The following is a 141,453-nucleotide window of genomic DNA, read 5'->3' on the forward strand; positions in this document are numbered from 1 at the left end:
TCTGCAAAACCCGCAGCTGCTGAGGAAAGCTTTACAAGTAAACACCTTGAAAAGTAACCATTCTTGATAGGAACGGCTAATACAGAGTGAATTGACTCATGAGCTACATGATCCCCTCCCTCTTCAACTTCCAGACTTCTTGACACAGTGATCTGAAAAGGGACCTGGGTTGGACACTGGAGAAGTGGGCAAAATTCCCCTGCATGTCCTGCAGCTCTAGACCTCACACCCAGCCAGAAGCTATATTCTGTCAGCAACTTCCCCCAGCTGAGAAAGTGATCTTTCCAAAATTCTCTTGGAAAGGCAAACCTGAAAATGTTTGGGATGTTATAGTTGTTTCTTTAACACAACTACTATGTTTAATTCCCGGGAGATTTAGGATCAAGTAAGGATGTTAAAGGAATCAAACAAATAGTATTTGTTAAAGATTCTGAGTAGAGTTACTATTTTTAAGTACCTGCTAAGTTTTAAAAACATTGTCTTACAGATGAACCCTGTGATATCAATTTTAAAATGTGTCATTGAATAAAGTTTGTGAAATCTTACCAAACTGCAAAAAAAAAAAAAAAAAGTAACCATTCTTCACAAGGGTGATAGTGGCGAATAGCTAAGGACTTTCGGGACCATTCTGATTCAAAGTGGCTGCCTCCTCCCACAAGGAGACCAGAAGCAGCATCAGATGCCAGCATCTGCCTGGAAGGTTCCTCTCCCACCTAAGATGTGCTTGTCTGAGTTCGATTTGACTCCGTGCCCTCAAGGACACTGGGAGGTGGGAGGGGCAGGGAACCTCAGATTACCAGGGGGCTTCCAACAGCCCAGGGACCTGATCTGCTTTCTCACCCGATCAGTCACACCCACAGGAAGGCAGCACAAAACAACAGCCGGGGAGAATCAGACCTGCAACAAATATGCAAAAGACAGAGTCAGGACCAGGGTAGGGGGGTAGTGTCTGGTTCAGCTTTGCAAATGGCTCTGGATGGGATAACAGACATTAGGACCAAGGCTGGTGGTTTAAGAAGAGCCTTGCCCCAGAGGTAACCTGAAGGGGCAAATGGGACATGACCCACGGTAAGCTTCTAAGGCAGGAAAAACCTCAGGTGTCCCCAAATCTGGCTCCAACCGGCAATGGCTCCCATGTAGAACCGGGCAGTAAGGTCTGATCCCTGATAAGAAGCTTGTGGTTCCAGCCAGGACCAAGTCTAGTCTTCGGGGGACAGAGAGGTCCCTGACAGGGCTCATGCCTGCACAGCCAGCATGGTCTTGATGGAATGGGGCACGGGACAGGCACACAGCCCACGGAGCCGCCAAGGGAGAACAGCGGGCCACAGTGGGCAAGCCGCGGTCTATGACGTGTGCAAACGGATCCTACCCCAGAAGCACCCAAAGACGAGGTCACCGGGAGCGTGAGGAGGCAGCAGGAGGGCCTAAAGGACCCCAGCTTGGGTGGGGTGCTGGAGGCAGAGGGGGTGGCCATTTGGGCTGGAGAGATCCAGCCCCACATCCAAGTGATTCTTACCAAAGCCAGGCAGGGCAGTGCACCGCGCGCCCGGCCCCACGGAGCCCATGTCCTCCAGAGCACAAGGACGGAAACCACAGGAGGGGCACTGTGACTTACCTCCGCCCAGGAGAGAGGGAGCTCCAGAGGGGCTGCGGCCGCCTGGGGTTTTATAGGCCCCCCGGCAACCCCACGGGCTCATTCCTTCTCTATATTTGGAAAGAGAGTGACCGACAGCACAAGCTGAGAAGCCGCTCCTTCCTCACGTTTTTTGGTCGTTGCCAAGGGAAGGGTATATATAGAAATGAGCAGGGTCCATAACCGTTTTCCAGCTGTGGAAGTGGGAAGTTTGAGATGCCTTTCTCTGGACTTGGGGTTGGCCCCGCCGTGCTCGCCGTGCTCGCCGTGCTGGGAGCAGCCGTCCGGCTGCTAGGGGCCTGACCCTGCGGGCAGCTGCCCCTCCACAGTCAGGGCCAGCCCGGCCTGTGCGCACAGCTCGTCCCAGTGAATGCAACCCAGGAAGGAAAGTTAAAATCCCCCGGGGATGGCGAGCAAGACTGTGGTCCCAATGCAGGGCCCTGACAGGGCTGTGGCAGTGTAGGCAGCGCCGGGAACAACACCACTGATAATAATAATGCCTCCTCCTGCTCCCCGTTTACTGTGCAATTTTCCGCCTGATTAGCGTCATTATTAACCGAATCCTTGTTGAAGCCCCAGTAGGACCGACAAGTGCATGAACGCTGGGGAGCTATTCCGACAGCCAGTGTCCTCCGAAGCAGCTGCTTGGGGGCCGCTGGATTAAGACATATTACCAATCGGGGAGGACCAGCTGCCGGCCTGGGTGGGGGGCAAGAGGGAGCGGAGGGCCCCGCAGGGAGAGGGAGGGCGGGGGGGCTGTCTGACACATGCGGTTGTTTCCAAATCGAGGTTGGAAAAATAAAACCTCAAGATGAGAGTCAAGGTAGATTTGAAGCTTTTGCTTGTTCTCATTCTACTTTTTGTTTGTTTCTCTCCCCCTACTCCACCCTGCTTTTATTCCGTGGTCAGACTGCTGGGAGGGTGGCCGGGTGGACATCCTGTGATTAACTGTAGCTAGGACTGGGTCAGCGTTTGTACTGGGGAGCAGGAGCTGCCCCTTGACGACCCTCCCATCCCAAGCGCAGGCACGGAGGCCACTCAGACAGTGGGGGAGGGGGAGGAGGAACGGGGCTGCCGTCCCCAGGTGGAGGGACATTCAGGAGACACCCACTGGTTGCTGGTCCCTGCGTGGGGCACCCAAGAAGATACAAAGGAAATGCGACGTAGAGCTCCTCTGCTGCTCTGAATACTTTACGCTCTAAAGGATGAGCCAGTTGTTTTCAAGTATTTAGGCAATTTCAAATCATAGTAACACATTCGTGAGCGGCCACCAGGACGCAAAGTTGCTACCACGCCTGCCTGCCCCTCCAGCCTGCTGGGATGGCTGTGTTTCCCTGCCCCTTTGTCTTCTTTTTTTTTTCCTTAAAGAGTTTATTTATTTATTTATTTATTTGAGAGAGAGCACGAGCTGGGGCAGGGAGAGGGAGAAGCACACGCTCTGTTGAGCAGGGAGCCCAACATGGGACTCGATCCTAGGACTCTAGGAACATGACCCGAGCTGAAGGCAGTTGCTTAACTGACTGAGCCTCCCCACCTGGATGCTCCTTTCCCTGCCTCTTCTCTTCCAGTTTGGACTAGGACACCCTCCTCATTCAGGGAGAGAGCACCGGTGCTCCTGGTCTCTATCCAGGCCCCAAAATACGGTGGTCTCCCTGGAGCCTGTTCTGCTCGGTGACACATCAGTCCAAATCCTATGCTGTCGGCTGGCCCTCTCGTCGGGAGGCCTGGTTAGGGCCATGTCCCCTGGGAGCAGGGGTGTTAGCAAGGCCAAGGGGCCAAGCACCAGCGAGAGGGGGCCCGGCTGCCTCTGGGTCGTGGGTAGGCAGAGCGGGCTGTGCTCGGGGTGGGTGCTTGCCTTTCCTTTCTCAAGGGGCTGGGACGGATTTTGTGGGACTTTGTGTTTTCCTTTTTGTAGTCACCCGTGTACCCATCTCCCTGTCCAACCACATTCATACCCAGGAGATGGAGGGGACATATTGGGTACAGGAGCCCTTGGAGTGCCTTGTAAAAGAGCACTTGTCACGTGGCCATGCTCAGCGCTGAAACGTCACCGGCTCCCGAGCCCGGCTTTTCCAGAAGCACCGGCCTCCCTCCCTTCTGGCTGTCACATTCGTGGTCATAGGATCTGATGTGTCACCTGAACGGCCAGATAGGCCGTCTGCTAACTGAGCTCCATCTTCGTGTGAGGACATGGAAGGAGGGCCCGGGAGCTCCTCCGAGGGAGAGGGAAGCCGGAAAGGAGAGCACCCCAGGGGGGGGATGGGCTCCACATGCCAGAAGAAACCCCCAGGAAGACAGAAGAAGGGACAAGAACAACCTTCAGTGCAGAAAACAGCTTAAAAACTAGACATCAGGAACCAAAACTTTGGTCCTCTGGAACCGTGTTTTCAGGAGAGGGAAGAACCCCTTGGACATTGCTTGGGGGACAGGGGGCGGGGCTTGGGCCTCACTTCTCGGAGCCTCCGTGTTCCCGCCTGTAAAATGGGGACGAGGTCGCTGCCTCCCAGACTATGTACGTGTATTCTGCGGGATCCTGAACTGTCAGACACATCACGCCAGGCGCGGCGCAGGGCACATCGTGGACATTTAAATCTTCTCCTGTATCTGAAGGCTTCCCTGTGTCCCTGGACAGTGTGACCGGTTTTCTTGATAACCCGGAGTAGATTATGGCGACTATCCGTTTACTGAGATGAAGTGGAGGAAAGGACACACAGAATATGAATATTTTTTAAAAGATTTTACTTATTTATTTGACAGAGATCACAAGTAGGCAGAGAGGCAGGCAGAGAGAGAGAGGAGGAAGCAGGCTCCCTGCTGAGCAGAGAGCCCCATGCGGGACTCGATCCCAGGATCCTGAGATCATGACCCGAGCCGAAGGCAGCGGCTTAACCCACTGAGCTACCCAGGCGCCCAGAATATGAATATTTTAAAAAGATATCCAAAGAGAGAATCGCTGAAGGAGACAACCTCTCAGGCTAAGGAACGCTCTGGGGGTTTGGAATCTGTTCTCCAGTCGCGGGGGACAGATGACTTATCAGTATATTATTAGCCACCTTTTTGGGAACAGGAGGCACCCTTGTTCCTCCAGCCCTCTCCTGGCTCGCGTTAATCTGCACAGCCAGGGCAAAGAGCTGCCTTTATTCCCGGATCAGCTGGAGACAGAAACTGTTTGGTGTCTCAAGAATGCTCCCTGGCTGGGGAGACATTAAAGGAGAACGTCCGGGCTCCCCTTCCCAGGGCCTGGCTGCTTCCTCTGGAGCTCCTTCCCTCTGCTGCTGTTTGATGTCCCCGGCCCAAGGGGACACGGGGCTTTTCACAGCGGCGCTGGCAGACCCACTCTCTGCCAGAGCATGAAGTCAGCGTGGAGAACAGATGCCTCCCAGATCAAGGAACTTCTCCGCGTCCCGCTGTGAGGGGGATTAGGTGTTGCTCGATGCAAGGCACTTGGCTGAAGGGTGGGGGTCTCGTGCCATAGCCCAGAGCCCCAGACAGAAATTCAGGCAGAGAGGGCCCACGGCTGTCCTTTAATCCAACGCAACACGCACTTTTCTCAACTTTCCATTATGAAAAACTGCAAATGTGCAGCTAAGTTCAAAGCCTAGTAAAGAAAGAAACATGCAGGACCGTGATGCTGCTGGGCCTCAGGTCAAAGCCGTGGTGGGTATGAACCCCTCACTGTGCGCCTGGGAGGAGCTCAGGAAATGGATGGGTCAGGAACGAGGATGTGAGCCGGGGGCTTGTCAAGTCAACCAGAGCACATGCTTGAACATGTCAAATCAGAATCCCTAAGGGAAAGCGGGAGCAGGTGCCAGAAGGGGGGCAGGTGAGGAGTGGCCCCCCAAACTGAAAGTGTAAGGAGAGGACCCCCAGAGATGAGTGAGGGCAGGATCGGCAGAGAGGGGCTGAGTCCCGTGCCTGAGGTGGGGCCCCTGTGCTTTCCTCCCAAGCCCACCTGAGATGCAGGTGATTGATGGGCCCTTGTGCTCTGGAGCGAGGGGCATGACTGAAGCAGGGAGGAATGCCCCGAGCTCGAGCTGGTCAGAGCTGGTCGGGAGAAGATGCGCATTCCAAGGGAGGGCACAGGCATGGCCCGGGGCCTTGCCAGGGGATTTGGGGACAGGAATGAACAGTAATGCAAGGGTCAGAACAACGGCATATAGAAGGAAGCACGTAAGCCGGTCCTCGGGCGGCATGCGGGACTTGGAAGGCAGCAGTCAGAGACCCCCGGGAGCTCACAAGTAGGAGGACAAATAGCAGAGAACAGAGAATCTGGAAGAAAGATGGCCCGTTTGGGCAGTGGCAGTTGGTTAAATTTAAAGCATAACCTTTAAAAGACAAAAAAGATTTTTATCTACCTATCTGTTTATTTAGAGCATGAGCAGGGGGAGGGGCAGAGTGAGAATCTTGGGCAGACTCCCCACTGACCGTGGAGCCCCACACGGGGCTCGATCTCGCCACCCTGCGATCGTGACCCGAGCCGGGACCGAGTGTGATGCCTCGCCGCCTGACCTGCCATGGCGCCCCTAAGGCATGACCTTTACATCGAAGGATAACACTGAATTTTCCCTTTAAATTGTGGTTTTCAAACTTAGCCCGAGGAGCTGTCAGAGAAAACCGAAACTCTGCAGAGCCACTTGGAAGGCGTGACGTCACACTGCGGAGGAGACTCCACGGCAACGAACACGACGGAAATGCCGAGGCGCGAACTTGACAGGACCCGTGCTGAGAGTCACAAAGGTGATTTCCTCGCTTCTGGACAGGATGAGAGTCAACAGTCACAATCATGCCGACTAGGCACACATTAATGTAGACATTCAGGGCAACCCCAATAAAAATACCAACAATTTTTTTTCTTCCTGGAGCCAGATAGTTCATTCTAGATTCCACGTATGCACAACGCTGAGAAGGGACGTCACAGGCAGGACATTCTACCGGATACTGAAGCCTATGCCGTGAAGTCTACATTTGGAGAGTGTCATCTTGGTGCCTGAAGAGGCAGGCCGCCCCCTATGTAGTGGAAAGGCCCGGATAGATATGAAAATGTGATTTAGGATGAAGGCGGCATCTTAAGTCAGTGCAGCAAAGATGGCGTCTCACGTCATCGCGTTGGAGGCCATCTGGGAAAAGGTACGTCTGGACCCATACCTCGTCCCACCCACCAGATGAAGTAACACACACACGAGATGTATTACTTCACATTTTCAAATGGGAAAATGAAACAGGCACCACGGAATCACGGGCAGAAGTCCTTTACGGTCCAGGAACGGGGAGGGCCTACCAGGCCTCTGGATTCAGAGTGGTAAAATAAAAAAAATATGGAGATTCAGTATCATGGCGGTTAAAGCTTGGGGAGTTGAAACAAAAAATCATTCTCTGGAGGAAAGGTAATAAATGCATATCGAGGGCCCCAGGTTTATACAATGAAAAAAAAAAAAAAAGACCAAAAATTAGCAGAGTCAAAGACAAATGACAAATCATAATTTAAAAAAAGACGGATGACAAATGGGGAAAGTATTTGCAATTCAAATTGTGCATAGGGCCCATTTCCTTAATATATGAATTTTTAGAACTTGGGAAGAAAAGAAATTAGGAAAAAAACCCTCAGAAATAAAGGGCTAACAAGCAGGCAATTCACAGATAAAGATACACAGGTGGCATTTAAAGATAGGAAGAAATGGGGCCCCTGGGTGGCTCAGTTGTTAAGCTCCTGCCTTCAGCTCAGGTCATGATTCCAGAGTCCTGGGATCAAGCCCCACATCGAGCCCCACATCGGGCTCTCTGCTCAGCGGGGAGCCTGCTTCTCCCTCTCCCACTCTTCCTGCTTGTGTTTCCTCTCTTGCTATGACTCTCTCTGTCAAATAAATAAATAAAATCTTTTAAAAAAGAAGAGAGGAAAAGACGTCTGCCTATAGTTTAATATGAAAATCAAACTTTCTTACCAGTGGGAGTGGAGAAAATCCATATCCTGGGCATCGGATTCCCTTGATGAGCTGTGATGGGACATACACTTTCATGCTTCTCTGGTGGGGGGGTGTGGAAAAGTATGCACCTGCCACAGAGGAGAATTTTCAAAGATTTGCAATATTAAATATGCGGGTTCCCTTTGGCTCCACAGACCCCATTCTAGGAACCCACCCTGAAGGCAGAAGTCCCCCAAGAGTAAAACATTACAAACACCAGGTTATTTTTGCACAGTAAACGACTGAAGATAGCCCAAGAATCTACACAGGATGCTTACCGATTAAATGAGGCTAAATCCACACGAGGGTCTCTCTGAATCTGCCATCTGCAGACATAATAAACAAACAAACAAACAAAAAGCCTAGAAAGATCTCTATGAACTGTTAGGGAGTAATTTCCAGGATATGTTGTAAGTGAAAAAGGAAAGATCCGGAACGGTGTGTATAGAAAGGAGACAGAAGAATATCTATATATATTTGCCCATTTTTGCAAAAGGAAACAATAAGAAGGATCAACCAGAAACTAAGAAAAATGGCTGGTATCGAGGGGGAATCGGAATCATGACAGCTCTGCCTGGTTTTGACTTTGAGACATGTCAGTGGTTTATACATTCAAAAATCAATCTAAATTAAAAAGGCAGGAAAAAAAAGCAATTCCCCACACTGAATACAAACAAAAGAAATAAACCTCATGTCTGTCAAATTCATAGCATACCCACATACGGAAAAATCTTAATTCTGATGCCAATTCTGAAAACTAGTCTGTACGTTCTTAGGGAGATGCCTTCAAAGCATGAAAAGAACAGTGAAGAGACTGGGAACTCTTCTCTGTAGGCTCATTAATTGTAATACTGGATTACAATTCAAAATGACCCATATGTTTTTGGATGATGCAAATAACTAAATTATAAAATTTTCATAAAATATTCATTTGATGAGAAACCCAAATTTCACGCTTAGAGAAAAAAGGCACAAGCCTAAAATAAAAGAAGGTGAGGAGAATCCGGTGATGTTCATGTGAATTGGACCTATTAGTATGAATCGACTGAAGTATCCGGAGGAATAATGATTTTATTCGAATAGCAACAGATTGGACAGGAAATAATCCATGAGTGCTGAAGTAAGACAGGGTGAAGGGGTGGGCATATGGAAGAAGGGAAGCCTTTCCTCTTCTTCACAGAAGAATGCCACTAACAGACCAGACGGAATGAGGAGAAATAGCATCATTTTGCCACCTCCCTTAGAGCTGGTCCAAGCCAGGATCATTAATGCTGCTAAAACCACTGGGTGAAGGCGGGAGGGAGGGGGATCGTCACCGCCCTAACCAGGCAATGAAACCTAGCACCACACACCACATCTTGCGGTAATGACCTGGCGTCCTAACGAGGGGACCCAGGACGAACTATAAATACCCTCCAGCACCCGAATCTAATCAAGCCTCTGGCCCCCACATCATGCCTTCAGAAAGCAGAGGAGCAGATGAGTGAGGCCAGGAAGGAGAAACCATCAGTCCAATCCAGAATGAGGGGCATTACACAAGAAAACAAAAACGAAAAACTGGCCAAGATAGTTCAAAATGAGTCAATGTTATTTTCTTTCAAATCTGCTTTCGGTTAAAAGAGACCACAGAGACAGAACCAGGTGCAGCACCTGAACCTTGGTGAGATCCTAGATTGAAAGAAAGGAGAGGAAGTTTGGGAGAGAGGGAAGAAAGAACAATCTGGAGCCATCTGGAAAGGCATTTTGGGGACAAACTGAGAAAATCTGAGCATAACCTGGATATTCGATATTAGATACAAAATCTCTGCGAATTTCCTCAGGTGTGAAAATGCAACCATCAGTACGAGGGAGGGTCCAGCCAGAAACGCGAGTCCTCTGGGCCGGGGACCATCTCTCCAGCAGAATAATACGTTCTAGAAAAGCAGGTTCTGGGGTCCTCCGGAAACCTGGGAGTGACAATGACTGAAGAGTTCATTTAGAAATGAGGTAGCAGCCAGACCTTGTGGGGAAAGGCTCCCTTTGCCAAGACGGTTTTCTGAAAATAAAGTCAAGAGTCATAAACATTAAAATTTTAGAGAAGATAATGAAGGTAAATTATAGCTGAGACTAACAACCGCTAGGACGATATATTATTTCCAAATATTGTTATATGCCTGTGCACATTTGTCCTTTCAAAATAAACAGGGGAGACGTGTACCTATTTTTTTTTATTAAAGCAGCATATGCTCCCTGTAAATGTCCAACGATACCATGCAACAATGTATTGGTAATCCACTTCGATTTTACACGACGTTATTGTGGACATCGTTCTATGTCAGGAATTTGGGATTTATAATTTATGTCCATTTGTAATGGTGCAGTACAATTCCATTATGTAGACGTCCCATAATTAATTTTATAAATCCCATTTTTGAAAATATCATAGTGACGAACATCCTTGATCCCAAAGGATCAAATCTACTTACTCCCCACACCCCACCCCACCTCCCCCACCGTGTCAAGGTTATTTCCTCACATCTTTGCCAACCCTGGGTATCATGGCTCTAATTTGTGCCAGTTTTATAGGCGAAAAATGTTACTTCCTGATGTCTTGGTGTGATTTTCTTCTATTATGCGCGAGGTTGGACCTCATAAGCTTCTGGTCACTTGTCGTTCTTTTGTAAATAGTCTTCACGTCCTTTGCCTTTTTCCTCTTGAGAGGTTACTATTCTTCTATTTTAAGAACTTTCATATGTCAAATATTTTGGTAATCTCTTGTGTATATCGCTCATGTTTCCCCTCATTTGTTCCTGATCTCATCCGAGCCTCACAGCAGTGCCGGGGTTGGGGTTAGATGGAGCAGGTGGAGTTATCCTCACTTAATTGATGTGGAAACTATGACTCAGTGGGGAATATTTGGCTTTCCTTGCTTGGAGTCTGGCGTGCCAAGCTATCCTACTGCTCCAGCAGGGTCCTGATGGCAGCCTTCAGGGTTCTGGGAGGAATAACTTATCTCCTATACTAATCAGAACTTCTTAACTATTTGCTCCTTGGTTCCTCTTCTGTAGAAAGAAAAAAAAAAAAAATGGAGTCGGGTCAAATGATCCTAACATTCTCTTTAGCTTTACTGTCTTTTGCTTCTGTGATTTGAGGTGCCAGAGAGCTCCACGTGGAAGAGGGTGTTGTCTGTATCCTCGAAGCATGTCTGTGGCCTGCAGGAGGCCCTTGGGTTGTCTTTGTCCACGTAGGAAGTGCAGGGTGAGTGTCCCTGTGTGTTACCAAGAGCTTCTCCTTCCTAGACCTCCCCGCGCTGGAACTGGGAGCTTGACTCTGGCCCTGTCTCTCTCTAGTCAAAAGCAATCCAAGACACAAGGCCACATCGATGGCTCCAACATTTCTGTGTCACGGCTGGAGGGTCCTAGGTCAAGGTAGCTTACTTCCTCTTCTCACAGTCCCTGCAGACATCATTAGTGGATCGTAGCTCACACCATCTGAGCCCGGCCACAGCTTCAGATCCTTGGAACTGTCTTCTTGGAGGCAATAACTGATCAAAATTGACACGGGGATAAGTTGTCTTCCCGACACTAGGATATTTTTCCTAAAGATCACTTTCTTATGACAAAATTAAAAAGCATTTGTTGGGGGGGGATTGGAAATAAATGGTCAAAATTAAGAAAATGAGAATGACCGTAAGACCATCATTGTTAATATCACTTTAGTATGTATTTTTGGGTTAATACAAAAAATGAGATCAAGGGGCACCTGGGTGGTCAGTGGGATAAAGCCTCTGCCTTCGTTTCAGGTCATGATCTCAGGGTCCTGGGATCGAGCCCCGCATTGGGCTCTCTGCTGAGCAGAGAGCCTGCTTCAACAACCCCCTCCCCTGCTCCCTGCCTCTCTGCCTACTTGTGATCTCTGAATAAAATCTTTAAAAAAAAAAAATGAGATCAAGCTTTTGCAACTTACTTATTCACTTACAGTACATATACTTACAGTACATATTGGATGTCTTTCCTGATCATTAAACATGAACCAGCTTCTCCCTCTCAGTGGTCCGTGGTGCTTCCCTTCAGAATGGACCATGGTTTATTTATCCCCTGGAGCTGAGCACCTTCCAGATCCCCTAGAGTTGGTCACCTAGGCTGCTTTCTGTTACTTACACCTTCCATCATCTACCATTACAAAAACGTTGCGGTGACCAAATCTTTGTGGGTCATCTATGATTCTTTCTGTGGATAAATGCATATACACGGACTAGCAGGCTTGCTGTACTACAACGACAAGTTCAGAGGACGTGTCACACTTTATATTCCCCCAGCTCCGTGGCAGGGTCCCTTTCTCCATACCCTCACACTCAGCGAGTAACGTTCTTCTTAGTGTTTTGTCATCCCGAGAGATAGAAATTCCACTCTTAAATTTGCATTGTTTGATCACTAATAATGGTTTTTGTTTTTGTTTTGGTATGGTGAGTCACTCGATATTCTCCTTTCCTGAGCTGCCCGTTTATATCCCTTGCTCAGCTTTCCCTTGGGGTGTTCCCTTCTATTTCCTTAGGGATCTGTAAACATTCTTTATACATCGGCAAAGGTAACTCTGTTCCAGGATGTTTCTGATGAGGTCTAACAGTGAAGTACTCTGTGCTTGCTGACGTTAGTTTACAAAAGCTTTTTCTACTATTTTAGTCGGCATCTTTTTGCCTGCAAAAAACAGGCTCATTCAGAACCTCTGGAGAAAGGAGGTGGGATGTGGAGGGTGGGCATTGTAAGGACAGGTGGAGCTTTGACCTAAGACAGGAAGCCCCAGGCATTCTAAAGCCTTGGTCTCCAGGTCAGGAACACGGGCAGCGGCGGCACATGGGAAGATATTAGCCCCTCTACTTAGATACATAGATATACATTTTAAATTTTTATAGGAAAATAGAGCAAACATACATAAGATATACAGACGTGCACACATGCAGTTTATAGACTAATAAATACTGATGTATATATCACTCAGTCTAAAACTATCACTTATTTGCTATTTCGACCTTTCATTTTTTTTTTCTTTTTAATGTACTACATCTGGCAATCACTTGCCAGGTGTACTTGTGCAAAAGTATGTGTAAATAATTTATAAATAATAAGTGTGGGGTGCCTGGGTGGTTCAGCGGGTTAAAGCCTCTGCCTTCGGCTCAGGTCACGATCCCGGGGTCCTGGGATCGGGCCCCGCTTCGGGCTCTCTGCTCGGCGGGGAGCCCGCTTCCCCCCTCTCTCTCTGCCTGCCTCTCTGCCTACTTGTGATCTCTGTCTGTCCAATAAATAAATAAAATCTTTAAATAAATAAAAAAATAACTGTATATATTGGGAGGATGCCTGTCACCTTTTTTATCTTTAAAAAATGTTACTTGAAAAGCTTGGAGAATGCCACTCAAGGAAATCTTTCTTTTGGGGTTCCTGTTTGTCTCCCCCTGCCTGCTGGGAGGCTCCCTTTGCTCACCGCTGTGCACACGTTAACTTCCGTGGGCGCGTGGCTCGGTGGCTCACGGCCCCCCACCTCTGGCCTGGCTGGAGGCCGGCTTCACCACAGCCGTGTGGCAGCTCCAGAGGCCGACCCGCTCAGCCTTCCCCTGCTCTTGCTCCTGAGGGCAGGAGCTGAGTGGTCTGGCCCATGAACTGGCCACTGACTCTGGGCCGCACGGGTGTGACCGTGGTACAGGATCTGGGCCACTGCTGCCATTAGGCACGTGTGGACAGGACACGTGCCATGACACCTGGGGGACCCTCCCCCCGCCGTAGGGTAACTATTCACATGTATTTCCTGCTAGTGCCTGTATTATTTTTTACACCTAAATCCTTAATCTGCCTATGCCCATGTGAATGGAGAATACAGAGCAGCCAGCTCCCTTTTCTCCTTTCATGAAGTTCACTGAGTCCCAGTACTGACTGGAAGGGACCTTCACCAATCCAGTGTACCACCCTCGTTAGAGAGTTGTACAAAACATGTCCGTTTCCATACTTCTCTCTGTGATTTGATGTGGTGAGGGCTGTACACGCACTAACTCCACTTCTTAAAAAATGACGGCTCAGTGATATAATTTGACAGTAGGAAGGCAAGTCCTTTCTCCTGGCTCTTATTTTCACTCCCTACTTGCATTTTTCCAGACTGATTGCTGAATCTTTCTGTTGAGCTCCCCAAAAGTGCCACTGCAATTTTTTAAAGTAAGGCTTATTGAGTCTCACGTGGGTAAGATGCAGGTCACGTGCACACCCAAGTTATACACCAAACGTCGGACCCTGTTGAGACCGAAAGCCGCAGGCTCCGGGGCTGGCGGTCTTGTATAACTAAGAGTCCTACAGAGCCTGAGCTGGCCAGGACACGGGCACGTTCAGCGTCTCCCAGCCCAGCTCCCAGTCCCACTTAATCGCATTAGCTATTCTCATCAGCCCCGGGGCAGACTGCAGGGCAAATGGCCCTCAGTATTTTTCAATCCAGCTCCCAAAGGCCCAAATGGAAATAACGCATTTAACCCTCATACGGCCTCAGGTTAACCAAACAGCCCACCTCTCTGCTTTTTGCTGTGATTCTCTCCCCCAGAGAAACCCTTGGCATCCTGCGCTGCAGAAGTTCTGACGTAGTGATCGATGTCTTTGATTAAATTTTGAAAAATGGAGCCATCAAACCATTACCAGGAAATGGAATCTGTTTGCTTGAGAGACAACTTTCAAGTTATGTGTTCCACGGAAGGAAAATTAATTAAAGAAAGAGCTTCCTGGCAGCTGCGGGGTGGGGGGTGGGATGAATTACTTTGTTATTTTTTTACTTTCTCTCTTTCCTGTTGGGGAAAAGTCAATGTGCCACAGAGCGGTAGTTTTCATACCTTAACGTGTGTAGGAGTTACTTAGGGAGCTGGTAAAAATGCAGCTTCTGATTCGGGAAGGCTGGGGTGGTGCCCGAGACCCCACGTTTCTAGAAAGCCCAGGTGATGCGATGCTGTTGGCCCCGGGGGCTGCGCGTGGGGAGAGGGCTGGAGAGGAGGTTCTGGTATTGGTCTTGCTACAGACTGGCAGAGGGGTTCCAGTTGGGCCCTTCCTCCCCTCCATGATGGCGTGGGGGCAGAACAGCCTGAGACCTTGCCACCCAGTGGATATGAGCCCAAGGCTCTTGGTGCGACTCCTGGAGACAGCAAGGCCCTCCTGGAGCACAGAGCTCGGCTTGGCCCCCCGCCCTGGCGCCATATTCAGTGGAAAATGGATAACGGGTGCCAACTGCAGACCTGCCCAAGAATACTTCAGATGGCTCAAGTATAAGGGCAGTGTCGCCGGCTTAGTCCCTAAAAAGGGATTTGACCGGCACTGGCATCATCAGAGCGGCCTCCGGGCTTGACTGACACGGGTCAGCTGCCGCTCCTGGGGACAGCCAGCGAGGAGCACGCCTGTTCCCTCCTTTTGCTTGCTCCCCCCTGCATCCTGGGCCCAGAGAGCCTCCAGAAGGGTCTGAGCAGGATTCTCTGCCTCTCTGCCAGTTAGGGCCGGGGCAGGTGGCAGTCACCGGGCTCCTTCTGGTACCTTTGGTGGCAAGGGGAGGAGGGACACTGTGTGAGCGTGTGCCGCACGGGGGCCCGGCCCTGCTGACGTCGCTCCTCTGGGTTTGCTGAAGCTCTGGGGGGCTTCGCCTTCCATGCGGTCTCTGTGCGGCCCACCGCCCACCCGGCCGCCGGGCGCTGGCCGTCAGCTTGTGCCACCACCCCTGGGACCGCGAGCTGCTTCTCCACATCACGGTCTTCTCTGGAGGCTGCCTTCGTGGAAACTCGCTTTCCCTCCCTCCAATCAACCACTTACACCTTCAGTTTATAGCCTAATACACTTTAGATGCGAATGTCATCACCGGGACCGAGCTGTCCCCTCGAGCTTTGCCATCCATAACTGCCCAGCTCCCGGCGATGACTGTCCGTCATCCGTCATCTGCCAGTCTGCCCTGCTCTCACAGCGCCTCCCCTCGTGCCCAGTTATTCCTGTCGTACAAATAAAACACCTGAGACGGGGGGCGGGGGTCATTCTAATCCGGTCCAACCCAAATACTGCCGCTGCTAGGTGGGAATGGCGGGGAGGCTCGCAGGGGCCGTGGTGTCCAAACCTCCCGTGTCCTCCTGACACGGAGCGCAGGCATGGACACGGAGTCCCACGTGCCACAGGGACAGAACATGCTCCAGGACGAACAGTGTTGTGGCTTCTTGTGACAGAGGATCCAGCGTGGACTTGAGCTTTCACCAACCGGTACTGGCTGATCAAGCAAGAAACAAGACGCACAAGCTCGTTTCGGAGGTGACGACGGGACGGTGACTGTTTTGAGAAGGCAGAGCTGGTACCTTTCAGAGGCATACGCACGTGGGATCGGGGTGGGTGGAGATGATGAAAGGTCGACCAAGCGGATCATTGTTGAAGCCTGGTGGTCAAGTTCACTGAACTAGTCTACGCTGGGATCATGTTTGAGCATTTCCACACTAAAAAGAGAAAAGAAAACTCGTTTTCTTTCGATTACATAGCCAGCGATTTCTCCCGAAATAGTACTCAGGGTGTGTGACTTTTAAGACCCCTGTGAGGGGAGACATTAGCACCCCGACTCCTCCATGAACCGAAGCAGCAATCACAGTGGGGCCCTGTGTGGGTGGGTCAGGCCAGGCTCTTGTTCTCGACCCTTCCAGAGCTCCCCGGGGCCCCCAGGCTCCCAGTAGAGCCAGAGTCCTGGCTGTGCACCAGGTGTGACCCCCAGCCCCTCCTCCAGCCTCTACCTCTTGTCCTCCCTGACTCAGCGAGCTGCTGTGGCTCCAGGCTCTTGCCTCTCTTGCTTCCCAAGCACATTCTGGGGTCAGGGCTCTGGTCCTGGGAGCCCTCCCCACCCCCAAGATACTCCTGTGGCTCACTGCCGGGTTTCAGATGGCCACCGCCCTCCCACAAGGATCCTCCCAGGACCAATTAATGCCCATCCTCCGCATCAATCCCCAAACCTTTAGTTTCTGAGTTCACAACACTTACTACTACCTGACATCATTGATCATATTTGTTTATAGTCAGTCTGCCTCACTAAAGCTAAGGGGGCTTCGTGGGCCTCCGTGCCTACCGGCCTTAGAGCAAAAACCCCATCAGGCTGCCTCCTCTTATATGATCGCGCCCTGGTGTTCCTGTGTCAAGACCAAATGCCCCAAGTTTCTGGTTTGAACCTCACCACTGTTTCAAGAAACTGGTCTCTAAATTCAAATGCCATTGAAGCAAGCAGGTGTGAATGGATCATGAAAGTGATGTGACCACAGTTTCAGGCTCAGGTGTGGGCTGGCGTAGGCGTGGGGGGCAGAAACCAGCACCCACACCCCAGGCAGGCTGAAGTGGAGTGGCGACCAAGGGAGGGCAGGAAGCACTTATAACCGAACCCATTTATCGACACCATCTGTCAAGCAAGTCCCCAACATTGGCACTGGCACCGGGACCAAAATTACCGCAGCCCTCACCGGCCAGGCATGTGCTGTTGTACTGCACGGCTTCGAGGATTTTATTTATTTGTGTGACAGAGAGAGAAGGCGTGCACACAAGCAAGGGGAACAGCAGGCAGAGGCGGAAGCAGGCCTCCCACTGAGCAGGGACCCCCCCCCCCGACGCGGGGCTCGATCCCAGGACCTTGAGATCATGACTTGAGCTGAAGGCAGACGCTTCGCCGACTGAGCCCCCTGGACACCCCCTGCACCGTCAGTATTGAAACCAGGTTTGGTTTCAGTGCAACGTGCTCCTGAGCAATGGTGCCCTGACGGAGCGTGCAGGCTTAGCACAGGGCCCACCTGTGTGTGTGCACGTGTGTGTGCGTGTGCGGGGGGGGGGGGTCAGGGGAGCACTGAGAGGACAAGTGAAGATCACCCTGAAAACTATTTTTCCTCTAGCTAATCCACCCCCTAACCTTGGCAGGCGTTCTGGGCTAATTTCAGTATTTATCAAACTCAGTAATACAACAAATATGCAGTAACAGAACAAAAATATAACCATTACCAGTTATATAAAAACCAGGAACATCTGTGCCAGTCATGGTAGTAACACATTTAGCTTCAGGCTCGCAACTTGAGCCCGACTGGGGCCCCGGGGCTCTGGGAAGACACCCGCCCAACGGTAAGCCACAGGTGCTGGGGACACGGGGGGGGGCAGGAAGTGGTGGGCAAGAGGGGCTCAAGCCTGCCACGTCCTGCCTCACTTTATAAAGGGATCCACTTGTGAATTTTTGATCTAAGAAGAGATTCTAAAATGTTGATGATTCAAGGGAAATGGAGCCCAACACTGTTAGTTCCCTTTTTCTGTAGATTCCAAATTTTCTTTACTGAGGATGTAGTGAAGCTGTGGAAGAACCAACGATGACCTCCTAAGTCCCAGCGGTGTTAAGGAACAGAGGTTTCTGCGGGTGACCGCTCTTGCAATGGCAGCTCTCGCACACAGGGATTTAAACTGGACTATGTGAAAAAAAACAGAGGTTATTTGAGGGATCATGGATGATGTGAGACGTGTCAGTTTTTACTCATTTAAACACAGTAAGAACTATTTTTAAATATTTCAGTGCAGGTGCGTTTGCGACTTTGAATCACGTTACTGGGTCCACGTCAGCCTCCCAACTCGTGGGTATTTTCCCATGGACCAGGGAGGTGGTTCGGTGCACCTGAGCCCTGGACCTCGGAGCCTCGTGGACAGCCGGGTCCATTAAATGCTTCCCAGCCTCCCAGCACCCCCAGGTGTGGTTGGATTCCCGGGGCCACTGTAAGCTCCCCCATGGCAAGGGAACAGGCTGGGACTTGACTGGACACTGGGACCCGAGTTCTAATCTAGCTTCAGAAGGGCTACGACTGTCCCCTCACGAGTAAAAAGAGATTTGGACGTCATCCCTGAGGCCCCTTTCCCTGTTGCTAACATCCGGATGCTAAGCCCTTAAACTTGACACTGGAATGAGGAGCAAATATGTTTCTTCAAAAGCTGCTGTTCCCTTTTGGGATCATGACAGCAGCTCCAACCTGTGACAGCTGAGAACGAGGACTGTTTTATCCGGGAGGCAGCCTGTGGCAAAGCGATCCACACAGATGCTCTGGGGCTTAAAACAGACCCTCTTTTCTGAGGTCCGGCATTTTAGATATTTAGTATCTACTTTTTTTTCTTTTTAAAGTGAGCTCCACACACAGGGTGGAGCCCAGTGCAGGGCTTGAACTCCTAATCCTGACATCAAGAGTCAGAGCCCTGGACGGACGGAGCCCCCCATGCGTCCCTATTTAGTATCTTTTTGGTCACACAAGACCAGTCCTTCGGTGAAGTCCCTCGCCTTCTTGACAAGGTTCCCAGCAAAGGCTTCCCAGCCTGGAGTTTCCATAAACTCCATCTTGTGGCTGTTTCTCAGGGAGCCTGCACCGAGCAGGGGAGAAAAGCCGTGGGTACAAAGCCGCGCATGCGGGGGGCTTCAACAGACCCCCATCTCCCCAAGGCGCTGGGGCCTCTGAGCTGGAAAGCGAGGTGTCGGCGGAAGCAGAGGTGGCTTCTCGTGGAGCTGGTGTCTCTTCTTCTCCAGGGATACCTGTCCGGCCAGGCGAGGGCCCACCCTCCCGGCCTCATTTTCACTCAGTCACCCCTGTAAAGACCCTCTGTCCTGGCACCCTCACACTCTGAGGTACTGGGGCGCTGCGCCTCACCAGACGGATCCTTGTTGGGGGGCGGGGGCGACACAGTGCAGCCTATAGAGCCGCCACAGGGCTCACGGCTTTTCTTTTCCACAGACCGGCCTGTATCGCGTGCATGTGAAACCCAAGCGCCGTTTAAGAAAACTGTCGTCTGACTAGAAATGATACCTGCTGTGTTAGGATTTACAGAACCTTCCAGAGCTGCCCTGGGGAGCAGCTCCAGGTGGAAGAGAGAGACGGTCAGGCCCAGACACCCAGGGAAGCTGACTTCACAAACAGAAGATTCATCCCATGACTAGGTAGTCACTTTCCTGGATGGCTGTATGCACCGCACTCTGATGGTCCCACCAAAAGCTGGTCAGGTTTTCACCCACCCAGATCAAACCCCTGCTTCCCCACACAAGACTCTCCAGGCTTGGGCCCCAGGCCGATGGCACCTGAGGCTCCTACAGGTGATTTCTGAGTGCAGGGGTCTGCATCCCACTCTGGAGCCTGCAGATCCAGCCCTGGCCAGGAACCTGGGCTGTAGCAAGCACCCAGGAGGCTCCACGAGTCCAAGGGCTGTGCGCACCCAATATAAAGGTCAGGCTTGCAAAACCGCACACACCTTTATTTCACACCCACTGCAACCCAGTCTCGGCAGACAAGTGCCCTGAGTCACAGTCATGATCGAGATCCTCTTCTATCCATCTGGTAGATCACTGAAAACCCAGCATGTTTCAATTAAAATCACATAAAAGATCCCTAGAGAAACTGATCTAGCGGTCTTCCCCCAAACAACAGATTTCCTCTTCATCAGTAAACTCAGCAGCTGACAAGGGAACACAATGTGGATGTGACCGTGAGATCTGCCAGCACGCAGGACTGTACACATGCATGCTTTCATGTTTGAAGATTCACGATGAATGTCCGAGGGCCCGATCGGACTGTTACCCGCCACCAAGAACTCAAAGAGGAACAGCAAGGGCACTAAGGAAATGTCACCCTTTTTGGATTTCAGGCCTACACCTTGGACAAGGGTCCAGGGCAACGGAGAGGCAGCGACGCTGATCCGAGGGCCCTGCTGCCGTGGGGAAACGTACCTGCCCAGCCTCCCCCACTTCCCGGGGTCCACTCCTCTAGCTTCACGCTGACCTGGTCCCCTGCGCTCAAGTGCCTGCCTGGCAGGAATCTTCATGGTTCCAAGAACTCTCCTGGCTGAACCCAAAGTGACATGCCCTGTCCCAAAGACAGGTGTTCTTGCGGTGCGAAGGATGTTCTGTGGGTTGCAAATATGAGTGCGAGTGCATACACATGTGGCTCCTAAGGGAGACAAAGCTCTTCTCCTTTTTCGCAAGAGAACACACCGCCAGCCGCGGCCCGGGCTACCTCCTCTTCCTGTGTTCCCTCATGTGCGCAGCGATGGAACCGGCAATTTCTGCATTCTTCTTGTTCTGGCCAAAATAATCTAGGAACTGACCATCTGGTCCAATCAAGTACATGATTATTGTATGATCCACCTGCAGAGAAGTGGGGAGAGAGCGGACACAAACATTACCAAAATACACTTATTTTACTGAGTGCTGCAGTAGAGAATTCCACGCTCATGCTTCAATAGCCTATCTGTCATCTGTAGAATGGCTCGGAGCCTCCTCTAATAAACTTGTGGTGACAAATAACTAAAATCTTCTGGGTTCCAGAACTTCGCACCGACTACTGCTGTGAACAGCAGGGAGGGTTTGGAATTCTGGTTCTATCTGTACCATGCATACCCACACAATCTCTGAGAATCTCCTTCCACGAACCGGCTAGGGCTTTCGGAAGCACTGGTTAGTGCACTGCACCTCAATGCTGCCTACCACATTTTAGGAGAAGAATCCAGAAAACTCACCCCATACTCTTGAGTTTATAATTTATAAATTCCAGCACACTATTTAGTCCTGATATTAGCGATGCAAATGGAAATGTGAAAACAAGGGTTTCCTCTCCTAGGAAATTTGTCTATACTATGCAGAATGATCCCATCAGAAGCAGATGACCTGGAAACTTCTCAGGAGCCATAAATGCTAGGTCTCCAATGGGTCATCTTCAATTTATTATCTCTTTTTCAGGCAAAGCTCTGAAAACATTCCCAGCTCTAAGTTAGGCTTAGACTAGTCCTCAATGTTTTTATTTATAGGCTTCCACCAAATCCAAGTTTAAATGAGCAGAAGACGTGGTGCCTGGCGTCCTTGGAATTCACTGCAGGCTTGACTTGCTATTTGGCAAGATGAAAAGGAAGACAGAAATGTGATCACACATACCACACTGGGGCCACCCTCCAAATGCACCCGCTGCGCAACACAGGTCTGCGAGCTTATTACTTCTTTATACACACACGTTCGTAAAGACAGAGCGAATGGAAAGAGTCACCTGCCTGAGCACATAAGGAAGGAATGTAGGCCAAGGGCTCCAACAGCTGGTGATTCCACGCATCTTGGAATAACCCGCTGCAGGAGCAGGACGGGGAGCTGCGCCTCTCTGCACTGCATATCGGCCAGAGGGCCAGCGGAGGCTCTGCTGTGCAAGCGTGACTCTGTGGCCTACATCCTTCTCCTGACTTCTTCTTTTTCCCCACTCTATGCTCCCTCTTCCTTAGAAGACTAAACTCCAGTGGATTTCTTTGACGAGCGTTCTTAATATGTTACTATACAATGGAAATATTGTTCTATCTGCATCTGCCAAACTTGTCTGTGGTTGTTACGTCTTGATGTCCAGTGACTCGTGGGCACAGCGTATCACTGTGTGTTTCTAACACAGAGGACTTTAAGGTGGGAGTAAGTAGCTCCTAGGAGAGAAGGAAGCTGTGCTGAAGGGCATACTCATTCTCAAGCGCCCTTGTCCTGGGAGTCTGGTACCCTGCTCCTCTACAGACGACCCAAAGGGCTCGAGAGTAAGCCAAGTCGTTACCGCCAGAGCTAAGCTTAGGACCCGGGTCTGTCCACTTTCACAGTCCCCCCTCCTACCAATCAGCTCATGCTGGCATCCTACTGAGGACCAGCAATGCAAATTTTCTAATGGGTGAGTTTTCTGGACACACGTATACGTTCCCTATGTTTTGAAAAGGTAACGTGCACACATAAAAATGAGCACAACAGTGAACTCACGCACTGGAGATCTACCACTCGTTCCAGACACCCAGAGGCCCTCCGTTGTGCCCAGAGGGAACCACTGCCATCAGTTCCTTCTGGATGCTTCCAGAGAAACTGCCCGCACCTGCCTACTTCTTTCACCACCAGCACCATCCGTGCAGAAGTACCACCACCGGGCAGCTGCTTCCCCATTCTACAAGGAACCGCACTCTGTTCCTGGAGTGTGTACGCGGTGGCTTCCGGTTTTCAGTCTTCTCCAAGAACAGTGCTGTAGGGTACAGGTGTAGACAAATCCCCCAGAGTGGAATCTCTAAAGTAAAAGGTATTCCGCGTCCAATGTGACGGACTGCCACCTGAACAGGGTGTATCGCTTAAATTCCTACCATCCACACAGGGTCCTGCCTATTCTTCCAAATGCACTCCGACAGTGTATTCCCTTTACCCACACTAGATTTTGACAATACTTCAAATCTCTGACCTCTGCTGATCTAATAGGTAGAAAGTGGCATTACATTGTATAGTTCCCACTCATTTGAGTGGAACAGAACATCTTCTTTGGGGTTCAAAAGCCAATTGTAGTGTTTTTTTTTCTTTCTCTCTCCCTCTCTTTTTTAACAGAGAGAGTAAGGAGGAGGCGAGGGGCAGAGGCTCCATCTCACGACCTTGAGATGATGACCTGAGCCAAAATCAAGAGTTGGACGCCTAATAGACTGAGCCAGCCAGGCACCCCAAGTAGCAGTGTTTTTCAGAAACACTTGGTACGTAACGCAGACGGAGGGACCATCATATATATAACACGGCGACATAAACGCTCAGCCTCCAACGGCATCCTCAGTGTCTGGCGTGCCCACCGGACACGTCCTATCTGTCCAAAGACTCCACGGGCCAGAAAGCTTCCCTTCTGCAGCTCCTGAGATTGAGAAAACCTCACTCGGTTACACCCCAGCTCTTAAGACACTCCCTCACTCCCCGCGGGCCCGGCATTAGGTCTTGACGGAAGCTTCCCATACTGTTTTGTGGAGGAAGATCTATGACCTCAAGGCACAGAAGGCGTAGCAGTGAGAAACCCAACAAGCTGGAGAGCGCCTCCCCCTACTGGTTGGCTTAGCGAATGTGTACAACGACCTACTGGTTCTTGCTGCTGTACCTGTAATTCCAGCGCACTTAGTAACACGCAGGTTTCCATTAGCTTCAGGCGTCTAACTCACTGTGTCTGAGAAAAAGGTCAAATTCTTAGGGCAGTGGGCTAGCAGGTCTCAGACAGGGTCCAGCATGTATTCCAGGGGCTTCTGCAACTCTCTATAAGACTCAAGTGTCTACAGGGGTGCCCATGGGACTCAGTCCGTTAGGTGTCTGCTTTCAGCTTTGGTCACCATCTCCCGGGTCCTGGGATCCAGCCCCGCTCTCTCTCACTCTCTCTCTAAGTAAATAAAAATTAAAAAAAAAAAAAAGACTTAAATATCTGCATTCTAATCTTTAAAATGCAAAAAGTGACCACTGCCATTCTGGTTTCTGTGCGGCACCACCTTCCGACTGAGTACAAGCCTCAGTGCCCAAAGGCACGTTTAAGACCCACAGGGCACTAGGTGTCGCTGCTGGTTACAGGCAGACACCATAAAAATGACGTGTTCCTGCTGAGCCAAGACCAACCAGTCAACGCAGACCACACAGCCCGACGTCCCCAGGTGTTTTACAGGACACACGGGGAGCAGCTTGGGACAGCTGGGCATCCATCTGAGAGTGGGCTCACCCAAACCACGGTTTGTAGACAGACTCATGACTAGTCGCTTTGCCCAACCAACGTGACAGAGAAGCCAGAGCACGAGGGGAAAAATGGAACCACTCCTACAAGGTCAACTATTCACGGGAAGGAAGAAATGTCCAGTTTGAGAAGAAACCTGGGTGGGCGGGGCTGTGCACAAGGAGCGCACCATCCTCCCCAGGCCCGTGGGCCGGCGCTACTGAACACTGGCTCTGTCTGTCCTTCCGCGGCAGAAGGCAAATATAAACACAGAACAGTGCAAGGCATACCGATCCTAGAAAAGCACACATTACAGGAAGTCTACCTTTTCACAGCTTTCAATCTTTTCTCTTGCTTTTCAGAACTCTGAGGCATTCCAAAAATGCAGTTCCCCAGGCCCTCACACTGCTGCTTACGCTTCTTCCCTGGGGACATAGGGAGAATCTACACCATGTTTTCTTCCCGCCCCCCCTTAACATATAACGTATTATTAGCCCCAGGGGTACAGGTCTGTGAATCACCAGATTTACACATTTCACAACACTCACCATAGCACATACCCTCCCCAATGTCCATCACCCAGCAACCCTCTCCCTACCGCCCCCCTGACGCCGGCAACCTTCAGTTTGTTTTGTGAGGTTAAGAGTCTCTTATGGTTTGTCTCCCTCCTGATCCCATCTTGTTTCATTTGTTCTTTTCCTACCCCCAAACCCCCCATTTTGCATCTCCTCTTCCTCATATCAGGAAAATCATATGATAATTGTCTTTCTCTGATTGACTTATTTCGCTCAGCATAATACTCTCTAGTTCCATCCACATCGTCGCAAATGGCAAGACTTCATTTCTTTCGATGGCTGCATACTATTCCATTGTAGATATGTACCACATCTTCTTTATCCATTCATCTGTTGATGGACATTTAGGTTCTTTCCATAGTTTGGCTATTGTGGACATTGCTGCTATAAACATTCGGGTGCACATGCCCTTCGGATCACTACATTTGTATCTTTAGGGTAAATACCCAGTAGTGTGATTGCTGGGTTGTACGGTAGCTCTATTTTCAACTTTCTGAGGAACTGCATACTGTGTTCCAGAGTGGGTGAACCAGCTTGCATTCCCACCAGCAGCGTAGGAGGGTTCCCCTTTCTCCGCATCCTCGCCAGCATCTGTCATTTCCTGACTTAATTTTAGTCATTATGACTGGCCTACACTATGTTTTGAACTCAAAGAACCACTGTCTCCAAACGATGGCTTCTCTTTATTTCCAACGTGGTATCCAAGCAGCAGGTTCTACTGAATCTAAAATAACACTTGCTGTGTACTTTTCCATAATTTTATGGGCCACTAAGAAGGGTAATGGGCAATGAAGTTACGTGAACAGTGACTCTACATTAAACAAGCAGCCTTAAAAAGGCGATACTTCTTTTGTCCTTTCAAATATCCCCAATTCCTGAGGAATTCGTGCAGATCTCAGCCTCTTTTTCATTTCTGAAGCCAGTCACTTGAGCTGTACGACCGTGTGGGGCCTGAGAGCCGGCCGTGGCCGACCCGAGCATTTACTTACTATGTAGTCCTCGTCCTCGTCCTTGGGGCCAGGGCTGTAATATACCCGGTACGCTCGGGCCACTTGATCAATCTCTTCTTTGCTGCCAGTCAGGCCAACCAGTTTGGGAGAAAATTCTGGGGGGGGGGGGAATAATGAGAAACACAGTGAAAGATGAGAAGCAAGCAAAATCCGCCTCCCCACCTCGACTTTAAAAACCAGTCTCAGTTCTAAAGCCACTTTCTTCTGTGGGTCCCTGACCACCTGCCCTCGCGAGCCACAGGAAAACAACAGATGCAAATTCTCTTCTGTGATAAAGATGTCATGTCTCCAAGACAAGCCACCTTCTGGGCTATCAAGTGCACCACAGCACATTTAAAAGAACAGAAACCGTATGACATGTGCTTGCAGACCCCAGTGGAGTTAACCAAGAAGTTAGTAACAGAAAAGGGGAAAATCCCAAACCACACGGAGATGAAATGCTCTTCTGAATAATAATACAGATCAGAGAAGAGATCTCAAGAGAAATCGGAAAGTATTATGAACTAAGTGAAAATGAAAACCCGTGAGCAGAAATCAATGAAAACACAACTTATCAAAATTTGTGGGATACAGTCAGACCAGGGCTCCGAGGGACATTTGTGGCACCAAACTGGTACGCTGGAGAAGATGAGAGACCTAAAAACAGGGTTCTAAATATCCCCCACAGGAAGCTAGAAATAGAAGAGCAAATTAGATCTGAAGCGAACAGAAGAAAAGAATGAGTGCAGAAATCAGTGAAACTGAAAAGAAGAAATAGGTAGAGATAAACCAAGGACACCCAAAGCTGGTTTTTTGTAACATGTAAGTCAGATCCTTTCAAAACGATCTTGTAAAGACCCGGAGGGAATGGATTTTAATTATTTAAATCACATTTTTAAAGAACTTGGTTGTTTTTAAATATTTAGATATACTTCCGAGACATGTGACATTTACAGATATTGTCAAGAATCAGGCAGGACAGGTTTTCATCATATTCTGAAAAAAAGGTTTGCTCCACAACTCAGTCATCCCACACCAACGGCTGTATCTCATTGTCCAGCAAACAATCTCACGGCACGCACCAGCTATTTGGTTTTTGGGATTCAGGGAAGTGAGCTGGCGGAAGTCACTTAAATACCTGGGTTCAACAGACTACAGAGAGGGCAGTCCAACACCTAACAGCAGGACCTTCTTCCAGAAGTGGAGGAAAAAAGCCTACTGTCATTTCTTAATTCATTCTGATTTGAAAAACTGCTCAGATACTGAAAATGCAAGAAGGTTTTCCTTCCCATTCTGAGTAGAGAGAAAAGGGAATGGCATCTAAATTAGTTGCACGTCCAGACATTTTTAAGGAAAAATCCTTGAAATTGCAGTAATTTTCTACATTTCCCCCTATTTACATACCTAGGAAAGAATATATTTTTAAAGATTTTATTTATTTGACAGACAGATCACAAGTAGGCAGAGAGGCAGGCAGAGAGAGAGGAGGAAGCAGGCTCCGCACTGAGCAGAGAGCCCGATGTGGGGCTTGATCCCAGGACCTGGGATCATGACCTGAGCTGAAGGCAGAGGCTTTAACCCACTGAGCCACCCAGGCGCCCCTACCTAGTAAAGAATTTTGAAAGAATGGAGCTTTCAAAAACTCTAAAAGCTTAAACAGGTGTAGGTATGTGCCAGTGAAGAAGATTACTGTAAGGGTTTTGCAATTCCGTTGCAAGAACTCAGCTCTCTCATCTGGGGACATTTAGGATTCGGGTAACCGGCAGTAACAAACCACTGCCACCATAACACACTTACAACAGAGATCGTCTGTCACCCATGAGCCAGACCTGCTTTTTACTTATTTAGGAAATAACTATTGTCCTTCTTCACATTCCTCTAAGCCTGCACACTATGAAAATGTATTTGCCTTAAGTATCTAATAGAAACTCCAAACTTCAAGGAAAAATAAACCTAACCTCTGGTTGGGCAAAAATTTCTTACAAATGAAACCAGAAGAATTATGTACAAAAGAATATACTAATAGACTGGATTTCATCAAAACTGAAAAACCACTCTTCAAGGCACATTGAGAGACTGAGATGAGAAGCCACAGGCTGGGAGAAAATGTCTGTGATAAATGCAAGTAAAACAGCCCCAAAGAAACGAGTGAAAGCTGTGAAAAGACGCTTCCCCAAAGACGACATACAGAATCATAAATAAGAACATGAAAAGATGCTTAGTATTTTTTTCCAAACATTTATTTATTTGAGAGAGAGAATGAGTGAGTGGGGGGAGGGACGGGGCAGAGGGAGAGAGAATCCTAAGCAGACTCCCCGCTGAGTGTAGAGCCTGACAAGGGGCTCAATCTCAGGACCCCAAGATCAGGCCTGCGTGGAAACCAAGAGTCAGATACTCCAATCAACTGTGCAGCTGTGCCACCCCTGCGCCCCAGGCGCCCACTCCCAAGGGTCATTAGGGTAAAGCATATCAAATCCACGATGAGTAACCACCGAACTCCTAGTGAAATGGCTAAAATTAAAGGCTGACCACATCAGGTGAGGGTGAGTGGGCAGGAGCCGGAGCTCTCACACATGGCTGACGGGAGTGTGAAAATGTACAACCACTCTGGAACACTGTTCATCAGTTTCTAAAAAAGATGAACGTGCACCCAGCATATGCTCCCACAACCTACTCGGATGCATTTACTCCAGAGAAATGGAAAGTCCGTTTCCGTACAAAGATTTGGACTTGACTGCTCTTGTTATAGGAGTGACAACATGGGTGCTAGAACTAAAGTAACCCCGAACTAGAAGTAACCCGTGTCCACCAACAAAACAAGGCTCGGCAACAGAAGGGTGAACACGGACACAGGCGAAAACATGGATGAGTCTCAAAAGCCTCTTTATGGGGAAAGAAGCCATTAAAAAAGAAAAAAAAAAGTACAGTGTACAATTCTTTCACATCAACTTCTAGAAAATGCAAAGTAACCTATGTTGACAGAGAGCAGATAAGTGGGTGCCGGAGACCGGAGTGGGGGCAAAGGGGAGGGAGAAGCAAGGGTGCAAGGAAACCGCTGGGGCAGACAGGAACGTCCAGTTTTCCACCGCAGTGATGGTCTCACAAGTGCGGACACACGATGAAAGCTAACAGACCGCACACTTAATACATGTACATGTTAGCATATGTTTGTTATAGCTCAATAAATAGGTCACACGACAGAAGACACAGCAGGTCCTCCATGAAACACACTAAAATAACTTCAAAGTTTTAGACAGTATGTGTGATAATGCGTCATATGTAACATTAAATGTAAAACTATTCATTAGTTCTTTTGACCAGTAGCTTAGCCAGTTTCACCATAATTAAAATTCCAATTCCTGGGCGCCTGGGTGGCTCAGTTGGTTAAGCAACTGCCTTCAGCTCAGGTCATGATCCTGGAGTTCGGGATCGAGTCCCGCATCGGGCTCCCAGCTCCACGGGGAGTCTGCTTCTCCCTCTGACCCTCTCCTCTCTCATGCTCTCACTGTCTCTTTCTCAAATAAATAAAGTAACATAACATAAAATAAAATTCCAATTCCTGATTTTCTAGCACCCATGTTGTCACTCCTATAACAAGACAGATTTACTGTCATTTTTCAGCTAAAGAAATTTGAATCCCAAGAAATTACACAATTTGCCCAAGCTCAGAAGAACCGAGGTACTCATCCTTAATTCTGTCATAACTTAGTCTGTAAAAGTGCCTCCTCATAGGTTTTAACCTGCATGTGGAGATGTTTCAACTTTTCCATGGAAAGTTACACGTCTCTGTCATAATAAACATTCTGGATTTACAAAATACGTGTTAGGAACTCAAACTGTGTATAGTCTCTCATCTCCCAATCTGCATGCCCCCAGGACATACGTCTGTACTAATTTTACAGAGAGTGAGATGCAGAGCTGGAACTAGAAGCCATGTGTCCTCACTCTCTACTCATCATTGTCAGCTTTGTTGATATGTGAAGGCCAAGTTCAGCCTTTCCTGGGACGAAATAAAAAGAGCCGTGCATTAGGAATTAAGAAACCTGTTTATTTGCTGATCAGCCAAAGTTACAACGGAGCCTCATCTTTTCATCTGAATCTGTCATTTGCCCTCCCTATTCCACGAGTCATGTAAGGTTAAATGAGGTGATCTTTCAGAAACTTTAAGAGCTTAAACAGATGTAAAGTCTTATTATTCTTTTCATATTTTTATTTTATTTACTTGAGAGAGAGAGAGAAAGCAAGTGTATGAGTAGGGTGGGGGAGGAGAGGGAGACTCTCCAGAAAATTCCCCACTGAGCAGACAGCCTGATGCTCAATCCCACGACCCTGAGAAAATGACCTGAGCTGAACTCAAGGGTTGGATGTTTCAACTCATTTACCCACCCAGACACCCCGAGATGTAAATATTATTAACAAAACATACCTTTCACATAATTTGCGATGGCTTCTTTTGTGTCCCTTTCTGGGTCAATGGTGATGAAAAGTGGAGTTAAATTTGGCAGAGTTGGAATATTATCTGAAAGAAAGTTCTGGTCGGTCAGTATTCACACTCTAGGGGAAAAGAGGACAGCAGCATGAACAATGGAGAGCAGGAAGTGCTACAGCAAGGCGTTCAGGAAATAGATGGACACCGGATGTTCCAGTGGAGAGGCTGGGGCAGGGGATGGGATGGCCTGTGGGAGGAGGAGGAGGAGATGTCCACAGCCTCTGCAGCGGAACTAGGTCCTTATCCCACCTAACACCTGCACCAGCGCGTGCACGTTACCCAGATCACATCGTGTGGCTATCTCGTGTCCTGATCCAATCTGATGTTCGCAGTCTGCTTCCCACACTGCATCTTAAGGGCAAAGTAGCCATCAACAAGGCCCAAATCCCCTGAAACAATCTATTTTAAGAAGGACGTAGACTGCGCCCTCACTGGCAGTAACTACCGCTGACTGACCACATGACAGACTGTACTGGTGATTTCCGGGTCTGTGTGTCATGGGGACGAGGGCAGGGTCAGTGGCGGGCGTCCACAATCAAGGAAGGGACACAATGCAGAGCTATGGGAAACCAGACCTCCCCGGCATCTTTAAGCAATCTGACGTTCAGTGTCAGAACAAGCTCTCTCTGGTAGACAATATGGCCACAGGAATCAAAGCAGCGAACAATGCGACACGGAGATTTTATGTTCTCACAAGGAGCCTGAATGATCACGACACGCGACCTGACAGAAATGTAAGAACATGAAAAGCGTGGTAACGCAAACGTACTTTTTATAGTCAGCAACAGCTTACCTATCTCATCCACGACTTGAATCATTTTTTCTAGTTCTTCTGGGCAGACATCAGGGCAATGAGTGAAACCAAAATAAATCAACACCCACTGACCCACGTAGTCTTTGTCGGTTTTGGGCTCTCCAGTATGTGTCGTGAGAGAAAATGGGCCCCCGAGCAGAGGCTTTCCCAGGCTTCGCTGCCGTTCCTTCTCCAGCTCTGGAAGAGATACAGACACGCAGGTTACAAAAGTCAGTCTAGCCACAGGCACCGAAATGCCTGAGGTACGGTCAGTTCTATACTCGTGACTGTGGCAGCACAGACTGTTTCCAAGCAGCTTAAAAAGTCTCTTTAAAAAATAAGATCCAGCAATGAACAAAATCAAATCAAATGCTATGGTGTGTAGTAAGGGCGGTAAGAAAACCAAGTGGTAAAGATATTGCTTCCTCTCCTGGAAAAGGAGATGTTAGGACAGTCCAGATGTTAGGACTGGGTGGGGTGGGGGCTGCTATGGCCCAGAGCGGACTGTCTGAGCCCAAGTGTGGCAGGCTGGGTGGCCTGGCATCTGCAGGGTTAGCCTGAGTGTCCTGAGGAGGGCATCTGAGTGGGGTGGGAACAGCGGCAATGGGACCTAAGTTACAAGCAGGGATGAATCATAAAAAAGCATATTAAAGGTAAGAGTCACACCTGGCAGAAGAGGTAGAATGATGGACAGAGACAATCAGAACGTGCCCCATAGCATGGAGCAGAGACTGTGGGTGCCGGTGTGAACCTCAGGGCTGAGACACATACAGATAGAGAAGGAAATAAACATGTAAGTACATACGTCTAGTTTCTAGCTCTGTCTCCAGAGAGGACCCTGGAGCAGACACAGCCCAGCAGCGATGAGCCCATCCTGACTTCTATCATCCTCCACCAAAAGGAAACGGTTGTGTGGAGAAATGGAGGACGAACAAAATGAGCCAGATTTTAGGAATAACTCAGAGAACAATGGAGGCAGGTGAAAAGGAACAGGAAATTGCTCAGACTCCCAAGGATCAATATGGGACAATCTAAGCTTCTAAATAAAGAGAATACGGGTTACAATGCTCGGAATACATAGGAAAGCAGGTGTCTGGGCACACGTACACAGAGAGTTTGGTGCAGACTACAGTATTTACGTGTATAAACACACACCACAAAATCCATGTTAACTGGATTTTCGGTAGAGAAGCCTGACAGACACACGGTCAACCTGAGCAGTATCAGTAATGGGACAGATTGAAATCACATGGCACCGGACTAGAAGCAGTGGGAACACAGAATCACTTTGGGGACATTCTTGCCAAAAAGATAGGACCCAATCTAAATTGTGAGGAAATCAGACAAACCCAAACTAGGGGACAATTTTACAAAATAACAGTTCTCAAGGTCATGGAAATCACATGAAGACTGAAGAGACTAGGACAGGTGGAAGGGGACTGCAGAGATATGCAGGAGCAGGAATGGTTCTGACCCGACCCTTCTGCGACACAGAACATCAAGGAGCAAGCAGCACTTGAATGAGGTCTGAAGGCTGAACGGCAGTTAACACGTCGATGTTAATTTTCTGATTGGATGGAGGCATTATGACTATGTCGGGAGAATGTACTCGTTTGTAAAAAAGTACACAATGAGGTATTTGATGAGGCATCACGTCGGCAAATACTCTCAGATAATTTAGAAATACTTCCGATAGTTTTTTTTTTTTTTTTTTTAAATAAAACAACTACTACTGCAGGTGGAATTCCAAACTAAAGCCAAAGGCTTGCATATCCTAGAACTGTCTCTGCCACTACTTCCCCAGCTTCTCAGATCTGTTTCTTTGTGAAACTAAAGGAACTTAATTTCTCATCAGACCATAATGATCACATACATATATGATACAAATGAAACACGTCTACATATCGATACGGATCTTATATTGCTAAGGTGTAAAGCCTATGAATCCTTGCAGATTTAAACACATTCTTTGTATCATGGCATCAAAAGAAACTCTAAAGAACCAAAACAGGTTTAAGTGATATTTTAAAGGCTTATTGGAAACTTCTAACCCAAAACTTAAAAGCCTGGAACTTATATAATCATGGCTCATTTATCAGAACTAAGAAATTAAAGTTGGTGCAGTACTATTCACTTGAATTGGAATTCACCAGTTTTTTCATTGTCTATCATCTGGTCCAGGATCTAGTCCAAGGTACCAGTGTCTAACATCTAAAAAGACTTAATGTGGACTGAATTGGAGGAGGGTGGTATGAAGCCCAGAGGGTACAGAGATGACTAAGTTGTAGTCCAGCGGTGGGGTGCTGGGGCGCCTGGGTGGCTCAATGGGTTAAAGCCTCTGCCTTCAGCTCAGGTCATGATCCCGGGGTTCTGGGACTGAGTCCCGCATTGGGCTCTCTGCTCAGCAGGGAGCCTGCTTCCTCCGTCTCTCTGCCTGCTTCTCTGCCTACTTGTGCTCTCTGTCAAATAAATAAAATCTTTACAAAAAGCCTGGAACAGTCACTAAAATATAAAGTTCTTGCAAACAATTTCTAAGCGAATTTCCTGTGCTAATCCAGACCCGTTCCTGGCACCCACTGACCAGGTTCTCCCAATCTCTGTCCATCATCTGTGGTCAGCCTCTGTCCAGCCTCTCCCTCTGCTGACACTCAAAGTGGTTAGGGGTTGACCCTTCTTTGGCCCTCAGAGCGCCCTTGCCCCTGGCCTAGCAGAACCTCAGCTAGTGAAATACTTTACTTCCGTGTCTGCTCCCCTGTCCTGTGCACGTCAATGGCTGGACTACATCTTAGTCATCTCTGTACCCTCTGGGCTTCATACCACCCTCCTCCAATTCAGTCCACATTAAGTCTTTTTAGATTGTTAGACACTGGTACCTTGGACTAGATCCTGGACGATAGACAATGAAAAAACTGGTGAATTCCAATTCAAGTGAATAGTACTGCACCAACTTTAATTTCTTAGTTCTGATAAATGAGCCATGGTTATATAATTTGTTAACACAGCGGAAACCAGGTGAAAGGTACATAGATAGGAACTCTCTATGCCAACTTTCTAACTATTCTGTTCATCTAAAATTATTTAAAAATAAGCAGTTTAAAAACAAAAGAAAAGATGTTAGAAAAGGATTTCATTTTGAGCTGCCCAGAGGAGATCTACTTACTCTGTGTCTTTTCTTTCTTGAAGTACTTCATTCCAGCCAATAAAGCTCCACCGATTGCAAATGTGAATGCCAAAGACTTCCAGGAAACAGGCTACTGGGGCAGAGATTTCAGATAAAAATACTAGTAAGATGCAAACATTTAACCATACTAAATTTACTATCATGGCGTTTAATGTACATAAACACAGGTCTTGATCCCGTTAAATACACAGAATGTTCCTGTGACTCTGGGGTGAGAAAGTACTGACAGTGGGTGGTTCTATCTGGGCTGTGATGACAATGACAGGGCCATGCACTTCTAAAGGGAAAGTGGTTAAGTGCAGGACGCCCAAGTGGCTCAGTTGGTTTAAGCGTCTGCCTTCAGCTCAGGTCATGATCCTGGGGTCCTGGGATCGACCCCACATCCGGCTACCTGCTCAGCAGGGAGCCTGATTCTCCCTCTGCCTGCTGCTCCCCCTGCTTGTGCTCTCTCCCTCTGACAAATAAACAAAATCTTTAAAAAAAAGAAAAAAAAAAAAGTCGTGAAGCGCATTTCATGTGAAAGACGACCCAAAGCTCAAGTCCCATGACTGTTACTAAGGGTCACCCTGACACCAAATGCTGATTTCAAAACCGGTTAATGATATGATTGTGCTGACACTGGGAACATAAATCAACCAAACGAAATTCGGGAGGTAGATCTAACTCTGGCTTCCAGAAGTAACAAGGCGAAAGCAGAAATAAGCTTCTTGCAAATTATTTCTTTGCGCTCTTTTTCAAGTCCCAAGGTAAGATGTCGAGTACCTCGGCCTCATTCATTAATCTACCTCCCCCAGCTTCTAGACCCCATTTCTCTTACCCAACACTAGTAGGTAGTGGCTCTCAGGTTCTCCTGGGGTCATAACTAGAACCTAAGAGAAACCAAGGAAAAAGGCATACCCTGCACGCAACTACGACCCCTCATTTTTGCTCAATTTCAACACATACGCCAAACCTCTAAAGGGGGGGTTCAAGTGACAGAAGCAAACAGGCTCTGGGTCCTCAAACCTGGTCAACGTAAAACCCGAGCCCTATTTCGGGGTTATTTTGGGAGGAGGCGGCGCAAAAATAAAACCAAGCCCGAAAATCCAGCCGCGTGGGGGAAGACGTCGGTTCTCCCGTTCTCCCTTCCTGGCTGGACTTCGGGACGAAGCAAGGGAAAGGCGGGAGGGGAGTCTGTGACCCGGGTAAAGCTGAGCCGGAGGCCACTTCCGAGGTCACCACCAAACGGGGCGGGGAGGCCGCGAGGCACCGTGCAGGCGCGACGAGTAAAGGGAGGGCTGCGGGTGTGCACTCACCCCAGGCTTGGAGGGGCGCTTGGGGTCTCTGCCGCCCTTCGGCTCCGGGCCGGACGACCCCGGCGGGGGCGGCACCCCGGTGCTCCAGGACCGGCTTCCCCAGCCGCAGCGAGCGAGCTGCGAGGTCCGCCTCGCCTCCTCTCGCCGCGCGCCGAGTTGCCTCAGCCACACTCCGGCGGCCCGCTCCGCCGACCCCCAGACTCTGAGCCCGTAGGGCAGGAGCCGCCAAAGCCGGCCCCCCGGAAGCAGCATGCTGGGGCAGAGGTCCACCCAAAACCCCGCCAAGCACTCGGGGGAACCGCGCCTCCTGGGCCCGCCCCCCGACTTCCGGCGCCGTTCCCACTTCCTCCGGAAGCCGCCGGGGGCCGCTCTCTGCGCTCCACTCGTTGGTGGCGAGGTCGCCCAGCCGGTAGCCAGGGAGCCCTGGGCTGTGGAGTCGACGCGCGGTAGGTGGTTCCTCGCGGCTGGAGGCGGGCCCAGTCGGGGCTGGGCGGGGGCTTCGCGGCGCCAGCTGGCTGGCGGGCGGTGCGGGCGGGCGCGGGAGGCACGGGCGGGAGAGCCGCCCTCCCCCACCCAGCTCCCGGTCCCCACCCGCGTCGCCCCGCGGTCCGCCCGGAGCCGCAGGGCGCGAACCCCCCTGCCTCCCTCCCGGGGTGCAGGCGGGCCCGTTGCACTTGACGCAGTCTCGGGCCGTTCGGGACTTACTCGCCGGGTTCATCGGAGGGGCTGGGGAGGTGAGCGCCGGGCGTTTCCAGCCTTTCCCGCGTCGCGCTGTCACCTCGCCGGGAGCAGCAGCGCCCACGAACTCGCCGGTCCTGCGCCCCTGTCCCCTCCCCAAGTCTGTCGGCTGGGCCGCCGCGTCCTTGGACGCTCTCGCTGGCTCCCCTCCGCGCCGCCGTTTCAGGTGTGGGGATGAGGTCCCTGGGACCGCGTCTCTCGCCCGGGGACAGCCCCGTATTCGTGGGCGCGGAGCATCCGCGGGCAGCTCTTTCCAGGCTGGCGAAGGTGCAGCTTGCACGCGCATCCTCTTTGCCTGTGTTTTCCTCCCCGTCTCTGCACCCTAAACGTCTCCCCTGCCCACCTCCGCGCTGGCTTGGCAAGCAGCAAAAACAGGGCGGGGGGCGGCGGGGAAGGAGAAGGGCCTTCTAATTCTCTTCCCTAACTTCAGATTCCGCTCCTGCGTGGCTCGGTAGGATCAGGGAGCTTCCCGTGAGCAGAAGCAGCTCGCGCCCCGGTGCTTGTGGGACCGGAGCCCGCTGTGTCTGTGAGTTGGCATAACTGCCCAGGGAAGTGTGCCCCTGCCCAACAGTCGAGCTGGACTCTGCTGATACCCATGTTTCTTCCTTCCCGAGTTGAGCTGGAATTTTCTGGAAGTTCTGCCCCAAGGACATGGTGCACTTCACATCGTTCTCAAATGAATTTTTCTGTCCTGAGGTTACCCGGGGGTGAGATTTTTTTTTTTTTTTTAAAATAGTATCTGTATTTCTTTGTCCTGGGAGATTTCCCGCAAATTGCCAGAAAGACGCCAAAATATCTTAGCCGTTCAGGCAGTGGGCATATGCAGTTTTTGTCCACCTTTGTCATTGCCCCTGCTGGATGTTAATCATGTCAGTCATATAAATTAAAATATGGTGTTGTTTTTAACTGGTCTGTTAAGTTTCATTTGCCAAAGTGATTCTTTTACCAGCTTTATCCTTAATTCGTTTACCTCGTCCTTGCTTCCTCTCTTTCTCTTAACAGTTGGCAGTATCAGTTTGCACTTCTATATTAAAAAATAATTTCTTTATTTCATAAAACTATATTCCCTGTCCTTAGCCTTACTTTCAAAAGCCATATGTCTGACATTACAGATCTGTTTTCTACCCCAAAACACATTACTGTTTTGAAGTGTACGGCCTTTGCTGCTTCTCAGCACATTGCTTAATTTTCTTTAAAAGGTCGCTGTATCTTCATTTACCCCTGAGTTTCTCTACATTGAACAGTGTTCCAGTGGAAAGTGTATCTGATGAGACTTCTTGCATAACACAACAGGAATCTTAGCGCCAATTCAGTTTGGCTTGACTCAGAGGAGAGTGAGTTTATTGATTGATTGATTTACGATTTTACTTATTTGAGAGAGGGAGAGCGTGTAGGAGCACGAGGTGGGGTGGTCAGGGAGAGAGGGAGAGAGAATCCCAAGCAGACTGCTGAGTGCTGAGCCCAGTGCGAGGCTCGATCTCATGACCCTGAGATGATGAGTTGTACAGAAACCAAGAGTGGGATGCCTAACCGACTGAGCCACCCAGCACCCCAGAGGAGAACTTAAGGGCCGATAGAACTGAATAACTGAGAGCAGTTCTAGCAGAGACAGGTGGATGGATCCAGGTGTTCAAGTCATGTTTCCAGGACTTGACTTCTTTGCATCATTCAAATGTGCTTCCTTCCAGGTTGGGTTTCTTCTCAGGTAACCTTCCCCAGCGGCTCTGGCCTTTGTCATCAGCTTCGCACGAGTCATTGCAGCAAAAGTCCCTGAGCTGTTGCTCACTGTCTCCGGTGTGGGTCCTATGCTTACCCCCAACTGACCAGAGAGAAACTGGGTGCTTATGGGCCAGGTTTGGCTCACGTGTGTGCCCTTCTGGCAGCCAGGGGGTGAATGTCACAGCGGATACACTGAGATGTGCAGATGCCTGGAGAGGCGAGAGGTGCTGTTACCAGAAGAACAGGAAATAAATACTGGCTAGGCAGGCACAAATAATAGCTTCTCCTAGAAGATCAAATTAATTGAGACTAAAAGCTCCCCTTAGGAGATCTGCAGTATGTATTATCACCTTAAAGCCATGAGTTTACAGATGAAAGCAAGCTCGTTTGGCAAAGGATAAAAGCCTCCCCAGAAACTGTTTTCTCTTAAGCTTAGTAATAATGTTCCAGTGATACATGTACCCAATTATCTTCTGGTTGGACTCTCTTATTAATTGTACTTTGAATCACAAACTTTTGAAACCTAGTAAGACTACAGGTTTTCATCGAACTTAGATGAGTCTTAGGTTTACTGTATCTTGAGTTCTCCACGTTTCGAATCAGATGATCTGAGCCACTCTGCAGACATATTGGCTGGCATGATAGCTACTGGGTTTTCAGATGGGGACTGCAGGACGAAACAAACAAATGGACAAAAAAAATAAAGTGTCAGAACACCAAGCCATTTTTTGGGATTTCTAGCCTTTTTCTAATGCTGCTTTATTCCTGTGCTAGGGCTAGTAATACCCAACCTGGTTAAGGAAGAAAGGAAAGTCACCGAAGCTCCTAGTTGGGTGGATCCCTGGTGACAACAGTTTCGGAATGAAAAGAAGCCTCTCATTCTCAAGGAAGTCATACTGTCATCTGGCCCTCTTGCCGGCTGTGGAGTTGTCACCTCTGCCTAGGACAGTGATGCTCTGTCAGCAGGCATTTCACGTATCTGCGGATGATTGAAGAGAACTTGGGAGCTGTAGTGGGCTACTGGAGACCAGGAGTCAGGAATTAATTTTAGAAATGTCACATGAAGCTGTTTCAGAAACAACAAGGGTTTAATATGCTTCCATCCCACAGCACAGTGTAGTACTCTAGATTTTTGTAAGAATAGTTGATTGTTTAGGTTCATGGTTTTTAGTTTATTTTTAAATGTTTTATTTGAGAGAGAGAACAAGCAGGGGAAGGGGCAGAGGGAGAGGGAGAAGCAGACTCCATGCTGAGCAGGGAGCCTGACTTGAGACTTGATCCCAGGACCCTGGGATCATGACCTGAGTGAAAGGCAGATGCTTAACCGTCTGAGCCACCCAGGCACCCCTGGTTTTTATTTTTAGTCTTTAGTGTTCTTAGCTCTTTTGAGGCATTAGAAATGATTATAAATTTAGATTGTAAACAGTCTAGTAAAATAATAGCTTTTCAGGTCCAAATCCCTTGTTCTTGGCTAGTGTGGCAGATCACGGGGGAGAAGAAAAGATGATGTATTTTCCATTTTGGTTTTGGGGACAGAGTAGTTAATATTCAGATTTTAAAAAAGTGGTTCAGGGGTACCTGGTGGCTCAGTGGGTTAAAACCTCTGCCTTTGGCTCAGGTCGTGATCTCATCGTCCTAGGATCTAGCCCCGAATCGGGTTCTCGGCTCAGCGGGGAGCCTGCTTCCTCCTTTCTCTCTGCCTGCCTCTCTGCCTTCTTGTGATCTCTGTCTGTCAAATAAATAAATAAAGTCTTAAAAAAAAAAAAAAAAAAAAAAGCTGGTTCAGGTGGGAATCTAACAACCGAAGAACCAGGAACTATTTGTCAGAAATGAAGATAGTCACATCAATATTTTAGTTTTTGTATGTTTAAAATGATTCCCCTCCTTTTTCATTTCCTCCCCCTGTTATCCCAGATATAAAATATAAGCAAGTTCTTTCAAGTGACCTACCTACCAAAGAAGACAAAAGATCCAGCCTGAAATAATCTGTAGCAGGAATCTAATGTATAAAGTACAGTGAATGAGTATAATACATAACTTTCTATAAAAAGAATCCTGAAGTTTTTTTTTTTTTAAAGATTTTATTTATTTATTTGACAGACAGAGATCACAAGCAGGCAGAGAGGCAGGCAGGCAGAGAGAGGAGGAAGCAGGCTCCCCGCTGAGCAGAGAGCCCGATGTGGGACTCGATCCCAGGACCCTGGGATCATGACCCGAGCCGAAGGCAGCGGCTTAACCCACTGAGCCACCCAGGCGCCCAGAATCCTGAAGTTTTGATAGAATTGTTTTGGTATTTGTGGAAGAAAGTACTCTGTGTGTGTGTATGTGTAAAAAACTCGTGTATATTTCTTAAACATTACAAGTTCTACCAGATGTGAATTTGACAGAATGCCTGTTCCTTAACAAGATAATACCCTTTTGTAAATGATTCTTTTGAAGAATAGAGGTTATTTCACAGATGAGAAAACTGAACTTTTTCAAAGACTTGGGACTTCGGCCGTAGGGCAATTAGATTTTAAGACCCATGTGCTTTTCTCTCTACCACACTACCTGGTGGATTAACTGTTAATACTTTACCATCCTCTTCAGCCCATTTAGAAAAGTAAGATGTTTATAGTGTAGTTATGTTCTCTATTTTGTTTAGAAACCCATTTGGAGGTTATGGACGTTAAACCTGAGCCTGGAACCCTGAGTGAGAATTCAGAAGTTCTCTTCTCCTTTGGAGTGATAGCAGATATCCAATATGCTGATTTAGAAGATGGCTATAACTTTCAAGGAAACAGACGGAGATACTACAGACACAGTCTGCTTCACCTACGGGGTGCTATTGAACACTGGAATACGGAGGGCCGCCCGCCCCGCTGCGTGCTTCAGCTGGGAGATATCATTGATGGATATAACGCGCAATACAAAGTGTCCGAAAAGTCGCTTGAACTTGTTATGAACACTTTCCAGATGCTCAAAGTCCCCGTTCATCACACATGGGGGAACCATGAGTTCTATAACTTCAGCAGAAACTACCTAACAAATTCTAAACTTAACACAAAGTTTCTAGAAGACCGGATTGTGCATGATCCCAAGACTGTGCCTTCGGAGGATTACTATGCTTATCACTTTGTCCCCTTCCCCCAGTTCCGGTTCATTTTACTGGATGCTTATGACCTGAGCGTCTTAGGCGTGGATCAGTCCTCTCCGAAATACCAGCAGTGTCTGAAGATACTGAGGGAACACAATCCAAACTCGGAGTTGAATAGTCCGCAAGGTGAATTATTCCTTTGAGCTGAGAGTCTAATACATTGTCTTTCCATTCTTCAGCTACTTTTTATTCAGCAGGAAGATGGATGATTAAGGTAAAAGTATATTGTCGCTGTTGTTCAGGGTCAGGATTTCTCACAGGCCTCATGGTGCGTGGATTGGTTGCTGTCAGTTCACGATTCATTTATTTAACGGGCATCTGAATGCCACTTTTGGGCAGGCCCTTTTTCAGGGGCTGGCTCTCCAGAGCCAGAGCAAGGCTGACAGCGTCACCTTTGTTGTTCTTTTAATGGAAGGAGCGGAGAAAGCAAGATAAGTAGGCGGGCAGGACAGATCATAAATGAAACCAATAGAATTCCGTCCACAGTAATCAGTGCTACCAAGAAAATGAGTGTAACTTTAAAGTAAAAGACTCAGGGTAGTGTTTTAGCTTAGCCGGTCAGAGGTGGCCTCCCCAAGGGAGAAAAACATTTAAGCAGAAACCTAAATGATTAGGAGGAGTCATCCTCAGGAAGTGCGGGGCGGGTGGAGTGTTCAGGACAGAGGTGGGGCAGATGGAAAGGTGCTGAGCAGAGTGACACGTTAACATCATGAAAGGGCTCAGGAAAAGGCCAGCAAGGCGCAGGGTGACTTGCGGGGCCCTGTGGACACAGCCAGGAGCCCGTGTTTTGTTCTCAGTGTAACACGGAGGTAGTGGGGTAGGCAGGGGAGTGGGATACAGGCCATTTATCTGTCTGTTGCTCTAAATTCTTGTGGTTTCCTATTTTAAGTCAACTGCTGCCACACTTTCCTACAGAAAAGTGCAGGCATGCCCCCATTAGCCAAGTGTGTGTGCCCAAAGGAGGAAAAAGCGGACATCTGGTGGGTCTGACATACTGCATTCATTTCAGGACTTTCTGAGCCCCAGTTTGTCCAGTTTAATGGAGGATTCAGCCAAGACCAGCTGAACTGGTTGAATGAAGTTCTCACATTCTCTGACACAAACCAGGAAAAGGTGGTGATTGTGAGTAAGTATTTGAATTACTTGATCATGCCAGCCTTTTAGAGAACGGAAAAGTGAGGCTCGAAAGTATACTAATGGTATTTATGTCGTGATGTCCTTCTGCTGTCAAGTGAATGCTTACCTTTCTTTACTGAGAACCTGAGTATGAGAGTGACTTTTACAGCTGAGTCAGGAAAGAACCGTAAAATGGAAAAAAAAAGCATCTTGTCATGTATTAGTGCCTGTGCATTGGCCTTTTAGGTTTCTGAGTAGAATTTCAGCACATGGAATCGTTTCTTGTAGTACAGTTGACCCTGGAACAATGGGGGAGGTTAGGCGTGCTCCCCCCCGACCCCCACACAGTCGAAAATCCACGTACAACTTTTGACTCTCTAGTAACTTAACTCCAAATGGCCTACTACTACCTTACGGATAACAGTTGTTTGATGCATATTTTGATGTTATGTGTATTATATGCTGTCTTCTTACAATAAATAAGCTTGAGAAAAGAAAATGTCTTAAGAAAATCATAAGGAAGAGAAAACACATTCACCATATTTTCTGTGTTTACTGTAAAAATGTGTGGATAAGTGGATCTGCATGGCTCCAACCTTGTTCATGGGTCAAGTGTGATACATGAGTGAGCAGTTCAGGCCAGACCCCATACCCGGCCTCAGCCTCAGGAGACCTGCTGTTCAATGTGGTGGCCGCCAGCTGGGGGCCTCTGCTGTCTAGTTAGAAGCGACGCTGGTCACGGGACCCGTGTTAGCGACTCACCTGGCAGTGAGAACTTCAGTTCTAGACTCTCTGCCACGTGTTTGCGAGGAAACGAGGTTGCTGTTATTTCCACCTAGAATCGTCTTTTGCAGACATGCTGTCATCACAGGTCATAGGACTCTGGAGGTGCTTAACATTCACTCAGCTGCAGGTGTGCACACACGCACACGGGGCACTGAATTTGGATTTGCAGCATAGCTGGTATACTCACTTTGGGCACTGAGTGTAGACCCTCACTTTAGAACTGATGTGGCCAAATGGCACAGAAGACCGTGCTCGGGGTCCCAAGGATGGGAGGCCCTCCTGTGCACACTTGTTTCTGTGAGCTGAGTAAGTTTGGGTAAATGTGGAGCCTACAAACTCTGGTTTTTCTCTGGATGGCACAAATGGAATTATGAACGTGAAAATCCCTTAAAAGCGACAAGCTCTTCTGATAGTTGATCTAAAAGTATGCTTCCATAAATACTTGTGAGTCTTTCCCTGATGTGGGGCAAACAGGTAGATGGGAGTGGGATTGTGTGTGCTGCCGTGGGACTTTGAAGTGTCCTCCCAGGCTTGGAGAGTACGGGACGCCCAGCAGGTGTCCATGCGATGTGACCCTCTTGCATTCTACCATAGATGGCCTGAAACCAGAACACTTCCCGACCTGTCTCTGCTGTTTGGCTTCCCACTGCCAGGCTGTGTCTGTCACCTCAGAGAATACTAGAGCTGAGAGGGACTACAGGTCGTACCATCAACCCATTCAGTTCAGAGATCGGGAGACTGAGAGATTAAACGACCTAGTAGTGTCACAGCGCATGCTTTTGGCTGAGACTTGAGTCCCTCCCATCTCATTTCCTACCCTGTCCTGGATTCCCCCGTCTCCTCTTCCGTCTGCGCCCCTGTCTACATTAGCCACCTCTTAAATTCCTCTTTCACTATAAGCCCAGAACCTGGATGAACAAATCTTTGACAACTGGGTGCGTCAGGTTATCTGTAGCAAAGTTTTAAATGGCTGATAGCAATTTTCTTTCATTTTACTTTGCCCTTTGACTTTGCGTTTTGGGGATTGAGAGGTCATTTTGCCCCCACCTCTGGGGTTTTGTCTGGGCAGTTGGAAGGCTTGCACACTGTTCGCTGACATACGGGGTGCTGCCTTAAGAGCAGGTACGCGATGGGGAGTTCAGGGGTTTGGCTGTGGAAAGGTTAAGTTTCAGACGCCTGCCTGTCAGGCATCCGTGCAGATGCTGAGAAAGCACTTTGGATGTTGGGTCTGAAATTGAGTGGGAGTCTGGGCTGGGTATAAACATGTGGGAGTGGAAAGAATCCTGAAGACATTCGAGACTTCACTAGATCACCAATCACTTTACTAGATTTGAGAAATTACTAGATCACCAGCCCTTTAGGGGTTAGTAGGGAAGCGGAGCCCAAGGTCCAAGCATTCAGGCACTTCCAGTAGGAAGTGGAGAGACACGGAGCCCATGGAGGGGAATGAGAACGCGTGGCCACTGAGGCTGGAGGAAGACGTGGGCGACTAGTGGTGTCCTCGCAGCCCAGTGTTTCAAGGAGCGGCGGGGAGCAGGTCACTGTGTCAGAGGAGTCCAGTGTAACCTTTTGATCTGGAGAGTCATGGGCCCCTTTGAACTCTGAGCCATCATCACAGCTTCAAGGGTGGTCGTGGTGTGTGTGTGTGTGTGTGTGTGTGTGTGTGTGTGTGCGCGCGCGCACGGGCGTGCTCCTGCATACTCATAAGTTCTTCTGGTGCCTTTGACTCTTTAGGGATCTGCTAACACCCTCCTTTGTAACTTGTATTACAAACTGATACTAAACAGTAAAAATACTCATAAGAAAAATTCAGAATAAACGTCGGTAACAAATAAATAGTACCAAAATAGGAAAGTGATTTCAGGGCAAGAAGCAAAGCCGAGGGAAGGAGCTTTGTGCCTGCGCTCCACAGTGAGATATGATGTGATCTCCTGTGTGTCTTGGCATCAGGAATTTGAAATCCTCTTCGTTCTACTTCCACGTATGTCCTGTGGGTCCAAGTATAAAACCTCCGTGCTCTACCTCGCTGTTCTCATCGTTCTCATCTGTAAAATGGCTCTGGCTCCCGGGACCTCATGGAGGTATTTAAATCCGTTTTAAAGCACGGAGTGTCTAAATGACCTATAACCCATGACCCACCTCCAAACTGTTCTTAAATTTAGGGGTACCTCTTTCTGTGTACCCAGCACTCATGTTTAAGAGACTCATGTTAAGAGACTCCAGCATGGTATCTGCCTGGCTCCTGGCCGCCCTCGCTCACCGTTGTGCATGGGATGCCCTCAGTTTTTCTCAATGTTTGTGCCTCTTTGAATGCCATAGGGATCTCAGGGGTTCTGCCTGGACAGTGGCCTTTCCCTGTGGACGTGGACTGTCTCCCCCTTCCGTATGCTGCAGATATATGGCTGGAGATGATCTAGTTCTTCTCTCTGGTCTATTTGAAATAAGTAGCAATATCCCTTTTTTTTTTCTAAGTACTAGTTTTTAGCCATTTATTTTGATGAAAAAGACATTTCCTCATTGGCTCATAACTCTTCTTCTCTTTAACTAACAGGCCATCTTCCCATTTACCCAGAGGCCTCCGACAGTGTGTGCCTGGCCTGGAATTACAGAGACGCCCTGGCAGTCATTTGGTCTCACAAGTGTGTGGTGTGTTTCTTCGCCGGTCACACTCACGATGGTGGCTACTGTGAGGACCCCTTCGGTGTGCACCACATCAATCTAGAAGGGGTTATTGAAACGGCTCCGGACAGCCAGGCTTTCGGCACCGTTTATGTCTATCCTGACAAAATGGTGCTGAAAGGTAGAGGCAGAGTTCCAGACAGAATTATGAATTATAAGCGGGAAATCCAGCTTTAGTCTGATTTATCTTGTTCACGGCTATAGAAGGAGAGTGGTGGCTGAGCGCTGTGTTTTTGTCTCTCTCTCCCCTCCCCCCATCCTCAGGCTGATTGTTTAGTTTTCTATTTGCATAACAAAATGTATTTAAGGCCTCAGTGTGCACTAGCTGAAGAGATATTCTGAAATGTCACTTCTGGGTAATCTATCCAGCGGGGAGGATTGGAAACAAAATGAATGAAAGCAAGCTGCCTGAGTCACCCAGGGAGGAGAGGGGATGGCGTACTTCTCAAAACTGACTTCATTTAGCCTTATCTGAAACTTTTTTACTTTTTACAAGGAGGATGTATCCCTGTATTAACATGTACCTTAAAATTCGTAATAAAAAAATAAAACCAGCTCAGGTAAGCTTTCTCTGTGTATCCTGCCATGTGAATGAACTTTGGACGTTTTTTGCTCCAAATACCTGTCGTGTTTGTTTGTACATTTGTAGGCTTGTATCCCTGTTGTGTAAACCACAAAGAAGTTCTTTCACAGGTGAATGTGTGGTCTCCCGTGTGAGGCCATGAGAAGAGCCTCCGGATAAGTCACGTGGTGGCCTTGTGATTCTAAGCAAAGCAGGACCAAGGGCCAGTGTGGCTGTGTGCCTGCCGGTGTGTGGTCCGTTTGGCAGCAGCTAGAGACAACAGGGGTAAATGAATTTACTCTTGACTCCCTTTTTAGACAAATGGGGCCCGTTAACTGGGTAGTCCTATGTGCTAAGGCATTTGTGGCACCACTTACTAGATAGCAAAGGGACTGTTGGAATGTAGAGAAGGTTTGATGCAAGGCCTAAAAACATCAGGAGAGGTGAAAGCAGTACTAGTCAGCGTCCGCGTGCCTGCCGAGTGCCCAGGCCCTGGGGGAACAGAGGTGTGTTCATGTTCTCTGGCTGCTGTGGCAAATGACCACCACTTTGGTATTTTCAGACAGCCCTTACATGCTCTCTTACAGTTCTGCAAGCCAGAAGTCTGAATGGTTTTCCCTGAGCTCAAGGCGTGGTCCCCCCTGCAGGGCCTCCATGGCAGAATCTGCTTCCTAGCCGGCTTGCTGCATTCCATTCCTGGCCCAGGGGTCCTTCCTTCATCTTCAGACCAGCAAGGCATCCTCTTTAAACCTCCCTCTGTGTCCGCCTGCCTTTTATCAGAACAGTTGTGATTACCTCCAGGCTCATCTCCCCATCTCAAGATCTTTAGCTTTATTGTATCTGCAAAGTCTGTTTTGTGATGCAGGTAACAGTCCTGGTTCTGGGGACCAGGGCCTGGAGATCCTTGAGGGTCTTGATTCCGCCAGAGAGGCAACTGTCACATGCTCCTCGCATTCACTGACCTTATCATCCATAGACCCCGAATGTGTATAGAAGGGCCTGGAGTGTGGAGGGGGTGGTGGGGGCAGTTTAAGTTTAACGGGATTGATCATGACTTGAAGGAGGAGGAAAATGGTTTTGTCAGGCGGGCAGAACAGTGTGAGGGGAGGTTAAAGGGCATGTGAATTTAGGAGTGACAGCTAGCTCTGAAGAATCATGGAAAGGGGCCTGCGGTTGTGGCGAGAAGCAGGCCTGTGTGGTAAAGAGCCTTGAATGATGAGCCCACAATTAGGACTGGGCTTGTCAGACAGCAAGGAGCCAACGCTTCTGCGGGCGAAGCTGTGATTAGATCTGTGTCTCAGGCCCGGCAGCATATAAAGAGAGGCTAATGGAGAGGAGTGCCAGAGGGAAGAAGAGAGACGGGTGGCGAGGCAGAGGCGTGGATAACAGAGACCTCGAGGTTACCAGAATTCAGCTGGGAGCTGGAGTGTGCAACAATCTGTGCAACAGAGACCCTTTCAGGAGGCAGTGCTTGGGATGTAGCAAAGGGATTGTGATGATTAGAATCACAGAATTCATAGTGTGATTCCGGAGGTACAGATGAAAATATGTTTTGAACATCCTTTTTTTTTTTCTTTTTTTAAAAATTGGAACATTTCTGTCTTTTAAGCACAGAATCACGCATTACTTGGAGGATAGGTAGATTCTAGTAGAATTTGCAAGTGAATCCGTTTTTTTTCCACGTGTGATTTTAGTAGTTACATTAAAACAAATGTACAAATGGTATCATGGAAGCTAAATGTTCCCCGGAACACGGGGTCTTTTATCTGTACTTGACTGACCCTTAAAATAAATTTTATATTACTTGCTTTAGAATTTACTTTCCTTTTCCTTCATCTAAACCTTAATAGAGAACTTTGCCTGTCCAGTGGCCATTGTGTAAAACAAACAAAAACCATACATACCTCCTTTAGCAAGTGTTTATAGAATACTTAATATTGTATTAAAGGCTATAAAAATAGACAAATGGCCTAACTTATTTCCACTCACCCGATATATGGTTGGTTAGTCATAGTTTCTGAGCGAAATATTTCCTAAATCTTATGGAATGGAATCTTGACTCCAGAGGTGGATGCTAGCAGATGTAAAACAATCACCGTCCAACAAAAATACGACATGAGCCACAGAAGTAATTTAAAAGTAGTCACATTTTATAAAGTAAATAGAAACATAACAATTTTAATGACATATTTTATATTAAAGTCAAATATATGAAAATATCATTTCAGCATGTAATCAACATAGGAATATTTTACATTCCTTTTGTACAATGTTGTTAAAATGCAGGATGTATTTTATACTTAATAAGCCATCCATTGATACTACATTCTCACTGGAAATACTTGATCTATACTGGGGTATAAAACTTGCAGTTAAAGAAGTAGATTCGCATGTCCAGTTCCAAACACACTTCAGTGTTCCAAACACATTTATAAGTTTTCTAATAATTGAATTGACATTTTTAAAATTAAAATGAAAAAAGGATTTTACTTCCTCATTCTGGCCACATTTCAGGTGCTCAGTGCAACGTGATATGGTGATATTATCACGTTAAGTTCTCACGTCATATGTAAGCATCATAGTGATGTTCCCATGTTCTGTGTGGGAGTCTACACCACCGTGACACTCCCACGTTTGTGTGTGTGTGTGTGTGTGTGCGCACATCATGGTTGTGGTCTTGCCGGTTACAACTTCGGAGAGTACAGCTCCAACATGGTCTTCTCCCCAGGGTTACCTTTGACACTCATTTCCAAAAAAAAATGTGTATAGATTTTGGTCTTATTTTTTATTTACAATGTAGTTTATATTCCCTCTTTCCTTTTGGTCTCAAATTCCTTTATTCTACCTACCCCCTCCTTTCTTTCTAAGACCTGCTCGTTCATTTTACATCCTCATTTAGTTCATGGCATGGCGCTGGTCCCATATAGTGAATTCAGTGCAGGGTAACAGCCCTTTCTTGAACCTCTGTGTCTATCCTGTCACCTAAACCCCGCTTTGCTCTGTTTTAATCAGTGGTTGCCCCTTATAAGCACTTGCAGTTTAATCCTTGCAACAGCACAAGTGAGTAGGAGATCTGGCATTAATCCTGTCTTACAGACGAAGACATCCAGCAGGAGGTTCCGATATTTGCCCAAGTCATTTAGATAGTGATAAGCTGAGTTAGAATTTTTGTTTCTGAAACTTTGTTCTGCCTTTCTGCTACACTGACACGACTGAATGTCAGACCCCATCTCCTCCCAGTCCCACGCCATCCCCGTGCTGTGTCGCAGGCATCCTTGAAAAGTTCTTGGGAATTTTTTTTTTTTAATCCCTTCTAATATTCACTCAAATTACCTGAAATAAACTCCTAGGAAATTGCCCCTTTACAGCCATGTCTATAAGCAATTGATTAACAATACTCATTTGAAGAGGAGCATTCTTGACTTCATTTAAATTACTGTCTTGCAGTGAACTGGCCAGGAGGACCTCATCTCCTTGTTTATGTAGATGTAGATCCAAGAGATGAACGGGAGGAGAGTGATCACCATGGCAGTAGCCAACTGAATTCTTCCACCAACTGGATTCCTATAAAGACACACAGGAATTATTATCAATAAAAATCCATCGACTGAGCCACCCAGGCAACCCCGGGAGATCTTCCTTCTTAGCACAAATCTTTACTGTTTGGATGTATTGCAAATAGCTTTTCCCACTCGCATCATGATTGTCTTTTGAGGAACTGAAGTCACTGATTGATTGGGCAGTGTTAAAACTGATCTTTTCCTAATGATTGCTGTGTCATGTTTAAGAAAGCTTTTCCTCCCCAAGGTCTTGGAGATTTGGGGTTATCTTCTCTAAAAGCCTTCCCATTCTGCTTCTCACTTTAGAGCTGTAATCCACCTGGAACTGACGTTTATGAAAGTGAGCTAGGGAAGTTCGTCCCTGTGGGCTTGGGTTGATCCAGCACGGTGTTCGGAGGTCTGCCTTTCTTTGCTGTACCTGCCCTGTTCCCTCTGTCCTGAGTCAAGGGTCTGCTTGTGTGTGGACCTGTTCCTAGAGTCTAGTCTTTCATTAGTTTATCCTTTTACCAGTACAGGTTTATCCTTTCACTTACTCAGATCTTCTTTAGTTTCTCCTACAATGTCTGGCAGTCTTATTTATAGAGATTTTACCCATTTCTAGGTTTACTCCTAGGGAGTTGATTTCTTGATGTTATTATCTCTGGTTAACGTTTTTTTTTTTTTTTCCAATTTATTTATTTTCAGAAAAACATTATTCATTATTTTTTTCACCACACCCAGTGCTCCATGCAAGCCGTGCCCTCTATAATACCCACCACCTGGTACCCCTACCTCCCACCCCATAACGTTTTGTTTTTATCATTTTAATCATTTTTGTTACTTGTTGATAAAAATGTGGCTGATTTCGGTACATTCACCCGGACATTCACCCATTCACCCGGTGTGTAGCAATCATGCTAAACTCACTCACTCTGTAACTTTTTAGACCCTGTTTGATTTTTTGGCATATGCAATCATGTGAGCCGTGGATAATGAACATGTTTCTTTTCCAGTTGTTGTGCCTCTTATTTCTTTTCTGGCCTTACTGGACTGGCTACCATCCTAGCTAGAGCAGTGTGGAGCAGAAGTGGCAGTGGGGGCTAACCCTTTCTTGATCCTGATCTCAAAAGGAAAGTTTTCAGCTGCTCACCACTGAGTCTCAGGCTTTGGTGCTGACACAATGTCCCAGGTTCAGTTCCTTTCTACACCTGCTAACAGCTCTTATGAACAGATGATGAATCTTACCAAACGCTCTTTCTGAATAGATTGAGAAGATAGTTTATTTTTTCCTGTTAGTTTATTCCTGATAGTTTATTATTTTCTGTTAATGTAGTAGAAAACACTGGTTGGTTTTTGAATGTTAAACTGTGTTCCTAGAATAAACCCCAACTTGGTGGTTGGGTTATATATTGCTGGATTTGATTCCCTAATGCTTTGTTTAGGATTTTTCAATATTTAGTCATAAGTGAGACTGCCTCATAATTTCTTTACTTTCCCTCCCCCTCTTAAAATGTTCCTGTCAAGTCTTGGTATCAAGATTATTCTGTTCTTATAACATGAATTATAAAGTGTTTCTTCTTCTTCTGTTCTCTGGAGATGTTTGTTAAAGGTTGGCATTATTTTTCCCTTAAATATTAGGTATAATTCTCCAGTTAGGCTATCTTTGACTTACCTGTCTGACCTGACCAACCTTGAAGACATCTGATTTTAGCTATTAAGTTGAAAACTTACTTGGATGAACTGTGACACAGGCCCATCCACACTGTGACAATCAGCAGACCTAACAGCTCCCTGTAAAATAGCACACAGTTCAGATTTTTGGAGTAGCTATGAGTGAGATGCCTATCCTCCCATTCTCTCCATGACTACTAGCTTCTGCTGGTTATTGGAAGACTTACCTCAAGATACACAGTATCTACAGAATATTCTCAAGTCTGGCTATGACTCAAAAATTACCTTTTTTTTCAGATACTTTAAAGGCTTATATGAATATAAGTTTCATCTTATGAGACAGATGTGAACGCCATCCTTTCCCCCCAACTTCTAAGTGAACAACAACAACAACAAAAAACCAACAAAATGAAAACACAAATAAGTCACTTATTTCAGGTCACTGGCAGGAGTATAGTACAACCAATAAAACTATCCCAGATTTATCAGGCATCAATTTTACATTGTTTTAGAGTGTTCTGTGTTGGTCAGGATGAGCTCAGATCCATAAATAATGGAGCGCCTGCTGCAAAAGACTGGGTCACATCTTAGGGGAGAGGAATGATTTGTAAGATGAGTCAGGCTAATGATTTTGGGGTGGGTCTATACTTCTAGAAGTGTGTGTTAAAAGTACACACCTTTTACACAGAGTAGAAAAGTCCTATTTGGCCCTGGTACCACTGTAACTCGTGGGCCTCAAGGTGGTGGAGGTAATTCAGCCCATTGGGTTGATGGTCCCATGGACAGATCCAACCTGATTTGCTCTCTAGTTTCCCAAGGATTAGGGCCTGTAACAAAGTAACACTTCACCAGGGCTGATTACATTCCACGTCTCTAGATCTCAGTGTTAGCAGTAGGATGGGCAGGAAGGACAAGGGCTATGTGTGAGGCCAGGGAGTCAAAGATGGCAGGGAGCAAAGGAAGAGGTGATGAACACATGGCCTTGACAAAGGGAGGAGATGACATGGGACGTGGCAGGGCAAGGCTGACAGAGGTGGACTTAACATACTGACCTCTGATTTGGCTGATCACACTTGTAGAGATTTTGGCCGGAACCACAACTAAATCAGAGTGCTGACAGAGCTTTCACCTCATGAGACTGGACGGAGTATTACTGTATGGTGTCCTTGCTCATTCATTGTAAGGGAGCTAAGGTCAACTGCCAGACAGTAACAAAACGTGCGTGCTGACTGCCTCTGGTTGTGGTTGCGGAACGTGGTACACGGTGCTGGGTGTGAATCCTGGTTCATTTCCTGCTTCTTCAGCTTATCAAGGAGGTAATACCTCCCCTGATCCTCAAGGTGCAGGGGAGCTGAGTCATCGTGGTGTGGATAAGGGGTTACAGAGGAATGGATTTTTCCCTTCTACCCCACCCCTTCCAAGGAGCAAAAGTCACGGCTCACCTGCCTTCTTCCTCATGCAAGATGCTCTGTTGGGAGTGAAGCCAGAGATGGCCCACCAAGCCGACAGCCCACGTAATACAAAAGAATATGTGTATCGCGGAGACACTCTTCCAAATAAAATTGCCTAAAAACAGAGATTCTGGAGCTGTTAATCCAGGAATCACATTCCAGAGAAAAACGATCTCTTTGTACCTGCTCTGACATAGTCTGCTTTCAGGTAAACCTTCAGAAAAAGCTGGGGTGGCGTCTGGCTGGCTCAGCAGAGTGTTCGACTCTTGATCTCTGGGTCATGAGTTTAAGCCCTATGCTGGGTGTGGAGCCTCCTTAAAAAAAGCTAGGTTTCTCTAAGTTTTGTGTTGAGGAACATCAGAGAGGTTAAAGCAGTAGCAATAAACTTAGGTGAACGTTTAGTGTTTTGGTTGCCCAACGTGTCCCCTTTCTGTGACGACTACCTTTTATTTTCTTTGGGGATCCACCCTTCCCACACACCCAGGTCACGTATCCCCGACCTTTGAACCTTAGCTTGATCAGCCAATGCATTTCATTCCTGTGGCAAGCGTGATCTGGCTACGAATGAGCAGATGACAAATCAGGGCCCACAGCTCAGTTCTGAGACTTTTGCTTAGACATCTAGGGAGCAGATTCTATCTTCTGTTGGATGGAGTGTCACAAAGAAGTGAGCTTGTTGCTGCCGGGCTACCATCTAGGGGCCTGGGGCTGAAGTCAGAGCAGCACATGGCGGGGCTGCGAGGTGCAGGGAAGTTCAAGTTCTGAGCCACCATGTGAAGCCAGCACCGCTGACTTCCTCCCTCAAGTGTCCCAGTACATCTCCTTTGTAGCTCACAGCCCGTTTGAGTTTTTTGCTTGCCTGCAACTAACAGAGCCTGAACTAAGCCCGTGCATCCAGGGGACAGGAGTTTTCCCCACTCAGCTGGGAATCACTGGTCTTTCCTCTAAGGCCCTGAGAACTCTGACAGCCCCACTGGCCAGGGTGCTCTTTTCCTGACAGCAGAGAGTAACCTGTCAGGACTAACAGTCCCTGGTAATAAGAAAATATTAGCACACAATGTAAAATGTATTTTTTTGGGTTATAAAACACCATTTTATGGTATAAAACTGTCCAACTTAAGGTTTGTTGAGAGTTTTTAGGACTGTTAAAATCAAAGCCACTATGTTTCGCCCAGCATTGAGATAGGCAGCCTGTAGGTAGTACATACCAGCTATTTTAAGCAATTTTTTTTAAACCTGTATACCCACCTGGGATGGATGGATGGATGGATGGAGATATGTATATTTATTCCAAGGAGCAGGAAAATATGTGATAAAGCCTCTTATAGCTGTTCATCCACGTTCAACAAGCATTAAGTACCTACCATCTTCCTGGCTGTATTTCAGCAAGGCTTGGGCAAAGATGGGCTGGACATGGACCCCCTTTTAAGAGGCTTACAGCCTTGCAGGGGAAACACACACAAAAGCATGCAGTAAATCACTGTATGTACTATGACGGTACAGAGGGAGGTTAGGGAGAGCAAAAGGGATGAATGAAAAACCTAGACATTTGTTATGGACATTATAAACTGCTTCCCTAAATAAGAAGCAGGCCATATACGCACGTACTGAATGGATTCAAAATAAGAAAGTGGTCTCTGGGAGTGGTATTGGACCATGATGGCCACTGACTAGAGAGACACATGGTCTGCGCTCTGCTGCTGATTTTCCCTTAGCGTGAGAAATCAGCGTGGTGACCAGAGCCCTTCTCTCTCATGGGCTACACTGCAGAGCCCCTGCTCCACTCCAGCACAACTGATCTCAGGTTCTGAGCTGCTAAAAAGGCTGTCTTGGTGTGACAGGTCCTTGTGAAGTTCGCCTGAAGATGGGTGAGGGTGATCTAAATATAGATTAGTCCTTCTTGGTATCAGCAATGAGGAGACCTGGAGGGCCCCGCTTTTCTCCCGGGACTCTGTCCTTATTGTCAGAAATTGGATTTGCTCCGTGTCTGTGCAGAGTCCAGGGTCCATACCCGTGACAAGAGGATTAAGTCCCACAAGCAGGCTCAGCAGCGCGGGTATCATGTACACCACCTGTTAGCGAAGAGGGAGATGACGGGTTAGAAGTATGCCCGATCTGGGGGGTGTGCAGAAGGATCCAGGAAGCCCAGAAAGATGGTGAGACCCCAGACTCACTGACCGACAGTGTCTGCACTAGGTTAGATTGGGCTCTTCATTCTGGAACTGCCAACAAGCTGTTTTGGAGTTGGGAAGACGGGCCCTGTGGAGGCCGTTTTCAAGCCTCATGCTCGGCAGATGGGCTCCAGCCAGACCTGCTGTGGCGAGCGTGTTGTGGGTCGAGAGCAAACAGAGTAAGAGACGTGGTGGGTTTCCAAGAAACGCAGCCGCTTCACTGTATCCACGGTGACACGCACCTCTGATGTCTTCCCTTATTTGGGAATTGTCAGAGCTGCACACGTTACGTGATTGGTCTTCACCCCAGAAACATGTCTGTCTGGATCCCGGGGAGAGAGGGCTTCTGGATTACAGACGCTGTGTCCATCTTTCCTGCTCCATCCCTAATGAGGGCCAGGACTGACATTTGCTAAGTCTGGTCATCTCTCACAGGAAGGCATTCATGCTACTGAGGGGTAAGACAAGGGCTTCCCAAAGTTCAGTATGTATATGAATCGCCTGGAAACCTTGTTAAATGTAGATCTGCAGTCAAATGCTCTTCCACTGAGCTATACCCCCAAAATGTAGATCTGATTCTAGAGGTCTGGGGTATGGCCCAAATTCTGCTTTTCTAACAAGCTCCCAGGGGGCGCTGCTGCCATTGTTCTGAGGGCCACAGCTGGAGCAGGAAGGGGGTAGTTTTCTCCTAATGAAAACCTACATGACTAGCCACTGAGAGAGAGGAGGGAGAGAGAGAAAAAGAGAGAGAAGTTACACACACACACCATACAACATTTAACTGTCCTCTCTGTAAGAAAGGTTTGGCAGAGATTTTTAAAAGTGTGTACTCAAATGTATCAGATATCTGTCATTAGCAGATTAAGGGATCTGAGACTTTCTTCTATCTTTTATGTTATAACCACATGAACAAAATAACCCTTTGAACTAAACAGTGGTTTCTCATGGGAGTTGTGCCATGTTAATCCCTAAATGCTTTTCTCTATCTCAAATAAGATAAATTTTTTTGAGGACCAAGAGACTGAAAATAATGGTTTCTAGTATATAAGGTAAAATAATACACAGCATACTCAATAAGGAACTCAGTAGAACCCACTTATAATGATCTTTTATTTTTATGTTGGTGTATTTTTTTTAAACCCAGAGTATCATTTTACAATATTTCATTCACTATATAGTTCTTGAGTACAATGGCATTTGTTTTGTAGTTGTTTTGTTTGTAAAGATTTTGTTTTAATTTTTAAGATTTTATTTGTGAGAGAGAGAGCAAGTGTGAGAGAGGGTGCACAAGCAGGGGAATGACAGGCAGTGTGGACAAGGGACAAGCAGGTCCCTGCTGAGCAAGGAGCCTGATGGGGCGATCGATCCCAGGATCCTGGGTTCATGACGTAGGGGCCTAAGGCAGACGCTTAACTGACTAAGCCACCGGGCATCCCAAGACTTTATTAAGTCATCTCTACACCCAACCTGGGGCTCAGACTCAACCCTGAGATCAACAGTCACAGGCTCTACCCACTGAGGCAGGCAGGCACCCCCGCCATGACATTCATTCTTAATGTTGCTCTCCTTTGTCCACCTGCCATTATAAAAACTGAAAAAACCAATATTTTTTTCCCAGTGTCTTCAGCTAGGGGTGATCATGCCCCGGCCATGAAATGTGAGAAGTCTTACAGGGGCAAGTCTGATACTCAGAACATTTTAACAGCCAATATGCAGACACTGACCAAGCAGGATGGGTCCTAGACCATAAACCATGTTGGTATGCACACACTGTCTGAAGGGCTTTTTGGGTAACATTTCCTCCCTGATAAAAGGGGAGAAAGCTCAGGAGGAAAAACTGTTTTGCTCCTGTCTTGTTCCTTCCTACTTGGGATGCTCTTGTCTGGGCATGATGTATGGAGCTGCAGCAGCCATTCTGTAGACATGAGGGGATATATCACACACTGGAGGAGGCAGAGAAGAAACCCAGGAAGCCCAAGTCTTTGATGATGTCAGCATTAAGCAGCTGTCTCTGGACTTCTTGTTAAGTGACTCTATTCTAACCTGATGCTAGTCAGATTTTCTGTTATTTGCTCCCATATGCATCCTGATACAGGCATCCTTCATGAGCAAGATGGAAGTAGGGGACATGAAAATGAGTCAGGCATGGCTCAAGTCCCCAAGCCCCATTACATTCTACTGGCTCATCTGTGCATGCTTTCATTCAAGAGTCAATACAGAAGGGCTGCCCTAGGGAGGCTCAGTGTTAGGTTGCCTAAGGACCACCAAGAAGAAGTGGTCTCTCTTCTCCCAGGAGCTGGCGTGTGCAGAACCAAATCAAATACACAATACAATGTGTTAGCATTAGAAGGTTCAAAGGAAGGACGGTTGGAACGTATGGTACAGAGGTAGAGGGATTTTTTGAGGGACAGAGCATTTGAGACAGACTTCAAAGTGTGGGTATGACATACAGGATTTCTAGGGGCAAGACACAGTATTATAGATGGATTGGGCTTCCAAGACCATTCTGGAAAGAGGCAGCTCCAAGAATTAGGAAGCTACTACAGAAATCCATGTGGGAGGTGACAAGAGGGTTAAACTGGTGAGGAGGGAGGATGTCTGTGGGGACACAGTGTCTATTATTATTCATGCTGTGACACCTGAGCATGGAGTGGGAGATCAAGTACACGCATACCTCACAGATAAGTAGCTAGACCTAGACTGGATTTTGCTGGATTGCTTTGTTCTTCATTTTATTTTTTAAAAGGATCTCTAAGGTGGTAATAAGGTACCAAGAGATGTTAGGGATGCCTGTGGTCTGGAGTGAGGATGACCCTGGGGATGATTCTGCTGTTGACAGAAATGACTGAGTCAGGAGGAGGTGGCGGTTTAGGAGAGAAAGATGCTGTAGGACCCTGGTGTGTTCGAGAAGTCAGTGTTGGAAATTCAACATTAAGCTGGGTATTGGAGACTTGTCTGCAGGGAAATAACATTTGGAACCCAGGATATAGACCAGAGTGCTGAGGATTAGGCAATTTGATTCAGTGCAAGGGCATGTGAGTCTGGACAAGAAGCAATGTCAGAATGAGTTCTACTGCACTAAAAACACTGACCAGAACTTTACATTACAGATCCAAATGCTTTCATTTCTTGCTAATCTGTATAGTCAATATTATTCCAAAGCCAAAAATCATCTCATTGGTGATCCCACACAGTCTTATGTATCTGTTTTGAAAGAGACCAGACAAAATCCACACATTTCAGAAAATGTGTGGAATGATCTCCCTCTTCTCCAAATAACTCAACCAAGAACATTGATTAAATGTATTCTGTAGATTTTATGGGCTTTAATTACTTTTTATAAACATAACTCACTGAATTACAAGAACCGCACACCCTAAGCCTACCATTTTTATGGTCGAATGTTTGTTGGAGTTTCTGGGTAGATACTCATGAGGAAGGGCTCAGTTGACCTTTGGAGGTCTACTGTGTGTCTTCAGAAAAGTGTCGTTGTTTGGCCCATTTTTATTCAAAGGGAGTACTGCTGAAATGCCCCTAATGTCTCTGGAAAGTTCTGAATGCTCACACTCCTTACCTTACCCACCATTCTGATTCCTCTCCCCTGATATTTTAGGGAAATGATTTGGTTTCTAAGTTTTTATGTACATAAGGCAGGGAGGCTGAACAAATAGAGAAAACCGCGTTTTGTGTCCTTGCGCATTCCCTGGAAACGTTGGAAAGCAGCTTATACTCACCATCCACAGTTCTGCATCGGGATCATTGACCTGGAATGCCAAAACATGCGACATTAGCAGTCATTCTGTGGTGCCCCCGCCCTCCCTTTGGCCTGCTCTGGGATCCACCGCAGTGATGTGTTTTGTGCCAGACGCTGCACTAGGCAGCAAGGGTACAAAATGGGACTAAGACCTAGTCTGGCAGGTCACAGCGGTTGAGGGGGCTCTGGCTGAGCACACATACGACTGTGCACAGAACCGCACAGGCTGACCGAAGTACAGTACGAGCCTCCAGTCTTAAGGAACAAGGACAGCTCCTATGAAAGGGGTCCCAGAGCAGACCGGAGAGGGTCCGGGCGCCACAGCGGGTTTTGTCTGCTTCCTCGCCTTAGCCGGAACCACGCTGGGTCCCATCCCAGGCTCCTCTGGCTCCCAGCACGTGGCACGGCAGAGGGGTCGGGCTGTCACGTGGACACGCCTGCCTCTCGGGGAGGGAACTGGGTAGGGGCCCCGGGGCGTAATCCCCAATCTCTGTCCTCGGTGTACACGGCCGCCCCATTAGTCTACACAGCGCACCAGGCCGGGGGCGGAGCTCTTAGTCCCCCGTCCTGCAGAGCCCGCGGAGCCCCTCGCCCGCCTCCCACCTCCTGCCTCCCGGGGCCGGGGCGCTGACCTGCACCAAAGCCGCCAGCGCGAAGAACGCGGCCATGAGCCAGTTGCAGGCCCGCCACAGGACCGGGGCCCAGCGGCGGGTCGTAGGCGCCATGGGCTCCGCCAGCTCGGGGTGGGGCTTGGCGCGGGGCGAGGCTTCGGCGCAGAGCGGGGGCGTGGGGCGGGGACGGGGCGTGGCGATGGCTTGGAGGCGGGTGGATTGGGCGGGACAGGGCGCTGAGCGGGGCGGGGCGTAGGGGCGGGTGCCTGGGCGGGGACTGGGCCCACCCGCAGAGCTCTTAGCTTCCCCTGGGACCGACCTGTCCTGCGCCGGTTTCTTTGGCCCCCAGGTGCTGGGTGGCCGCTGGCTGCCGCTCGCCGGGTAAGGAGGTGGCACTACTAGAGCCTTACTAGTTCTATTAGGTTCTCCCCAAAACGTGAGGAAGGAAGGCGTGGTGTCCCCATTTCACAGATGAGGGAAGCGGGTCCCAGAGCGATTGGATGACTTGGCCAAGATTGCAGTGCCGTAGAGGCGCAGAGCACCTGGCTCCGCGGGCCCCAAACAGACCAGATCTGGTCACTCCTCTGCTAACAAACTCCGAAGGCAGGGAGAGGAGTGGTGGGGAAACAAGAAAGGAATTTATTTCAGGGAGGCGGATACCAGGGAAGAACGCAGACGGCTGCTCAAAGACTGTCTCCAAAGTGCTGAAAATACTTCCAGATTTACATGAGGAAAATGAGGGACAGGGATGCGTGTGTGCGCTCTGCTGGCGGTGCAGGTGGGCGTGCAGGTCGGGTGTGTCATTGTCTTGGGGTCAGTCATGGGCGGGGTCTTGCTGGCAGCGGGAAATCCTTACTGGTTGAAGGGGAGGTCTGGTTCCCATCAGGGGGTGCTTTGCCAGCAGGATCTTTTGCCCCAGTTGAGAGATAAGCTGGAAAAGAGTCAGAAAGTTTGAGGTGGTCTTCAAGGTGGTTAGGGTCCACTTTCAGCGCAGGTCATGGGTGGCCGAAGGAGGTCATACTTGAACCCTATAGGTCCATCTCTGCTGCCTGGTCACCAAAACTGCATTCCTCATTTGAAAAAAAAAGAGAGAGAGAGAGAGAGATGGAGAGCCAGAGCGGGGTGGAGAAAGAAAGAGGCACTAGGTCTGTGCACATTTTCTGATTAGTATTTATGCATATCTTTCCAGAGCGGGAAGAACTTTCAGTGCCCTGTAAGCATTATGGTAATTTCTTAGTGATGACGGTTAATTCTGGCATCTTACACAGCTCACAGCTTTTCTGCAGACAGCCTCATTTATCTTCATGGGCTTTTATTATAAAAGGTATTTACATATTATACATATTTACAATTCTTTTCCACTACCAAAAGCAACAAAATTTCCACACACATTGCTCATGAATTTCTTATGAACTAAAAGACACTGAAATATTCACTGTTCTCCCTCTTACTTGTTTTACAGTCTTTTTTTGTTTTGTTTTGTTTTGTAATTTATCCTCTGATTAGTCTTCCCCAGGCTCATTTACACATCTATAGGCCTCATCATTTTTGCTGTTCTAAGGAGTCTTTATCACTTCAAATCATGAGCACGTGCTCCTGTCCTCCTCTCCTTTTAGCTAATCTCCTAAAATGCTATAAGGATTTTTTTTTTTTTTTTTCCTGTTTCAGTCCTCCTAAGGAATGCTTATTTCAAGAACATCACCTGCTGGGCCCCTGGCCCTGTGCTGAGTGCCAAGCCCAGGAGGGTGGATTTGCCCAGTGTTTTTCTGGAAGAGATCAAGCAGGCCAGTGGAGGGCTGGCTACGTGTTGGGGAAAAAGGCCAGTCAGAAGACATGGCTTCTTAGTGAGTTCCACTGCTCAGCCAGCCCTGGGACTGGGGACAAGTCGTGACCACCCTCACTGTCCTATTCCTTGCCTGGAAAAAATAGTAATAATTGAAGGAGAAGGTAGCATCCCCATGCCAATTCCTATGTTGAAGTCTTGACCCTAATTGCAATTTGGGGGGCACAGTTTTGGGTAGCAGCCCAAATTGTGTCTCATGAGAGAACAGGAGTTGGGTTCCTGAAGACAAAGGGGAATGCTTGCATAGGTCATTTACAAAGAATCTGGATTGGCATTGGTGGCAGAAAGCAAATGTTGGCGAGATATAATTGGTTGCTAAGGCTATCACTAATCAAAAGTCTGTTACTGTAGCCCGCTGCAGGTGTTCACACAGAGTCCTTGGGATATCTGTGGTCTGGCCCAGTGCCAAAGTTCTACCCAGTGAGGATGTGTGTAACGCCCACCTCCTTAATGGTCTCCTGGCTCCCTTTATAAAACCCCTTGACATAAGTGACTCCATTTTATTTCACCTTCCACTGGGAGTGAGGGTCCTCAAAGAAGTAATTAAGTTAAAATGAGGCCAATAGGGTGCATCCTAATCTGATATGACCCGTGTCCTTCTAAGAAGTGGAGATTAGGACACAGACACACAACACACACAGCAGAAGGACCATGTGAAGACACGGCGAGAAGATGGCCATCCGCAAAGCCAAGAGGGAGGCCTTAGAAGAAAGCCGCCCTGTTGACACCTTGACCGTGGACTTCCCACCTCCAGAATTATAATCTGAAAATAGCTGTCTGTTGTTTAGGCTCACCAGTCTGTGGTGCATTGTCATGGCAGCCATAGCAAACTCATGCAGGGAGGGATTCTAATACCTGCTCGGCCAACCAGACAGGAGTGTGTGTGGCAAGGAAGGAATGGTGTGAAAATGGTGTGCCATAAAGCCACTGTGGAGTTTTTTACTTTTCACTGTTGTCTGGGACCTTCCGGATCACTGTGTGGACATGGGTTCTTTTCACTTGTACCAGCTTCATTCCCCTTCTTCTAGGGTTGGCATCCCAGTTATTTGGGAAGGGACCCACCTCCCGCTATTGGGGCATAGATACTCAGAGGGCTGACCATGCTGCCCCCTTTCCAAAGATAAGGAGGTGACCCTGGCCTGCCGCTTGGCATAACCCATCCTCCTGACCACAGTGACTGGGGTCTGGGATGGTATGTGGTTCAAACTGGCCAGGTGGTTCAAACAGGTCCTGGGACCTGTGCTGGACTGAGGTTGCCAGACAAAGTACAGAATTTGCATTTCGGATCAACAGGGAATGCTTTTTTAGTATAAGCCTGTCCCCAGTATTTGCAAAGACTGGTAATCCTAGCTAGACTATTAGTGAAGGGCTTTCTTTTTCTGCTGATTATGATGGGCTGATGGCTTATGGGCCGACACTACCAGAAGCAAGCCTTTCCTGAGGGTATACTGACATAGAAGAATCTGAGCTCCGAGATGAAGAAGGCAGGTGGGTACCTGATGCCATCCCTTGAGGTTCCAGAACCATCCCCATGGGTCGCTGGAAACGGCCTCTCCACCTTTCAGTTTTGTCAGCCAATGAAGTCCCGCTTTTATGTATAAACCTGTGTGAGTTGGGTTTTTGTCCCCCGTGACACCAATTGGCGACTTGCAAAATCATGATTCAGTAGTTAAGCTGAGGCTTGAAATCCTTTAGTCCAATTTTGCAAAGATAGGAAGAGAAGGCCTGGTCTGAAAAGTAATAAGAAACAAGTCTAAATGAATCCAGTCTCCCAGAGAGCTATCTCATGAGCAAGTCACTTCATCTTCCTTTTAAATTGCCGTGTCACACCGCCGCAGGGGCCTGTTTCACTGCCTTCTGCAGAACCGGCTCCAAAGGCCTTCATCTTGCTGGGCTGGCCCCCAGCTACCAGGTCAGCGACAGCATCATGACATGACAGCTCCCTGGATGACATGTTTGGGGACTGAGATAACAGGGAAGAGGAGTCCTGTCCTGTGCCAGAGACTGTCCCATCCACCTTTCTCCATCCACCACGCTGGATGTCCACACTTCCCTCCAGTCTGCCGAGTCTATGTCAGGAATCTGCTGTTGTTGGCAGGAGGTGGGGTTAGAATAGGACAAGGAAAGGATCCTATTCCCAGCTATGAAGACTGCTCCCTCCCAGGCTCTCTGAAATCAGACATGCATCTCACTGTGACGAGGACTGATTTGCTTTTGCAAAACCCATCTGGTCTCCGTAAAGTCTTGGTTTCTACTGTTAGCAAAACTCAGACCATGTTGTGAAAGCCTTAAGGCTTAATCGTCCTGATTGACAATGAAAGATGCTAGGCTCAAATAGTGTTCCTTGAAATCCTGGATGTCCCCTTAATACCTCCAGAGGGGGAATATGTACAGCTCAGTGTACCCTCCACATGTATTTCTGTGCATCACTCTGCTCCCCATCACACAGTCACTAAATATTTATTCAGGACTTCCTACGTGTCAGACACTCTGCTGATAACCAAGGTTGTGACTGTGCACAGGACAGACATGGTCCTTGCCCTGTGGCATGGGAAGACCGAACAGTAATCACATACACAGGCATGTGACCCCAGCAGGGAACTGTGGGTAAGCGTGGACCACCATGGGGATGTCTGCAACAAGGGGATCGGGTTTTATCCAAGGGCTTCGAGAAGCCTCCTGGAGAGGGAAGGGTGAGTGCTGGTGGAGAAGGCGTGGGACAGTGCCTCTTCAGGTGGAACCCGGCTTCTCCTGCTTCTCCTTATACTTTACTCTTGTTGCTTTAAAGCATGACTTAGTTTTGACCTTGTAGCCATCATCCAGGAAGTTGCTGGAAGGTTGGGTTTGGGGTGTGTGTGTGTGTGTGTGTGTGGACTGTGATAGTTAACATGTACTGAGCCTGCAGGGTTAGGCAATATTCTAAGCACGTGTGTAGAGGAACCCATTTCACGCCAACAACACATCAATCAGGCAAGTGGGTTATGATCCCCATTTAATGGATGAAGACAGTGAGACATGTGCTAGCTCTTAAGTACAGTCCTTGAGAAAGACCCCAGCTTGTCTGACCTGTGACTCAGAATTGGACCTCTCCAGGGGCATAGGGAGGCCTCCTGTAGGTTTGTGAAAGCGGAGAGGCGAGTAAGCCCATCACTCTCTCTCTACCACCAAAGAGCCGCTCCTGCCCCATTAACTGGAGAGCCGGGGGCCTAAAGGAGAGCCTGCAGACCCACCAGATGCCAAAGGGACAGTCCTTCATGGCTTGCTTCGATGCCGTTGTGCTTGCATCTTAGCTCTTTTAACGACCAGAAAGATGGTTTCACCCAAACCCTTGGCCTTTGGAGCCTGGTTCCATGAAGCTGTACTTGGAGGTGAGAAAAGTGAAGGGACTTTGGAGCCCTCTTCTCTCTCATCCTGACCTGATTTAGGACCAGGCTGTTAGGACGGTGGGTGTCCACAAGATGGCGGACTCCTGCTACCAATGGAGTCTACAGGGCTTGGCTGCTGTTCTGTAGGAGGAAGAAGGGAAAGAGGGCTGGGCAGGCCGGCTGTTTCCATTGGCTCCGCCTGCCTGGTTGTGCCCTAGACTTTCTTGGAGGGTGCGGAGCTGGGTTCAGCCCAAGGCGAAGAGGTACAAACAGAACTTTGTACCCGGAAATACGGTGTCCAAAGGGCAGTGTTGCGGGAGAAGACCCGAGCTCCACCGTGTCCTGGCAGAAACTCAGACTGTTTGCCACTCTGAGATTCTGGGCAGATCAGGTATGTCCAAGGGGAGAAATCACTTCTTCAAACACCAGGGCACAATGAAAGTAAATAATAATGATACTAGCGGTCAGATGTTGAGAATTCACAATGAGCTGGGCTCCTGCCCTTGGATGTCCTTCACACACTATAGTCACCACAGAGCAGCCGTTTCCTCATCTAAACCCTCCCTCCCATTCTACAGGCCACGGCTCTCCCAGGTGACCTCTTCACCTGAGACTCAGTTACTCTTTAGGGTTAGCTGCCAAGGGTTGCCTTGGTAGTTATCACCAAATTGGTGACTTAAACCCACAGAAATGCTTTCTCCCACCGTCTGGAGAACAGAAGTCCAAAATTAAGGTGACAGCAGGGATGCACTCCCCTCTGAAGGCTCAGGGGAGACTCCTTTCTTGCCTCTTTCAGCTTTCGGGGGGGTGGGGCTCCTTGTGGTCACATGACTGTCCCTTCACAGCACCTTCTTTGGTCCCTGTCTTCATTCTTTTTTCTCTTATATAGAGACAGATGGACTGGCTTGTTGGATGTATGGCCCCCCTGGGTAATCTGGGATGATCTCATCTAGAGATCTGGAAAGACCCTTTTTCTAAATAAGGTCACATTCATAGTTTCCAGGGGTTAGGATGGGGACAGATCTTTTCAGGGGCCACCATTCAATTCACTAACACTCACTGCAGAAAGCTCCATGTTCTCCTGGACACTTCCAACTCCTCCCTCCCTGTGAAAGTCCACCACCGATGCTGGCAGACTTTTTGGCTCAATGCCAACACCTAACCCCAGCCATCAGCATTTCTTCCCTAACCTCTTACCCGGTTTCCCTGCGATGATCCTGTTGTGGATTGAACTGTGGCCCCACCCCCCCATCTCCTGTATCTTAGCTCTGACCCCCTGAGGTGATTGCTTTGGGAGACCAGGGGCTCTTGTGAGATCAAGTTAGGTGAAGTCACCAGGGTGGGGCGCTAATCTGGTAGGACTGACATCCTTGTAAGAACAGATGCAGAGATCTCTCTGGGCAGGAACGGTGGAAAGCCACGTAAGGACACAGTGAGAGGTTGGCCACCTACAAGCCAGGAGGAGAGATCTCTCCAGAAAGCCACCCTGATGGTACCCTGGTCTCAGACTTCCCATCTATAGACGTGTGAGAAAATAGATTTCTGTGGCTACAGCCACCCAGCCCATGTTCTTTTGTTAATGGACTCCCAGCAAATGCAAGCACATTGCCAGCTTTCTTCCACTCAGTCTCTGCACTGCAGCCAGCGACCTGTGTCAGACACAAATCCCAAAACTTGGCTTCAAATCAAGCCTCCCACTCTCCCTCCCCCCCTCCCCCAGATCCATCCAGACATTGTTCTGAGCACTGGGGCTGTAACAGTGAACAAAGCAGACAGCGCCCAGCTAACAGTCTCATGTGAAGGATCCAATCCAGCCTGTCCTCACTGCCTAGGGCTCTGAGCTCTGAACACTGTCTACAAAACTCAGTCTGGCCAGCCTTCCCTCATCCCTGGCCCTTCTGGCTTCTCCTCCACCTCCCATACCTGCCTGTGCTCTCCTCTGACACAGCCTTCTCCAGTTCTCCCAATATGTGCTGCTCCATCCCTCCAGAGAGCCTGCAGCTCTGTGGCTCCTTCTGCCTGGAAGGCTTCCCCTTCCTTTGCCTACTTAGCCCTGCCCTTGAGTAACCCTGTTACAGGCTCCCCCCAGCTGCCTCTTTTCCTCCTGCAGCGCTGGTAACAATGACAATTAAATCATTAACTGTGCAGCTAGCTGTCTGGTGTCTGTGTAACCCATGGTCTGAAAGCCTCCTGAAGACCTGGCTCCTTTTGTTTCCTGCTGGCTTAGCAGAGTCAGAACAGAGCAGGCACCTGTTACTTATTGTTACATTGTTACGAGGAATGAACTAGCTGCTCTCATCCAGATAAGCTCTCACATCCTTTAGATATTTTCATGCCCAGAGTTGGGAAAAACAAGGCGCAGTGTGGGTGGCGAGGTGACTGGCAAGAGATCACCTTGTTAGTAAATCGGAACCCACAGGTTTCTGATGTCAGAGACATGGCTCCTAAAAGCCATGACTCAGACCCAGTTTGCTTTAAATGAGAGAATTCTTAACAGAAAAGCAGAAGCATCCCAACTAGAAAATTGTTAAAGAATCATTTCCTTTATCAAAATAATCATTGCAGTGAACAGGAGAATGGATAAACAGCTTGTGATAATATGCACATAATGGAATGTTACTAGCAAAAAAACAAGAAACAAAAAACAAAAAAAAACAAGAAATGAACTACTAATAACACGCTATAGCGTTAGTGAATTGCAAAAGCGTTGTGCTGAGCCAAGGAAGCCAGGCACAGAAGAGCGCATGCTGGAGGATTCCATTTACGGGAAATTCTGGAATAGACAAAATCGTCTATGGGGAAAAACATTAGATCAGCTGTTGTCTGTGAGGTGAAGGGGGCAAAGGGCATGAGGGAACTTTCTGGGGGTGATGACAATGCTCTGTATCTTGATGGAGGTTTCAGTTCCCGGGTGTGTATGTATTTGTTCAGACTCAGCATACATAAGCTTGAGATTTGTTAATTTCTCTGTTTGCAAACTTTATCTCAAAAAAGGAAAGCAGTAAGCAAATATTAAACTCTAGTTAATGATACACACACTGAAGTGTTTACAGGTGAAGGGTCCTAATGTCTGTATCTTACTTGAAACTCATAAAAAAAAAATGACATATTGGGGCACTTGGGTAATATCGATTACTGATCGAACCTCCTTACTGGTAATTAGTCTATTTAGATCTTCTCTTTCTTCATGATTCAGTCTTGGGAGATTGTATATTTCTGGGAGTTTATCATGTGTTCTATGTTATCTAGTTGTTGGTATGTAATTGTCCATAGTAGTCTCTTACGATCTTTCCTTCATATTTCTGTGGTATCTATTGTAATTTCTCCTCTTTCATTTCATTGTATTTATTTGAGCCTTCTCTCTTTTTTTTTCTTGGTGAATCAAGCTAAAAGATTGTCTGCTTTGTTTTTCCTTTCAAAGAACCAGGTCTTAGTTTCATTGATCCTTTCTATTGTTTGTTTTTTTTTTTTTAAGTCTCTATTTCGGTTATTTTTGCTCTGCTCTTTATGATTTCCTTCCCTCTACTAACTTTGGGTTTAGTTTGTTCTTCTTTTTCTAGTTCCTTTAGGTGTAAAGCTAGATTGTTTGAGTTTTTCTTGTTTCAGGAGGTAGGTCTGTATGGCTATAAATTTCCTTGTTAGAACTGCTCTTGCCGCATCCCATCAATTTTGGATTATTTCCATTTCCATCTGTCTCAGGTATTTTCTTTGAATTTTCCTTGTGATTTCTTCATTGACTCATTAGTTTTTCAGTAGCATGTTGTTTAACCCCTACATATCTGTGATTTCTTCAGTTTTCATGTAATTGACTTCTCTTATATACCACTGTAGTTGGAAAAGATGCTTGATATGACTTCAGTTTTCTTCAGTTTATGGACATTTGTTTCATGGCCTAACATGTGCTCTATTCTAGGGAATGTTCCATGTGCACTTGACAAGAATGTGTATTTTACTGCTTTTGGATGGAATGTTCTATATAAAACTATTAATTCCATTTAGTATAGTGTTTTCCTATTGATTTTTTCTTTGGATGATCTATTCATTGATGTAAGTGGAGTATTAAAGTCCCTTACATTATTGTATTGCTGTGAATTTCTCCCTTTAGGTCTGTTAATATTTGCTTTATATATTTAGGTCCTCCTGTATTAGATGTATCAATATTTAAAACTAAATCCCCTCATTGGATTGACCTTTTTATCATTATGGGATGCCCTTGTCTTTTATCACAGTCTTTGTTTTAAAGTCTATTTTGTCTGACACAGGTAAAGCTGCACAAACTTTCTTTACCTTTCTATTTCAGGGAATATCTTTTTCTGTCCCTTCACTTTTGGTCTATGTGCGTCCTTAGATCTGAAGTGAGTCTCTTATAGGCAATATGTAGATGAGTCTTTTTTGTTTGTTTTTGCTCTGTGTCATTTGATTGGAGATTCTAGTCCATTTACATTTATTTATAGTTCCTCTCTCTTCCTTTCTTCTTTTCCTGTTCTCTTCCTTTGTGGTTTGATGATTTTTTTTTTGATATTATGCTTATTATATTCCTTTCTGATGATCTTTTGTGTAGGTTTTTGCTATGTGGGTTTTTTTGTTTTTGTTTTGTTTGTTTTTTAAGAAACATGAAGTTCACAAAGAGCAGCCTATGTATAATAAGTTGGTATTGCATATTATTTATTTATATGCTATCTTAAGTTAATTGCAGCTTGAATATGAATACATTTTTAAAACCTCTACATTTTTACTTCCCCTCACATGTTTTATGTTTTTGATGTTGTATTTTACATCTTTTTATTTTGTGTAACCCTTAACTAATTATTATAGCTATAGTTAATTTTACTACTTTTTTCCTTCAACCTTAATTCTATCTTTATAAGTGGTTCATACCTTTATTTTATATTCACCTTTACCAGTGACATTTTTATTTTAATATGTTTTCTTGTCAATGTCTTCTTTTCTGCTTAAAAAGTCTCTTTAATATTTCTTATAAAACCAGTGTGGTAGTGATGAACTTCTTTAGGTTTTGCTTGTCTGAAAAACTCTTTATCTTTCCTTCAATTCTAAATGATAGTCTTGATGGTTAGAATATTCTTGGTTGAAAGTTTTTTACTTTTAGCACTTTGACTCTATCAAGCCAATTTCTTCTGACCTGCAGAGTTTCTACTGAAAAATTAGTTGTTAGTTTTATGGTGACCCCTTTGTATATAACAAGTTGTTTTTCTCTTGCAGCTTTCAAGATTCTTTATCTTTAATTTTTGACATTTTAATTATAATGTGTTTTGGTGTGGACATCTTTGAGCTCATCTAATCTGGAACTCTCTTGGCTTCCTGAATTTGGATGTCTCTTTCCTTCCCTGAGACTTTCCTTCCCCAGATGAGGGAAGTTTTCAGCCATTATTTCTCCTAGTAAGTTTTCTGTCCCTTTCTCTTCTCCTTCTGGGACATTTATCATATGAATGTTATTCTGCTTAATGGTGTCTCTTAAGATATCTTCACTTTTTTTAAAGATTTTATTTATTATTCTCTTTAGGTAGCTTTACTTTTTTCAAAAAAAGATTTTGTTTATTTATTAGAGAGAGAGAGAGCACAGTTGTGGGGAGCAGTAGACAGAGGGAGAAGCAGAATTCCTGCTGAGCAGAGAGCCTGATGGGGGGCTCGATCCCAGGATCCTGAGACCATAACCTGAGCTGGAGGCATACACTTAACCTACTAAGCCACCCAGGCACCCCAAGATATCTTCACTTTTCAAAAAGCTTTTTCTTTTTGCAGCTCTATTTGGGGAGGTCCATTGCCCTGTCCTCCAGGTTGTTCATTTTTTCTTCTGTTTTGTCTTCTGATGAACCCCTCTAGTTTATTTTTCATTTCAGTTATTGTGTTCTTTAGCTCTGTGATTTCTGTTTGGTACTTTCTTATATCTTCTATCTCTTTGTTGAAGTTCTCACTGTGTGCATCCATCCTTCTGAATTTAGTGAGCTTCTATTACTTTGACCTCTTTATCAGACAGATTACTTATCTCGGTTTAATTAAGAGTTTGTGGTTTTTTTTCTTTTCCCCTGAGATTTTGTCTTGTTCTTTTTCTTGGAACATATTCCTTTGTTTCCTAATTTTGCTCAACTCTCTGTATTTGTTTCTGTGTATTATGCAAAACAGCTGCCTCTCCCAGTCTTGAAGGAGTAGCTTGTGCAGGAGGGGAAAATTATCTTTCAACCTTGCCCTAGCTCTTAGTTGTCTCTTGTACCTTCATTATGGTCAAAGTAGTCTGATTTATTCTTGATCAGTTTTTGTAGCTTCTAATTGTTGAGGGGGTGTCAAGTGTTTTCCAGAGGGAGTGATCTCAGTAAGCACATAGCTTCAGGCTGATTGGAAGCCGGGTCCTCAGGCAGCCACTTTTAACATATGTAGGCGTACACAGTCCTGTGGAACTGCAGTTGTTGACCTCTGGAAGTCTGGAGGTATCCCCTGGATGACAGTTGAAAGAATCAGGACTTCAGACAAACACATAAGCTCTTTTCTGGGAGGGACCAGCAAGCTGGCAAGGCCACGGGAGACTGTAAAAATGATGTCTTTCTGCCTACATTCCCTGGGAGTTCCTTTGTAACCTCTATATATGTAGCAAACCTAAAGCCTATCCACAAAGAAATGGACCTTTTTCACAGGCAGAATGGGCGTGTGTTTCAGTCTCTGTGTGTGAGTGCCCTGAGTGTGCTCTAACCTGTCTTTCTGATTGTACAAGCCTCCTCTGGCCACCAGAGACAGACAAGCACTAGATGTTTCCTGAATGAATGCAGTTTCCCACCAGCTTTAGCAAGGTTCTGGGAGAGTGTTGAGGGTGGGACATGCCCACAGCTTTGTTTTTATTTATTTATTTAGATTTTATTTATTTATTTGACAGAGACACAGCGTGAGAGGGAACACAAGCAGGGAGAGTGGGAGAGGGAGAAGCATACTACCCTGATGAGCAGGGAGCCCTATGTAGTGCTTGATCCCAGGACACTTGGATCATGACCTGAGCTAATGGCAGACACTCAACTAGTGAGCCACCCAGGTGCCCCTGTCCACAGTTTTATTGATGCAAGGTTTGAGAGCTGAGACAATGCACACTCTTGGCTTTAGTGAGGCCAAGAAAGAGCACTGGGGATGGGGCCCACCTGTGGTAAAGCCAAATTTTTTATCCCTCCCCACCAGCTCCCCCTTCAAATCTTCATTTTGTAAATGGCACCATCAGTTCTCCCATTTGCTCAAGCCAAAATCCTTAAAATCATCTTTGACCTATTTTTCTCTTCCACAGTCAATTCAGCAACAAATCTGTTGCTGCCACTTTTGAAATATGTTCACAGTGAGACCAGTCTTCTCCACCCTTGTGGTTAGCACAGAAGTTTCTTACCTGGAATGTTCCATTTGTTGTCTAAATGACTTCTCATCTTCCACCATTGTCCTCTTAAATTCTGTTTTCCTCCTAGCAGCCAGAACTGTTGTAAAGAAAAAAAAAATCGAGATTCTCTGTTGGTGCCAAAATAAAGTCCCATGTCTGTATCCTTCCTACAAGGTCCATGACCTCTCCGATTTCATGTCCTACTTCTCTCTCCTTTGCTCATTCTATACCATACCTACTGACTTCCCAGCTGTTCTTCCAACATACCAAACATGCCTGCTGTAGTGTTTCCCAGTGGTATTTCTTCTACTTGGACTACTTTCTCTCTCTGTTACTTGATGTCTCACTTCCTTTAGGTTACTCTCAGATGATACCCTATCCGGAAGACTATACCTTGCTATCTGACATCGTACCCCTCTTCACTTTCTACCCCTTTAGCCTGCTTTATTTTTCTCCTAAGCACTTCTCATTGCTTAACATTGCATATTTATTTGCTCTCTCTTTTTAAAATTTTTTTTTATTAAGTAGATTCCATGCCCAGTGTGGAGCCCAACCCAGGGCTTGAACCCACAACCCTGAGATCAAGACCTAAGCTGAGATCAAGAATCAGATGCCTAAGCAACTGAGCCACCCAGGCGCCCCTTTATTTGCTCTTTTAAAAATACTCTTCCCACTTGAATGTGAGCCATGAGAAGATAGACTTTCTGTTTTCTACCCGTCCCTGTATCCCCAACACCCCAAATAGAGCCTGGCACACAGTAGGCTTGACAGTAAAGATTTGTAAGATGGATGAACGAGTGAACAAACACCTAACTCAGTGTTGGCCTAGAAAATGCTTTCAGAAAATGATTTTCATTACGGCCCTTTATGAGGCCCTTTATGGAGAAAAAGTACAGAATTAATGGGGGAAGACCTGATTCTGGTCCCAAATGAGACCTGAGTGGAAAAAACCTGAATCCCTTGGGCAGTTTCACTGTCGGTGTGAGTCACAAGTTGCTTTGTTGACCTGGAGGCTGGTGTGTCACATGACCCAGAAATTACTGCCACCCCCTTTCTGGTAAATAGTTATGTCCTCCTACCTAAGCCCCTTCCTCATTTAGCACCCCACACCCTGTTTCTGCCTGGAGAACATTTCTTTGAAATGATCCTAACATGCCACCACTCAGTAATTACACCCCAGACAGAGCATATGGCTTTCTTGTGTCTGCAAGACAGTGCAATTGCACATTTCAACAGAGTCTCTTAAAAAACATTTATCACTGATCTGCTGGTCCTGCTCTGAAATTAGTTCAGCTTGGATGTTGGCCCTTCTTATCTCTGCAAATAGCTACAGGCCTGCATACAACCTGCAGGAAGTGGGGCCTTTGATCTCTGTGGGGAAACCTGCTTTATAGCTCCTTTAAAAATTGAATTATGTTCTGTGTAAATGTGTTTTTAAGACATCATCGTCTATGGAAAGAAGCAGGATTCATTTATCAGAAAGGACATTTTAAGTTCTACAATCAAATAGTTACTGAGTGCTTTCCTGGTTGATAATGTAGTACTTGTGTTTGATTAAAGTCCAAATGCCTGATAGAAAGCCGGGAAACAAAGAGGGGAGGTTGAGAAACACACACATACAGGGGCTAGGTGGGCCAAGGGGAAGGGAGGGAGTTAACCCCTCCTATTTGAGAAGGAGTAATCCCAAAGTTTCAAGTTGGTGACTAATACGGGAGGTCTAGTTCCTTCTGCATCTGGTTGGTGAGCTGAGAGTTAAGGGCAGAGTAAGCCTTGCCCTTTCCTTCCTTCATTTTCTTTTCTCTGGCTTCCAGCCGGTCTGGGAAGAACATAATTTGCTAGAGAGTCTTTGGCAGCAGTCTGGCCCAACTATCAAGCAGCAGCTTGGGATGGGCAGAAAGTCGGGTCCCCTTGTGAGTTACAGGTGTTACCCTGAAATCTGAGAGGTGAAGTGACTTATCCGGTCATGGAGTGTGTTGGGGACAGAGCCCCCCTGGAAGCCTAGGTCCCAGATGCTTGGCTTCCCTCCCCCTGCCCAGAAACACGCACACTGGAGATTTTCAAACCGTACTTGATGTTGGGGAGGAGGGAAGTGGTGATTCTCCAGGTACCACTGTGAAAGGGTGGGGGCGCGGCAGGGTGTCAGGTGGCGACTCCAGCTGCCTCACCCCATCTGTAATCAGAGCAGCTCCACCCAGTTTTGTTCTCTAGACTGTGGAATATATGGACTGAGAAAAGAGGTTTAAAACAACTGCTGGTGTAGGGTACATTAGAAAGGGTCGTGTGCACTGACAGACTGAAAACTAGAAGACATCAGAACACAGATTCTGGAGCTGGGCTACGTGGGTTCAAATCTCAGCTCTACCTCCTACCAGTTTATGTCCTTGTCTGTAAAAGGGTTATATGAAAGCATTAGGACCCCATAACGTGTTAAGCAAATGGGAATATGTAAAGCACACAGAAAAGGCACATTCTGTGTCAGACTCCCGATAAATGATAGTTGTTTTTAACTCTGAGATGGGGAACCCATGTTAGATTAAGCAGCTGTTGCTAACTGCTCATCAATCGGGAAGTCAGAATTCCCTTTAATGACTAGTTCTCCCAACATAACCACTTCATCCTTTAATACTGATGCTTGGTCAAGTTAATGAAGACATTGGATTGAATGAGCTCTTTCTGTTGGAAGAGAGACAAAACACTATGGCTAGTTCAAGAAATAAGAATGGGATGGGGTAGACTGGTTATTTTAAGAATGGCACAGGCAAAAAGAGAAAAACAGATCCCAGAGTGGGATCAGGGTGGATTCTTGAACCTGGACGAGGTCACTATGGTATGATTCCCAGAACCTGGAGGTGGAACAAGGGTCTGGATCCACATCCACTTCAGGGTTAGGTTTTGCAGTAATGGCCCATCCTTAACGGGGCTCAGCTACTTTGCTTTCCATTCGTTCTCATGCCCCTGCTGGCTTACTCACTCAGCCACTCTGTTTCTTCTCTGCTCTATCATTCTGCCCATCTCCCGACCCCACAAACCCCCCCCTCTCTTTTTTTTTTTTTTTTTTTTTTGCTCTTTTCCCATAGCTAACAGCATCATCACCCCCATCACATTCCTAAGAGAGCACATCTGACTGCTGGTCTAGCTCCTTTTGCCATCCCAGGCCACACCATAGATATCTTGCCTGCCCAGGATCGGCTGTTCGTGGGTCACCTGACCACCATTGTCCAATCAGCTTTGGCAGAGCTGGGATGTTGAGGGGTGTGGGGAAGGGAGGATGGAAGCCACCTGGAACCAAACCTGCAGACATAGCAATCAGCCAGAGCTGTGGGTGGGGCACTTGTCCTTATACCATCTGCAAGGTAGCCACGCCCCCTGCCCCTGTGACTGACTTCCGTAATGCAAAATTGCCTTTATTATTAAGGGTAATGAAGTGGGAAGGTCTATAGGTCCGCTTCCAGGGACAGATTCCTGTCCGAATCTCTTGCCTCTAAGGCACCTCCTCTTAATGAGCAACCTCAGGACTTCACTTCAAGCCAAGCCAAGTGCTCTGGTGGAAATGAAATGGCCCTCTCTGCGAGTTTTGCAAACCCAGACATTTGATGGCTCAGTGAGGCAGCATTCCACTTTCTTTCTTGACATAGAAGGGAACCAGTTACCCAAGACAGATCTCTGAGGAAACAAAATTCCCAAGTTCTTGCACCAGCTAAATTTTTTTCTATTCATTCCTGAATGCCTCCATTTTGATAGTATGGTAAAAGAATGAAATAAATGAACTAAAAAGTTTGTTTGACCTCAGCATACACAAAATTGCATGAATTAATTCCATAAATAATGAGATCACCCAGGCAAGCTTTTTGTAGCCACTTTTTGCATTTCCACGTTGCCTCCTCCTGCTCCCTGCTTGGAAATACCTACCTTGGACTGCTGTACACACGCAAAGGCTCCACCATCTGCCTCCCACTCCAAAAGAAGGGTCGGAGAGGAGGGTACACTTAACAGATGGCAGCAAACAGTTTTTTAGAATCCTCTGGGCGTCAGGACTAGAGGTAGACTAGTGTCGTGAACAAAACAGAGAAAAGACTCAGCCCCCATGGAAGGCACACATGCCAGTGGGGAAACAGACAATAAACTCGATAAGTAAGAAACACATATGGTTTCCATACCTCATTGCAAGGACTTTGGCTTGACTCTGAGTGGATGGGAAGCCACAGGAGGGTTTGGGGCAAGGGACTCATGTGGTTGGACTTCCCTTTTAAGAGTCATTCACTCTGCTGTGTTGAGAATAGACTGTCCCATCCTTATTTGCCTGGAACCCTCCAGAGGCTTCCCACTCCACTCAGAGTCAGCCAAAGTCCTCAGTTTCAGACACAAATCACCAAAGTTCCAGAGAACTCTGGGGTAGAGGGCCCAAGCACACTTTTTCTGCATCTACAGGTTCCCCTTGTGTTACTCAGGTTTCGTGGCCATTAGTGATGGTCAGGGTCCTTCCACTCAGCTAACCCTCACTCTTTCCCAGGGTTGGCCGACCCCGGGGTGGGGTGCTGAGGCCAGCTAACTTTTCAGGGTGGTGTCTGACATGATTCAACTATAGGATTTTAAAACTGGAATAGATAAAACCTAGTCCACCCCCAAATCCCAGTTCATTTTCAAATGGAGAAACCAAGACCTAAAAGAAGGAAATGCCTGACAAGTCATTGTGTGATTGGATGACAGCTGGACTGCTTCTGGACATGATGGCCCAGCTCTGTGCTAACATCTTCATGCAGTGGGGCAGGAACCTACCTTCCCCATGAACTCCACCTGCCTCACAAATTCCCTTCTCTGAGTGGGAACAGTAATGCTCTTCTCAGTAGCTGATTCATTCTTATACCTGCTTACGTATCCATCCATCTATCCATCATTCATTTCTAGTGGGTATATGTGTTTTCCTTTCTCTTCCTGTTCAATACTGGGATTTTCCTTTGTCAAATTCATTTATTCTCTCTTCTCCCCCATGGGGATTGGGTGACAAGAGACACCACCCTGAGTTCTAGCCATCCCCTTGACCATAGGAGTGAGTTCAGAAAATGGTGTGTGCCCTGATACAGGCTAATGGGAGTGAGAACATATGCTACCATTATTGGAAGTAATTTGCTTTCTCCTGGACCATGTGGTATGAGGACATGGCATGCTGTCTAGCCAGAGTTTCTGGACCACCATGAGGAAATTAAAGATGACACTAATCCCACACAAGATAGGAGAGAGAGACACAGTGACTGAGATTAATTAGGTCTTCGATGAGTTACTTGATCAAGTCTCATTTAAGGTTAGAATTCTTTCTGAACATCCAAGATTTTTTTAGCTAAAATGTTTTTTTTTTTTTTTGCTTTAGCCAGTTTTAATTGGTTGCTTAATTAGGTACGTTAATTGGGTTGCTTGCAACCCAGAGATTCCTGATTGATACAACACTTCACCAGTTAGCATTTATGGAGTGACTGCAATGTGCTAGGTTCTCCTCCCAATAAGCACAAGTGAACTTGGTGGAATTTGGTATGAAGAGGAACAAAATTTGCTTCCCCAAAATGTATCTTTTTGGCATGCAGATTTTTTTAGGCTATTTTGAAAACACAGAAGACTGTTTTTCCCCCTCCCCTTAACTGCCTAAAAGAATTTGGATAGAAGACCTGCTCAGGGAAGGGAGTTCTCACCATAGAATACTTTTAGTGTAATATGGATGTAGGTATGGTAGACTGGGAAGAACCATCAAAGCTGATGTGATCAAAATCCTGTTTCAATGGCCCAGCAAACATTTGTTTACCAAACATTCACCATTTCCATTCTTCCTGTGAATAGCTTTTCTTTGTAGCCCCAGACCCCTACCCCCTGCTCCTTATTCCAGAATGACATATATACCCCATTTTGCCTGTCTTTGGAATCTAATATTTATGTGGATTCCCTGTATGTACATAATTAAATTTTATTTTCCTTGGTTAATCTGTCCTTATGTCAATTTAATTCTTAGATCAACCAGAGGAATCTTGAGGGACAGAGGAAAATTTTTTCCTCCCCAGTAGGTGCTGTCCATATTGCCCCAAAAACTTACTGAAAAGGCAAGGAGATTACATAAGCAATTACAATAAAGTATGGCCATCCTGTTGTTAAAAGACAGGGTGGATGTTATGATTAGCCCTATTTTTTTTAAATGGTATTTTCAGATCTTTATGTGTGCCTATGCATAGAAAATGTATTAGAGGTGTGATCTTTGAGTGCAGTGGTAATAGAATCTGTTTCCTCCTTTATAGTTTGCTTTTTTTTCCCTCCCCAACCAACCTTAATTACTCTAATAATCAAGATGGGAAATGCTATTAAAATCAAAATGCTAAGCATGATAAGCATTACACTGGGAGAGGTGCTGGATGCTATTAGAGCACTTAGCAGGGGCTCGCCTTCAGCAGTGGTGCAACTGTGCAGGGAGCCCCAGAGAAGGCTCAGGGAGGCTTTTTTGTGCACAGAGACCTGCCTGCCTCTGCCTATATAGGCCAACCCTCTTTGAGGCCCTGGGAGTGTAAGCTGGGTAGGGAAGCCAGCATCTCGCCCCTTTGTCAGGCTGTCTGGAGCCTGGGTCCACTGGACTGGCCAGGAAGGGCATTTCCTCCAGCTCATTTTCCTGTGTTGCCCAGTGGAGAGCTGGTTACTGGAAACACAAGACGCTTTCCTCTCAGGGCTCCAGAGGCTGAACATTAAGAAGCCATTGCAAATAGAGTAATTGCTCAGAATGAGCATTAGTATCCTATTAAAACAGAGGCAGCTGGTGGTGGCTGTAACCTCTGATTCAGCAGCGTTTCCTGAGAAGCACGTTAATGTGATTGGAGCTAATTCCTTCCTTGCTGCCTGTGGCCCTCAGTCTCTGTAGACATCCAAGAATCCTTCACTGTTTCCTGGCAGGGGTGTCCTGGAGGCCCAGGCCCGGCAGTGAGCAGTCAGCAGGCACTCAGCAAACTGCTCTCAATTGCCCCCTCTTGTGCCTGACATTGGACCAAGGGCTGAGGGATAGGGAGGGGGAGGGCATGGAGTCTCACAGAGTCTCAGTAAGCACCTTTTTGTCTAAAAAGGCAGGACAACCGTGCTAAGAAATGAGAGATTTGAAGGAGAGTAGGATGCCGAACATAATGTGCTCCTCATCAGTCTGTCCATTCTGGGGGCTGGGGTTTACGCCATAAATAAGACGGCTGCTGAGTGCAGGGTGTCCCGAGAGAGTAAGAAGGGAGTGGGGTGGCAACTGACCAGTGTGGAGGTCTGGGAAGCCTTCATGGGCAAGAGGAAATCCCAAGAATGAGCAGCAATTAACAAAGAAGGAAGAGCCTTGTAGGCAGGGGGAAGATGGGTGCTGTGGGAGAAGCAGGGAGGCTGGACACAGAGAGGAGAGAGGAGAGGGCATGCCAGACACAGCAGGCCTGTCTCCTTGCCCGCAGCGCTGGCATTTCTCTGCCCCCCTCGGGGACGTCACACCAAAGAACTTATGCCCCCCAAACTTCTCCTAGCGTTTCAGAGCTTGTGGCCTCGCCATCATCCTCTTGCCTCACTGGACAGGCTGGAGTGCCCACCTCCTCTCTCTCCCCTTCGGGAAGGGAGCTGCATCACCCAGTGAGTGCAGGTGATGGTCTAGGTGTGGCCTCATCTGGTCCCACCACAAAGCCCTGGAGAAGGGTGCAGGCACAGGCTCCAGAGCCCTGGTGAGCACAGCTCCCCTCCCCTAGGTGCCCCAAGAGATGGTTTCTTAGCAACAGCACGGGCACAGGCAGCCCTGGGGAAGCGTGGGGTATGCACAGAGGGCAGAGGGAACAAAGGGTCCTGGCATGCTGATTGTGGGGTGCTGTGTGAGTGTTGGTCCGGCGAGCTCCTGGCCCCACTGCCAGCCCTCCCCGCTGGGGGACAGCAGCTGGTCTCTGCCCCTCCCCCTGGGGCCGTTACCCAGAGCTTGGGCCTATGGAGGCCCTAGGAAGGAGCCTGGGGAGATGTCCTGGGTCCTTCCTCACAGGAAGAGCTATAAGAGGATTCAAATCTGTTCATTCACTCCCTCACCCACTCCCTCACTCAATAAATATACCAGTGCCTCTGCTGGGTATTATTTCTCAAGTCATTCACACGTGTCTATCTCTGGAACTATCTCTGGTTGGCATACAGGTCTCACATGCTGTGCCCCAGTGTGGAGTTAAAAACCCACATCTTGACCTGCGGGTTTTGTTTAATCTGGTCAGTAAACCCTACACTTATAGGAAAGCTGGACACCCATCCAAATATCCCATAACATATGAGCACACAGGGGCATGACCAGGCAGTCTGGGATGCGAGGGGGTAGGGTGGGGCTGCAGCCTGGACCGCATCCTCCAGGGTGGGGGACACTTGGCACCCGTGCAGGACAATGTTCCACTTTACAGAGGTGGAGCGCGATGCTCAGAGAAGTGACAAACGTGCCCAAGTACATTTCTGCTGTGACAAGTCAAGGATTTGTCCCCGTTTGGTCAGCCCGACTGGCTGTCTCCAAACGCTCCCAGACCCCCGGCCTCTGAGTTGCTGGCCTCAGGGCCTCCTCAAATAAATACCTCCCCTCTCCTGCACTTTTCCAGAAAGTATACTCTCCTGAGCACCATGCCTGGAGCCGGGACCCAGAACTTGGGACTGACGCCACTGTGGGGGTCATCTGATGTGCTGGGTTTCCCCAGTGCCTACACTCTGAGGCCCACCCAAGGGACAGGCTGGTTTGGGGCTGGTTTGGGACTGGGTGAGGGTACATGAGTCCCCTTGGATAAAGAAAGTAATCCTGGGATGGTCAGCTTGGGGACACTGCCTGGTTCCCTCCGTTCTGACTCTCTTCATTCCAGCACGTCGGGTGCCCCCAAGACATTGTGCTTCTTTTCCCAAGGGGCTGGCCAGCAAGGGCCACCTTGGGGGCAGGTGCTGCTCCTCCTTTCTATGCATTTCTCCCACGGGTCAAAGCCACCCATTAAGGTAGCCACACACTGCTTAGGCAGAGAGCAAATAGCATTTGCCCGTTTGCTCTTATGATACATCTGGTAGACCCTCCTTTCTGGGGGTGTGGGGGGCTCCAGCAGCCAGCAGCACACTCAGTGCCCTTCTGCTTGGGCTGGGCAGCCAGGAGCAGCCAGGAGATCAATTCTTCAGAGGCCAGAAAAGGGCCTTTGAAGAGGTGTAAACAGTGGTGAAGCCTGTCTTTCTTAACACATTCGAAGCAAATCACAAAGATAAAAATCTCTGGTTCATTTTTGAAATCCAGCAGAAAGTCTGGCAGGGAGGAACCTTACCCAGGGAGCATATCCAAGGACGATATATTGTGTAGTTTAGAGTCTGAGCAAGGGGCAGAAGAGGTGGGGACAAGTACAGAAGAGTCGTCTTTGCGTCCCTGTCCCTGGCCACATCTCTCGCAGAGAAAAGACTTGGAGAGGAATTCTTAGCGCCCAGCGCTGGGCTTCTCTGTAACTTGCCACAACTGTTTGTCTCAGTTGGCTGGTCCTCCTCCGCAGGAGAAAGGATGGGAGTGAAGAGGGAGGATGCCACTGAATGGAGAAGGGTGCTGGAGGCATTCTGCTTGCTGACATGAATGGGTGCCCGTCAGCTCTTATACCTCAGGCCCCTGAAGGGAAAGCCAGGCTCTGTGTTCCCTCCTGATTTCTAGTCACTTCCATGCCCCCCAACCAAGGGCATGGGCTCCTTCCTGAGCCCTTGGAGTCTCAGCTTTGCCATGTCCTTGCTGTGTGACCTTGGTAAGTTCCCTAACCACTCCGGGCTGCAGTTTTCTTATCCATTAAACAGAGGTGAGAGTCCACTCCACATTTCAGGATTGCTGTGAGGAGTCAATAAGATGGTGTGAATGTCCTTCTTCCCATCTTGGTCCAGGCTGCAGGGAGAGGCAAGGGCACAGGGAGGGAGTGGATGCGGAGCCCTGTTTTGTGGGTAGGAGAGGACTCCCGAATGACCACCCACTGAGTCTAGCCCTTTCTAGGCCTGGCTGTTCACTCCATGGCTGGAGGTGAGACCAGGTCTTGTTCCTTCCTGCCTTTTCCCTGCAACGTCCTTAGGCTCCAGTGGTCAGCAGATGGCCAGTGGAGCTCCGCGGGCCTCTCTGCCTGCCAGCCCTGGAGCCCTGCGTCCCCCAGCTCTGGGCCCTGGACCCATCACCTATGACATCTGTGACTTGGTGTAAGCTTCCTGCTCTCACTGAGCCTTGAGGATCTCATCTGTAAACCAAGGTTGGCCAAGTGGGGGGGACCCATGAAGCAGTGGCTAGAATTGCCTCCCACCAGAGCTTCCTGCCTCCCTAACTCAGGTGCTGTCCCGTAGCATCTCCTGTGAGCTGTAAACATCCAGCAGGCTCTGCGGTTCTCTCCTGCCTCTTTCTGACTCCATAGTCTTGAACACAGCCTGGACACTGGTGTTTTTAAAAAGCCCCCAGGTGACTCTTGGGTTCCCCCTGGGCTGAGAACCACCGTGGGGTGCCGGGCCATCCCCATCACCCCCTGTTCTGGCTGTCCACCTATCCATCTTCATGACACCCACCTGCTAGCGATGTGCTGGGCAGCTGGGCAGCTGGCAGTGTCCCAGAGGGAAGGTGCCCTCTCGGGCCTCTGTCTCCACAGCCCCCCGAGCCCCTCCTGCTACAGCCCATCCCTTCCTTGGAGTCTTCCCTGAAGTGTTAGCACCCTTGTGCACTGCCCACTTCCACTGGCTCCGGTCCCTGCAGGTAATAAGGATGTAGGTCTCCGGTGTGTGGGGCTCCGCACCCCGCCCCCGCCAGCTCCGAGCTTGCTCTGCTCCCAGCTCTGCCCACCCTCCCCTTGTTCAGGGCCTCCGGTTCCCTTTCCCCCAGCGGCTCTCGGCTTTCTGCGAGGAGCCCCATCCCCTGGACGGTTTGTGTTTCTTCCCAGCTTTACTTGGGGGCACAACTGACAATTAAAAACTGTACATTTCAGGCGGACCACTTGGTGACTTTATGTATGTATCCATTGTGAATAATCATTGTGGGCAAGCCAGATAGCATATCCGTCCCAAAGCTACCATTTACCCTCCTTTTCCTTTTTTGGTGGGGAGGACACTTCAGATCTACTCTCTTCACAAATTCCAAGTGGACAGTACAGTATCCTTAACCATAGTCCTGTTACCACCGTACCTAAAAGCTCCAGAATTTGTAACGGGTTAATACACAAAACGTGTAAGCAACTCCTACAGTTTGATTGGGGGGTGGGGGGGGACCAAAACCAAAACCAAAACCAAAAACCCAAGCAAATAATTTGATTTAAAAAATGAGCAAAGGACCCGAATGGACCTTTCCCCGAAGAAGACACAAACGGCAGCAGGTCCAGGAACAGAGAGGTTCAGTATCACTCCCATCACGTGAGACGCAGATCAAAACCAGAGTGAGACATCACCTCGTACCTGTCTGACCGGCTCCTAGCAGGAAGAAGAAAGACATGTGTTGGTGACGCTGTGGAGAGAAGGGAGCGGGTATTAAAATCCAGATCCTAGGCCCCCTCCCCAGTTGCTGATGCAGGTGGGAGAGAGGGCAGGGGCTGAAAGTGTGCAAATCGAACAGCTCCCTAGCTGATAACGGGCACGCTTTGAAACCTCCTGCTTCAGGGCAGAGTTTCTCCACCTGGGCACCGTGGAGATCTGAGGCTGGGTGATTCTTTGAGGTTGCGGGAGATGGGAGGCCGTCCTGTGCACTGTAGAAATGGCATCACTGGTCTCCGTCCACTAGACGTCTCCAGATGTTGCCCCTCGTCCCCTGGGGGACGCAGGCACCCTGAGCGAGAACTCCTGCTCTTTCCGCTCTGGCGGTGGGGCTGCTGGGGAGGAGTTCTGCAGGGTCTTGGCAAATCCACTTCTCCATATTTTGCTCGCTGTTTTTATAACCGAGGCCTTCCTGGAACGCACGCAGCCCAGCCCATCCACCGGCCTGTTGTCCACACTGCTTTCTTGCTAAAATAGTAAAGCCGAGTGGTTGTGAGGTAGGCTGTCTGGTTTTGCAAAGTCTCAAATGTTTAAGAGTTGGCCCTTAGCAGGAAACATTTGCCAGCCCCTGTGCAGCCTTTGTGGGGGTGGTAGAAGGACCCGGACCTGGGCCTTTCCCTCGGCCGGTGCTGCCAAATGTTAAAGAGGAACGGGGGGTATAGGGAGATCCTGGGCACTGACCTGCCCTCCAGGGCAGCTGAGGGAGGGAGTCCCTGACCAGAGCTCCTGCTCCCAGGTGTTCTCTGCAGTGGCTAGGTAAGCTGAGGGCTGGGCTGGGGATTTTCCACCGCTGCCTGATGCGTGACCATACCTGGCTTCCGCTTATCTCCCGGGTAAACAAGAGCTCGGCACACAGCCCCGAGGGAAGGAACCAAGACAGCAGGTTCTGGGGGCGATGAGCCACACGGGGCCGTGTGCATACGACCTTTGTGTCTGATGCTTCAGCGGGAAGAGGGACCCTGGGGCCACTTGGTAGGAACAAGGATGGCTTATTCATTCATTCTCGTGATATCTGTGGAACTCATTGAGGGTGAGGCAATGTACAAAGGACATGGTGCCGATACTGTGCTTGCCCTCTTGAGTCTGCCAGCTTCTGGGGAGACAGTCAAGCAAGGACGATTACCCTGCGGAAGCCCAGGGGCATTGTTGGGAATGCAGAGGAGGCAACCAAGCATAGCCCTGGGGTGGGACCAGAGAGGAGTCTGAGGATAGACACCCAGTGCCAACTTAGGAGCCGTGACTCGACCTGGCAACCGAGTTGGCCAGCAGAGTTGCAGCTTCTGTCCCTATGCCTGGTCACCGTCCTTCCCCTTTTTCCTGCCCATCGGGACGCTGCTCTGCTCTGGAAAGGGTGGCAGTAGGCAGCCGGGGTTGCAGATGGTGTTCTGGTTGATTGCTCTTTGGGTGGGTGGTTCAGGACCATTAGCTGTCCCTCCCCCTGTTCTTCACTGCTACCCTAGCACTGAGCCCTGCCCAAGGTTCTCAGTGGGAGAGATGGAGGAAGGAGTGGCATCCCAGCACTAGCAGAGGTGAGGGGCCTCAAGGAGATGTCCTTCCTTACATCTTTCCAGCATTTGACAGTTTGCAACACTTTGAAACCGTAGCCCGTTAATCCTGCGGACATGGGAGCTCAGTAGGGTGGGGGCTTTTTTTTTTTATCAGTCAGAGCTCTTTGGCAATAAGCAACAGAAAATGGCTTTGGCTAACAACTGAAAAGGACAGGTACAGGGAAGCTCACTGATTCAGCAGAAAACCGAAGGACCAGGCCTCTGGAAGGAATGTGGCTCTGTCCAGGGTGACCCTCCAGAAAGGATGAATGGTCTTGGGTGCCTCTGCCCATGGCTCCAATTCCCAGGGACGGTGTCTGGTGGCTTAGCTTAGGGCAGGTGGCCCACGTCTCAGGCTAACCCTGGTGAGGTTCCACAGGCCTCCCTGATCACAGTGTCCAGCCCTCCGCTCGTTTTCTGCACTGGCTCGACTTCTGCTAACAGCCAAATCTGCAGCTCCCCACTGCTCCCCAGCTCATCCTCCTCCTGGTCACCCACACTGGCAATGGGGAGCCTGTCCTCTTCTCCGCCAGGCCTCCAGCCAGCACCGACTTTACTGATTTGGCCTGAACCATCCTCTCCATTCTGGTGAGGACCGCCGGGGTTCAGGCCCTCAGCATCTTTCCTTTACAGGGGCTGCACGCTTCTCCCAATGCTTCTGTCCTCCACCCCCTCTAGCAGCAGGGGGTCTTTGCTGATACTGCGTATCTGATCATACCATTCTCCTCCTAAACAAAGCTTCAAACCACCTTCCTGCTCGTGACCGTGCCTTCCAAACTTCTGTGACCTTGACTCGCAGTAAGAAATGTATTTAACATTTCAGTTGATTTTACAGTGCACTTCCTTCTGTAAGTGAGGTAAAGCTTCCAAGAACTGACACTTACTTGGGTTTCTATTCAACACCGCTTTTTAAAAAACTTCTGGCCAGGACCCCCTAAACCGATTTCGCGATCCACGATTGAGCCACGATCTGTTTGAAAACACTTGCGGGAAGACAAAGCGGGACACCCTTGTAACGGTGTAGAAGGCTGCGTGGTGACCCAGATCTCTTTCTGTTTCCCCTGTTCTGGAGTCTCGTCAATCTGTGTTTTCCTTAAGTTCCTTGGGGGACTTTGGGATGTATCCCATACTGTCTGCCTGAATTGTCTTCTCGCCTTCCTCATGTCCCCTGCCCACCTCATTCTTCACTTATCTCTGTGGGCTAGATCCGAGCTTCCCTGTGCCCTCGCAGCACCTTGGGCATGGTACTGGCATTTGCTTCGTTGTCTACACTGTGTGGGAGCTACTTGCCTCAATATCCTCTCTATTTCCAGACCTCATCACCGGCCCAAGGAGTCAGAATCTTTAAAGATGGCGTGGCATGGGGTGCCTGGGTGGCTCCGTCGGTTAAGGGTCTGACACATGATTTCGGCCCAGGTTGTGATCTCAGGGTCGTGACACTGAGCCCCACGTCAGGCCCACACTCATCGTGGAGTCCGCTTAAGACTCTCTCTCTCCCTCTGCCCCTCACCCTGATTGCTCTCTCAATAAATAATAAATAAATAAAATCTTTTTTTAAAAAGTCGTGGCAAATCTGTATGTTTACTTAATTACCCCAGTTGGTTCTTAGGTATGTTAACACAAATGTTTGACACGGACTGGTCTAGAGGCTGTCAGTCCCTCCAGGCCGTAGGCCGTGTTGTTCATTCATGCACACCCTGGGGCGATGGCTGCCCAGAATCTCACTCCTTTCCCATGCTTGGGGAATTCCCTGCCATGTTGTCCTGGTAGGAGACAAAGGCCACTTCCCCATAGAAGATGGAAGGTCTAGATGCTGCCCTCCTAGACCCCTGGCAGCAGCAGCATGGGCATGTGGCTTTGTCTCAACCAAGCATTCCTACCCACCTGGGACCTTGAATCAGGAGCTGGAGACTCAGAGAAACAGGGACAGGGGAGAAGGCATTTGGGTGACGACACCTGCAGGATCCAGTTCCCAGAGGCAACCTTGTGGTAGAGTGAGCTGGGGACCCAGGATTAGGGGGGCAGAAGCTGCATGGCTGGCCCTTTGGCATGATTTTGGTCGGGCCCCAATTCTAGCTGCCCATTTCCAGAACCAGACTCTCTAGTGTTTGTGGCCATGCTGGGACCCCGTCCACGTCCTCCCAATGAATTACTTTTCTCTTTACATTGAGCAGAGTTGACTTCTTCTCCCGCTTGCTCGTACACACCCTCACAGATACTCTGGCCCCTCACAAGAAGTGTTTGCTGGTGCAGTGGACAACTTATCTGGGCTCAAAGCTGCTGGTCCAGCTTTCATCTCGAAACCCTTGGTCCTTACCCTGAGCACCCAGCAGTCACCTCCTGACCTTGGCCATCTTTCCAGCCAATGAAGCCTGAGGCCAGTAGAGACACAGCTGTGTTTCTTCCTTAAGGACACAGAGTTAATGCCAGCTGTCCTCAATGATAGCTGTGGTTTGGGGTGTGACAAGTGGGCAGGCTGGTGGGGATGGGGAGAGCTCTGCTCTCACTGGGACACGGGCAATGGATTTAGGCTTTCGCTATTCCCAGGCAAAGAACAGAAAAGCAGAAACTAGAATGTTCTCTGGCTTTGACTTGCTAATGAAGTGTATCCAACTGTCCTCTTGGGGCAGGGACTCCCATGGAGAAAACACATTTTCTCTTCATTGATGATCATCTTCCCACTTCTAAAGACCCCAACCAGCCAGCTGAAGTCAGTGAATAAGACTTAGGGGTCTGTTGAAAAGAGAAGGCCAGTGGGCCCCCCAAGCCTAGAAGGCACCTGCACACGGTTCTGTGGTAACTATGGGGACTGATGGAATGGTAACAGTGGGAACAGCATGGTCTCTGCTGGTCAGAGTCTGGAAGGAAACAGAAAGCACCCTCAAGCGGAGTGACTGAAGAAAACTTAATAAAAAGACTCTTCACCAAGATGCAACAGTAGGAGAAACCAGTTAGGACCATCATCAGTGAAGCAACAGGACCCACAACAGACAGGAGCGAATCCCCGTGTCCTCTAGGCCCAAGGGGCAAGAAGAGGGAGCTGCAACTAGAGACTGGACAGGGTACTTGTGGTAGGGCTACCTGGCAAACCTTGGCCTTCAGCGAGGATGGTGGGGATGGCGGGAGGAAACACAACATGGCAGCCAGGCAGGGAGGGAGTGACCTCTCTCTCCTTCCACCCTCCAGCTTCCAGTCAGTACTTGTCAGTGACTGAACCCAACTAGAAGCCAGAGGGCAAATCAGGAGGTCATTGATGTGTCCATAGGGGTCAAGCTTTGGAGGAACGAGTGGGGTGGGAAAGAGTGGACAGTGGATCAGGAAGGATGGGTAGAGAACATCCAGCATCGCTGCCTACGTCACACTTCCTGTGGGTTCTTGGTGGCACATAACATGCATAGCAACTCATGGAATTCCCACAAGAATCTGGGGGTACTGCCATCTCTCCCTTTCCCGGATAAGTACCATGAGGTTAAATACTTCACCCAATGTCAGCGTTGAGAGTCGCTGCAATTCAAACCCAGATGATATGAATCCAGACTCTAGGTTCTTAACCAGTGTGCTGAGCCATCCAAGAAGGTAGCCACTAGCTACACGTGGCTATTAAAGTATAAATCAGTTGATATTAAACAACATTCAAATCCAGTAAGTCCCCCTGAGCCACATTTCAAATGGCTCTCTATGTGTGGCTAGTGGCTACTACATTGGACAGCACAGAGAGAGAATGTGTCCATCCTCCCAGAGAGTTCGACTGCACAGCTTTGCAGTAGACCTGGACATTTCTGTCTGCACCATTTCAACCCCCTAATCCCTTGCAAAATGCATGCGCACGCACTCCCAGCAGTAGCTGAAAAGGACAGGGGTCAGTCTGATTTGAAGATGTCATTGCCCTCTTGATGGCTGCCAGATAATGTGTGCCTCAAGCATAGCTCAAAAGAGATAAATCTGAGAGGTTTTATATAAGCCATGCCCTTTCTCTCATTCTACAATCCCTTTGCGGTCCCGCCATCTCCTGTCAGAATGGCAAGGATATCTCATAATAAGCAGCAGCATGTAGATCAAAAGAGACAGGAGAAATGGCTGGTACATCGGCAATCTCCTTCCCCCCACCCCATTTCAGAGATACTTGTCCTCGGGGCTCATGAAATGCTGGCATCCGGTGATGTACAACATCCTACCATCCGCTCCCAGGAGACAGTTCCGGGTTGGATTTAATGATCCCCAAATCTTGACACTGATACATCATCTCCGAAATGTCCAGCATTATTAGTAGATGAGATAAATGCTGAAGGTGATATAAATCCTACGTACCAGGGAGGCTAGAGGTGAAGTCTAGCTCTGTCTAGACTGTCGGAACATCCTAAAAGGGAATGTGAGTCAATATCAGATGACCCTCCCTACACGTAAGAAGATGCAGGGTCTTAGTAATCTATGAGAGCACGTTCTGGAAGAGGAAGCAAAAAGTTTTAACTCCACACCAGCCGTAACACTACGTCCCAGCAAGCACGAGCGCTACCCTCTTCTGTACATTCTTCCACACACAAACCATCACGCATGGACACTGTGTGAACATAGCATGCATGTTCTCCTTTGTCCAAGACCTCTGCGAACATTTTTGCATCTCATTGAATAGTAGATAATAATAGTAGCTATCCTTAATTGTTGCTTACCCTGTGCGGAGCTCTGGGCGTGTGACCTGTGTTATCTTCTCAGGACAGTAATGGTAAGAGGAAGCATTGTTATTCTTGTGATACAGGCAAAGAAACCAAGGTACAGAAGAATCAAGTATCTTGCCTAAGGTCACACGACTAGTTTTGTGGCAGAACTAGGTCTATAACTAAATCTCTTGGACCTCCAAACCCATGCCTGCTCTGCCATGGTGTCATTCTACACCAATGTTCTCCAAATTGTTTTAGCTCTAGCTCAGGCATTCTCTCTCTCTCTCTCTCAGCTCTAGCATGCATTTTTAAATTTTTTTAAGAGAGAGACATCACAAGCAGGAGCGGGGGAAGGGAGAGAGAAATCTTAAGCAGGCTCCATGCTGAGTGTAGAGCCTGACATGGGTATCCATGCAGGGCTTGATCCCAGGACCCTAAGATCATGACCTGGGCCAAAGCCAAGAGTTGGATGCTCAACCCATTGAACCACCCAGGCACCCCAACTAGCATGCATTCTTTATGGGATTTTCCCCACTAATATATAGAACCTAATATATAGAACAGATAGAAGTGGAACTTCTTTATGGGATTTTCCCCACTAATATATAGAGCCTAATATATAGAACAGATAGAAGTGGAACTGGACTTGTTGAAACAGGTGTGGAAGCTCCTAGTCTTACCTGCTCTTGTCCCCTGGCTTTCTCCCTTCCTATGATCTCCCCACACCCCACCCCCCCACGCACCCCAGGAAAACACTGAATCAGCTCAGGGAATGCCTTGGACTTGGGAAGGGCCAGTTTGGAAAATACAGCCTATGCATCCTTTTAACAGACTGCTCTGTATTCACCTTTATCCATATGGCATCATTAACGCAGCCAGCTGCCTCCTGCTCTGATAAGCAATGTTGATGATACATTTTTTACACATTTATGCTTTTTTTCCTGGGTAAAATTCCTGGAAGTGACATGTTTGGGCCAGAAATGTGCCAGTTTTAACACCAGATTATCCTTCAAGAATCTTATCATTCATTGTATTATTATGATACAATGAATGTAGACTGTCATATATTCAGATCTGTTACATGTGTCATGTAGACTATGTAACATTGTATTTTATTTTTGATTTATGGTAGTTTTGATTTACGGAGTCTTAAATTTTGATCATGGACTCACATTCTCCTATCTTTGAATTCTTTGATTCTTTTTAAACCTCAATCCCTTCTTCCATCTGAACTTGAACTGTGAACCAACAGCTCTCAGTGAACTAACTTCCTTGTATAACTCTATTTCATTTTCTTGTCTGATTGCAAAGGCTTGAACTTACTAGAATGGCGTTAAGATTAAGCATGGGGGTTCTCAACCCTGGGTGATTTTTGCCCCCAGACGCACCTCTCCCCCAGGACATTTGGCAATCTGTGGAGACATTTATGGTTGTCATAGCTTGTGGTGGGCCGAAAGATGTGTGTGCTATTGGCAACTAACAGCAGAAGAGGCTGCTAGCTTCTACACATCCTACAACGCACAGGATGTTTCCCCCCCCCCAGCAAAGGATCTTCCGGCTCAGGTTGAGAAGCTTTGCATTAACTAAGAGTAGAATTAGCAAGTCCCTTCTGCTTCCTGTACTTTGCTGTTGCAAACCGGAGCTTTACTCATTAAAGACAGCTTTAATGCCTCTCCCACAGACAGAGTGATGCAGATGGTGGCTAAAGAACAGAGATGTCTGCGTCAACACTGAATAAAGAAAGGAAAGCGATGCAGACACAAACAACATAATGAACAGCATCTAATGTTGTTTCCCATTTTGAGGCATCTGTGTTCCATTGACACAGAGGTATGAGAGTCTCTTTGGCAACCCTCCTGTTGATTCCCTCTTGGGACTTAAGACCACCATCGGTTCAAGCATCATAAGACATGTTCTCCGAGAACACCAATGTTGGAATCATGAAGACCTGTGATCAGATCGAGACCTGGTCACTCACTGGCTGTGGGTGTGACCCTGGGCGGGGTCTGGAGCTTGCTCCCTTATAAAAGACAGTGACATTGGGTGCCATAAAATGAGTGCCTAGTTCAGTATCTGGAATATGGAACATGGAAAGTGCTTATTGCTTGGGGCACCTGGGTGGCTCAGTGGGTTAAAGCCTCTGCCTTCGCCTCGGGTCATGATCTCAGAGTCCTGGGATCGAGCCCCGCGTCGGGCTCTCTGCTCAGTGGGGAGCCTCTTCCTCCTCTCTCTCTCTGCCTGCCTCTCTGCCTACTTGTGATCTCTGTCAAATGAATAAATAAAATCTTTAAAAAAAAAAAAAGAAAGTGCTTATTGCTTATCCCCATGGTGTCCTGGGCACGTGCAGTCCCACTCAGGCATGACGAGCAGCCTTTGCTCCCTAACAGCCCCCCAGAGCCTGAAACCCAGGAGAGGAGACCAGCCGCGAACCCCTGGCTGGCGTTTTATGCCGGTTACTGAGATAGATCATTTTCTTCTCATCATTGTACAGATGAGGAAGCTGAGGCACAGAAAGGTTGGTAGCTTGCCCACAGTCCCTCAGCTAGTAAGTGTTAGTAGCTTGCCCAAGGTCCCTCAGCTAGTAAGTGAAAGAAGCTGAGTTAGAGCCTTGCACTTAGCTGCTTAGTCCTGCTGCCTTCCCACTCTTCCAGCTTCTACACCCCGCCCCCCATCAGCTCAGCTGAGGGACCCTGGCCTGGCGACCCATCTCTAAGGCTCTTGCTGTCACTCTTCTCAGCGAGGGCACCAAGCCCATGTTTCTGGCCTGAGGCCTGCGGGGAGCACTGGGTGGATGCTGAGGGGAAGGGGATGGCCTTCCACCTGTAGCCCTTGTTTGGAGCACCTGCTGGGGCCCCAGCCAGTGGACAGAAAGAGTCCCCAGAGGGCCTGACACTTTCCAGCATCCTGGAACTGTCCCCGAGGAGCCCTGGTGGTGACTTTATGGTCTTGAGAAATGTGCTTAACCTCAGCTGGCATCTGGGAAGATATTCAATTGCGTGGTAATAAGCCTGAGTCCTGCAAGGCATGCCGCGTCATCACCAGCTGGAAAATGCAGCCATGTAAGAAGCAGGCAGGCCACCCGGCCACGACCTCATTAACCTAATCCTGTTAGACTCTTCTTAGCTCCGCGGCAGCACTGCCGGGAAGGTGACCTTCCGGAGCAGAGGGCTCTTGGCCCAGGAATGCTACATCTGGGCGAGCTGCGCTGTGAGTGTGACACACGGGGCCTGGCTGTCGTGGGGGTGGTGCAGAAGTCCTCAGGGCTGTGTCTAGAGAGGGGTGGGGAGACAGCTGTGTGCCGGCCACGTGGTGCCATGTCCCCCTCTGTGGGGGCCCGGCCTCCAGCCCCACCCTCCACAGCATGCCTGGCTGGGCCCCTCCGGGGCTCTGGAGTGAGGCAATGTACCTGCAGGACATCATTTAATCCACTAATAGCAGCCCTATACTTACCACGTTTTACAGGCTAGGGGGGACTGAGGCTCAGATTAGCCAGGCAGCTTTCCCAGAGACACACAGCGGCAGACCTGGCTTTGATCCAGCTAGGGCCACCCCCAAATTCCACACTTTTGAAATAGTTATGGAGACGTTGGGGTACATCTAGAATAGATTCCTGCAACGTGTCCGTGCTTGTGGGTTAGAACTTGTAGCATGTGTCAGGGGATTGCTGGAGACTTGAAGCCCTCGTCTATCTGGGACAGAAGGATCCTCCCAGCACTGAGGGCTTAGTGGGCATCTGGGAAGAGTGGAGTGTCAAGCTATTGGTGTCCTGGGGACCTGGCTCTGTGGGACAGTTTGAACGGAGCTGTCTCAATCACATTGTCTCTTCCTGTGTGTCAGAGCGTCTATCCCCCAGAATGGACACGGTACTCTTTCCAGTTCCACAGATGCTTCTAGAAGCCTTGTCACTCCCCCCAGGGAGGAGGCAGAGTCCATTTTTGCTCCCCTTCAAACTCTGTCAAGGACTAGACCATGGGGGACAGCCTGTCCTGCTCACATGCAGGGCTGCCCATCGAGGTCCACCAGGCCTGGGCCTAGCTCCGGGCTGCGTCAGCCCCGTGGGTCCACTTGTATGAATGGTCTTTTCCCCGGTGTGGGCGGCGGCAGTGGTGGTCCTCTTCTCTTTCCCCCACAAAGGCACAGTATGGGCTAGCTGGATCCCCATCCCCAGATCCTAAGTTCTTGGAACATTTTTCTTCACATCGAATAAAACTTGCATGTTTATCTTTCTGCCCATTTGCTCTAATTCTATTATCTGGGTCCCTGCAGAGTTCATCTCGTTTCAGTTGGTGTTTGGATGGTTGAAGACAGCACCCCACCCCCCACCCCTTTCCATTGGCCTGCCTGAACCTCATAGTTCCTAGGGCCCTTCCTCCTAGAGAGAAAAGTTCCTAGACTCTTCACTCTCCTGGCTGTCTTTATACTTCAGGAGGTCTCGGTGGCAGTCTGGCTCCACACACTGGCCACCTTGCCCCAGGTAGGGTCTGGCCTGTGGCGGACCTGTGCTGGTCAGGGTCAGCGGTGCTGTGTCCCCAGGTCAGTTTAATCCGGGGTGGACCACGGGCTCCAGGCCTCTAGACAGGAACTCCTTGCTGCCAAGGGGACACAGACCCACTGCTGGGCCCCCAAAGGCCAGGCCTGCGTTTGCCTAAAGGCTATGACTCTGCCTCCATTCAAAACATTGTCTTCACTACCAGAGGCCCCCGTCCCCCTGAAGCGGTTACGCCCACCTTTTGCTCCCCTGGCCACCCGCAGTCTGCTTTCTGTCTCCGTGGATTTGCCTTTTCTGAATACCTCGTATCAATGCAATGTTAAATAGAGGACCCTTTGTGCCTGGCTTCCGTCACTTGCACACATGTTCCAAGGTTCATCCACGTTGTAGCATCTCACTCTACCCCTGGTCCAGTCCCACATGCTGGGCCCAGTCAGTGGGAGGTCCTGCCTGTCTCCCTTCTGCCCTGGGGTGATCTTAGAACTGTTTGGATCCTGGACACTGTGGGCCAGTAAACATGGGACACTGTCAGGAGGACCAGGTCCAAATTCGCTCATGGTGAGAAAGATGTGTGGGGAGTGATTTTCTTCTTCTCAGATTCTCTCTTGCTTCTTCTTCCTCTTCACTCTGGACTCATCTCTTCACTGTTTCTTGAACTCCTTGGTCCTGTAGCCACCACAGGACCTTTGCATATACTCCTCTCATCTTCTCCCAGATACCTACCTACACGCTGCTGCTCTTGTGTCCCTTCGTACCTTTACTCAGATGTCACCTTCTTTCCCACTTATCTTAAATTCCCACACTTGATTCTATCCTTATCCGACTTTACTCCTAAGCCTTAACTGCTAGGTGATATGCATGTGTATTGGTTTTTTTTTTTTTAATCTTTTTTTTTTCTTCCTGTCTGTCCATCCAACAAGAATGGAACCTTCTGAAAGGTGGGGATCTTGTGTGTTTGGTTCACTGCTATATATCCAGAGCCTGGCCCACAGCAAGTGCTCCTTAAAGAACAGTTGAACGAGTGAATGAATGCTCTGTCTCACACCCAGAGGACCTGAAGCCTTGTGTGTGTAGGGGGGTGCTGTCTCCTGGCCGTGGTGTAAAGTGGAGACTGGACCAGAACGTATAGCTGCCCCTGCTAACCCCGGTATCGCGGGCTTCCACGCAGGGGTGGCCCGACAGGTAGACAGGTGTCCTACTTCAACCCAGTGTTTGCCCGGTACAGAACGTGTCGCATGACATACCCAAATGTCACCTAAAGTTCAGGCCATCAAGTCACTCTGGGTTTCTCTGTGGACAACTGGTTGGCGTGGACCCACTGACCCGAGACCTCTCCGGATATTGGGGTCCTCGGATCAGAGAAAGCAGGCAATGGGCCAGGGCCTGGGCGGTTTTCCTGAGTTCTGGTAGCTAACACAAGTAATGAACAGTATTCAGTAGGCACAAAGGGGTCCTGTAATCCTGGCGTTCTCGGAACCTAGTAATCCCCTGTTTCGGTCTGGATATGAATGGCCTAGAAAAGAGCACCAGTCCTGACCTGGCAAAGCACTGTATCCGTTATGGATCATCAGGCTGCCCCACGTGTGTCTAGATGTGTCTGAGTGTGTTGAGGTGATGGGCGTCAGAAGGGCAGAGCTGGATTCTGCCTCTGCCACACTCCAGTCCCTGGTGTGTACGGTGCTTTAGTGACTGAGCCGCAGCATGGGCTGCATGGCTCTCCTCCGTCTTCCTTGGGGCATATGCATTGAGAGGGGGCCGCACCGAACTCGGAGCGGGGAGGTCTCGTTGCGGGCGTCCACGTGCAATCCTCTCTGACCTCGAGCAGGTAACTTTGTCTTCCCGGTTCCTCATTTCCCTTCTCAATAAGTTGGGAATCGCTGCGCCTTCTTGCCCACCTGCTGCCCATGGTTTGAGGTCATTTATGAGAAAAGAGTTCTATACGTTCTGAAAGGAAGGCACACGAATGCAAGGAGTTATTACCAGCATTATCTGTGTCAGCCCTTTGTCGTCAAAAAAGGAGGCCAGAGGCGGGTGTGTAATTACAGCAAGGTCATAGTGAAAGAAGCTTCAGGGGCTTGTAGTTTTCGTTCAATTCTATGAGTTAACGCTTTGCAAAATTAGCCAAATCCCGTTAAGGCCTGTGCTTGTAATTCCAGAAGCTGCCACTGGGTGACGCCTGATCCATGGCCTGGGTGGCGAGGTCTCCCTGGAGAACCTGTCTCGCCCCCTTTGACTAAAATACAGTTACTTACTGACCTAAGCACGTATCTATCAAGACAAAGAGTTTCAGTGCCCCTCTTACACGGTGTTTGCCAGATCAGTGGGTGGTGTTCATTCTGCCCAGAGACCAGGTCTTAGCCTCCTCCTCTCTGGACACTTCTGTCGATTGTAACCCAAAGCCTCCCTCTGGGGCCTGAAGTTGGCCCCGCCCACTCACATCTCACAGCGGCACTGGAGAGATTTGCCGGCTGGCAGTGAACCGGGGAGAGGCCTGCTTGGCTGGGGCGCAGACTTAATTAGCTCTTGAGCCATTCTTCTGTCAATCCGGCCTTCTCTGCTCCTCCCCCAGCCTTGCATTTAAGGGTGGGGAGAATCTGATTTTCTTCCCCCCAGGGGCCCATTCTTTCCAAGTCACTTTAGCTTTCTTTCCTCTCTGTGATCTGGAGTTGTAAGGCGGGTAATTGTAGGAGCTGACTGACATATTTTTTCTTCCTGCAATTAAGGACTAGAGACGTTGGGATGGAAGCTAAATCATTCATTCCCGCCGGCTTTGAAACTGAGCCCCGGGTACGGATTACTTTGCATGAAATCACCCCGTCCTTTCCTACAGCTGACCCAGCAATGCTCATCAGGTTGTTGGTTGTTGGAAACACACAGTTGTGGCTGTTACGGCTCAGTTCGTATAAACCCACAAAATACTTGGAACACCGCACAAGAGACAATTCACGGTAACTGTTCCTGGGGAGGGGTCTAATGTTTGAGCTGGTCCATGTTCTTATACAAAATCTTCTGGGGCAGGGGATTCTTTAGCTGATTCAGGATCCAAAGAACCGAAGCAGAGTGAGAGGATGTCCCAACCCCATCTCGCTAACAGTCCCAGTCCCGGTGGTCCTTTCCTTGGGTTTATGGAGCTCAGGGGCACAGAGGTGAGGTGCTCAGATAGAGGGCAGGGAACGAGGTCACTTGGTAAATTGCCCAATGCTGTCAAAGCTACATCTTCGCTGGCCCCAGCAAGAGGATTAGCTTGAGTGGTGACCGAGTGTAGGTTAGTGAAGGCAACTGGTCCCTGTGGAGGCTGGGAGCCTTTGATGCTTCTGGTCTCTAGAACCAGGTGCGTCTGTGGTCTTCTGTCTCTCTCCCAATCCTGGCCTCCTCCAACTGCATTACCTCCCCTTCCCCAGGATCGTGGCCCTGCTCCCTGCCAGTCCCCTTTTACAATACCTTCCTCTCTTCCTTTCTTCCTACAATCTCCTTTTAAATCGCCGGGAATCCCTTCCTTTCCCCAGAGGCAAGATCTTCTTTCTCTCTCCTTCTGGTTCTTGCACTGTAGACCATGGTGACCCGTTAGACCCGATCCTCAGTCAGCCAAAGACCGCATTTTCCTCCTTCTGGGGCAGGCCGGTGTGGACCTCCCAAACTTCTCAGCAGACAAAGATAGGTAGCAAAAGCAAAAAACAGTTGAAGTTGCATTGATAGCTCTTTGCCTTTAGCACATTTGAATAAAACAGAAGTGTTTTTTGTTTTGTTTTAAAAGGAGGCTCCATGCCCAAGAAGGACCCCAACACAGGGCTTGAACTCACGTCCCTGAGATCAAGACCTGAGCTGAGATCAGAAGTGGGATGCTTACCCAACTGAGCCACCCAGGTACCCCTAAATAGAACAGAGGTTTTAAATGAAGATACACCAGCTCTGCCTTCTATTCCAACCCCAGCGAGCAGCTTTCTGGAACAAGTGAGCAGGGTTGTTAGGGTTTTGCACACACTGTTCCCTCTGCCTGGAGCACACCCCTCTTCACTGTCCCTTCACTTCTCTGACCCCTGTGTTCATACAGGGCTCCCCCTCTTCATCCTACAAAAGCATCGTTCTTTGGCCAAGTTATTTGTTAGCCTGTGTCCGACTAGTTGTTGCAGTAACGGCCACCACCTTATCCACACCTCCCCGCCCAGCTCAGGCATGTGACATGCTGTGACCAGTGGGAGAGTAACAGATGAGACACAAGCCGAGACGCAAAGGAAAATCCTTGCACTTTGGTGTTTGGCCTCACTTGCTGTTTTTGGAATCCAGCAACACTATATAACAAGCTTGGGCTAGCCTGCCCGACGATGAGAGACTCAGGCCCCCGTTGTCCCTCTTGTCCTGGTCAGCAGCTGGGCAATCACCCGTGAACATGGAAACAAGACCATCTTAGATCACTCGGGGGCAGGTGTTGTGCCCGCTAACTACAGATGCGTGAGCAAGCACAGTAGGGATTCCTCGTGCCATCCCAGACCCGAGGAACTTCCCAGCCAACACACAGAATCAGGAGCTATCTAAATGGTCTTTGTTTTAAGCCACTCACCTTGGGGTTTTGTTACACAGCTGAGGCTAACTGATGGAATCAACAGAAAGAAAAACAGCTGGGGCTCCTGGGTGGCTCAGTCAGTTAAGTAATGACCTCTGCCTTCGGCTCAGGTCATGATCGCAAGGTCCCAGGACTGAGCCCTGCGTTGGGGTCCTTGCTCTGCCGGGAGCCTGCTTCTTCCTCTCCCTCTCCCTGCTGCTCTCCCTGCTTGGGTTCTCTCTCTCTCTCTCTCTCTCTCTCTCTCTCTCTGTTTCTGTCAAATAAATAAACAAAATCTTTAAAAAGGAAAGAAAGACAGCTGGTTCACTAAAGATATGCGAAATTGGGATTTATGCAGTTCGTGGGAAAAAGAGTGCTCGTATCATAGTGTAAGTCTGATTAATATCCCACAGGATGATAAAAAGTAACCTTTGGAGTTACCTTCTGTTAAAGGCTCAGAGGATGATAATGTTTAGGAGATGAAAGAGAAAGTTTCCCTTCCAACAGTGTCAGGGAGTTAGACACTGCGCTGGATTGCCCAATACAAAATGCAACGACTGTTTAAAAAAAAACTGCAAAATCACCAAGGTTGTCAAGTTCACATTAGGTTTCCCATGGTTAAAAGCATCAGCTTTCTCAGGCCATTGTCGTAATTCCAAAGGTCATAGCATATCTTCAGATATCAGCATGGCAAAAATCAAGGATAAGTGGATTTTTTTTTTTTTTTTAGGAAGTTAAAGTTTCTGGGAAATAGCCAAGGTTTTATGATGAGGGGCCCAGGGCCAGGCACGGTGATCCTGTCATTTTTGCTTTAGCACCATGGTTTTCCATAGCTGTGGTATAAACTTAGTCATGCTAGAATTGAAGAGCATCAGGGTCTGTTTTTATTTCTGTGCTTATTTACTAGACAGAAAAAAAAATCATCTCTCTTTCAGTCTTATACCTGTTGACTCCTAATTTTATGGCTAGGCTCTAATGACGAATTTGTCCAACAAAGATACATTTCCCAAGAGGGTCACATGACCCTTCAGAGGGTTTTACAGAAAACCCTCCAGCATGGCATTAAATGGTCACGCAGTCATCTTTTTGTCATAATTCCAAGTCATGAGTAATTTTTCCCAGCAGCTATCTCCCAGACTCATGCTACAGCTCCTGCACCCACTTATCATGGTCCGATGTCCCTGGGGGTGGGGACATGTGTCGTTCACCTTTGGGTTCCCCACAGGGAGCTCGTGCCTTGTACAGTCGTTTGTGGAGTGCATGGATCATCCAATTGTTTCCTTGTAGAACCAAGGGCAGTGGCTCCCGTACTTGGTAGTGCAAGGTTTCTAGAGCTGCTTTGCTGATGAGCAGCCTCCCAGATGATTCCCGTAGAGCGATGTGTTGGAGCTGCCTGAGCCCGGCTCATGGGAGCTGACTGTGCACCACCTCTCAACTCTCGTTCAGGGACATCACATTGGTGTTTGATTTGGGGCTTGGTGGGTCCATTTATACCGCAGAAACCAGAAAATGCCACAAATGAGGGTTTTGTTTTGCTTTATGAGAGCTGGTTTGCCCACACGCCACAGAGTCTTCTCATTTCTGGTCCAACGACTAATATTGGAGAGTTGTTCACCTAGAAGGGGATCAGCAAAGGACAGCCTATGGGCAAGTCCAACCTGTTGCCTGGCTTTGTATTGCCCATAGGCTAAAAATGGTTTGTACATTTTTTTTAAAAAAGATTTTATTTATTTATTTGACAGACAGAGATCACAAGTGGGCAGAGAGGCAGGCAGAGAGAGAGAAGGGGAAGCAGGCTCCCTGCTGAGCAGAGAGCCAGATGCGGGGCTCGATCCCAGGACCCTGGGATCATGACCTGAGCCGAAGGCAGAGGCTTAACCCACTGAGCCACCCAGGTGCCCTGGTTTGCACATTTTTAAAGGTTCATAGAAGAAGGAGAAGGAGGTGAGGGAGGAGGGAAAGGAGTCAGAGAAATGACAGAGATTTTGCATGGCCTACAAAACCTAAAATGTTCACTATCTGGCCTTTTATGGAAAAAGTTTGCAGACCCCTGACCTACGGAAGCTTCTTAACCCAGATTGCACATTGAAATGCTATGGGGAGGGACGCCTGGGTGGCTCAGTTGGTTAAGCGGCTGTCTTCGGCTCAGGTCATGATCCCGGTGTCCTGGGATCGAGTCCCACATTGGGCTCCTTGCTCAGCAGGGATCCTCCTTCTCCCTCTGCCTCTGCCTGCCTCTCTGTCTGCCTGTGCTCACTCTCTCTGACAAATAAATAAATAAAATCTTAAAAAAAAAAAAAAAGAAATGCTATGGGGGGGGTGCTGTGAATTATGTAAGACTGATGATTCATAGACCTGACCCCTGAAGCAAATAATACATTTTATGTTAATAAAACTTAAAAAATCACCTTAGAGAGCTTCTAATACATTCTAATGCTTGGATCCCATAATGCCTGAGGTGGGGGCTGGGGCATCTGTATATTTTTACAGCTCCCTGGGGCACTCACACTTTTCTGTCTGGGGGTCCCAAGTATCCTGGCTCCCAACCTCCCTATTTCCCCAATTTGCTTCTATCCCCCTGTCTCACATGATTTCAGCCACCCTGAGTGTTCCATCTCAGAGTGAGGGTCCCTGTAGGGTTGCCTTGGATATGAAAGGCATGTTTCACCTGGAAACAAGTGAAAAGATGGGCAGGGTGTCAAGGTGAGCAAACTGTAGACCAGGGGTAACAAGAGGTGTTGATAGTTGCTGAGCCCTCACCACCCTCCCCCCCAGCTTCAGAGCATGGAGCATGGACCAAAGCAAGACACTGGTCCCTTCCTACCAGTGATTTTAAGTTTAGTTCCATTATGATCAGAGAACATACATTGTATGGTTTCAGCTCATTTGAATTTGTTAAGATTTGTTTTATGACCCAGCATATGGTCTGTCTTCGTGAGTGTTCCACGAGCACTTGAAAAGAATGTCTGTTCTGCCATTGTTGGGTGAGGCACGCTATCAATGTTAATTAGATTCCGTTGGTTTATGGTTGTTCTGTTGTACCAGTTCTGAGCTGACAGAAAGTTTCAATTTTATGGTTGACGCCTTGCTGAATTTCTCCCTACTCGTTCTTTTAATTACTGAGAGAGGAGGTGAAGTCTCCTAACAAATTCTGAATGTACTCTCTTTCTCCTTTCCATTCTGTAAGTTATTGCTTTATATATTTTGAAGCTCTGTTATTAGGTACATATATATTTATGATTGCTCTGCCTTCTGGTGAATTGACCCTTTAATAATTATGTAACATTTCTCTTCATCCCTGGTGAAATTCTTTGCTCTGAAGTCTGCTTGTTTTAATTTAATATAACTTTATAATATATATAGCCGCTGCAGCTTTTGGGAGGGCAGGTTTGCATGTGGTATCTTTTCCCATCCATTTACTTTTAACATACCAGTATCATATTCAAAGTGAGTTTCTTGTGGATAACACATAATTGGATAATTAAAGACAAATCTATTGGTACAATACCTTTTTGTTTATATATTGGGCTTAGGTCTACCATTTGATTATTTGTTTTCCCTATCTCTTTTAAAAATTTGTTCCCTGGGAAAAAAAAATTGTTCCCTGGTTTCCACTTTCCTGACTTCTTCAAATGCCACTTCAATTTTTCTTTTGTGTTTTTGACTCTATCTTTTTTTTTTTTTAAGCCGTATTTCAAGTGGTTGCTCTAGGGATTACAATGGAGATACCGGGTTTCCCTGCTTTGAGCATACATAGAACCAGTATTGCGCTGCTTCTCACAGAATGTGAAGACCTTCTCACAACGTAGGTGCCTCTGCCCTTCCCCTTATGTCGTAGTTACCGTACATCTTACACATGAAACTTGCCATCAGGAACTTAATGTAATTTTGGAATTAATTTTGGTTACTTAGCTCTGCCCATTTGTTGTCACACCACTCTGAAACCTGGCCAAATATAAGGCTATAAACGACATATGGAATGCGGTGAACATGTTTTGTAAATACAGGAAAAACATTTCTAGGACAGATTTTTATAGATATACACAAAGTGGCTGTTGGCAGGAGAGCGCTACCATTCTGCAGCTGGTTTTGAACACTTGCAGGCAGAAATGGGGGAGGCTTGGAGAGGCAGGGAAGATGTTGCTTCCGCTGAAATGTAGGTCACAAGAGTGAGGAAATTAAATATCCAGGCGAGATGGGGAGATGAAGAAACAGGATGGGCTGAGGAGGAAAGATTGTTCAAGAGCCACAGACCTCTTAATTTTTCTGTTGGAGCAGAAAGACTTGGATGCTTAGGGTTGAATCCCAGCTCAGTTACTCAGAAGCCATTTGGCCCTGCGTGAGTTACCTGTCCTCTTCCAGCTGGAATTTCTCCATTAGACAGCTGTTAGGTGATAGGAGTTTATGTGCATAAGGGAACCTGCCAGGGGCACGTATGAGGTACTTCATACATGGTGGTGGTTCTTACTGCCACTCAGGCCTCTGTGTGTATAGTCTGCACTCTCACAGACATGCAAAAGCAGCCTGGTTTATTAAAAAAAAAAAAAAAAAAAGATTGACCCGAGGTTCACCCTCAGAAGCCCTCAGAAACTTTCCCTTACTGGTGGTTCTCAGTCCTGGCTGCACATTAAAGTCACCCGGATTCCTTAAAATATGTTCAGGCCCCTCCTTGGAGGTTCTGATTCCATTGACCCAAGAGCGAGAGATGATAGATCAGAAGATAGGTGGGTGGATGGACAGGTGGATGGATAGATACGTAAAACATCAGTAAGATAGCTAGATGGATGGTAGGATGGATGGATGGATGGATTGGATAGATAGGTAGATGGATAGGTAGATGATAGACAGATAGATGTAGATAGGTAGATAGGTGGATAGAAGGGTAGATATTTAGACAGAATGAGTGGATCATTGAGAATTATTCAAATAAGAACTTTTTGATTAGGGGAGGTGCAAATGTATAAAAGTAAGTGTCTAGTAACTAAGACATCCCTCTTCCCAGGTCTCCTTGAGTGCGGTCTGTACTCTCCTAGCTGTGCTGGAGAAGCTTCCCCACACATCTTTTTACGGAGGTAATTTTCGAACATACGTAAAATAGGGACAGTTGTAGAATGAAGCTCTGTCCCTCCGCTCCAACAACTGCCAGCATTTCATCAATCTTGTTTCATGTATCCTGTCCCCCTCCAGCCCCTTTTTTTGTGTTGGATCATTTTTAGACAAATCCTAAATATCATGTTATAAATGATATTTACATTTACATTATATTTCATGTAAATATCATTTACATGGTAAATGTGGTAAATTTCCCAGACCCTTCTCAAATCACCCAAGCTGGATGTGGGTAAGTGTCTGAGCCATTTGACCTTTTTCCACGGAGGATGAGAAGAGTGCCAAGAGCATAGACAGACCCAGGTGCTCAGCTGCATGATGGAAGACCCAAGGAGAAGGACGCGGGACAATGTGATGGGCATCATGCATGCCCAGATGTGCAGGAAGGCATCACATTCAGTTGGCAACATTGGCTATGGAGTCTGGAATTGGGAGTAAAATAGGGAGGTAATCCCTTAATCCCTACGCTAAATTTTGAAATCTGTCTCTCCCTGTCCAACTCCTCCCTCCCACCTCCCTCCAGGGATCTGCTTTCTGTTACTATAGCATAGCCTCCACTTCTTGAGTTTTATATAGAGAGAATGATACAATGTGTACTGTGTACTCTTTTACACCTGAGTTCTCTCACTCAGCAGTATTATTCAGAGATGTGTCCTCTTTGTTGCCTGTATCAATAATTCATTCTGTTTTATTGCTGAGTATGTATGGACACACAGCAATTTGTGTATCTACTCACCTGTTGAAGTGTTGATGGATATTTGAGTTGTTTCCAATTTTTGGCCATTGTAAATAAAGCTGCTACAAACATCTGTGTGCCAGTCTTTGTCTGGATGTATACTTTATTTTCTCTTGGGTAAACAGCTAGGGCTGGAACGGCTCAATCATCCAATCGTTGGGGAGGTGTTTGTTCAAGGTAAGAAGGTGCTGAGCTCTTGTCCAGACTGATTGTACCATTTTATTTTACATTCCCATCAGCAATGCAGGAGAACACCAGCGAGTTCATCCTTGCCAACACTTGGCAAATCAGTCTTTTGCGTTTTAGTTATCCTAAAACATGTGTAAGGATATTTCGTTGTGGGTTTGATTTACCTATTAATGGGTAAATAATGTTGAGCATCTTTTCACATGCTTTTTTGCCTTCCTCTTCGCTGAAGTGTCTTTTTCCCATTTTGTATTGTTTGCTTGCTTCTTGTTAAGTTTGGAGAGTATTTTATATATTTTATTTTTTAGAGATTTTATTTGTTTATTTGAGAGAGAGAAAGTATGAAACAGGGGAGGAACAGGAGAGGGACACAGACTCCACGTTGAGGACAGAGCCTGATGCAGGGCTCGATCTTACAACACCAAGATCATGATCTCAGCCGAAATCAAGAGTCGATTGCTTACTGACTGGGCCACTCATACACCCCTGAGAGTACTTTATTTATTTTAGATACAGGTCCTTTATGTGATATGTGATTTGGAAAGTTTTCTAATTCTCTTAACAGTGTCTTTTGCAGAACACACATTTTTAATTTTTAAGAAGTCAAATTCCTTAGTTTTTTTTCTTTTGATATTTCAGACAACTTGCAAACTCCCCCAAGGTTCACAAAGATTTTCTCCTTTTTAAAAAAAGTTATTTATTTATTTATTTATTTTACATTTTTTAAGATTTATTTTTTATTTATTTTCAGCATAACAGTATTCATTATTTTTGCTCCACACCCAGTGCTCCATGCAATCCGTACCCTCTCTAATACCCACCACCTGGTACCCCGACCTCTCACTCCCTGCCCCTTCAAAACCCTCAGATTGTTTTTCAGGGTCCATAGTCTCATGGTTCACCCCCCTTCCAATTTCCCCCAACTCTCTTCTCCTTTCTATCTCCCCATGTCCTTCATGCTATTTGTTATGCTCCACAAATAAGTGAAACCATATGATAATTGACTCTCTCTGCTTGACTTATTTCACTCAGCATAATCTCTTCCAGTCCTGTGCATGTTGCTACAAAAGTTGGGTATTCGTCCTTTCTGATGGAAGCATAATACTCCATAGTGTATATGGACCACATCTTCCTTATCCATTCGTCTGTTGAAGGGCATCTTGGTTCTTTCCACAGTTTGGCGACCGTGGCCATTGCTGCTATAAACATTGGGGTACAGATGGCCCTTCTTTTCACGACATCTGTATCTTTAAGGTAAATACCCAGGAGTGCAATTGCAGGGTCATAGGGAAGTTCTATTTTTAATTTCTTGAGGAATCTCCACACTGTTCTCCAAAGAGGCTGCACCAACTTGCATTCCCACCAACAGTGTAAGAGGGTTCCCCTTTCTCCACATCCTCTCCAACACATGTTGTTTCCTGTCTTGCTAATTTTGGCCATTCTAACTGGTGTAAGGTGATATCTCACTGTGGTTTTAATTTGAATCTCCCTGATGGGTAGTGATGATGAACATTTTTTCATGTGTCTGATAGCCATATGTATGTCTTCATTGGAGAAGTGTTTGTTCATATCTTCTGCCCATTTTTTGATATGATTGTCTGTTTTGTGTGTGTTGAGTTTAAGGAGTTCTTTATAGATCCTGGATATCAACCTTTTGTCTGTACTGTCATTTGCAAATATCTTCTCCCATTCCGTGGGTTGCCTCTTTGTTTTCTTGACTGTTTCCTTGGCTGTGCAGAAGCTTTTGATTTTGATGAAGTCCCAAAAGTTCATTTTCACTTTTGTTTCCTTTGCCTTTGGAGACATATCTTGAAAGAAGTTGTTGTGGCTGATATCGAAGAGATTACTGTCTTATATTCTCCTCTAGGATTCTAATGGATTTCTGTCTCACATTGAGGTCTTTTATCCATTTTGAGTTTATCTTTGTGTATAGTGTAAGAGAATGGTCCAGTTTCATTCTTCTACATATAGCTGCCCAGTTTTCCCAGCACCATTTATTGAAGAGACTGTCTTTTTTCCACTGTATATTTTTTCCTGTTTTGTCAAAGATTATTTGACCATAGAGTTGAGGGTCCATATCTGGGCTCTCTACTCTGTTCCACTGGTCTATGTGTCTATTTTTATGCCAGTACCATGCTCTCTTGGTGATCACAGCTTTGTAGTAAAGCTTGAAATCAGGTAACGTGATGCCCCCTGTTTTATTTTTGTTTTTCAACATTTCCTTAGCGATTCGGGGTTCATCCCTGGGCTACAAGGATGGTTCAACATTCGCAAATCAATCAATGTGATAGAACAAATTAATAAGAGAAGAGAGAAGAACCACATGGTCCTCTCAATTGATGCAGAAAAAGCATTTGACAAAATCCAGCATCCGTTCCTTATTAAAACGCTTCAAAGTATAGGGATAGAGGGAACATTCCTGAACTTCATCAAATCTATCTATGAAAGACCCACAGCAAATACCATCCTCAATGGGAAAAAGCTTGCAGCCTTCCTGTTGAGATCAGGAACATGACAAGGATGCCCACTCTCACCACTCTTGTTCAACATAGTATTAGAACTCCTAGCAACAGCAATCAGACAACAGAGAGAAATAAAAGGTATCCAAATTGGTAATGAAGAAGTCAAACTCTCTCTCTTCACAGATGACATGATTCTTTGTATGGAAAACCCAAAAGACTCCACCCCCAAACTACTAGAACTCATACAACAATTCAGCAATGTGGCAGGATACAAAGTCAATGTACAGAAATCAGTGGCTTTCTTATACACTAACAATGAAAATACAGAAAGGGAAATTAGAGAATTGATTCCATTTAGTATGGCACCAAGAACCATAAGATACCTGGGAATAAACCTAACCAAAGAGGTAAAGGATCTGTACTCAAGGAACTACAGAACACTCATAAAAGAAATTGAAGAAGACACAAAAAGATGGAAGACCATTCCATGCTCTTGGATCAGAAGAATAAACATTGTTAAAATGTCTATACTGCCTAGAGCAATCTATACTTTTAATGCTATTCCAATGAAAATTCCACTGGTATTCTTCAAAGAGCTGGAGCAAATAACCCAAAAATTTGTATGGAATCAGAAGAGACCCTGAATTGCTAAGGAAATGTTGAAAAACAAAAATAAAACGGGGGGCATCATGTTACCTGATTTCAAGCTTTTTCTTTTTTTAATAAGTCTTCTTGTTTTTGGTATCCCATTTATGTCTGTGATATATTTTGAGTAATTTTTTGTATAAAGTGCTAGATATGGAACATTTTTTACATGTGGCTCTCTGGTTATTCCAACATGACTTGTTGAAATGATGAGCCTTTCCTGACTGAACTGTCTTTGTGCCTTTGTAAAAAAAAAAAAATAATGATAAATAAATAAAATTAAAAAAATTTAAAAATTTTTGGACCTATTTTTGGACTCTATACTGTTATGTTGATCAAATTATCTTATTTGATGCCAACAGCATATGACCTTGATTATTCTAGCTTTGTAACAGGTCATGAAATCAGGTAATGCTAATAAGTCCTTTCCATTTCCATGTGAATACTAAAATGAATTTGTCCATTAAAAGAATAGTGTGTTGGGATTTTTTCTAGGGTTGTTTAACTCTATAGGTCCATTTGGGGAAAACTGACATCTTAAGAATAATAGATCTTTGACCCGTGGATAAGGTGTATCTTTCCATTTACTTAGGCTTTCTCTAATTTCTCTCAGCAGTGTTTTATAGTTTTCAATGTGGAGAAATGTTCTCTCTCTGAAGGTTTTTAATTACATATTCAATTTCTTTAATAGATATATGGCTATTGATTTTTTCGTTGAGTATGCATTTGTAGTTTGTGTCTTTCAGGAAATTTGTCCACTTCATTCTGTCTATCCAACTTACTGGCATAAAGTTGTTTATATTATTCGTTTAATATTTGTAAAATATCTATAAAATCTAATCATGTCACTCTTCTCACTTAGGACACTGATAATTGTGTCTCTTTTTTCCTAATCTGTCTGCCAAGAGGTTTATGAATTTTATTTATCAAATAAGTAGCTTTTGCTTTCATTGCTTTCTTCTCTCTCTCTTCTCTTTTTTAATTAACTGTACTATTTCATATTCCTACTCTGATCTTTATGTTTTCTACCATTCTGCTTGATTTGCATTTATTCTGTTGGGTTTTTTAAGGATGGAAGTTTAGGTTGTTAATTTGAGAACTCCTTTTCTAATACAAGAATTTAAAACGATACTTTCCTTCTAAGCACTTCTTTAGCTGAATCTCACACGTTTGGACATGTTATGTATAATTTTTATCCAATTCAAAATACATTCCCATTTCACCTTTGAATGATGAACTACTTGAAAAACTTCCCAAATATTTGGAAGATTTTTCTAGCTATCTTTCTGTAATTAGTTCCTAACTAAATTCTATTGTGGTGAGAGAATATGCTTTGTATGATTTGAATGATTTAAGATATATTGACACTCGTTTTATGGCCCAGAATATGGTTTGTCTTGGTAAATGTTCTGGGTTCCCTTGAGAAGAATGTATATCCCATTGCCATTGGGTGAAATGTTCCATAAATGCCAATTAAGTCAAGTTGGTTGATAGCATTGTTCAGTAAGAGGTTAAACCATGTAAAGTGCTAGCATCTGGTGAACAATTTTTTTAAATTTTTTCCAATTTATTTATTTTCAGAAAAACAGTATTCATTATTTTTTCACCACACCCAGTGCTCCATGCAAGCTGTGCCCTCTATAATACCCACCACCTGGTACCCCAACCTCCCACCCCCCCACCACTTCAAACCCCTCAGATTGTTTTTCAGAGTCCATAGTCTCTCATGGTTCATCTCCCCTTCCAATTTACCCAAAAGCACATACCCTCCCCAATGTCCATAACCCTACCCCCCTTCTCCCAACCCCCCTCCCCCCAGCAACCCACAGTTTGTTTCGTGAGATTAAGAGTCACTTATGGTTTGTCTCCCTCCCTATCCCATCTGAACAATTTTTTTTTAAAGATTTTATTTATTTGACAGAGATCACAAGTAGGCAGAGAGGCAGGCAGAGAGAGAGGGGGAGGCAGGCTCCCTGCTGAGCAGAGAGCCCGACGTGGGGCTCGATCCCAGGACCCTGAGATCATGACCTGAGCAGAAGGCAGAGGTTTTAACCCACTGAGCCACCCAAGTGCCCCTAATGTTAATTACTATCATATGTGTTATCTCATTTGATGGTGATAAGATCCCACTTTACAGATGAAGTTCCAGCCCCCACGAGAGACTTGGTGATACCGTCATTTGGCTGTGAGTCGCAGTTCTGACAGCTAATCCAAAGCTCTTTCTCCCTCAGCTGAGTCTGAAAGATGGATAGAGAGCCACCACCAAGGGGAGAGGGACCGCAGGTGAGTGTGTGTGTTTGTGTATTTGCAGCAATGAGGGGAAACTTCATTTCACTTTGCGTGAGGGCCAAATCAGCTGTAAGCTTTCTACTTTGTGGGGATTCCCCAGATGGTGGTGTTTCCTATTATTCTAAGTCCTGGAATACACTCCAAATAAAAGCCCCCATTGATAGGACAGCATGCGTGGATGTCTCTTGGGTGACTCTTACCAGACCTCCAAGATTCAGGGAATTGGAAGTGTGTTTACGGTGGAGGGAGGGCAGGGCTCTGGGTTTATGATCTGGTTCCTTTGCTCCCTCCCTCCTTTCCACCCCCTCCCTCCTCTCCACCCCCTCTCATCTGCTGTAGTACAGCACATTCAGAAACCCTTCAAGTGTAAAGCTATTTATAATACAGAGTAGGGTCTATTTATGGATAAGGTAACTAACAAGTGTACAACCTCAGGCCACTGGGGCTAGCTTGTTGGGTTCAGGCTTGAAGCACTTAAGGGCAGGTTCCAAGCAATCCTCTGCTATGATGACCCTTTCTTGCTTTCACACTCTGATTCCATCCCAGGCCTCCTTTGAGGTCTCTTTGCAAGCTGCCTTGGTTTATGGGGAAGCAAGGCATGTTGGGGTGTGTGTTCGGTGTACCAAGCCTATCAAACCCATTTGAAAAGCTGACCCATAAAAGGCACAGACTTTCACTGAGTCAAGGAAGCCAATAGAAATTTAGGAATGAAGCATGGTGGCAATACTAGTATTATAGGTTTAAGGTAGAACCACGTTGATTAGCAAGTGTTGATTAGCAAGATTCTTTTCGGTTTGAATCACTTGTGGCCCAGGGCGTGGAGGGGGCTGTGATTTATAGGCGTCTGTCCATTGTGGTGGCTGAATAGTTGGCCCCTGCCAATTGGCTTAGACCAACTATAAATGATAGGGGATGATAAATGGATTTCCCCTCGGGAGCCAGTTTCCATGGCCCCTGCAGTCCGGGTCTCGGCTGTGACATGCCCAGCGGCATAATTGCGTGATCCTGATTGATGCCTTCCATTGGGGCATGGAGGGACCAGGTTTGCCATCACCATTGGAATCAGCCTCCCAGCACTGCGCACAGGTCGAGAGAAAGGACAGGACTGAGTGAGCAAAGCTATATCCAAGTCTTTCCAGAACGGGATCAAGAGCAACCCCTCTCTTGTCATAGGTTTGTACCTTTCCAAAGCCCCTGATGTATGTCACCCAGCATGCATCTCAAACAGCCCTCTGGAGTGCATACTCCTGGCTCTAATAGTCCCATTCTCTAGGAGGGGCTCAGGAAGTTTCTCTGAGCTGTGCTTGAGAGAGTCCTTGTGTCCCCAGCAGCACCCTGTATCACCAGGAGAGGAGGGAGGATGGGGACGGCAGCAGGAGTAGTGAGTCAGGAGTCAGAAAATGTAGATCCCCTTTAAGGCTGTGTTAGTGACGGCCTGTGTGGCCTTGGGTGAGTCGGTTTCACGTGCTGGGAACTGGGCTTTCTCACGTGGAAATGTGGGGCTGGGGCAAGAGAGGTACTTCCTGATCGTGAGCACAAGTGCTAGGCATGGCTGGGCCTGCCTGGCTACCTGCCCGTTGAACTTGGCACAGATCCACGTGAAATAGGGCTGAGGAGCCTCTGGGGAGGGAATTCCTTCTCACCTATGCCACGTGACCCTCTTGGGGTCCATACCATCGTGCAGTAAACCTGCAGGTAAAATGAAACCAATTTTATTTGAAGACTCAGGGACATTTTAAGCGTGGTGACTGAGCACAAACGTATTGTGAAGCAAAAGACAACTTTGTACAAATTTTAAAAAGCAAGAGAAGTTTTAAAGAAATTCCTTGTTTAGGGCAGCGCCCCACCCCTGCCCTGCTGCGGCTCCCCAGGTCTGGCACCTGGCTCCTTCTCTCCCCTGCCACGTGATGCCTGGGTTGACAAGTGTCCCAGGCAACAAGGGAGCCACGCCCACCCAGGGAAGCACTAGCAAACCTTTGACATCCAGGGAGAAGGGGGTGCTTCCCTCAATCTGCCTCCAGCCCCACTGTCCCATGGATCTGCCTCTGAGCAGGGCTCTGTAGATGGAACTGAGAGAAACCCCTTTTCTAGGGCCTTGCACTGCCCTGTGGCCCAAACAGCTTGGCTTTGATCTTGCTGTGACCGAGGGGAACAGCGGCTTGCCCACCCCCACTCTGCCAGGGACCACTGTTGGCCTGGTGTCCTGTTTCATGGTGAAGAGTCAGGACCAACTCCAGTGTTTGCAGGAGGTGGAGGTCTGGTGTGGGAAGGCCAGTCATGCTGGGAAAGTCGGGGTACAGGACAGGGCAGATGAGTAGGTACCCTGCTCACAGACCTCACCTGGTTTTGTATTGGCCTTTTTTGTGAGTCCAGGAGATGTCCTTTGGAGACCCCCAGAAAGAGGGGGTAATGAGCAGTTTGTGGAAGGAACAAAGTGGGCTGAGTATGGGGGGAGACTGGCAGGAGACTCAAAGCCACTTTACTCTTCTCGTTCTACCTTTTGTCCACACAGGCACTTGAAGTCTGCAAACTCTGGTTTCATTTGTCCCTCCCCAGGTCCCTAGGGGTTCCTGGCAGTTGTAATGGAGTGTTTTTAAATGTCTCAGAACTCTAATGGAAATCATAATACATCTGTTTTCTGCTTTTTGCATGCCCAGTTGTGGATGTATTTGATTAATAAATCATGGGGAAATGAATTAATTATTCCTTAATGATCAGTCTCCTTGGCAGACAGCAGATTTCAAGACAAGAGAGATGGGGGGTGGTGGATAATAATAAAGAAGGGTCTTGATGTTGAGTAGGTTGAGAAGGAATAGATCAGAGGCTCCTTGGGGTTCTTTCCAAGCCCACAGACCTTCCGGGAAAAGGCTGCCCGGTGTAGAGCTGCCAGAGACTGGGGGTTCCAGTGGTGTAGGGGGAGTGATGGAGGACAGGAGTTGGGGGAGACAGTCCCTGCCCATTCAGGGAGTTAGTAGGTCAAGAGCAAGATTTGGTATGTGTGTGAGTTGCCCGAGGGAGACCCTGATCTTTCTTCCGAGGCTGCTATGCCCGAGGCAGATATTCAAAAACACTGGAAAAAACCCAGGATCCAGAGGCTTCACAGAATACAGGCGTTCAGCCCAGCGGGACTCCAGTTGCGGTTTGCATCAGAGTCCCAGAGAGGACTTTTTGCAACGCAGACAAAATGGGCCCAATCCCCAGAGTTCCTGGTTCAGAAGATCTGGGGTGAGACCCAATGTCAAAGCAGGTCTCAGGTGCTGCTGCCGCTGGGGGTCCCAGGACCCCACTTTGAGAAATGCTCTCCCCCGACTTGCTCTCTCTTCCATGGCTCTTCTTTCTTGTCACCCTTCCCCACCCGAGCCTTTCTCCCACCGTCTCACTCCCTCCAGGCCTCTCCCCTCTTCCTCTGGACTCCTCCCTCCTTTGTTCCTACACCAGTCCCGCCCCCAACAGCCTCCCCCACCCGACTTTCTTCCTGAGCCATGGGGAACTTGAGTCTCTTGAAAACCAAAATGGGTGCGAGGCCAGAGGAACAACCAGTCCATCCCCCTGGCTGGTAAGGGACACTAGTCATAGGTGACTGGGGACAGGATGGGCTGGCCAGGACACGAAGTTCCCCACAGCTGATAGAGCTGCCTGGGGCTGGCACAGCCTGGGGCCAGGACACTGTGTGATGGGGCAAGGTCTGCTCTCCAGTACCCACGGGAGATGGAGGAGATGGAGGAGATGGGGACAACTGGAGGGGAGCCTCCGAGCTCCCAGTTCAGCATCAGGGATCTTCCCAGTGACAGTTTTCAGACTTGAGCACAGGTGCATCAGAATCCCCCTGGGAGGGCTTGGTGAACATGGTTGTTCTCACTCTGTAGGTCTGGAACAGGAACCCCTGGCTCGAGGCAGGTGAACTGGGATGAGGTGGTCCCCCAACCAGGGCCGGACACTTTGCTCTTCTCACAATTTCCCAGGCGATGCGGACACTACTAGTCCCAGGGCTGCACTTGGAGAATGGCTGTGTCATCGTCATCCCAGGTGGCCGTGGAGACGTGGGCCTGGCTGTTAGGGTCCGTGATCAAAGGAACGAGACTGATACAAAGCGAAGGTCAAGCAAAACTTTATTTCTCGCCAAGCATCAGGAATCAAACTACCGGTCAGAGCTACCTCTTACGAAAAGGCGGTGACGATGAACCCAACAAGGTCACTTCCAAGAAGGCCACTCTGGACGAGGCCGCTCTAGATGACGTTGCTGCTCCGCAGATGAGGCCGTTCCATGATTGGAGCCATTCCCAAGAAGAGGCCACTCCCAAGACAAGGCCACTGCTCAATGAAGTTGCTCCCCGGACAAGGCCGCTCCCAAGAAGAGGCTGTTCTGGACAAGACCATTTCCTGGATGAGGCCACTCCCAATGACGAAGAAGCAACAATGACAAGGAGGACAACCCAGATGACACAGACTCTGCTCCCCACGATGCTACTCTGACCAGGCTTCCACCCGGAGGAAGCCACCACTGCGGACAAGGCCACTTGTGGTTCGGGGTGGCGAGGCATTTTGCAGCGAGGCTGCTGGTGTCTAGGGGCCGTTGGCATCTCAGGGCTGCTCACGCCTCCAGACTGCTGGCATCTAGGGTCTGTAGGCATCAGGACCGCAGGTGTCGAGGGACCGCTGACAACTGGACCGCAGATGTCTCAGGACCGCAGGCGTCGAGGGACCGCTGACAACTGGACTGCTGGGCCGCCGCTGGAGGCTGGAGGCTGGAGGCGGCAGGCGGCAGCGCTCGGGGCCGCCGCCGGAGGCTGGAGGCAGCAGGCGGCGGCGCTCGGGGCCGCCGCCGGAGGCTGGAGGCTGCAGGCGGCGGCGCTCGGGGCCGCCGCTGGAGGCTAGACCGCCGGAAGCTGGAAGCTGCAGGCGGCGGCACTCGGGGCCGCCGCCGGAGACTGCAGGCGGCGGCGCTCGGGGCCGCCGCCGGAGGCTGGACCGCCAAACGCGGTTATAGCTCTTACAAGAGCTGTTACAGCTCTTCTATACACCGTTGACTCCCCTGCTCTTCTGCGACTTCCACCGCTCTCCGCTCCACTTCACCGCTCTCCGCCGACTTCACCGCTCTTCGCTCCACTCTCCGGCGGACTCGGCTCCACCGCTCTCCTGCAGCAGCCCCCCTTTGACAGCCTGGCGGAGTAACCTTTATGGGGGTGGTTAAGCCCCGCCCCTACACAGGTGGCCAATTGAATTCCAATTTTCCCAGTGGATATACATACGGCTTACTGATTGGATGTCTCCACTCAGTTTGCCCCACCCTTACATTCAGGTTCCACAAGCAAGTTCATCTGGGAGGGGCAGACCCTTACACTGGCGTCCCAGACCACGAGAGGCACTGAGCAGGGACCAGAGCTCAGACGCTGGTGGGCTCTTGTCAGGGAGGTAGATGTGCTCTTGGGAACTGGGGCCCCGAGTCTGATATGGATGGGGGCCAGGAGGGCCGGCCAGAAAGGCGGAGTTGGGATGAGAGGACATCGGGCTGAGGCTGTGTTTGCTGAGCACATGACCCTGGGTACGCCCTCCAGAGGGCCTCTGCCCTGGGCCTTGGGCTGGAATGGAAGCTGGTGAAAAGGAAAATGGCCGCCTAGTGGCTGGTGCTAACATGGGAGCAGTCGGCTTGGAGAAGGAGGAGAAGCAAGGAAGCAAAGACACAGAGATGCTTGTCACCTGGGTGCTTGTATTTGGGGAGCAGACTGAGGCCCAAGGTGCATCCAAGCTGCTAAGCCTGTGGGACTGTGTACTTACACAATCCAAGTCTACACCAGATGCTTCCAAGTGATAAGACATGGTCCCCAACATCACACATGGCCTCCCCTCTTCCCTGGCCCTCCCCCAACCTTGCCTCAGCTGTCTTACAACGGTTTTTTCTCAAGAACAAGCAGAGGTTACAGCAGAAGGAGCCAGCACACGTATAATCAGCATCTATTACCAGGCTAAGGCTGTTTGTCTAAGGTTCTTGAATCGTCAGGAGTCTAAAATGGACAGCTCTGCGTCTTGATTTCTACCAAGGAGAAATGAGTCTCTCAAAGGTATATGCCCATTCAGGAGGATGTGGGGTTCTCCGAAGGCCAGTGCTGCATCTCCTTTGATCCTTGTGACTAGGATGTCATTATTCATTATGGCCTCACAGGTGAGGATGACCTAGAAGGTCACTCAGCCCATCGGCAGCTGAGCCAACTGAGTCCAGGTCATGGAAAAAGCCCAGCTGCCTTCCCAGGGGACAGACAGGAGGAGGGGCCATGGAGATGGTTCTGGAGAGCCCTGCAGGAGAACTTTTGGGAAGATGAGCCCAGCTCCAGGTGGCCCCACCCACTGAAACTCGGCTCCTCCTGCTTCCTCCTCCCTCTCTGCCCAGCCTTGCCTTGCGGGATGGGCACTCAGAGCTCATGGCTCTGGCATCTGAGAAGACATGGAGCAGGATGGAGGCCTGGGAGGTTGGGATCACATTCCTGGGCACGCAGCACAGTCACGTCGAGGCCCCGGGTGCAATGCCTCGTGACTCACGCTCATAGGAGTGTGTCTCACCTCCTCCGGCCACTGCCCAGCTGGCTTGCCTGCTTGCTTGCTTGCCCTTTCCAAGGCTCAGCAGGGCTCTGGGGAAGCCAGTCAGAGGTTTACGGAGGGGGAAGAGGGTTTGACTGGCAGTCCAGACCCCTGGATGCCAGGGCGCCTGTCCCACATCAGTAATATGGGACCCTTCTTTCTATACTAATGTTCATGCCTCAAGGAAGAGGAAGGTTTCTTCACAGTGTTGGAACCGCCAAGAGGTGTCCAGTTCAGAAAAGTCAATAGTATTATACGTGCGGGTGGTCAAGAAGCCTTCTGGAGTAGGAGGGGAATCTTCCTTCTTCATGGCTTATCTGGAATGTTTGTCCATGATGTCTGTCCAGTTTCTGAGCCCAGCCTAAGCTCTGAGAGGCCGGAACGGAGGCTGAGCAGGAAACTTCCGGAAGATTCCATGGTGTCATCATAGGCTCCATCCTGTCTCCATCCACTGGTCTCTGTGTGTTCCTTTCAAGGAGGTGCTGTGCCCAGCATTGAGTTCCAGGACTTGCACGGAAGCAGGTTCAACTCTTGAGATGAGGATACAGTAAAGCTGGGACTTTGAGAATTCCTAGAGACCATGTAGGTTCAGAAATACGTCGTGTCATGGTGAAGCCAGAGGCCAAATCTACTTCTATCTCTAGAGAACTACCTAGCACCCCAGAACATCTGAGGCAGCTTATAGAGAACACTTAAACTTTTTTTTTTTTTGAGGTTAACTATAAATAAAAAGTACAAAATTAGACCAGGGGAAATATAAGTTATCGAGGCAGGCCAAGCACTGGGGACAAGTGCAAGCACGTCTGCTTAGCCTCTGGAAGCAAGCTGAAAGGTGACTGTCACAGGTAGCCAGGGCTGGGCTGCGTCGGACGGGATGCAGTCGAGCGAAGATAAACCTAGGGTCCCGCTCGTGGGATCAAGAAGTGCGTAACACATGGACAGCACACAGGAGCTCACTCACCTTCAGAAAGCCACCCGGAGGAGGGCTTCCATTGACTAAAATCTCGATAGCAGCCGCCGGCAGTGTGGCCGTGCAAATGGGCGGGGCCGCACAAATCATAACTAGTGTCCGGCCCCGAGGAGGGCAGTGGCCGGCCCACGGCTTCCCCTGTGCTTTGCTTTGGCAACTAGCATGTTGCAGTACGCCCCGTGGGCACTCCGGACCACACTGAGAGATGGGTGAGGCAGAGCCCTGCAGGGACTCGCATGGCCTGTCCCCCGAACCGGAGAGGGAAAGCAGCAATAACACACCATGGTGTGTGCCTGCAGGAGACCCCATTTGGACTTCCCCGACTGTTAGTCTTTAATGGGACATTGACAAGAGGAGCAGCAGGGGACGGGACTTCTTGGGGCATCGAAGCTCCCCGGCAAGCTTGCTTCCATCAGAATGCCCAGGGCAAGGACTTAGGCTGTCCTAGAACAGCTGGAATGGTGCAGGGATGGTGCAGGGGCGCTGGGCCCTTGACGGACACCAGAACCTTCCAGAAGCCCGGCCTTCATGCCACTCGTGGGCATCCTAGCAGGTGCTTTGGAAGCCTCTGCCTCACAGCCTCTGCTTCCTCCCGGATACGAGGAAAGGATGTGTGGCCAAGAGTGGCATCTTCCCGCTCTGATGCTCCTCCATCCAACGGGATCTGCGATGAATAAATGAGGATGGAATGGGTCAGCCCGAGATTTGAATATGTCATTTAAAACCTGTATGCGGTGCTTGGAGCCCATGGGACTTAGGTGTGAATTCTATCCCTTTCTCTTGATAGCGCTGTCTTTTGGGGCTAGTTGTGAACTGCTCTGAGACTCAGTTTGCTCCATCTGTGAAATGGGCGCTTGAATCCCTGAGGCGTGAGCATCGCATCAGAGATTGGCTGGTGAATACCGAGACACTCATCCCTCTCCTCACCCTTCCCTGCAGGCAGAGCTAACAGCTGTCCCGGGGCTCTGGATGTCCACCCCCATGTTCATCTGCAGTGGACAGACTCCGTCTCCTCTGACTCCTCGCCTCCCCTTACCATCCTGCTCGATGTTCTGGATCCTCATCTCTGAGAGAAATCTTACTGCCAGTCAGGGAGGCCAGCCCAGCCTTACTCCTGTCATATCTCCCCCAGATACACTGAAGACGGATCTGCGCTGGTCCCTTCGAACATCTCAGCCGCCACTGGTCCCATTTTGTCCCCTCCATGTAGCGGCAAGAGCTCATGGCTAAGTCCAATCAACTCTCCTCAGGCTACAGCCATCTTGACGGGTCTCAGGCATTCCACGGTCAGTCTCCTACTCTTGGCAACCTGTCATCCTTCATTCTTCCTGTCACTGGCAAGGTGTCACTCTCTTATTACTACTGGGAACTACTCTGTGGGCTTCCCAACCCGCCTTCCTTCTCCCGCTCCCCGCAAAACGGGCATGGCTCGGGGTTCTGAGTTTGGCTCCTGTGGGAAGTAACCATGGCCAGGTCAGAGGTCAGCAGGCCATTCTGTAAGATGCTGGAGAGGAAAGACTAGGCGTTGCAGGCTATATGGCCTTTGCTGGAATGACTGGGCCCTGTCGTCACGGCACACCAGTGACTGTGCCTGGCTATGTTGCAGGGCAGCTCAGCTTACAAAGTGGGAGAAGGGCCAGATTTGGTTGGAAGCTGGAGTGTGCTCTCCCCAACCTGGTGGAAAGTGTATGGACCATATGGGCAGGTAGACCCCGTTTCACAACCTGTGCACCCCCCTCACTGGTTCCATTATGTTGGACAAGTTACTTAGACTCTGGTAGGGCCGTGGCCATTGATATCCTCATCTGTAAGGGGGATTAATCATTGATAATAATTGATAATCAGTATCAATTGATAATAATCCTGATGCTTTCGGTGGTGCTGTTGGTGGGGGAGTGGGGTCCCGTGTGGTGCCTCCTTCAGAGAAGCTTGGGCTCCCGTCCTTCTAGTCCTTCTAGTCCCCACTCCCCCATGCCCTGTTTTCCTCCCCTTCCCCCTGCCTCCACAGTCTGTACAGTCCCAGCCACACTCCGTCTCCCACCTCTGCCTCCAACTCCATCCCTGATCTCCGTTCTGAGTTTAAAATCTGCACATTCCACGCCAACTGGACAGTCTGCTTCAACCCCTGCATGTGTGCAAAGGAAGACGCATCATCACAATCATGTGCAAACCTGTGCTGACCCCCGACCTCCCTCACCCCCTCCCCTGCACTCACGGCAGGGCTCTCTGAAACCTCTGACAACTCTCTCGACTGCAGGAGACCAGGAGGGACCGTCCGCTTGTGCTGTCTCTGTCTCCTCTGCTTTCCAAGGCCCTCCGTTTCTGTCCCTGTCCCTGTCCCTGTCTCCCTACCTGCCTGCTGAGCCTCCCGAGCAGTGTCCCTGGCCCCCCCATCCCCGACCACGTCCCTCTGCAGTCCCTGAAGTCTCCTCCCTGATTTCCAAACATCTCAGTGCTCATCTTGCTTCCAGCGTCCGCCGGTGAATACCCCCCGACCCAGTCGCAGGTGCCCGCCTGTTCTTTCCGGAATATTCTTTCATCTGTTTTCTTTTGTCAGTCCTTCCCTCCCGCTCTCCCCAAGTGCCATCTCTGCCTGTCACGTTCCTTCCTGTACTTCGGGACCCAGGCCAGATGTCTGAAGCCACACACGGCCCCCCTCCCCTCCCCATCAGCAGGATCTCTTCTTCCTCCACTGGGCCCTGAGAGCCCAGTGCAAGACGGCGCTTATCTCCGGTGCACATTTTCCGTGTACTTTCCCGGAGTGTTGTGTACTTGCTTTATCGCTCCCTCTAGATTAAACGTTCCTCTAGGGATTCGAGAAATGCTGGGCCCTCCAGACAGCCCCAGCACCATGTCTGCACGTGGCCTGGCTCAGCCGAGCTGGCGTGCTTACCCTGAGCTGACCTGCCAACCCCACCGGCCCCTCTGTGGGCACAGGGAGTGTCTGCACATGGGGAGAAAGTCGATGGTGAGAAACAGGTTTCACTTTCCCGGGCTTGGGGGTGTGAGTCTTCTCTGCCTTTGGGACTTTGGTCGCTGCAGGAGGGGTGAATGGGTGTGTGTTTCTGTGAGTGTGTATTTCTGGTAGGGGCGTGACAAGTGTGAGGATGTGTGTGTGTGTGTGTGTGTGTGTGCGTGTGTGTGTTTGGGAGGGGGCTGTAGCCAGACACCCTCTAGTAAAAGGATCAGAGTCCTCACCTGACTTTGTCTGGAGGCTTATCTCTCTATCTACAAGAAAGGCCCAACAGGGGGAACAAGGAGCAAACAGATCTTGCGAAAATATAGTGACCGAGTGATCAAATCAGATGGTGGGTTGTCTCGCTTGGTACACAAGGCACTCATTCTGAAACTCCTGGGGGGGCCTGACCCAAGTTCTGTACCTGACCTGGTGCCAGGGATGCTACCCACTGAGCTTGGGGAGGGGCGGGGGTGTTCTAGCAAACTTACCGTCCTCAGAATGAAGGATGAGCTTGGAAGGATGGGATCGGGCCCTGAATGAAGGGGGGGGGAGGTCCATGCTCTTTTTTTTTTTTTTTTTTTACTCCGCTCTGAGAATGGGAGAACTGGCAGAGCCAGTGAAAGCTGCCCACAAGTCATAGATGTGGTTGGAGATATGCCCAGGCCAAAGGTCATAAAATGTAAGGGGATCGAGATGAGTCATTTTCAGAAATACAGTTGAGGATCAGAAGTCGTGTTCACAGGAAGCCTTCCGTGAAAGTTCAGATGACCAAACTGCGGGAAACCCCACGATTCTGGGAGGGTATGTGTGTGTCGTGGGGTGGGTAGGGCTGCTGGATTCCTACCTGCTTGCCATCTCCCGCCCCAGCCGCTGAGGGGCCCTTCCCAGAGCCTGGCTAGAACCTTCCAAGGAGACCAAATCTCCTGCTCTACAGAGAAGTAATGGGACTTGCCCTAGGTCATCTGGGGGGGTGGGGAGCCCCCCAAAAGGTGGGTAGGTCCCGGCCCACACTGATTTGTTACTCTGGGTCAGACTCAGGCATTGCAGGAGACGGAGGGACCCAGGGAGGCTGGCTCTGAGGGTCCCATTGAACATGGAGTTTGGGAACTGGAAAGATGAAAGTGACATTTGCATGACTGTATTTGACAGAGAAGACAGTGGATCTTGAGCTTCTGAAGCCCCCTTGATCCTGGACAAAACGCTGGGTTCTGGGGGGAGCCTCCTTTCTCTCACGCCTACTGAAAATTTTTAATGCCCTACCCTGTATTAAGATGTGATCATAACGCATTAAGGATATCCGTCTTGGGGGAAGGTCTTACCCCTCTGTAAGGCGCCAACCACCTGCACCATGAGAGAGTGTCGGTGGAGTGTCCCTTGTCTCATTTAATTGTCAGTCTTGGGTTCCGTACACACATTAACCCACTTAATCTGTGCAACATCTTTACGAGGTAGGAGCTAATCTGATCATCATCTCTGAAGTAGGTGACGTAGATGGTCATTAGCACCATCTTCATTTTACAGGTTTGGAAAGTAGGGCACGGGGATGGGAGGTAGCTCACTCCGGGATGCATAGTTAGCAAGGAACAAAGCTGGATTCAAACCAGTCTGGGTCTTGGCCCACGCTTGTTGCCATTGGGCTATTGAACTTCTTTCTAGTCAATGAGAGAAGGATATAAAGGCCAGGAAGCCTCACACGAGGAACCCCCTGTTGTTTGGGTAAGTGGCTTAGCTCCCCGAGCTTGACCTGGTCATCATCACCCTCGTGACCATCATCTTATCACCATCATCCATGCCATGGCCGGAGTAGTCTTTTGGAAACATAGATCCAGAACCTTGGTAAGCTCCCACCCTTGCTTAGGTCTCTTTAATAACTTCTTACTGTTCTGTCTTCTTACTGTCCTACCCCAGGACCTTTGCTCAAGCCATTGCCTCTTCCTGAAAGACTCCACTTTCTGGGTCAGCTTCTCAGTTGACTATTCCCAGGAAGTGATGGTCCTCTTCTTCCTAGTCCTCACCTGACTCTTATTGTGCCTCCATGAGTGAGACTATTTGATTACTCTCTGTGTCTCACTAGACAGGAAATCCCTTGAAGGTAGAGACCTGTGCACCTTACCCTTCACCGCATCCCTAGTGCCTTGCCTGGTGCCTGATGTGCCTTCGGAATGAGTCAATAAATTAGGGGTTCCTTCTTGATTTGAGGTATAAGCCGACTCCTTCACCACCAGTTTCAGGTGCACCAGGTACCAAGTACTCTCAGTGGGGACTCTGGGTTAGTTTACGCATCCTCTATTATCTGTTTGGTAAGGACACGTGACCTTTGTAAAAACCACATCGTGTGCCAAGAGCCTTCTCCTGCCATTCCCTCTTTTTTGGCCATGGCAACCACAAAGGCAGGTACTGTTATCCCTGTTCCACAGATGAGAAGACTGAGGCTTGGAGCAGGTCGCCATCTGGCCAGTGTCACCCAGTAAACCAGCGGTGCCACTTGGAGCAGGACCCAGGCCCTCAGACTTCCCACCGCCTTTCCTTTCATCTGCCGGGGCCAGATTTTACCCCCCCACCTCGTCAAACTGCTCCTCTCATCTCTTCATCCCAAGGGTCAGACGGAATCCCCCAGAAGAGACACGGGGATCACTACCTCCTCCTTCCAACCCAGCCATGACCTTTATCCTCCCAGCCAGTGCTGGAAAGGGAGTGCCCGGCTGTGCCAGGTTCCTGGCCACCATGGGGGAAGGGGGAGGAGATGACAGTCGTCAGCCCCTGCGGGGCTCCTGGCTCCGTCTCCTGGGGAGAGCTGCTCATAATGCAGGGCTGCGGGGCCCAGACCAGCTCTATCCTGGGTGCTTCATGTCCCTGTGAAAAATCTTACAATTATCTGTATCCTCGGGTGCATGCAGTCAACCAAGCTGCTGGCCTGGCTGGGAGGGGCAGCTGGCCGAGGGAAAGGTCCGCCATGGTCTCCTGACTTCATGGTCTTTTGACTCCTAGGCCGGCCGTGGCTGAGGTGCTGAGGAGGGGTGGTGGTGGCGTGGAGTGTGTGTGAGGAGGGTGGGGTGGGGGCAGTGCTGGAGAGGAGTCAGGTGGCACTGGGAGGGGATGTGGAGGCAGGTCCCCGCTTTGTGGTGCATGTCCCCTCTGCAGGTGCAGGGAGGAAGCAAGGGAGAAGGGCTGCTCTGGACCGTTCTCCACCATAGTCTCTCCATAGTCTCACCTGCACGACCTCCCTCCTCGCAAGGGCACAGCCAACCATCGGGGAGCTGTTCATTCTCTCCCAGGGCTCAAGTCTTCCCCCTCACTCCCAAGCTGCATTCTTGCCAACAGAGAATCAGGATGGGTTCCTTTCTCCCCACGTTCTGAGCGGAAGGGGCAACTTCCCGTTCTGCCTGGCAGGACAACTCCCGGCATATTGGATGTGGAGGGGGCCGTGGAGACCCTCTTTCTAGTCTCCATAAGTTTGAAGGGCTCCCGGGGAGGGGACACCTGTGGCCAGCACAGGTGCAGCCGAAACCCAGAGGGACAGAACCCCCACTCCACCGGGTAGGCCTCGGGGCACTCACCTCGTCCCCACTGGGGCGCTCCGTGTGGGAGTGGCAGCGTGTCCCCGCGCCTCCGACAGCCCCAGGTACAGAGTCAGGTAGCCGTTGAGGTAGCCTGTAGAACCCGCATCCCTCCTCCTCTGCCACGGCCAGACTACAAGCTCAGTTTCTCAAGAGGTTCCTCGATGTTGAAGGAGTACCAGCTGATCCAGAACACGAGGCTGAAAGCCAGGATCAGCGCCCCTGTGTAGACCAAAAAGTCCCAGTAGTCGAGGGAGGCGAAGATACCCAGCAGCAGAAGGACCAGACCCACCGCGTCGAGCAGGAGGGCCAGGACAAGGAGGAAGGCACAGCGCCCCGGGTTGCATCTTGCCCATCGCCTCCCCAGGAGCATTGTCCGGGAGCTGCAGGAGGAGCTCCGCTGCACTCCCGGGGCTGATTTGCATGGGCGGGCTGTGGTTCTGCCTCCTGCTGCCCTCGCTGGCTGGCTCGTGGCTGGGTGTGAGCGAACGAGGGAGCCGTCAGGCTGTCTGGATACACAAGGAAGTCCACGTGGGTCTGCCCTTATGAGCCCTGCGGCCCTGGGGCAGGGTGTTCCTTACCTGCTTCATGACTCAGGAATGGTCGACCCAAACAGCCTGACATCGCTGGTAATGGGACTGGTCATGGCTGGGCCAACTCAGTTACGACGTGGCAGGGGAGGAGTCGGGCGCCCCCCAAGGGATTTTCAGTGCCATCGAGGGGCGATCTGGTGCCTTGTCCTCGGACTCCCGAGTCCTGGGCACGTCCCTGCAGGTTTCTCCATCTCCTGGGCTGGGGTGGGGTTTTCGTCCCCCTCACTGCTCTGCCCAGCTCTTCCTGGTGCAGAAGGGAGGTTTTTAAGTAAAGGATAGGGAAGGGAGTTTGTTGACATAAATAGATTCTGAAATTGTGCCATGAGAATTGGTCAGTGTTAGAGACTGAACAGACAGCTGGGGCAGGTGGGGTCTTGTGGATTTCTGCACTCTGAAGTCCGGGGGACCCAGTTTCCTGCACGGGGACGCTCACCCCAGAGATTAAAGTATCTGAGAAGACAGACTCGGGGAGAAGGGGGTTGGTGCTCTGGCCTCTGGCTGCGGAAGACTGGGCGTGGACCGACAGCCTGCTTCAGGCACAAGTCAAGGAAGGTCTACCTGGTTCTCTGCTCTTTTCCAGACCCTCGGACTTGACGTTTGCCTCGTGTCTCAGGTACTCTGCTCACATCCCTGAGGGCATATGTATAACACAGTGGTCTTGTCCCTGTGGCCGCTCACAGGGTATGTCCCCAGTTTGCTGTGGGATCTTGACCTGCGCACCGAGCCTCTCTGGGACTCGGTTTCCCCACACAAGTGAGAGCAGCAGTTTCCACTCTTTCACCTTTCCGGGTAGGTGAGAAAAACAAGCGGCTCCAACTTTGTTTCCTAGTGCAAAATAGGCCAGAATGGGTGAGAAACTTTCAGGAAGGAAGTCCTGGGGCGGGGGCATTATGTGTAATAGGTTTTATTTATTTGTTTGAGAGAGAGAGAGAGAGCGCATGTGAGTGGGGGGAGGGGAGAGGGAGAGGGAGAATTCTCAATCAGACTTCACGCTCAGCGCAGATCCCGATGAACGGCTCGATCCCATGATCCTGAGATCATGACCTGAGCCAAAACCAAGAGTCAGATGCTCAATGGACTAAGTCACCCAGGTGCCCATGTGTTATAGACTTCAGGATCCGAAATACCCAGAGACTTGACTCAAGCCAAGGAGCCATTCTGGAACATCGCCAAGTGAGAAGCAGCTGAGGCCAATCTCCCAGCCAGTGTTGGCTTCCTTTCCTGGGTATATCCTCCGAAGCAGTTAGCTATCGATACAGGAGCACCTGCCAGTGCTGGGGAAGCTGACGCCCCCCCTCCCCCTCCATCCCCTGCCACCTGCTTTGATGAAGAGAGCGTCTGGGAAGAAGAGCTGGTGAACAGCAGTGGCCCCACAGTGGCTGTGTAGTGCTGGGGGGGGGGCGGGATGTGTCCAGGCCTGACTGCCAGCAGGCTCCCCGGTGCCTTTGCAGAGTGCTGCATGCCTGTGAACAATCTGACTGGGAAAATCAGAGCGGTTGATCACCGCACTCCCCTCCGACGTCAGAGGACAGGTCCGAGAGAAGCCAGCCCGGCCTCACTCGTCCCGGACCCCACTCTGCATCCCAGAAAAACACGTGTTCTTTGGGTACCAGGCCTCCTTTTTATTTCTACTATTTTCACATGCACACGCACACGCTTCCAGCTGAAGAAACTCTGACACATTCATCAGCAAAAGGAACGAAATCCAAACCACTCACAACTTCGTATCCAGAGCTCCTCACCACCCACTTGGCACTCATCCTCCAGAGCCACAAATACCCCTTTCCTGTCTTCTGGAAACGGGCCACATTGCACACCCAGTTCTGCAGCCTGCCTTCTCTCCTTGCGCCGTGTGGCCGTTCTTCCATGGGGCAAACGTGGGCCCTGGAAGAACCCTGATGCCCCCAGCCCATGGTCCTTCCTGTTCCTGTTTCCCAGTGCCCCATTTCCTGCGCGTGAGGCCCTCTGATGTTTACAAAGCTGGGATAGACACGGGGGTGGGGGGCGGAAGCCAGGTGAGACTGGAGCCCTGGAGTGGGACCGCTGGAAGAGGAGGTGGGGACGGGAGGAGCCGGCAGGGTGTGGCTGGCCGAGGGGGGACACAGAGTGCCAGGGAGAGCCCAGGCCAGGGGCAGGTGGCGAGCAGGAACCCTCAGTTGACTGGACACGGCACAGCTTGGGGGGCTCAGTTGGAACAAGGACGCCAGCCCCTTCTTCTCCCACACAGAGCTTTCCTGACCTCTCCCCTCATCAGCGGGGAGCAGCCACTGTGGGGAATCACCTTGTGGCATTCCTGGGGCTGCTCCGACAGAGAACCCCAAACTGGGAGCTCCAGCCCCAGAAACGGTGGCCAGAAGTCTGAGACCTTGGTGAGATCAGGGTGGGTTCTTTCTGAGGGCTGGGAGGGAGACTCCATTCCTTGCCCTCCTGCTTGCTTCTGGGGGTGGTTTCCTGGCAATCCTGGGAATCCCTGGCCTGGTATATCACCTTCCCTTTCGAGCATCATTCTCCTGTGTGCCTATCTCTGTGTCCAAATGTCCCCTTTCTGTAAGGACCCCAATTATATAGGATGAAGGGTGCATTCTACTGCAGTTTGACCCCCCTCTTAGCTAATTGCATCTGTGACAACCCTGTTTCCAAACTAGGTCACATTCTGGGGTATTAGGGGTTAGGATGTCAACACAGGAATTCAGAGGGGACATAATTCAATCATTGACAATAGCTAATAAGCTTGTTTATTTGTTTTTGGACACCCCTTGACTTTAGCTGTAGTGTAGATAAAGACTGAGACTTGAAAACAGGGCTTTCCGAAACAGACGTAATTACAAAGTCAGCACCCCATTAGCGGTGGCCCACCATGCCACCAGGCAACCTTAAGGAAAGAGATGGTCCTGACTGTTCCTATGTCATTGGGAGAGAAGCTGAGGAGGCCCTGCTAGGCTCTGGCTGGCTGCCCCCCCGTCCACTAAAGCAAGGAGCTCGTCCTCCGCAATTGGGTAACCCTGAGTGACCCCAACACACTTAGAAGCCTCAACCAAAGAGGGATTTAGATTAGACCAGTGCGACTCTGAGTCAGGCAGCTGGGGATAAGACCTGGTACAGAACCTGACACCACGGAGTTAACAGTCTAAGGGGGGAGTCATGACGAATAATAATTAAAGAATACATAAGTGCTTTAATGTCTGGAGGTGATACAGACAATGGAAAGAATTACAAGAACATGGGTTAACAATCGGTTAAGTGTTGGACTTTTGGTCTTGGCTCAGGTCACCATCTCAGGGTCTTGAGATCAAGCCCTGTATGGCGCTCCATGCTCTGTGGGGAGTCTGCTTCTCTCCATCTCCTTGGCCCCTCCCCCCAAAAATAAAATAAATAAAATCTTAACAAGAATTACAAAAATGGGGAAACGTAGGACAGCTGGCATGTGTGATGCCTTCCAAACCATGAGCACAGTGTGGAGGGCACAGCTGGAAACCCAGCCCCTTGGTGCCTCTACTTCTAAGACTTCTCATGCTGCCAGGGCTGCCCCTGGGGCTTAGAGGGGTGAGTCTTCCTGCTGCTGCCTCACAGATTGGCTTCATCTTGGCGGCTGGCATCTTGTCACTCCCATGGAAAGCCACCATCTGTCATCTGCCTGTGATGTCACCAGGATGACAGTGTCTCTGTGACCTGGATTCTAAAGGGCGGTCTGAGATCGAGAGACCAGGGACAGGCCAGCCAGGTGCTCAGCTGACCCAGAGTCACAGTTCCCGGGCCCAACTCTGTGAATGACCAAGGCCCAGTCACCGGCTGAGTTGTCAGGGCTCGGATGTTGGGAGGGTGTAGCCTCACACCAGCCTGTGCTACTCACCAGCTGTGTGACCTTGGGCAAGTCACTTGCCCTCTCTGTGCCTTCATCTCCTCATTGCAAAATAATCCCTATTTCTCAGGGTTACTGGAAAGATTGCATGAGTTTGTAGATGTCAAGAGCTTAGCACCAGCACACTGTAACAGGAAGTGTTACTGTTGTGGTTGTCACTGGTGTCCCTTACGTTCTTTCTGCCCTGATGCATTTGTGGAGAAAACCCCAGATTGGAAGGGATCCACATTGACCCTCTTCACGAGCATCTCTTCCTTTTATCGATCTTGGCTTCTCCTGGTTCCAGCTCCCTGCCCTCCTGAGTCCCCTGACACCCACTGAGTCCAGTGCGGACATGCCGAGCCCTTTCTCCAGCTCTGATGGGCACAGAGCCAGCGGTGTGGGTCCCTTCTTCTCATGAAATGCCCTTCCAGTCCCTAGACTCTCATCTTCATCTGCACCGTTCTCAATTCTGTCAACTTCTCCTACTCCCAGAATCCGGTGTCTATCATTCATGCACCATGTCCAGGATTTGGCCACAGCTGGGGTCTGCTTCTATTATAGATTATGTTAATTTGTTAATGTGTTGTTACAGCAACTTGTTGAATTTTTTGGATTCTTTTTTTTTTTTAACTTCAGTTCATTACTGTCAGCCTCAGTGGAAAACTGTCACTCACAACAGACAGAAGGTATTCTAGAATGCATACACTGAAAACAAAACAATGTAATTAAACTAGACCAGAGACTGTCAAACATTTTAGACTTTGTGGGCCATAAGGTCTCTGTTACAACCACTCAATTCTGCCGTCGTAGCAGAAGAGTCATAAACAATATATAAATGAATGGTGGGGCTGTGTTCTAATAAAACTTTATTTACAAAACCAGGCAGTGGGCCAAACTTAACAACTCCTGCAAAACTGAGGTTGCTGAAACCTGACACCTGTACTTTTTTTTGGTCAAATTACGTCCTGAGAGTCACATGTTTTAGAGGGGAGAAATGCAGTGTTTTCTCAGGCTGGAGCCTAGGGTCAGTGTTTTCAGAACTATATTCCCGCTTGCCTTAGGCGTGTCTGACATTACTCACAGCTCTTCATTCTTCCTCTGTTGGGCTACAAACTTGGACTTTAGAGACTTCCCCGGAGTGTACTGCCTGGGCTTCTAGAATCCATCCACCTGCTACCCACAGGCTCAGCTCTCTCCCCTGGTCTTCCTGTCTTATTCCACACCAGGCTGGCCTAAACCCTCATCATTCCCATCAGAGCTCAAGATCCTCCCCCCACTGCCACCTCCCCCTTGCTCATGACCTTCACTCTCGGCAGGCCGATGATGTAGCTCCCTATTTAGCAGAGAACCATATTTCCATGCCTTGGTGTTGTACTTTTGTGTACATCGGGTGGGCCCATGTCCACATTCAGGATCTGCTTGTCTCCTCAGCAGCCCTGTGCCTGCCTCAATGTTGAGAGCAGTCAGGAGAGTCACCTACATTCACCTGATAAGTAAGGAACAGCTCTAGCCACAACCCGGTCCTGTCGGCTGGGATACATGAAATCCCTCTTTCCCGCTCCCAGTCCCCGTGCCAGCTCTCTCCCCAGCACCTGCGAGACCCAAGTTCGTTGCTTTCTTACTCCCATTCAAATTTTATGATTTATTTTTAAGAATTTCATTGTGACAAAATATACACAGCATACATTTAGCATTTTAACTATTTTAAAAAAGATTTTTATTTATGTATTTGAGAGAGAGCGAGAGAGCTGGGGGCAGAGGGAGAGAGACACGCAGACTCCACGCTGAGCGTGAGCCTGATGCAAGACTTGGTCTCAAGACCCTGAGATCATGACGTGGGCTGAAACCGAGTCGGACACTTAAGCGGCTAAGCCACCCAGTCACCCTGCATTTTATTTTATTTTTTCTTAAGATTTTAATTATTTGACAGAGAGAGATGGCGAGAGAGGGAACACAAGCAGGCAGAGTAGGAGAGGGAGAAGCAGGCTTCCCACTGAGCAGGGAGCCCAAGGCGGGGCTCAATTCCAGGACCCCAGGATCATGACCTGAGCAGAAGGCAGATGCTTAACTGACTGAGCCATCCAGGTGCCCCTATTTTAACTTATTTTAACTCTGCAATCTGTTGGCATTCAGTACATTCACACTATTGTGCATCTCCGGAACTTTCTCATGTCCCCAGATGCAACTCTGTCCCCATGAAACACTAACTTTCCGTTCCCCTGTGGCCCTAGCTCCTGGCCACCACCATTGTACTTTCTGTCTCTATCAATTTGCTTCCTCTGAGTATGTGTTATGTGTGGGGTCAGGCCCTGTTTAACCCTCTTGGCTCTGGCTTATTTCACTCTGCATGGCATCCTCAAGTTTCGTCCATATTGTAGTTTGTGCCAGATGCTCCTTCCTCTTGAAGACTGGACATTATGTATATATACATCACGTTTTGTTTATCTGTCCACCTGTCTTCGGATGCTTGGGTTGCCTTCACCTTTCGGCTGTTGTGAATAATGCTGCTGTGAACATGGGCATACCAATACCCATACAATGAATCCTTGCTTTCAGTTCTTTCACGTATATACCTCAAAGTGAAGTTGCTGGGTAACATGTGACTGTGTGGAACTATTTGAGGACCTGCCATATTGCTCTTGCTGGTGGCTGTACCATATTCCGTTCTCACCAATGGCACACAAGGACTCTGATCTCCTCATCGTCTCCCTACACTTGTTTTCCGTTTTGTCTGGGTTTTGGTTTTTTTGAGAATAGTCCTAATGGCTACAAGGGGGTGTGTTCCTATTTGGCTTGCTAGTGGCTTTTATAATAGTACCTGGCACATTTATGGAGGTCACTTGTCAAGTTCTCCATCATCCTCACTCGGCTGGGCATCCCTTCCAGCCCGGGAGCCGCTCTGCCCTCTCTTTGTAACTCACGTTTGTAACTAACTCCCACTGTTTATTGACTAGACTCATGTCATAACACTGGAGCTCGGAAAAGCTCAGTGTCTTACCAGAGTTTCTCCAGCTCTGCTATGATCCATTCCAAGTTCCCGTGTCTCTTTCCTCCCCCTCCTCCCTGTGTCTGAGGAAGCAATGCTCCTACAGCTCTCCCTTTCCAAAGCAAAATGCCTCCCTCCACAGTATCACCCAGGGAAAATGATCTTCTGCACTTCTCCCTGGTTTGTCCCCTGCACCCATTTGGTTTTGCTCTCCATTTCCACCAGCACTCAGCTCTGAGTGGATTGCTGGGCACTCAGAGATGTCAGAGCTGTGAGTCCCAAGACATCACCATCGGGATATCTGCTGGGTTTGGTGCTAGAATCCTAACTTTCTGTCTCAATTCTTCTTGCCATGACTTGCCTGCCTTGGGAGCAGCCAGCTGCAAAGCCTGGGTGCTAGGGTTAAGCTGCACAGAGCTCAGCTGCCCAGGAACCCTTCCTCTCCCAGCCACGGACCAAGCTCCAGGATCTCTGCTTGGATGGGTCCGTGCCCAGGTCCTACAGCCACTTTGGACATGCCTCTCCACTCATGGGCTCTGCTGAGAGCCAAGCTCAGCTCTCTTGGGCTGCTGAAGAAACTTTAGGTGCAGAGTCGGCTCTAAGTGACCAAGAGAAAGATAGTGCCCGCCTTCGAGGAGCTTAAGGTGGAGAGCGGGGTGGAAGGAGTAGGGACGTGGGGAAGCAGATGACCACGAGTCCTGTCAATTACTGTATAAATATGGCAGAGATCCGTGGTCCAAGGTCAAGGATCCCCTTCCTATGAAAGCGTGAGAAAGAAGATGTGGACCAAGGCTTCACTGAGGAACTGATGTTTGAGCTGAGAGCCAAAGGATGAGTAAGTGAGGGTCACTGAGGAGGGGTGAAGAGGAGGTGACAGCATTCCAGGAGAGGCAGGAGCATCTACACTAGCAGTCTAGTGGCAGGTGGCACCTGGTGGGGCTGGGACAGGAGGAGGAGAGACGGTTAAAAACCACATTAACGTCTTCCTCCCAAGAGCGTCAGGGAGCTGTTGGAGAGTCCTAGGCACAAAGCAAAACGATCCATATTTTTAAAAAGGTTTTATTTATTTGAGAGAGTGAGCAAGCACAGAGGGAGAGTGAGAGGGAGAAGCAGTCTCCCCACGGAGCAGGAGCCCGATGTGGGTCTCAATCCCAGGACCCTGACATCATGATGTGGGCCGAAGGCTTCAACCCATGAAGCCCCCCAGGCGTCCATATTTTTGAAAGAGTGTTCTTGCTGCTGTGGGGAGAGCCGTATGGAGGGGACCAAGAATGGGCACCTGGCAAGCAGTAAGTGGGTTGCGGGAGACCAAGGAAGAGGTGGGGCTGGTGACAGTGGGCATGGAAACAAGTGGATCCACCTGAGACATAACCAGGGAGCGAAACCAACAGGACAGGGTGACGGATTCAATGGGGGGGGGCGGGGGCGGGAACGCGAAGGGGTCATAGCTGGATACCAGATTTCTCTTTCATCAAACTGGATGGCCGTGGTGCCTCCTGAGATGGGATACACTGGAAGGGGGCCTGGCGGGGCTCAGCAATCATGATAGATGGGCTGGGAGCTCTAGCTCTGGTCAGGGACAGGGATTTGCAAGCCCACAGCAAGCTGGTGACGGAGACGCAAGTGTTGTCTTCTTGAGATAGAGCATGATAAGACAAGAAGCCCTGGGACGGGTCTTGAGCATCTCCCCGTTGAATGGCTGGATGGAGTAGAGTCAGTCAGCCAAGGAGACCGGAAAAGAACACTACAGAGATAGGGGGAAACCACGGCCTCATTCTATCTTGAATCCAACGGGAGAAAAAAATGTCTCAGAAGAGGTTAGATTGGTCCGTTGTGTTGAATGCTGTTGAAAGATCAAGTCGGCTAACGTATCTTCCCAGGGCTCACCCAGCGGGGCGGATCCGCCAAAATGGCCTTGCCTTCCCCTCTCTTCTGCAATGCACCTGCTGGTTGTCCTCTGGAGCCCATGGCTGCTGGCACTGCAGGCACGTGGACTCCACCTGGGCTTTGACTCTGCTAAGCTTGGCCAGAGGAAGCTGGCATGGGAGGCTTTTACCCGTAGGATGCATGAGAACGAGCACCCAAATGGTGCGAAGTCTACAGCGAGAACTGAAACCCAAAGACCCTGTGAAGCCTGGCTCACGGGGGTCTGGTGCTGGCCTGGAGGGAAGGTCCCTGGGGAGCTGTGGGCTAATGCCCTAACTTGGTGGATTTGCAAAAAAAACAAAAACAAAAACAAACAAAACACTCCAGTATTTGTTGTAGTTAACCTAAATTTAAATGTAAATACCCAGATGTGGCTACCATATTGGAGAGTGCCATCCATTTCTTCAGAGACTTGGATATTTCCCATTTGGCAGGTCCCAACGAGCCCTCTTGAGCTCTCTGGACCTCCAAAGAGGGTGCTGTGGCCTTAGGATCAAGAGACCCAGCTTCAAGGTTGATTCTGACCCCGTTAGCCACGGGACCAGTCTAGCCCTGCACCTTACACACTGCACTGGAACCCATGGGCTCTGAGAAGCTCCGGGGCTCTTCCCCAGGGATGATGTCTATGGGCAGGCAGATGGTTCCTGGAGGTAGAAGATGGGGAAGCGGAAGGAGGGAAGACTAGGGAACTGAGGGGATCAATGTCTTTGCTCAGACCTATCTGTAGGGACATCTACAGAGCGGGCTGCTGTCCACATGGCCAGTGGTGGGTCCTTCCAGGGCAGGAGGCCCAGGGCTCAGAATACTTGGCCTCCTTGGCCTTGCACTGGGGTCTTTGGGACCTGCTCTCTCAAACCCACAAGGGATTGTGGAATATCTCTTCCTCGGCCCTAAGAGAACAGATTGGAGCAGGAGAGGCCTGAATGAGGACACTAGTGACCGAACCCAGGGGCACTGGGGATGGAGAAAGAGAGGACTGGGAGGGGTTTAGGAGACCGATTGGGTGTAGGGGTGTGGCAGTGACACACACGTGGGTCTGGAGGACGCAGTGTGGGGACACACAGTGAATTCTTCTGACACCGGTCAGCCTGACTCCAGGGGCCATCCAGGGTGGGATGTGCTGTCTGGGGCTTGGCACAGGTGTCAGCAGCAGCAGCCGGCTTGGGTGGCATTCACCGAAGCCGGGGCTCGGGTGCAGGTGGCGGGGCAGCTGGGGGTGACCGGCACAGCGGGATGGAGGGCTGAACAGGCATGAGGAGGAGGATCCTGGACAGGCATGGGTCGTGAAGGAGGAGCCAGAGCAGGAGAGGGATGAGCGGAAGGAGAGGCCACAGGCCAACAGCATGGCACGCCTCCATACCAGGTCCCCTTGGGAAGGAGTTGGGGTGGGATTCACACCACCGTGGGGAGGAGAGCGGGGAGGTGAGGAGGACGGGAGAGATGGCGTCTCCAACACCCACTGGGCTTCCCTCCTCAGGGGGGCTCCCTCTGCTGGAATGTTTTCCCCACACCTTCCCCCGAGACCTCCTTCTCCTCCTTCAGGTCTCCCCACCCCCCTCCCTGTTCCCCACCCTCTCCCTGCCCCCTGACTCCGTGGTCTGCATCGCTCTCTGACAGCCCGTTTCTTGCTCATGTCCTTGTCCATGGCCCTCCGGGGTGGGGGTGGGGGGTTCTGTTGGGTTCACTCCTTCTCCCTGGGTCCGCCGCCCACCGCCCCCCCCCCCTCGCATTCCCAAGGTGCTCACAGCTCAGGGTGGAATGAATGAAGGCAACAATATTGTCTTTCACCCACAGCATGTGAAAGGGCTTTTGTAAGCCCTCCCAGGCCCTTCCCAGGTGGCATCTTCCATCTGGACCAGGCAGGCCTCCTCTGCAGCTACCTGTCTGGCCAAGAGGCGGCCACACCCGCCCCAGACTTTCTGCTTCCCAGCGCCTGCTTTCCGGGGAGCCCGCCTCCCTCCCTTCCAACCTTTTGCTGGACTGAACCTGACTGTGGCTGTCCTGGCCTTGGCTGGGGCTTGCACACTCGGCACCTCTCATTAGTCTGGTTACTCTGCATCGTCCCCCAAAAGTGAACACACCCTTGCCCCAGGACCGGCAATTACAATGAGCTTATTACATGGAGCTTCGCTTCCCTCTCCCAGTGAATGGGCACCAGGGGACGGCTTGGCGATCGTGCTCAGAATTATTCACTTGGGGTTCTTACCTGAGTTTTATGAGGCTCTTACCCGGATTCTAAGTGCAAATGTGCACGTTGTGAATTAGTCTGGGACGAGGCTCCCTAACAATTACACGGATGCTGCTGGTAGAGCCCAGCACTTGGTTGCGAAATGGCTGCCTTTCTTCGTGTGCAATCAGATATCGAAGTCTTGGCTGGGAGTCTCCTTATGGCTTCCCAAGCTCAGGCATAAATAGCTTCTAACCGAGGGTTTGGGAATTCCTGCATTGCGTCTGTAGCCTAGAATTCTCTCTCTCTGTAACAAGCATGGCCACAACGTCTGCCTTTCACCGAACACCTGCTTGTGGTCGGACCCTCCTATTATCTTATTTAACCCTGATGAGGCCCTTGGAGGGTCCTTATCATCCTCACCCATAACTGGAAATCTGAGCTAGTAATGCAGAAGGCACACCATGTAGGAATTAGCTTGTGGAGTCGGGTTTTGAACTCACGCCCATCGATTGCCAAAGCTCCGAATTTCACATGAGCATAACTGCTCTGTACCAAAGAAGTGGTCTCTTTGTCTCAAGCTGGACTTTTTCTTTCCTAGGCGGCTCAAGCTTAGTTATATAAACACATGGTTCATTCTTTACATAACCTCATTTAGGAGAACATCCAAATCTTGCCGTCACGGCCTCGTGCCATCTGTTATATTAATAATATGTAATATTCAGGGCTGACCATACAGGAACCTTACGTAGATTGTCCAATTAATGCTAGTTTTTAGGCTCAGTCCTTTCCTACCACCCTTTCTGTCCCACCCCTTCCTCTGCTTTCATAATAGGTGGGCTAGCTTGATAGGTTAAAGGGTAAGGTGGGGGTGCTCTGGGTGAAGCCTGCTCTTTTCCCGGGCTGCCACCCAGATGCCCAGTCTGGGGAGGGTCCCTCCTGCCTCAGAGGCAGGAGGGCGAGAAGTCGGGACCACCATGGTCCTACTTTGCCCTCCCTTTCCTCTCTCCTTAAAGACTTAGAGAATGCTTGGGGTGGGGGGAGAACCAGGAACATTGCACTGAGCTGTTTCTTTATGATAGCCTTTGTTCTGAGTATATCCATCCCGGATCTCATCACATAGAATTTGGACTTCAGAGGAAGTCTGAAGCACGCTTGCCCCAGCCTTGTCACCTACAGAGATGGGAACTGCATCTGGCCACAGGTAGTAGATCCAGAACGATGGTGTATGAAGTGGGGGTAAGGTGCGATGGTTATCTCCTGTGGGAGATGGGCTTGGGATTCCGACAGCTCCCTGGAGGTCATCGGTGTTGCCGGACTGTTCTCACTTCCTGCTCTGCTACCCGTGGTGGTGGCTTCCATTCTCAACCTCATTTCATGGCCCCAAGACGGCAGTTGCAGCTCCCACCATCACATTTGGTGTGAAGGAAGGAAGAAGGGTGAAGGGAAAAGAGCTTCCGGCAGATGAAGAGCTTTTCTTGCTAAGGATCTCCCTGTATATGTCAGTGGTCAGCCTTTGTCATGCGAATGGCAGGGGAGTGTCGTGTTTTTTTTTTTTTAGCGGGGCATGTTGCTACCTCCAATAACGTAGAGGTTTTATTACAAAGGAAGATGGGGAAAAGAATATTGGCTAGGCAGATAGTCGTTTCTGATATTTTCTCCAGAACACCAAATTTCTGGTCTGGGAAACTTGCTGCATGGTGGTGGGTGAATGGTGGTGTCAAAGGGGGAGCAAGATGAATTCCATTTGGGGGCAGGTTGAGTTTAAGCTGCTGGTGGTATTAGCATGAAGATTTTTTTTGTGGTGGGCAGAATCCCAGAGATGTCTGTGTCCGAATCCCTGAAACTTGCCAGGAGGTCACCTTCCATGGCAAACAGGAATTTGAAAATGTGATGGAATTAAGGAGAGACTTGTGGTCCCCACAAATTCATGGTGATGCCCTGACCCCAGTCCCCTCAAGATGTGACTGAATTTAGAGACAGGGTCTGTGAGGGAATTGAATTTACATGAGGTCGTGAGTGTGGGCTTGGTTCAGCTATGACCGATGTCTTTATAAGAAAAGGACATCGGGACACAGACACACCCAGCGGGAAGACCTCATGAAGACACTGGTGGAAGGTGGCTTTCTGCATGCCAAGGAGAGAGCCCTCAGGAGAACCCAGCCCCACAGGCATCTTGATCTTGGCCCCCAGAACTGAGCGAAAATAAATGTCTGTTGTGTCAGCCTCCCAAGCCAGTGGTACTTTGTTATGGCGGTCCTAGCAAGCTCATCCAAGGATCTCTCCTACTGGGGAGACTATCTTGTGTTTTCCGGGTGGGCCCAATGTAACCCCAAGGATCTTTACCCATGAAAGAAGGAAACAAGAGAGTCCAAGAAGGAGAAGAGGCAGTAGCAGTTGAAGTCAGGCTGATGTGATTGCCGGCTCTGAAGATGGAGGAAGGGGCAGCAAGCCAAGGGGCGTGGTAGATTCTGGAAGCTGGCTAAAGCAGGAGCAAGTCTTCCCTGAGAGCCCCCAGAAGGCACACAGCCCCACTGACCTCTTGACGTTAGCCCTGTGAGATCTGTTATGGACTTGTGACTTCCAGAATGTTTAAGGTAATAAATTTGCTTGTCTTAAGCTACTAAGCATTTTTTAAACAGCAGCAATAAGGAGCGAACACATTGTCCAGTAGGCATTGGGGCATAGGGGGGTGGATTTGGAGACTCAGAGCACACAGGATAATTGAAGCCATTATCAAGAAGAAACGGCCCAGAGATGTGTTTGAATGAGGACAGGTCACGTCTAGGGCAGAACCCATGGAGAGACCATTGCAGGACAGGGCAACTCACACCCCTGTTCCTTGGATGGGAGGGTCCCAGAATAGAAGAGGAGGAAGGGATCCCCGCCCCCCCCCAACCCTGAGCATGTTCTTCAAAAGTGACACCTTTGGGACACATTCAGAGACTATGAGGGAACAGTTTTGGAAGGAGCAGTGGACACCAAGACCGTGAAACAGAGTAGCGCATATCATAGCGGGGGATTGGATTTTTATGTGCTCCCCCAACCCCACTAACCAGCCCTAACCCCCTAGTACTCCCCCTGCCCTGCCGTCCCCAGGGTCCAGTCTCGTCCTTCCCACTCCCGATGTGATCACCTGGTGCACCACCGTCCCAGAGCCTGGAAAGTTTGACAGGAGCCGGGCTGACCTGGGGGCACACCCTCTGTCCTCCCACTGCGCCCCTGCTTCCCTCCAGCCCTGTCATACTCCCCCACAATCAGTGACCGCTCAGCCCCCTCCTCCAAGGACATGCCTCGGCCCCACATCTGATGTCTGATGCACGGTCCATGCTCGGGGGACTGAAATGTTGGGTTAACGGCTACTCCCAAGGGCCAGATCCAGAGACAGTGTCTGAGAAGGGATCAGAGCAAGGGAGGGCCTGGGTGCCAGGCCGGAGTAGACTCCTTGGTCCCTCCCCTTCCGGGCCTCCTTCCCCCCCGCAGCCCTGCAGGAAAATGCCCATTATTTATATCCACACCTCTTTAGTCCTGGAAGATGAACCCAACTTGGTCCGCATGATTATCAGAGGGACTGTGGGCAGCTGCTTCTCCTATTCTTGGCAATCACTCACTTGGATGCCTTTGCCCGAGGGCCCTGCTGGGCAGTGGGAGATGGTCTTCCTTCGGGAGAGGGGGTGATGATTGCTGAGCCTTCTTTCTCCTCGAGGAAGGAGACCTGGCCTGGAGAGCCCCACCTTCCTGCGCCTGCAGCTCCAGGGGGCAGAGAGCAGAGTCCCTCAGATACAGCAGGTCCCCACCGGAAACCGGAGGGGATGGACGGCCCGAGACCAGGACTTGGCTCAGTGTGCGTAGCTCCCGGAGCTGTGGGCAGCAGTCTGCACAGACAGAAACCTCAGATGGCAACCGGCCACGCCCCGTGGGTGCCGAGAGCACAGGCTTCGGGATCCGGGTCGGGGCAGGAGGTGGGACCTGGATGGGGTCAAAGAGGGACCCGGCCCACAGCTCATCAGGGACTTGTTTCTATTCTTAAAAGAGGCAAGGAGGGTCTTTTGAGAAAAGGGGACAAGCCCCCAGCCCCTTTCCCTGCAGAAAGCCTTGGTGCTCAGCCACTTGGCTTCCTGGAATAGTGACGTTGGATCTTGACTTAGATCCTTTAATTCTAAGCACCCCTGTGGAAGGTGGTCTTAAACTTTGGAGGGATACAAAGTTGTCCTGTGATGTGCTGTGAGGACATAGCAGCCAAAGTGTCATCTGGTTCCAGATCTTACAGCGGCGAGCAGAGGAGCCTGCCGGCGGGACAAAGACCGGAGGTACCAAGGCCACCGGCTCTGGCCATTCGAGGGCCCCCACTCCTGCCTCTGGCCCTACCGTGTGACTGCCCCTAGCATGCCGCCTGGCTCTCAGGAGGTGCTCAGCCTGCTGGGTCCTTTCCTGGCCCTTCTGTCTCTCCTCCTGGCCCCTGGCCACCTTCCTGGTTCTGGGGCGTTCTGGGCCCCTGCTTGGTTTGTCTCCCCGCCAGTCTCCCGACCCCAGCTGCAGTCCTGCTTTATTTCCCCACCCACGACCGTGATCCTGGGGCCTCTGGAGAGCTGGATGGGGTGGGAGTAATGGGTGTGGTCACAGGAGCTGGACCATCTGGATTTCAATCCTGGCTTGATATTGTCCTATAGCTTGGTGTCTCCGTGCCTCACTTGTGCCGTCTGTAAGGTGGGGATGATGGTAACAGTAGCACCTGAGAACAGGGTTTGGGGAAGGACTAAGTGAGTTAATGATTGAGTGCTGAGGTCAGTTCCCGGCATGCAGTGAGCACCCGAGAAATGTCCATCCTTTTCAGCCCAGGCCCTTCCTCTGCTCTCCAGACACCACTCCTGAGTGTCCTTGCCAGCTGCTCTCCTGCTCTCCTCCCGCCCCTTCTCAGGGCCTCCCCCCACCCCAGCCCCCATAGGCTGCAGCTGGTAGGGCCCAGAAACTCCACCAGGTACGTGCTCAGGCCACCCCCTTGTGCGCATCTCATATCAGACACATTCCAGGGTCGGGGATGTCATTTTCTAGGGACCCTGATCCCTGAGGGCTGGAGACAGCGGTAAAGTGATGGATGTAGGGGACGGAGGGCTATGGGGTGTCATGAGTCGGTCAAAGCTGCTGGAACCAAAAAAGCAATAAAACACTGCGTGTTTGTGCAGACCCAGAGCTGTCCTTTCTTTTCCCCTCTAAGGACAGAGCGAGCCAGGGCAGGCAGAAAGTCAAGGACATGGTGAGCCTGGTGGGGGCAGAGGGACAGTAGAAGAGGGTCAGGCTTTAAGGCCTGGAGAAGCAGAAGAGGCTGGACCAGGAGCCAAAGAAGAAAGGCTTTCGAGGCAGGAGGCGGCCACGGGTGTCGTGGGAGCTGCACTGCCCCCCACCATGCTTGGTCTCCTACGTTCATGGGGACATCGACAGGCTGACCTCCAGGTAGCCGCCTGCCTTAGCCCTGCCCGCTGACTCATTCTGGAAGGTTCTTTTCCCTGTCTCTTTTTGGTCTCAATACTGGGCCTGTGGGGAAAGGAAGAGTTGGGTGCTTTTCTGCTCTGCCTGCTGTGTTAGCCTTTCAGCTTGGGGCTCTCAGCTCCTGCCAGGCACCCAAGGACCCTCGTGGGACACCCCCACCATTCCCTTTCTCTCCCGCACCATGCTGCATGGAAGGGCATGTGGTAAGGGGGTGCATTTTAGAGGAAAGAATTAGTGGATATGATCTTGGAACTCCTGGTGGATGGAACAGAAAGAAAACACAGCAGACACCGGGGAATAGAATACAATTCAACATT

General features: G+C 48.9%; 4 protein-coding genes and 1 long non-coding RNA gene across 13 annotated transcripts; 1 reads left to right on the forward strand and 4 right to left on the reverse strand.

The window, feature by feature from the left end:
* Positions 1-19,832: 19,832 nt before the first annotated feature.
* LOC122906765 (protein SCO1 homolog, mitochondrial) lies at positions 19,833-35,725 on the reverse strand. 2 transcript variants are annotated; one of them, XM_044249113.1, is made up of 6 exons: positions 35,417-35,725; positions 34,101-34,191; positions 30,941-31,138; positions 30,085-30,177; positions 25,659-25,774; positions 19,833-20,742 (listed from the first exon to the last, which is right to left on the reverse strand). In XM_044249113.1, the coding sequence occupies exons 1-6, from the start codon at positions 35,666-35,668 to the stop codon at positions 20,608-20,610; spliced, it is 885 nt and encodes a 294-aa protein (XP_044105048.1). In that variant the 5' UTR covers positions 35,669-35,725; the 3' UTR covers positions 19,833-20,607. The 2 variants fall into 2 exon arrangements, with proteins under 2 accessions (XP_044105048.1, XP_044105049.1); XM_044249114.1 differs by having other exon boundaries at positions 34,101-34,194; positions 35,417-35,446.
* ADPRM (ADP-ribose/CDP-alcohol diphosphatase, manganese dependent) lies at positions 34,791-46,159 on the forward strand. 8 transcript variants are annotated; one of them, XM_044249106.1, is made up of 5 exons: positions 35,814-35,862; positions 36,585-36,861; positions 40,518-41,135; positions 42,019-42,135; positions 45,463-46,159. In XM_044249106.1, exons 2-5 carry the CDS (start codon positions 36,750-36,752, stop codon positions 45,765-45,767), a joined length of 1,152 nt encoding a protein of 383 aa, XP_044105041.1. In that variant the 5' UTR covers positions 35,814-35,862; positions 36,585-36,749; the 3' UTR covers positions 45,768-46,159. The 8 variants fall into 8 exon arrangements, with proteins under 8 accessions (XP_044105044.1, XP_044105043.1, XP_044105041.1 ...); XM_044249112.1 differs by lacking the exon at positions 35,814-35,862 and adding an exon at positions 36,009-36,150 and having other exon boundaries at positions 42,019-42,131; positions 45,463-45,723; XM_044249104.1 differs by lacking the exon at positions 35,814-35,862 and adding an exon at positions 36,010-36,150.
* A 2,141-nt stretch (positions 46,160-48,300) lies between these two features.
* Positions 48,301-59,463, reverse strand: TMEM220 (transmembrane protein 220). Its single transcript, XM_044249115.1, has 6 exons — positions 59,371-59,463; positions 58,719-58,748; positions 54,825-54,885; positions 52,805-52,928; positions 51,423-51,482; positions 48,301-49,716 (listed from the first exon to the last, which is right to left on the reverse strand). Exons 1-6 carry the CDS (start codon positions 59,461-59,463, stop codon positions 49,581-49,583), a joined length of 504 nt encoding a protein of 167 aa, XP_044105050.1. The 3' UTR covers positions 48,301-49,580.
* Positions 59,464-59,965: 502 nt separating this feature from the next.
* On the reverse strand, positions 59,966-66,589 carry LOC122906767. The gene is made up of 3 exons (XR_006384608.1): positions 66,481-66,589; positions 62,689-62,922; positions 59,966-60,280 (listed from the first exon to the last, which is right to left on the reverse strand). It is a non-coding gene; the product is annotated as an uncharacterized LOC122906767 (long non-coding RNA).
* A 57,649-nt stretch (positions 66,590-124,238) lies between these two features.
* TMEM238L (transmembrane protein 238 like) lies at positions 124,239-124,509 on the reverse strand. Its single transcript, XM_044250618.1, has one exon. The coding sequence runs from the start codon at positions 124,507-124,509 to the stop codon at positions 124,270-124,272; it is 240 nt and encodes a 79-aa protein (XP_044106553.1). The 3' UTR covers positions 124,239-124,269.
* Between the last annotated feature and the right edge of the window lie 16,944 nt (positions 124,510-141,453).

Source organism: Neovison vison, chromosome 5 (genome assembly GCF_020171115.1).
Source record: "Neovison vison isolate M4711 chromosome 5, ASM_NN_V1, whole genome shotgun sequence".
NCBI lineage: Eukaryota > Metazoa > Chordata > Mammalia > Carnivora > Mustelidae > Neogale > Neogale vison.

Bases quoted from the DNA above. Each gene is read 5' to 3' on its own strand.
- LOC122906765 (XM_044249113.1), bottom strand. From the start codon at position 35,668: ATGCTGCTTCCGGGGGGCCGGCTTTGGCGGCTCCTGCCCTACGGGCTC. The intron at 31,139-34,100 runs GTAAGTAGATCT...TATCTCTTCCAG, and splicing joins CAAGAAAGAAAAGACACAGA to AGCTGGAGAAGGAACGGCAG. The intron at 20,743-25,658 runs GTAAGTAAATGC...ACTTCTCTGCAG, and splicing joins ACGAGGACGAGGACTACATA to GTGGATCATACAATAATCAT.
- TMEM238L (XM_044250618.1), bottom strand. From the start codon at position 124,509: ATGCTCCTGGGGAGGCGATGGGCAAGATGCAACCCGGGGCGCTGTGCC.
- ADPRM (XM_044249106.1), top strand. From the start codon at position 36,750: ATGTTTCTTCCTTCCCGAGTTGAGCTGGAATTTTCTGGAAGTTCTGCC. The intron at 36,862-40,517 runs GTGAGATTTTTT...TATTTTGTTTAG, and splicing joins TGTCCTGAGGTTACCCGGGG to AAACCCATTTGGAGGTTATG. The intron at 42,136-45,462 runs GTAAGTATTTGA...TTTAACTAACAG, and splicing joins GGAAAAGGTGGTGATTGTGA to GCCATCTTCCCATTTACCCA.
- TMEM220 (XM_044249115.1), bottom strand. From the start codon at position 59,463: ATGGCGCCTACGACCCGCCGCTGGGCCCCGGTCCTGTGGCGGGCCTGC. The intron at 54,886-58,718 runs GTGAGTATAAGC...CTTCGCTAACAG, and splicing joins CCGATGCAGAACTGTGGATG to GTGGTGTACATGATACCCGC. The intron at 49,717-51,422 runs GTAAGTTTTCAA...GTGTCTTTATAG, and splicing joins CTGTGTCACAGTTCATCCAA to GAATCCAGTTGGTGGAAGAA.